General features: G+C 43.2%; 5 protein-coding genes and 2 non-coding genes across 7 annotated transcripts; 2 read left to right on the top strand and 5 right to left on the bottom strand.

Annotated features, from left to right (window-relative positions):
* Positions 1-30,602: 30,602 nt before the first annotated feature.
* LOC139219999 (protein Tob1-like) lies at positions 30,603-34,096 on the bottom strand. The gene is made up of 2 exons (XM_070852038.1): positions 33,891-34,096; positions 30,603-32,770 (listed from the first exon to the last, which is right to left on the bottom strand). The coding sequence occupies exon 2, from the start codon at positions 32,603-32,605 to the stop codon at positions 31,574-31,576; it is 1,032 nt and encodes a 343-aa protein (XP_070708139.1). The 5' UTR covers positions 32,606-32,770; positions 33,891-34,096; the 3' UTR covers positions 30,603-31,573.
* Positions 34,097-79,965: 45,869 nt separating this feature from the next.
* Positions 79,966-112,430, bottom strand: spag9b (sperm associated antigen 9b). The gene is made up of 29 exons (XM_070851263.1): positions 111,864-112,430; positions 104,716-104,836; positions 102,098-102,168; positions 101,223-101,323; positions 96,630-96,777; positions 93,496-93,916; positions 93,236-93,329; positions 92,401-92,525; positions 91,781-91,838; positions 91,347-91,499; positions 91,187-91,244; positions 90,790-90,920; positions 90,080-90,136; positions 88,708-88,887; positions 86,890-87,019; positions 86,641-86,730; positions 86,315-86,476; positions 86,030-86,201; positions 85,713-85,922; positions 85,050-85,206; positions 84,542-84,670; positions 84,374-84,454; positions 84,184-84,251; positions 83,919-84,067; positions 83,224-83,395; positions 83,006-83,119; positions 82,693-82,872; positions 82,335-82,466; positions 79,966-82,243 (listed from the first exon to the last, which is right to left on the bottom strand). The coding sequence occupies exons 1-29, from the start codon at positions 112,161-112,163 to the stop codon at positions 82,125-82,127; spliced, it is 4,083 nt and encodes a 1,360-aa protein (XP_070707364.1). The 5' UTR covers positions 112,164-112,430; the 3' UTR covers positions 79,966-82,124.
* A 1,047-nt stretch (positions 112,431-113,477) lies between these two features.
* Positions 113,478-121,087, bottom strand: daglb (diacylglycerol lipase, beta). The gene is made up of 15 exons (XM_070852253.1): positions 120,374-121,087; positions 120,096-120,247; positions 119,282-119,456; positions 118,919-119,186; positions 118,643-118,765; positions 118,386-118,513; positions 117,693-117,819; positions 117,465-117,548; positions 116,841-116,918; positions 116,636-116,716; positions 116,017-116,144; positions 115,300-115,368; positions 114,810-114,882; positions 114,460-114,713; positions 113,478-114,270 (listed from the first exon to the last, which is right to left on the bottom strand). The coding sequence occupies exons 1-15, from the start codon at positions 120,466-120,468 to the stop codon at positions 114,075-114,077; spliced, it is 2,031 nt and encodes a 676-aa protein (XP_070708354.1). The 5' UTR covers positions 120,469-121,087; the 3' UTR covers positions 113,478-114,074.
* Positions 121,088-121,727: 640 nt separating this feature from the next.
* trnaq-cug (transfer RNA glutamine (anticodon CUG)) lies at positions 121,728-121,799 on the top strand. The gene has a single exon. It is a non-coding gene; the product is annotated as a tRNA-Gln (tRNA).
* Positions 121,800-122,386: 587 nt separating this feature from the next.
* On the top strand, positions 122,387-124,718 carry mrpl58 (mitochondrial ribosomal protein L58). Its single transcript, XM_070852342.1, has 6 exons — positions 122,387-122,560; positions 123,099-123,123; positions 123,908-123,967; positions 124,058-124,140; positions 124,267-124,436; positions 124,522-124,718. The coding sequence occupies exons 1-6, from the start codon at positions 122,405-122,407 to the stop codon at positions 124,604-124,606; spliced, it is 579 nt and encodes a 192-aa protein (XP_070708443.1). The 5' UTR covers positions 122,387-122,404; the 3' UTR covers positions 124,607-124,718.
* Positions 124,719-126,024: 1,306 nt separating this feature from the next.
* On the bottom strand, positions 126,025-126,097 carry trnar-ucg (transfer RNA arginine (anticodon UCG)). The gene has a single exon. It is a non-coding gene; the product is annotated as a tRNA-Arg (tRNA).
* A 2,898-nt stretch (positions 126,098-128,995) lies between these two features.
* Positions 128,996-139,274, bottom strand: LOC139219917 (cerebellar degeneration-related protein 2-like). Its single transcript, XM_070851925.1, has 6 exons — positions 139,157-139,274; positions 132,771-132,883; positions 131,446-131,594; positions 131,195-131,359; positions 130,899-131,106; positions 128,996-130,750 (listed from the first exon to the last, which is right to left on the bottom strand). Exons 1-6 carry the CDS (start codon positions 139,233-139,235, stop codon positions 129,974-129,976), a joined length of 1,491 nt encoding a protein of 496 aa, XP_070708026.1. The 5' UTR covers positions 139,236-139,274; the 3' UTR covers positions 128,996-129,973.
* Between the last annotated feature and the right edge of the window lie 4,905 nt (positions 139,275-144,179).

Raw genomic sequence — 144,179 nt, 5'->3', positions numbered from 1 at the left:
CAAGTATGCAGACACAGACCGGTGTTCCCTAGTAACAGAGGGGGAGAATGAGAAACATACCAGGGGGACATGTGTTTACGAACAACTGTGCCGCGGCGGTGAAGAGCCAAGCAAGTGAGCAGCCATTTGAGATTAATGAGTGACGATGAGCTCAGCTAACAGCGGATGCTAAAGCACCCCGACTGCAAATGAATCTGGCAAAGCAGAAAATCAACACCATCATTCAGCTGTGAAAGTGGTCCAGCCCGCCATGTTCGCACACACAGAAGCCACTAGTGCAGCTGGTATAAAAATCTCCACCTTTTAACTCTTGTCTTGATTGAAAGCTGAGCTAAGTGACTCTCTATGCAGGCGGCTTCCTTTTAAATCAAGAAATCCTGCAATGTTACATCAGCACTTCAATGCTTGAGTGATTTTGCTATATGCTACTTTGTACTTCACTACATCTCAAGGGGAAATATTACGCTGCACTACATTCACAACAGCTGTGATCAGATTAGTTACTTTGCAGGTCTGGGATGAGCTTCTTAGATATGGCACTTTGTTATGGTTCACACCACCCAAAAGTTAGGGGCTAGATTTAATTGCTTAGGGCCCCTGGGACAAAAATGATGCTACTGTTTTCTTTGCATTATGGGAAATGTAGGATTTTGCTGTTTAAAATCAGGATATCTCTGTTAAATAGCAGAAGTACCCTTTATAATTTTACTAGATTTAGATACCTCAGAGTCATTGCACCTTTACTTGAGAATTATTTTGAATGGAGAACTGTTACTTTTATACTTTAGTATTTCTGCTCTAGCTTGGATCTGAATGTCCTCCACCACTGCAGTGAACTGCAACAGCATGCTCATGTTTATGCTTGGCCAGTGACACTTTACACCAGCAGGTGATACCAGGTTGATGAAGGAGGTCAAATATTTAACAGTGAGTTCAGCTTTCACATACTCACCGCTGTTGTAAGGTATTAAACATTTCATGTTTAATCCTCAGCCATCATTTCATGTGGGAGGAAAGCGTCCACGGCCCACATTAGAATGTAACTGAACAGTAAACAGAATGTACCGCAGCCCGCCGAGTGTTAATGGGATGCTCCTCTCTGTTGCAGGGTCACTTTGTGATTTAAGCTGATGAGAGTGTTGTGACATAAAAAAAAAAATAAAAAAAAATCTCACTCACTGCAGCTTTGACTTTCTCTCCCTTGTGCCACTCTCTGCTTTTCCTCTCCTCTGCATCTGCCTCCATCACCCCGCCGCTCCTCGCCTCCATCGCCCGTCAGCGTCACTTGTTACCGTGGGAAGAACAATGCTGACATCACACTCATTATGCAATTCCATCAACTCAGAGCGGGGAGAGCTGCTTTTTTTAGCAACCGCTCACAAACAACGGGTCATTTAAGCTTGCACATCTGCCATGGGAGGGTGTGTGTGTGTGTGCGTGTGTGCGTGTGAATGTGTGTGTGTGTGTGTGTGTGTGCGTGTGTGCGCGTGTGCCTGTGAGACTGCAGTGGCGCATACATATGCTAGTAAGCACGTCTGCATGTTTATGTCTGATATAATTACCCGGAAGATCGTGTGAGAGAGAGTAATAAAGGGCTACAGAGAGTGAGAGAAAAATACTGCAGTAACCCAAGGGCAGATTGCTGCTCAAGTGGAGGGATGATGTACCTTCTCCTACCACACACACACACACACACTGAGAAGATAGCCCAAAACAAACAGCTCCTCTGACTTGCCAAGGTTAGCTGTGGTGCATTGGAACATATGTTTCCCATAAGGGAGTTAGACTCTCCCTCTGCTAAGAGGCTACAGGCTCTAAGATGCCGTGTCACTTTGAAATATTGCACCAACACGCACTTTCACTAAAAGCACAGCAAAGCTAATATAAATTCTCGAATATCAGGCTGTTTTTAATGTGCACATACAGAAGAGAAGCTTTCCATGCAATGAAGAAACTGTTGGCGTCTTGTGTCTGCCTGCCATGCAGCCCCTGGAGTGCTGATACAGAGAACAGTCTATCCCTCCTGCTCTCCCTGCTTCACACAGACAGAATAAAAAACAGAGGATGAGGACTGGAGCTGAATCCCAATATTGCTCCTGAGCCAGCTCCTTCCTGTGCTGAGGTGCAAGGCCCTCAGTGCTACAGACAAAATTTAAAATATGAAGAATTTCTACTTTCTTACTCCTCTTTCTTTTCATTCATTTCTCATTATTCTCCCCCACGAATGGCAATGTTGAGCCAGTATGTCGGTCAGTCCACCCCTTTGGCCCAGACAGGAATATCTGGAGCAAAATGAAAAACAGAGATCAAATCCAGAGGATGAATCTGAATGACTTTGACAACTCTCTGACTTATCAATTGTATCATCTGGTAAATATTTCAAACTGTCACATACTTTGGTTTATGGCCTCATCAAAATGTCACATCATTTCTGTTTTACACAAATGCCTCACCTCGATTAAAAACTGGATGCTGGATGATTTCCTGAGTCTGAACGCTGATAAATCACAAGTTCTTACTTCTGCCCCAGTCGGCCTTGTCTTTAAAATGATAGACAGTCTTATGATTCATGCTTTTATTTCATCCTGTTTTGGCCAGAGCTTCCCAACATTTTGGCTTGTGACTAGAGATAAATTTAAAAAGTAAGGATCAGTTTGTGTAGAAGAAACATATTTCATCTGCTTTCCTATTCTGTTAATCATTCGTGATCCCTCAGAATCACCCTGAGACCCTTTAGGCATCCCGACCCCACGATGGAAACCAATGGTCTAGACAAATAGACCAATTAGACCGGGGATTGTCTTTTTTTCCTACTCATTGGAGGAAGACATGAGGCACAGTACATCAGGCTGACTCAGCAAAAGTGGACCTGGTTATTGATAACTTCTGCCCAGCTGCTCCAAATCAATTAATTGGACATCAAACAGGCCACTCTCTCATATTTAGGGAAATAAACACACACATATACGCGCATGTGTCCTTGGGGTGAAATGACTTGTAGAGGAGACTGCTCTGTTTTGCAGCCTCTGTTAATGAAAGCTATAATTATCACACAGCAAAATCAATACTCTCAGTTCCTTTTAGGGAAAGGGTTGGGGGGGGGGGGGGGGTTGTCTTGTTTGAGGTAAGACTAGAATGAGCTGTGGGACTCTGCGCAGCACAGCCTGAAAATAAGATTTATGGAAAGGCTGTGTTCATAGCTGATTGGCTCTAATTGTCTCCCAGCTAAGCAAAAATCCCATTCTGCTAAATGAGCCAGCGATCTAATTCAAATTCATTTATTGGCTGGCAAGCACACAGAATCTCTTTGCTGTTCAGCAGAGATAGTTTCAAGCAGTTTTGGTGTGTTTTTAGGGGTATAAATAAAAACAGTCACTATAACAGCTGTGTGGCTGAAGATTTAGGAGGAACAATTAACAAGTGGCTGGTCCTGGGCTTCTAATGCCAGGAAACACCTCTGACATACACTGGGGACTGCAACTGTCGAAGGACAGCTTCGGCTAATCTGGAGTTTGGCCCGCTGGTCCCTGTAAACAATATGTGATTAGCCGACTGGCCCTAATGTCATCCATCTATATCCAGATGAGGATCATTTCATAATGATTTCGATGATACGTCAACCTTTATGGAGGGTTTTTAAGTTGTAACTAATGGCTTTATTAACGGTTATTAAATAATTTATGACTTTACAGATTAGCCATTATTGAACAACTTTGAGATTATGAAAAGTTCTTTTGACCTGTTCCAATAATCCATTCATTGTCATTGGTATTAAAGTAAAATGTATGTACATTTCAGACAACTTTATCTAAAAACATACAGGCCAATTGTGGAGGCATACGTTTGAATTATTGAGTTATTCTGGGACTCGCGTGGGAATTATGGGAATACAATGAACCATGTATAAATTCATTTAATTTATTACACTGCTGTGTTGAATACTCGACTTGCGGTATAGTCTCTGTGAAAACATATTTCACATATTCTGGACGGAATCCGTCCAAATAATCAGCTAGTAAGGTTACAGGTTTCTAACAGTGAGAAAACTGTTTTTCATGCAGTGCTGTTGTAAAACAAAACCCATCCCCTGCTGCCTCCCTGATACAGAAACATTATCTTTTTAAAATGTGTTTGTTTAGCTGCGATACAACATAAACTCACAGTTCATTACTTCCAATATGTTTTGCTCATCAGTCCTGGCTTTGCCAACAACTATTTGCATTTTCATTATGGTTTTATCGAACTACACTTTTATAGCTACCAGCCCACACTGATAGTCAGGCTGAACGGACCATACTGTAAGCTGTATCTACTACCGCATGTACTATATGCTGCACTTAAGGGAAAATGTAAGATCAGTTAATTCGTTTCACTTTGTATTTTCACTCCAACGTCACAAGAGAAAAGGCTGAAGGCCACCAAATGTGTTTGGCAATCATAACTCTGACTCGGATCACATTAGCCAGGGTCAGTGGAGTGTAAAAACCAAATTCAGCAAAGTGCAGAGGTGCTAACATTAAGGGAGAGGCTACAAAAAGACACCAACCTCCTTAAATACTGAGCATCTCTCCTCCTACTGCCCCGTGCACAACGCTTCAACACATGGAGAGATCCCAGAGCTGCCATACCATGTTATGTTGGACAGATGCTGTTTGGAGGAGGGGTTAAGCTAAGAGTATACAGCCAGTTCACGGTTGTTTCATTCATCATTATTGTGTGAACAAAGAGAAAAAAACCCCACAAATATTTCACTTGTGTAGATGTCCCTGAGCGCATGTGACAGAAAGGTGTGCAACATTCCCAGAGATTAATAGGGGATGATGGGAAGTACAGGCTTATGGACATTTCACAGTCGTTACTGTTTTTATTGTGCTTGAGGCTCATTGCAGCAGCTCCTGTCCGTGCTATGGATGATGCTAATTTGTAATCTCTTTTGAAAAACACAACTTCCTGTCCTTTTCCTTCCTTTGTGTCTCTTAGACTTCGACCACAACACGCAGCTCAAAAAAGTTAAAATCAGGTTGAACTTCAAACACAGAACACAGCTGATCCTGGCTCGAGCCCGGCACAGATCTTTGGGAATAATTATTTCTCAGGTGTTGTGTCACGTACGTCTGAGTGCCCTCTGAGCACTCAGGATCTATGACCTTTACAGCTGCTGCATGTGGAGATAACATCAACAAAAGGGTAGAATGAAGAAGCAGGGGGAGGCCGGGGTTGGATATTAGTGGACGATGGCTGCTGTGGTGCATGTGGTGGACAATCCTCCTCTTTCTCTGTGTACTACTTCTCCTTGTTAGTGCGGAAGCTAAATCCCTGTGCTGGGAAATCCACTTTTACTTCAATATATCGACATCTGAGATTTTCCTTATAAACAAAGCTTAATTAAAATGGGACTGAATTTGTGTTTTTAATGGGATGTTTGAGCATTTGGAACCTCCCTGAATAATTGCTGAACACTCATAAATCCGCTGATACAACCATCCACGCCTATAGAGGGACTCTCTAGGTGTAGGTGCCAAATATAAATGGTGTATATGAGCTGGTGAGGACGTATATATTTAGATATGTTTTCACACGTCTCTTGGCGTGCAGAGTAACTGGTGTTACTGTGCCTGTCATCAACGCCCACACAGGGAAGACAAAATTAGCTCCAGAGCCTGTGACATGCATCAGTGGCGTCATACTCCTGCATGCCCCACACATGCAGTGTGGGTATGCATATTTATGGCCTGTAGCTCAACAGGTGTGTATCTTTGCTTGTACGCTTGTGTCTGTATGCCTATCAAGTTAACGTCAATAAAATATTACAGCTTATATTTTTGCTCCTCTCGCTGCAGTACATGTTTAGAGCGCAAGCTGCTCAGTGGGATGTTTACTTACGTTGACCAGATGTCCTGGTTTGTCCAGGACTGCCCCAGTTTCAAGCTGGGTGTCCTGACAAATATCTGTAAAACACTAAAATGTCCCAGTTTTTAACATTCACTACCAAATTGTCCCACTTTTATAGCATTAGACTTGTTCTGTCCCACTCATCAACGTAAACAAGGAACCGTGCGTCAGAATTCCGCACTGATTGGTATGAATGCGTGCCGGTCAGTCAGTGCGTTGCTAGACTGTTGCTAGGCTATGATGCTTGCAGCTCTTTCTAACAAAACATGTCAGTGTGGTAATGGTTGGCTGTCTTACCGAAGGGAAAGTCTTTTCTGATGTGCTCCAACAGGCGTTCTCCCTCCTTTATAAACTACCCGGCAACGGTCATGGTGTCCATGGTGTTCGGTAGGTGCGTTAAGCAACCATCCAGGCCCCAACCAGATGTAAATGCCTATAGTGCATGCATAAGTGAATACATGTATGTGTCACCCAATTTTTAATCAGCATTAGAGTACTTAGAGGAATAGTTCAACATTTTGGTAATTTTTTTCTGTCCATTGAATATGAAGCTACAGCCAGGAGTTACCTTAGCTCAGCCCACACAAGAAAAAACTAGGGGGAAACTGGGTTTTTGTGTGGATTAAACAAACGAGGTGTTACGTGCTGATTAGATATTAGGTGAACTTTGTTACCTTTGGACAGAGCCTGGGCTAGCTGTTCCCCCCTACCCCCAGTCTTTATGCTAAGCTAAGCTAAACGTCGCTTTTCATGAATGGACAGACTTGAGAAAGGTATTATGCTTCTCATGTCACCAAAAACACTGAATAAATGTAACCCTTAACCCCTACACCTAACCCCGACTTCCTCAAATCTCAAACTGTCCCATTAAAGGGTCTTCCCCAGATTCCCCAGTTGGGTGCCATTAAATTATTGCATAACAAGAGAGCACAACGAGATGGAAAACATGGAAATATGGCATTTCTTGTACTAATTAGGGTAACAGTACAGGTTACAGGTTACAGATGATGGGCTTTTTCCCCCAGGAAGACATTTTTATGTGTCGCAGTAGGAAAAGCACAAATGTAAATAATAAATGATGGCTGAATTCCATCTAGCTGCATCAGTCTCAGAGTCCTGCTTTTGTGCGTGCTGGCTCACTGTCACACTACTGGCACAATTGAATAGAACGGAGCCATCATTATTATTAGTCAAAATGTCAGCCGTGGAAAAAGGCCTGTTAAAATCACTGCTTGCACAGTTCCTTTGCTGCTCTACGGCTGGTGATCTTCTCAATGTCAGTGTTTTATGAAATACTTTTTTCAAAGGTTGATGAAATCCACAGGCACTGAAGGAAAAGGTGCAAATGTAAGATTTTACCTCAGAATCAGTAATAACCAAAACTGAAGGTTTTGCAAAAAATGCTCCTTTATAGAACCCACCGCTGCCTGAGTTTTTTTGACAGGCTAAAAATAAAAATCATGTGTCCAAGAAGAAGAAGAAGAGGAAGTTCAAACACCGAATCTCAACAGAAATTTTCCAGAGTTTCACTCTTACAGAATATTTCAGGAGACCACTGTCTAAGTTATGGTAAGTCATAGTCAGCAATTAAACCGAGCATCTTTCAAGGCAAATCTGGCTTCAGAGACACTGAGCTTCATGTTAGATTCTGTGTGAGTCCTGGTTATTTTTTCCAGTGGGTCAGGTGATGAGGGCAGCTGGATTGTTGGCTATTTCCCCTCCATCATGTGATAGGTTAGTGGCGTCGTGGGTGATGGTTCCAAGGTGCAGACTTACTGGCAAGTGGAGTGACGTTAGTGAGGCAGTAGACTTAACCGCGTCTATTAATAGGTGAGTGCTAAAAGTGAATGCTTGTATGGCCACGTGTGTGAGTGTGCCTGCAGTGAGGATGCTAGCCTTTTAAAAAAAAAATAAAAAAAAACAGAGAACACTGAAGGTAAGGATAGAAATGTCTTTGTACAGCAAAATTTAGTGACAGATGTTTGTGAGAAAATGCATAAATGCTCAAACATAAGGAGAGGGGATAAACTGTAAAACACTGATAATATAACCTTTTTCAGTGGCAGATTTCAGCTGCTTCAGAGGAGCAACAGGAGTTACACAACACCTTTAACAACCAACAAAGTGAGGCACATCAGCAGATCTGGGAAACAGCAGAGTCTATTCTTGAACACGCTTCTTAATTGGCCTGTTAAGGCAATCACACATTTCCAGGCACCTCACTGCCGAGAGGTAATTTCAGGTAACATCGGTAACTATTATGTGCTCCTCTGTGTCCCTTACCGCTCTGTGTCCTTACACATGCATGGATGCACACAGCAGACAGAGCGGACACTTCAGACTCTATTAACAGTTCGCATGGACTCCAGTGTGAAGGTCCTCCAGTAGGAAGCTGCTGTGTGTTGTGTCTACAAAAGCATGATGGAGGAGAGGCAAGACAACTTAAAATACTCTGCTCAGCCCGGATGCCAAGTCCGCTTACCATAAGCGACTTTGGGCTCGCTCACAAATATTGGTAATCACAGGCTGCATTCCTCTGGGCTTTTATCTGAGATGTAGTCGTTTATTTGGGCTGCCTCCCCTATATGTCTCCTGTCTCTCTCTGCAATCCCTGCCTAATAAAGCGAAAATGAAAACAATCTTAAGATAATAAAAATAACTTTAGAACAATCGTTAGCAGCTGTTTTCTATATATTATCTAAATGCACGATAGTTTGTCCACAGCCCCGTTCCCCTCGGCCCCTCTCCTTACAACCATGCAGTTCTGCATTTCAAATCGAAATGGCGTGATTAATGGAGTAGCTACTTCACCAACAATGTCAGAGGGCAAAATACGAAAAATAACAGAGTAGGAGAAAGAGAGTGCATTAAAGGAATGGACTGGACCTCAAGTAGAGGGCGATTCAAAGACAGTGTGCTTGTGTGTGTGTGTGGTTTCTGAAATGGTCGCTCACGAAATGCAAAATAAATTCAGATATATTGACCAAGTGTCGTCTCTTTCTCATATTGTAGTAGGTAAGGTTGCATGTTAAAGTTCAATACTTTAAGGCCAAACAGTACTGTTAATTCAAAGATATGGTTTTAGCACCTTCATGGGGCGTTTGAGGACTGTTTTGCTTTCACACTAACTAATTAATTCATCCATCTTTCAAATGGTTTTCCTCCTTTTAAATGATCATTTCCACTATATATATGTAAGTATGCAGGCTCATTTGAAATAGCTAGCACTACTAGGAGAAAGCCAAGGCATGCTGTGCTAACTGCTAGCCTTAAGGCCTGTGCATACTCCGCAAGAAGAGAAATTTGTTCCCTCTCCCAGGGCTGCGAGAAAAAAATGTCATCATTCTTTTCTCGCAGCCCTGGTTTGGGAGTTCTTGCAGCTTGTTCTCGACACATCATTGAACAGAACTTTTTTCTCGTGTGGTGTCCGAGAACTATCGTGTGATTGGTCAGAAATTGGAAGTGGGCGTGGTTAATGCAGAAAAGCGGAAATGTTGTCATTCCCTATGAGGACTTCCCAGGAGTTCTGCACTTGAGCTTCTCGTGAAGTATGAAATGTCCTGGCCAGAACGAACTTTGTTCTTGTTCTTGCCACCTCGAGAAAACTGACAAATTTCTCTGTTCTTGCGGAGTATGTATAGACCTTGTGTGTATAAGGAGTCTTTGAATGTAGTTTCAAGGCCTTATTACATAAAAATTATGGTTATGTTTGCACAAAGAGTAGAGAGAGCAGTAGTTTATGGGGCTTTATTGAGCAAATGAGTGCTTCTTGTGTAGGATTTGAATCACATTTGTATTGCTCTTTATGTAAATCTTATCTCTCTCGTTCTGATGAGAAACGTCCAGTTACCTAGCGGAAATTCAGTTATGTATGGCGATAACGCTGCCATATGCTTACATGCTAAATCTATATATGAATTTATAGAAAGATTATAATAAACTCTGCAGCTTGAATCAGTTCACAGTCACGGCCCTTTGCTGTGGAACGTAGTTAACTTTTTACTTTTTTCCCTATTTGAAAGATAGTCATGCTGTCTGCTATTCCACTGATCAGTAACCCAGCTAGCAAGCTCCACCACATAGGCTACCAGTGCTTATGGCTGCCACCATCAATCACATGACCCTGTCAGTTGTACCCCTGCTGATGGACAGTAGGACCACATCTGCTGTGGCATGTGTTGTTGTGACCTGCCCCTTTTAAGATGGGATGGCAAAACTAGAATTTACATTTAGGACTGTGACTCAGGAGCAACATCTTGGGCCTTCTGGTCACTGCATATGTACCGGCAAGGCACAGGCAAAAATACGTTAACATGCATTGCTCACATGCCTCTGTGTTCACGTTATAGTCACATGTGTTGAGTCTGTCAGGGGAAACACACACACACACACACATGCACGAGAGGAAACACAGACAACTGTATTTGTGTGCTAACCCTGGGCTTTCTCACACCTGCTGTGCTTCATATTCAGTGAGTATCCTAATCAGCTGCGTGGTCCCCTAACCGGGCAAAACAACCATGAGAATAGAACATCTATTTACAACCTGAGCCCCACCATCCAATTAATCAGCAGGCAGCCAACAGGCCTACTAAAATTAAAAAGAGCAACAGCTGCCACAGCAAATACAGAGTGAGGGGGAGAGGAGGAAGATGGGAGAGGAAATGTGGAGAGGGAGCCGAGCGTATTAAAGTTAACATAAGACCGAAGAGGAAGAGCAGAGGAGGAGGAACAGAAGCAGAAAGACGTGACAGGCTACACTCTGCTGACACATCGGTGACCTTTACCCTCAGATGAATTCATCAACACAAGTGCCCATTTATTTTTGGACACTGGCAGAAGCACACAGGGACATGTGTGATGTCCTCCTCATCCCCTGCACTCACACACGCTCTCTCAGCATAGCTCTGCACTAAGAGAAACACACACACCCACACACACACACACACACACACAGAGCCCTGAGGCTAGCATCGACTTAGCCCTCAGGGTCCAAACTAATTTGCTCACAATCTAACATAGTAACTCCGTGCAAACTCCTGCGGACAACTGTCTAAATACTCACCCTGCTGCAGGGTACAGCTGAGATATAATGAGATACTATTTGTGTCTGAGGATGTGAGTGTGAGTGCAAGCACCTTCAAGCACAGTGCATGCGTATATTTGCTTAGGCTCTAGGTTACAATCTGCCTGTGAGATCTTTTAGAATTACTAAGTGTAAATGAAGTCTTAACTGCCCTAAGTGTGAACTGTTTGTATCATGAGTTTATGACTAAAACATGGATGTCCAAACAATCTCACCAAGAATTTAATGGGATTAACTTCCTCGTGTTTTAGGGTCCCACAGACCAGAGTCAGGTTTATTGCCAGGTAGTTTTTCCACATACAAAGAATTTATATTGGGATTTTGGTGCTTAACAGTAAGAAAATATTAAAGATAAGAAACAAGTACTGCAAAAGTCCTGAGTATGAAGTATAAAGAACAGAGACAGGAAGAAACTGTTCCTGGGGCGTGATGCTTTTGGTTCTTTTTATTTCCTGATTTATTTATCTATTTTAAATTTGTATTAATTTAATAATTTATAATTATTATTATATATATTATTATTTAATTTATTATGTATTAACTTCTTCATTCATTGACAGTTCAGTAATTTTCAGTCTTTTCCTCGTTTGCACATTTAATGATGGTGACATAACATTAATGACCATTGACACTGTGATTAAACCAAAGGAATAAATAATGAATGCTTTATATGTTATATGGCCTTTGCATGAACAAAAACTGTGTATGTCTGTTTGTTTGCCAAGAGTCAGGCAGCGGTGTGTGCGTACATGTGTCACCACAGTCAGGTGCTGAGCATCACTGCTCAGAGGAAAGCATATATCTCTAATAACGATGAAACCTGTTGTGTTTAACCTAGACAACAGAGCTAACGCATGTGTGAACTTCTGTGACTTGTCCTCAGTGCAAAGTAATCTTTTTAAGCGATTCTCAATTATCAAGCTGATAAAATCACTTTTAGCTTGTCTTGTGCGTGGTTGAAGGGGGCCCGGGGTCTCCGGGAATGCAAACAGTATTTTAAAGTTCAGTGTGGGAAAAGGTAAGGCATGTAAAAACAGTAAAGAAGAGAAGAAGAAGAAGAAGAAGAAGAAGAAAACAGAGCAGTAAACGGTGACAGATATGACCTGTGGCTGCCTCTCAGTGTGTCGAACTGTCACATTTCACTTTGTTTACTGCTGCTGCCCTGGGCTTCCTGTCACAGTTAAAGTAACTTCTTCCCCAGGATCCAGTATCGTCATCCTCGGCTGCTGAGCGAAAACACATTTGCATAATCCCTGTGAATGCATCCCTGTAAAGATCCCTCATAATCATCGCAGCGTGTAGGTATCAGTTTCTATACAGCTTCTTTCAGTAAGCCGGGCATCATGGGAGAACGACACAAAGAGGTAAACACACCCTCTATGGAGTCTATAGGCTGCCACTGCACTGCACACAATGTCTATATTATCCAATAATAAGCTGTAATTTACTTATATGGCTGAAGATGTGAGCTGAGACAATTGTTGGAAGGAGCTGTGTGGCAGATTTCTTCCCTTCGCAGAAGAAAAGCACGTACACCCTCTACATGAAATGACTTGTTCAGATGGGTGTTTTTTTTCTGCAGTCTGTCGGGGGATAGTGAGGTGTGAGTGGAAACACTGACCTAATCAACCTGAGCCAGTGAGCCCAGCGTCTGTTGACCTCCTCGTCTCTGGTTTCCCTCCCGTTCACTTGAAACCGGCTGTCAGTCACTGCACAACGAGAGCACACACACATGCATGATCCCCATATGTCCTGCTGGTGAGGAGGCTGCTCTCATTCATTCCACTTCGGACTGTAACCTCTACCTCCGTCACATCCTCCTTCCTCCAAAACAAGGGATCAGCTTACTTTTTGTCTGGCCCATATTGTTCCTTATCGCAGCTGTATATGACCTCCACAGGCTGGATAAGTGGGGAGGGAAAATGAAATGTATAATAAAAAAATAAAAAAATTGAACTGTGCAATATTTACATCTCAGGCGGTGAGCTGGCAGTCTCTCTGAGAGCAGCTCAAAACAAGTGAGCAGATAGAGAGCCGGTGCTTTTGTTCAAGGTCACTTTTACAGGATACATGAGGATGGACATGCTGGTTGTTACTGCAAGCACTGGACCTCCGGCCTTTCACTACAGAGTTGTCTCCCTGACAACGAGCCCAGCATGCAATCCGTTTAAGGCACAGTCCGTGCATTTAGTTGATGCTCTTATCGAGAATGACTCACAACAAGTGAGCGGAGAGTGTCGCTCTCATAAAGATACACTGCCTTTCTGTTGGATTTCGACCTGCAACATTTCATTTTCTGCATCCCCATCTTCAAAAGCTATTTAGCTGATGCTTGAAGTTTGAAAGTACCCTAAAATTGTGTCCAAAATACCCAATATGTCAGCCACCAACTGCATCCCATCCTCTAAGCCATGGGTTTGAATATTGCACTCAATATTCATATACATATAAACATTCAGGGGGGTTTAGAATTACTGATCATACAAAGGGCCAAATTTGTTCATGCATTTACTCATGACAAGTCATTCTTACATAATGTACCTCAAAGCCAAAGCAAAGCTTTCTCACCCGGAGTAATGATATAAATGTTCAAGAGAGTTATTTTTGTTAAAGAATAACGTGAACAATTAACTAGATGCTTACATTTGTTTATATCATCTACAAAGTCATCACAATATATTTGACAATAGTATATTAATGTTGCTAAGTGTAGTGTCTTTAATAAGTGACAATTGACAGTGAAATGTTAGCAGAGCGTGCACAGATAGCGGGTTAGCAGTACATAGTGAAGTGTGTGAGTGGTTTACTGCTGGCTGAGCTCAGCAGAGGGATTGAATTAGGAGCAGTGAGAGGCTGGGTGGGGCTAATTGGGAGCGACAGGGCCTGGTCAGTGTCTTAGCGTCCAGACGACTGGAGGAGCACACCTTACTACAGTACAGTTCACTGTATCAGGGTTTTTTTTCCTTCAGCTACTTCTGCATCCTTTCACATGGACACACCGTTCAAACTTTAAAACGCTGGAATTATTTAGGTCTGCTGTGCACTCATTCAGATTTTTGATGTCTTTCATACTTTTTAAAGTAGTCACAGTTGCAGCATTGTTCTCATTCAAATGCATGGGCCTAATGGTCACACTTTGAACATCTTGGAACCTTTTCACTTTGTCGTCAACCTCTTTATACAACCGTTCTCACCCATAAAATGTCAGTGTCACATGTGAGCAGATGATGATGATATTCGAGGCGTGGAGCAAAACAAGTAGGTTGGAAGGTGGGAATATGCGCCCGTGCATAAATACGCTGCAGCCGGTAACTGCTGAAAAGGTTATATATTTATTGTCACTTTACGATCCTGTTTTATAATGACCATTAAATACCTTGTATCCATGATTTGTATTTCTCACCTGACAGTTCAACCACTTTTAGAATTTAGACTTCAAATAAAATTTCAGCTGCTTACAGTGCACACACTTGAACCGTCTACAGCTCTTCCACTTCAGCTGAAATGTGAATTACTTTTACCACTTACATGTCAACTGACATCTTAACTGCAGTCATATTTTACCCTTCAACTGCTTTCATTTCACACACTTCAAATGGCAATTTGACTTATTTTAGTGATTACACATGAACGGACGTTTCAACTGTTTTCATCTCTTTCTCTTCAACTGCCATTTATCCTTTTAACACTTGCACTTTGACGCTTCTCACCCTTTCAACTCTCAGGTCAACAACCACAAAAACAGTCCCACAACGACCCCTGCTCATATGTAAAACACTCCAACTGCTTCCAGTTTTATACACTCATTTATACTGTTATTTCAACTATCATCAGCATTTGTATTCCAACTGCCTCTCCAACTACAATACTTCTTTGTTTCAGTGTTTTTACTTATTTACACGTTTCAACAGAAACATTTCACCAGCACATATAATTCTTACTCCAAAAATGTAGCCTTTGCTGGTTTGTATGTACAGGACAAACTACGATCAGCATGGCATTGAGCTAAAACACAAAGAAGAAGGCTATCGATCGAAGCTAAAAATGTTTTTTGGCTGCAGGCAATTATGAAGCAGAGCTCGGTATTCTGTGTTTTCACACAGGGCATTTTGTCCATTAAGTGACTCATATATCCATTTAGGGTCAGGCTGTTGAACTGGCCTAATAGGACCTATGCAGTCCTTCTGGGTTCACTCCATAAAACTCCATCTGTCAATTAAACTAAGAATAACCACAGCAACCAAGAGCAACATAACTGCACTTTGATACTTTCACCCAAACATCGTAATGGTTTGTTCACTCTTATATTTAGGATTACTTTATTTTTCTACACTCACTACCTGTAACCCCTCTGCTCCACTGGCTACATGTTGGAGCAGAATGCTAATGTGCTGCTTTTCAGTGTGAGAAAGCGGAAGTTGAATGTGACCATTAATTGTGAGCCACAATGGCATCCATACGGAGAGGGCATGGCTGTGCATAACGGACCTCAGTGCACAATGGGCGAAACGTCTCTCACAATCAAAGCCTGTCAGGGGAGCACTCTCTACTGTAATGTGCAACTTGACAGATTAGGCAACAAATCACACATTAACAAAATCACATTGTGTGGAAAAAGAAGGAGAGGAAGAGGGGGGGTTATTGGGATACTTTGACCTGGAGAAGGGGAGGGGGGCAGTCCTGTTTACTCTGTAAATCATCCAGGGTGAATGGCTGCCAGGTAGAGAAGCAGCTTCTCACATACTGAGAGCCACAAGGAGGATGAAGAATCCTCAAGCAAGAAGGGGAGGTGATGCAAACAATCCACTTTCTTACCACAAACACTGACCCCCACCCTTTATATGATCCAGAGGATCTCTCAGCGGTGAGAGGCAGCCCTCCGAGGATCAGAATTTGGAGTCAGCATTGAAACAAATCATCCCCTGGCTAACGGGGAGAGGTTCAATTAGATGCACTGCCTCGAACGGACTAGAATTCAATTATGTAAAGAACGAGTTACGGTTGAAGGATGGAAATAAACAAGGTGCACTGATGTTTTATTCATCCCACACCCCAAAATACCTTCTGCATTAAACAACAGCAGCAGGCAGCTTTAGCTTCAGAGTGTTGAGCTTTTTTCCAGTGCTGTTTTGCGTTTAAGTCCTCAAATTAGAGGGCTAGCAATTTCCGTATTTGCATTTGCAGATTGGTGTGACTTTAATTATATTACTGCAAGAAGCTAATAGAGCTACACAGTGACTGCAATGTTCTGACTGGGTAACAAGCTCTTTAATATATTACACTAGACAATAATTCAGTACAGTGACAGCATTGAGTGAAGAGAGTCTCTCTGAAATATTTACAAACCGTAATGACCAGGATATACATCAAAAATGGCACTCACATCAACTGGGGAGCACAACACTTAATTTTACCCCCCACCTATGTCACATTTATAAAAAAGTACCTAAACAATTCATGAATAGTTCATAACACACTATAAGCACACCATTATGTAGTTCTAAGCAGAAATAAGAACATTTTGAGTGTTTGTCAAAGTTATAAGATTTCGGTCCTGGTTGTGACAAATATGTTGCATTTCCTGTGATTGCTTCAAAATAAGAGAAAACACCGATTGTTTCGCCAGTTTAATGTTTTTAATGTGAAAGAGCAGTAGTGGGTAATTGAGGCTGATTTCGCTGACATAAGATTATTAGCAAATTATGAGCAGAGATGGCGGACTCCGCCACTGACCAAATGAAAACGACTATACTTCTACAGAATGTAGGTACATTTGAATGGCTATGACTGAAAAAATACAGACAATGTATAGTATAAAGATTCACTGATGAAGGCTATCGGATGCAGCTGAAATCTCTGGAAGGAATCGAGGACATGGGAAGGGAGCTGTTATTGTCGGCTGTGGTGTCCTGTTCCTGAGCCCGATGCAAGCTGACCCTCACAGCCTGTGGCATCACTTTAGCATGCAGAGCGGCAGCTCTCCAAACGCCCACCACCAATGAATCATGCACACTCTTACACACACATGCGAACACACACGCATATAACATTTAATCTCATCCACATAGCCGACAGCTCGTTAATTTTACACTCCATAAAGAGCATTGCATCAATATTGAACACAATCACTTTGCTGAGACCGGCAGATAAAAACACACTCACACAGTGGAGTAAATACAATAGTTAATCATAAACAGTGTGTGCTGCGTGCTATAAATTCTCACGTTTGTGAGGACGTACAGTGTGTACGCTGGCAGTCTGGTTAGGCTGGAACCTTGATAATGCAGAAGTAAATGCAGCACAGGTTCAACCCTTCCCTCTTTGTAAAGGTGGTGCTGCTGAGGTGATTCCCAGAACCACTACAGCAAACATACAACAATAATCAAACACATCCTGCTCACAGACTCAGCAGGTTGATCAGGTCCCGACAGACAGCTATGAGGAAATGAAAGACACGCACACCCTTCTCCAGAGCTAATGTGAGATTTTATTTTTGTCATCTGTGACATTTTCACACTAATTAATATCTATTCCCTACTCGTGGTACTAAAAGATACAACACGAGTCACAAGACAGTGTCTTTTACAAACTGTGTACCTGGCTGACTCAGGTGACAGAGGTGTCCTGGTATGTTTGTTCCACCATGAGCCTCCTCAACAGCTTGAGTGCTCCTCAGCGTATTCTCTGACGTCTACTGCAGGCATAAGCAGCATTCCTCTAAAAGATAGTCCTCATTTGAAGCTCTGATGATGGTGGAGGAGATAAGTGCTATCAGACGTGCCGCTCCAAAATCTCGTAGAGGTGTTCATCAGGGTTGAGATCTGGTAACTGTGAAAGTCGTAGCATGTGATTCACATCATCTTCCAAGTCAGGTGAGAGTAATGTAGTAAATGTACTAAATGTTCAAACAATAAAAGGCAATTAACAGAGACAAATGAATCAAGGACAAAGAATGTGAGGACTAACAACCACAAAGTGAAGTTAGATAGTGTCAGAAGATAATATAAAGTTACCACTGAGATTACTGGACAAACATAAATATTATCAGTTTGAGTCATAGTTTTAAAAAATGTGCTGATTTGGGAGATCAGCCATGTATCTATCTATCTTGTCTTATCTAGCTATGCATGTTCTCATCTAACTTGCAGGGAAAAAAGCAACTAAGAACATTTTGATTTAAAGTTTGAGGCATTTATTAAAGTCCAAATCCGAGGAAAACGATAGCATGCAAGCAAGTTTGGCTAGCACGTGACTTCCCATAAGAAAGCCAGTCCCACAAACATCTGGCGCATAAACACGACTGCAAATAGGCCAACAACCCAACAATGCAATTTAACGTGGCTAACTCATAACATTAAATGAGGGACATTTTGATTGTGCCATCCACTCCTTTGGTTTTGTCTCTCTGTAGGAACAGGAGCGTGAGAGCTGGATGGGCCCTGGGTCTTGATTGAAAACCTGCAGTTGACAGAATCATGAGAGAATTGACCTTCTCTTGATGCTCTCTGTACCTCAAAGGCATCTTAGCAGCCGTCACTGCAAATGATTCATTGGTTCACAAAATGAGAACAATAAACACACACACACACGCATGCACGCACACACACACACACACACACGCACACACACACACACACACACACACACACACACACACAAATGTAGGGCCGTGCCAGGCTAAACACGCCACCTCAGAAGGTCAGTGTATGGAAAGATGGAAGGTGACACCTCCTGACACAGACGCGCCCCCCCCCCCTTTCCCCGTCGCCACTCTGTATCCTCACAAAGGAGCCGGACAACGAGGAGGATGATGAGGTACAGACACACACACACACACACACATCTGACTGACATCACACACTGAATGAGTCCCAATCAGTAGCCACAGCTCATTTCGACATGCTCTCATCTCAGGTTGATGTAGAGCTGAAATCCCATCCACTACATTACATGGTCAGGTAGATGTCAGCAGCTGCGCGCAGAGCTGCTCATTTTCTCGCTGATAGCCCCACCAGCAGAATGTAACTCTATTGATTTGCTATTGCAAAAAAATGAGAAAATATCTCTGGCCCCGCGTGGAAAAGGCCAGCGCAGGAGAGGGAGAGAAATAAAACCAATTTGATGAAAACACTTGACATGCAACGTGATCTCGCCAAGTTGCTGATGAAAAGCCCACTAGTGAGGGAGAGGAAGAGCTGCCTGAGTGCACAAAGCAGGCGAGTGAATAATAAAGTCTGACTGTGTTGTATTTCAAATTCCTCTCAGCTGGTGTCTGCTAAGCAGCTCTGTTCTTCACTAGCCGCCAATTTAGCAATTTGCAAACTTGGGCGCTCATCCCCTCCACTGTAGGTACATAATCCAGAAACTAGTCCACATCCAATGTTCCACCTTTCTCTGGCCCTCTTTCAACTCCCTCTTTCACCCCATCTTGTACCCTCCATAGGACTTCCCCTCTTTCTGCTCACCTCCTATTCCTCCCTCATCTCTCCTTCCACTCTGCCGTGCCCCTCCGTTCCCCTCTGATCTCCTGCTCTCCTCCCCCTCCTCTCCCTCCATCAAATGGTAGTATGTATCTGCTCGCCCACTGCCGTTGGCTAGGGCGGCGCTTTGAACCCAAGGATGAAAGGACTGATCCTGTAATGAGAATCTTAATGCCGAGAAACTGTTTGGCTCTAACACACACACACACACACACGCTCATACACACAGAGACACAGACACACACTCACAGGCTTTGAAAAAGTGAATTTTACAGTGCTATTCTGCTCACAGCTCGGCTGCATGTCTAATGCGAGCTATTTTGAAATTCTGCTGCCGCATGAAAGTTGAGTTAACGTGGTTATGTAATTTCAAAGTATCACTCTCGCTTGTTGTGGATGGATTGCATGCATGTGTTCAGAGCCTTTTTACAGAAGTAAACAACTGACATGGGCGTTAGCCGTGCTTGTACATTATGGGACGCTTTTTGTGCAGCGGATTACCTCACTAGGCAGACAGAGCGGATAACGCTGCTATCTAATGTGCGCACCGTGCGTGTTGAAAAATCCATTCAATCCTAGTTGTATTCGATGGAGAAATTATCGCTGCGTCATGACGTAGTGGCAGCGGCTACGTACCATGGATAGCGTAAGTGCAGGGATAACAGATGTACATGCAAATGTAAGGATACGTGTGTGGATGTACGTTCCTCATCCAGCATTGGGTCAATTTGGTTATGTTTGCATCAGCTAACATAACTGTACCGTTACTAAACTGTAACCAATTATCCAAACCTGCAATCTATTTTATATGTGTGTAGAATCAGTGTACTATTCCAAACTATGTCTGGTGAATCTATATCATAGTCTGTAGTATATACAGGGTTCACCAAAAGACTTTCAGGTGAAATATATGGAAAATGTAAAAAGTGAATGCTACAGTGATATTGTATCATGAAAGTAGGACATTTAAGTATCAGCATCCAATGGTAGTTTCTTCATCTTAAACAATTTATTGAAAGAAAATCTAACAACAGTGGAGGGTAAACGAGGGTAAACGTAAAATTGGCATGTGGCCAAAGGACGTCCACTCCTCTCCTTTCTGTGACTCTTCCAGTCTCTGTATCACTGTTCCAACCTCCTGATGACACTCTGTGACCCTCTAAGCTCAGTGGACACTTCTGTCTGAGGACCTGTTTGAAGCCTCCTGTGTTGAGGTGCTGCTGATCAATAGTTAGGTGTCGTCTTGGTCTCATGATGTCAGAATGTGAACAGCAGGATGAGGAGGACTGTTTAAATACCAATTCTAACTGAAGCAGGAAATGTGTTGGTGGTGGTTCATCCTGAAATTTCACCTTAAAGCTGAATATCCCTAACTTTTTGTGAGTAGTGTATCTATATATAATCTATAGTATAGTTATGCATTATATTGCGGCAGCTTGTTTATACCATTAGCAGGCGGCTAACATCAGCTAGCTTTGGTCCTGTGGCTAAAGGTTTATTCAGACGTAGCAGCAAAGGAGCATATGCCTCGAGGGCAATTATAAATGTAGGACAAAGGGGAAAAGATGCACAAGAACTGGTGGTAGAATTTAGATGGACAGGTCATGAAAAGTTAATGGACAATTCTGGTTTATGACAAGCTGGATCTTGTTTTTGTAGGTTTGGCCGTTCTTCCTACTGATAATAATAACACCGTAAGGTAACGGCTGAGATCTAGGAGCACGGTGACATCGCTGAAACGTTGCTGAAGTTAATCGGATTGGATTTTAAACCAACCCTCAGGTTAATCAAACTGTTACTGACGTTTCACGTGTGCTATTTTAAAACTTTGGCTGGCTGTACTTCTGGCTTGCATTTGCAGCCAGTATGATTACCTCACCAACTCTTTCCCCATCGGGGTGATGTTCATAGGTGCTGATTCCATGGGTGCTCCAGCTGTGAGCGCCCACTGGATCATACTGGGAGGTGACTGGTGTAGAATAAGAATAATAACATTGTCAAGGGAAGGTAAATTAAGGAAAAGACATGATGCCTGTTTGCTCATTGTGTGTCCATTCCTATTTATCGGATGGTCTGACAATCTGCTACCTGCTGCTTTATGGTTGACTGTATTTAAGTAGCCTCAAATGTACACATCTGAGCTTGTGTGTATGTGATTGGCTGGGCTGGTGGTATTTCTTTTTATCATTTATTGTAGTAGTATTATTGTTATAGTATAGGGTATTATTGATATACTACTAATTATGTTAACATGCTCCTGATTTGTAATAATCCAACTAAAAGATCACTATGAAAATAATACAAAAATAGTTTGTTGTGATGAACTGAAAGTAGCCTTGAGATTAGCACGTAGCTGCACTTGTTGAACTTCAAATGAGCATTTCGTCACAGTAGCACCTCCGTCGTCCCGTCTCCCTCCTGTATAATAATGTGCCTTGCGATTTCCAGAGGCAGTCAAACACTGTGGCTGCCGAGAGCTTCTAATCCAAACCACATGGGAGGAGACAAGAGTGTTGGCCTTGAATGTGTGTCATCCTTTGAGTGTGTAAAACAATTGGCTTTCAGGAATCAGAAGAATGCTGGAGCGCCAAATAGGATATCTGACCTGAATAGAGCTGTAACCTGTATCCAAGTCATTGTCAAAGGACGAACAGAGGATTTGATGGAAAGTACATTCTTTCATTTCTGTGTGTTTCTATCCTCAGATGAGATAGACACACTGAAACTCTTATGTGGGGCTTTAAAAGCTCCTGCACAGCCAACTGTCAGCACCAGCAGCTGTCATCATCCTGATTAACTGGATGTGACAACAATATTAAATATATGAAATCATGTGAAATCATGAAGCTATTCAGCTTCAGAAAAGCTGAATAGCATCATTTTTTATACATCCACAGGGCCACCAGTCTAAGAAGACATCAGATGGGTCGATACTGCAGAAAGGCTTGGAGTTGGAGTAGTGGAATGAAAGCCGTATCGACCTACCAAGCAATGATCTGAGGCTGATGTTACTCCAGTCGACAGATTTCCCAGCAGCACTTGCTCTTGAGGAGTCCTAAAAACGGCACAGATGTGAATCTTTCCATTCCACCTTGACCTTTCGCTGAATATCGTGTAGCGCATCAGGATGCCATTTGCTCTCTCAGCTGGTGAAATATTTAAACCGTGGGAGAGGCCTGCTTAAAGTGCATCGCCGATTCCTCGGCTCTGTCTTCTCTGAGAGAAATATGACAGAGGCAGGAGCCAACGGTGCTGCATCTATTTTCTGTGTGAGCCATAAATGAAACATGGCGGTGGGTTGATGGAGCCTCACCGCGGACAAACAAAGAGCATGTTGTTAGTCTTTACATTTTTGATTCCCTGCCCCCTCACCGGCTCTTTTCTAAGAGCAAACACTGAATATGTTTAGAAAGTTTCACGTCTGTTCTCAACGCATCTGTCCTCCTGGTCACTTCTCATTCTATCAGCCATGAAGGTCATCAGGAGGGACAGGAGGAGCACGGGCAGAGGAATGGTGATGGACGGTTTTCCTAATACTGCTCGGAGCGAATGACTGACCATGCTGTAACTGGCCTCGATCCATTGGAGGGAGGAATCCTCCCATGATGAGTCATCTGGGGTGGTTCCCTCTCTGCCTATACATGCTCACGTCACACACACAAACAGCTGACAACCAGCACACGATACTGAAACTCCTCCGCCCCTTTCATCGGACACGTACGTCTGTAAAAGCTTTAGGTCGTAGCTTAGTATAAGGCACACTCTTTACACTGATGGCGGGGCCTTATTTTCAGACATGAGTTTAAAAACATAAAATTTGATTTAATGGCTAGTTACATGATGTGATGCCACAAGATTCAGGCTAAAGCTTATCAAACAAGTCAGCATCCCCACCAGTTAGCCATGTTGTTAGCCATGCTATCACAAAGCAATGCTATTTTGTCAAATTCAACCCTGTTTGCATGCTATAAGAAAACATACAACACAAAGGGCGGACTTGTGCTTCATCCTTTGAATTTCCTGATGAATTGCGATGAAAACTTAACGCTGTCTGCATTAACGTAACAATTATGGCTGGAGTTGCTGGAGGGTAAACTTTCTCAGATACAGTAAAGAGCAAAACATGTCGCTAATGGCGTCGACTGAGTGGGTCTTTGTCGTGGCCTTTGACCATACAAAACAATGTAGATAGTTATTTATATGGAGAGCGTGTGAGCAGAGCGTGAGCGGGAGGATTTTGGACGGAGCGCAGAGCGGATTTGATTTAACTTTTGCACTGATTCAGCTCATACCATGTGTTGGAAGGGTGCCTGAGCAAAGTAATATTTTGTTGATTCATTTGCTGTTCATATTGTGGGAGGACCTCAGGCCGAGAGAAGTCTGGAGAGATGCACGAGACTGGAGAGAGGGAGAGCTCAGAACAGAGAGAAAAAAATTAAATGTTTAAACTTGTTGGTTTAATAAAAAAAATCTGTGGTCCAGTTTAAGTTACAGCAGGCAAACACACTGTTTAACCCATTCCTTACAGTTTTGCAATAAGGTGCCACTCAAACTCTTAAGATTGAGATACCCAAATCCAAATCCAAAGCTTGGCTGGAGTTCAGTGAACAGTCAATCAGGAGAACAGGAAGTCATGAAAATGTTTTCATCACATTACGGCATGAAGCTCACCATTAATGCTGCTTATTCATCTGCAGAGGTACAAAAAAGGATGAAACATTCCCTCATCCTTCAGGATTTCATGTTTTTGCTCATTCAATTCTCTCAGCTCCATGTAGCTTCAAAAAATAGAGCATGAGGAACCCTCGGTTTGGAAGACATGTTTTGATTTCTCCCAAATAGGCCACAGCTGATTGTGGCAAGCAGGCTGCTCCAGACATATGACAGAGCTATGGAAACCAACACAGCCACTTCTTAACTGTTCAATCAGTGAAATTCCTTAAGGCTGCATTTAGCACTGATACCATGTACTTGTGCTGTATCAGTCTCCTGATAGGACGCAGAATAGACATTCTGCACAGCAACAGTAAAGTTGTACGAAACATTGATGGTTTAAAGGTCTTGTCTTCCTTATATCAGCCTCCGAACCCCCCCTGTGCCCCCTCCCTCTTCCCTGATTCTGTATAACTATTGCAATTTGTGAGTGAAAGTTAGCCTGGTCTCAGAGTGGCCAAAACAAATGCAGCCTTATCTCTATAGTGCAGAGGCAAGAGCAGTTACACACAAATATCCACACACAGAAGCAGAGATTAGAGAGGAGACTGTGCCCGGGCTTCCTATTATTAGAGCAGAGGTTTATGGTCGGAGAGAGCTGCAGGGAATCACTGAGATTAAATTACACAGACGGGGAACATCAAATACAGGAGAAACTTCCCAGGCTCTGGAGAGAATGATGGGGTTTGGATGAGCTGGGAATAGAGAGGGAGAGATATCAGAGCGCTGTGAGAGAGAGATGTATTACACCAAACCCATTTCCATCAACTCCTCTGCACTCGCTTGTCCTCAAACACACCACCATTGGAGTAATGTGGCCGTAGAAATCTTACAAATGCGCTTCATCCCAAATTAATATTTAAAGGAGCTGGAATGTCATTGAAGCAGCCTCTGAAATGTCTTAGCGAAAGGGTGGGTTCACCCAAGTTACTAAAAACATGCAGCAACAAGAGAACATTGATGGAGTTGGTTTGTCCGTTGTGTAAGCAAACAGTTGTCCTACACACCCGGCAGACAAAAAGTAACATTAGCCTTTATTTGGTGTTGTAATTCTGCCCGTCAGATCAATTTAATTCCAATATTCACTCTCTTTTTTAGCTCTGCTTTGGTCTCCACCATATCCTGAGGGATATATCTGGCTCTTAAGCTGCTGAATGCTCCACTATGTTCACCAGCTAGTCTCTAACTAATTAAAGAGTTTGGTCTAGACCTGCTCTTTATGGAAAGCATCTTGAGATTAATTGATTGATTGATTGATAACTGTGTCTGTCTGCTGTTAGTGGATATCCTAGATATTGGAGAAACACTTACAGTCATGTGTAATATAGAGAAACTTCATGGGAGTTGTAGTTCACCGAGTGGTAAGTGAATCACTGTTTAAACTCTATAGCAGTTACTGTAGGAGATTATGGACATCATACATCTTTCTCAGATCAAGCAACGATAGACACCCTCAGTGAGGGGCTGGGCTGAGTAAGAGAAACTGGTCATATCTGTGTCTTATATCAGACGGTTGTAAAGGTTTTGTTAAATACCACCTGACAGGCACATCAACTTATTTTTGGAAACAATGACAAGCAAACTAATAGCTCATGGCTGACACATCTTTGAGAACCTCCTGACACCGTCATCTTATTATTACTAATTACCTGTATAGGAGCCAACACCCGAGAGACCCTGACATGTTTTCTCCCAAATCATAATAAAGTAAAGCTTATACCTGTGAGGGCAACACATTTTCAGTGCATTTATTTTCCTTTGGTGAATCGGCCGGGCCTAATTCAGCTCCTCTCTGCTTCAGCAAACCATTATCAGCATGAAAAGGTGAGGCACTGTGTTGTCATGGCTACATGGTTTGCCATTTATGTAGTCGGAAAAAAACATCTGAGTATCTTCCGCCATGGTCTCACGCTTTTCTTCCTGCAGACCTGCTTTTCACGCTTCTCTTCATGCCTCTGACTTGAGAGGGAAGCATGCCCTTCATAACTCCAGAGCAGGACCCACCCAGGTTCCTCAAAAGGTTATTCATTCCTCTTCAGGTGTTACGTCAGCGCGGGTTGTGATGCAGGTGCAGGAGGAAGGAATTGTTCCGTGTCGTATCAGCAGTCCCTGCTGTGAAGTCAGGCATGGTTGGCTGGTGGGAGGAGGACGGAGGAGGGGTTGCATGAGAGGCGAGGATTCTCCTACGATGACGCAGAAAACCCTGCGAGGCCTATTTTTAAACGTATTGAAGTGTACAACACCCTCTCGGTTCTGTAACGTTCAACTGCGCCGTCATACCAAAACAAACAGAGACGGAGAGGCAGGGAGAGGAGAGAGAAAGTGCAATAGCAACAACACAGTGAGCTCTACCCATTCCTCTCAGGCTTATAGGGCCACAATGAAATATGGATTACGACCCCATATTGCTGAGATGTGGTGCTTTTAGGTTGAATGATTGTCTGGCTCGGAATAAGAATAGGGTCGAAAGGATGATCCCCACTAAAATGACTTGGCAGCACTTGAAAGCAGCTTCTGACTGAGGTTCTGTCCTGGCCAAACGCAGCGCAGCCTGTATTCATTAAAGTCTCAGCTCCGGGTTTATCAGTGAATAACACAGAGTGGACGGGGCTTCTTTATATCCTCTTTATCTTCCTCTCTCTCTGGTCTCTTTTTTACTTTCAATCAAGTGAAATGTTGAGCTTCCTTGAGTTGCAGATGTGCGTCCCGCTTGCGTGGCGTTATATCTGGCCCTCGAGCCTCTGAAACATCGCTTCCATACTGTACATACCAAACTCAATAACCAGGAACAGGTGCTAACCTTACTTCCTAATGAGCATGAAGCCAACAGCTCCTATCACAGGTTTAATATAGAACCGCGAGTGCTGTTCAAGGTCAAAACCTACCGGCAACTATCGACAATCCGTGACAGGATGGAAAAAGTGTAATTTTCTTCATCATGTTACACCAGATTACATGGTTCACCTCTGGCCTACTGATCTAACATCCTCATCTGGTTTCAACTACAATCCAGAACATGATGGATTTCCCTCCCAGCTCCTCTCTCTGTTCTCTGGCATTGTGCTGAAATGCTTGGACCCGTCTGTCCTTGCTGGAAGCCTTGTGATACGCAGCACAGTGTTAAAACACAGTTGAAATGTATCATCTGCACTCTTGGATGACTCACTCTGCCGTACCCCTTCGCCTTGTAAACGGTGTGTACAAGCGCATTAGCCATTTGCATCTTTAAAATGAGTGTTTGTTTGAACGAGTTAAAAAAAAAAAAAAGGCCCCCTCATCGTGGTGATGAAACTCAGCTGGATTCTTAGCCTCACACTTTCACTTGCTTCAGTAAAAACAAAAAAAAACCCATTTATTTACAGGATATGTATGTAAGCAAAGACAGGCCATAAGGGTTTGAATCTTTGAATCAGCGACTGAATAATCATGACAATAAGCCACCATTAAATACGTAAAGGAATAGTTCAACATTATCATACCATTAGCATATTCTTGCTGAGGGTTATATGAGTTGGTATACAAGCAGACGAAGCTAACAGTCAGTTAGCTTAGCATAAACGGCAATTTCTTGGCTGTGGAAGTCACTGCTTCCAGTTTAAAATAGCGTTGGACATGACCCTGCCCCAACTTTTAGGAGCCCTTAGGGCTGACGTGCTACGTGCTAGTAGGCGGATTTTATCATCTTTGGACAGAGGCGGGCTAGCTGTTTCCCTTTGTTCCCAGTCTCTATGCTAAGCTAAGCTAGCCGGCTGCTGAATGCAGCGCCATATTTACTGTACGTACTTGAGAGTGGCATCGATCTTCTCATCCATTTCTTTGCAGGACAGTAAATTTTTTTTTTTTTAAATGTCGAACTATTCCTTTAAATTGCAATATTGTTGTTAAATTCCACAGTCATTTATAATTAAAAAAAAGTTACTGTGCCCTTGCTTTTTCCTCCACTGATATTATTTGCAGCACGGATCTCGCGTTACCTTTGAACACAGCGTTCCCCTTCGGCTGAGAAACACCCTTCAGAACAAACAAAAGTCTCGCATGTTCACGGCCCCAACGCTGCTGGGTGTGCGACAGATACTGTACAGAATGATAAGGACCTGTGTGTAATACGTGAAGCTCATATCAGGAATGTATGTCTGTGAAGCAGAGGGAGAGCACGCTCTGGAACAAACAAGATGGAGTCACAGCAAGGCAACACCCCTCACCCTGGGAGTCTCCCAGCTGGTGTGACACCAGACCATCTGTGGGCCTGTTTATCCCAGAGAGCTGAGGTGGTCATGTGGAACTGTGTGTATGCGTGTGTGTGAATATGTGTGTGTGTGTGTGTATTGTTTTCCACTTGTTTTGCAAGGCTTGAAAGACTTCAATACCTATTGAGAAGTGACAATTAGGGCTAAGGACTAAAATAGTTTCTCTGGTACAGGCCGACCCAGTTAATTACAGCAGCGCACACAATGGACTGTGGTTTAGATGGAGAAACAGCTTTCTGGATATGCAGCTTGGAATATTTACTGACCACCATAACGTATCGATACTGCGCTCACTTTAATTCATCACGGTGAAAATCTGCAGCTCTGGGCTGTTGACAATCTACCAGGGCGTGTTACACTACCTGACAAAGCAAAGTCCTACACAAAGACACTGCCACAGCTCACAACATCAACCAGGAATGCTTGAAATGCGACCGTGTCTTAGAAGGGTGGAATCGCAATTTGTAAATAGCGCTTTTCCGTCTAATCCTCCAAGAGCTACTCCCCGAAACACCGGAGGAATTCATTTGCAACGCCGGGGATTCAGAGCAATTTGTTTGCCACAGACTGAGATTAAGATTTCATCACAAATAGAATTCAGATGTAGACGTATACTTCTAGGCCACATCCGGCGTTTTAGCTTCCTATAGGCTGCATCACACACTGCTATGGCCTTATGGGTAGTCAGGCTGTCTACACCTACATTCAGAAACGCTGTAGGTCAAAGTAACTTTGTGTGTTTACCTTCTGTACAACACAGCGTATTTGAGTATTTCCATTTCATGCTTCTTATACTTGTTAATTATGCTATTATACTTACATATTTTACTTTTTATTGCTCTACGTCTATCTGACAGCCATAATTTGTACTTACTTTTCAAATTAAGAGTTCACATAAAAATATATGAAGCGCGCATAAAATACGACGTCTTTTTAAAGACGAAACCAGTGGTTCTCAACCTTTTCGGTGAGTTGTTACAAAACAAAGTGCGTAACTCAGATGTCTGCGTGTTACTAGGAGTTCCACCAGGAAGTGATTTCCCCTTTAAACTTGTAGATGGTTTCGTTTAAATAACTCTTTGAGGCCCAAATGATCAAATATTTTGCACGAAAGAGCGAAGATTTGAGGAAAGATGGGAAAATAAATACAAATGTGAACTTTTTTCTTCTTTCAGATTTAATAATCTCACATTAATGATGTCATGAACCCTCTGACTCATTTTGTGAGCCATTCAGAGGGGATCAAACCCACAGGTTGGGGACCACTGGACTAAGTAGAAAATGTTTAAAATCAGCTCTACCTCGGCCAGTCAGCTAATCTCCTGAGTAACCTAATAGTTTCATATAAACCGACAAACAGCATTAGAGGCACTTCAGTATTTATCTCTAGGTCAGACTCTTAAGAAAAGAATGTGGTCAATTAAGAGCATCTGAAACAGGCTTTAGGTGTGTTTAGGCGGCTGCTTTTGCTCAGCCATAATGAAACTCCTGTGTACATAAGTCTTTGACAAAGAAGGGAGGAGGAATCATTTTAGCATAAAAACCCACAAGCTTTTTTTTTTTTTCCTCTTCGGGCCTTTGAGTCATACTGAATTGCAAATGTGATTACGTCTTTGGTGACTTAAGCTGCTGCAAGTCTAAACCTTGATGAATGTTTGGCTTGTTCTTTACTCTGCCGTTTCCCCTCACATGACATTCAAGTCCATGATGCAGCCGAGCAGTGATTACTACACGCTCACGCCGTTACCGTTGGAGGGTTTTTCGAGCCTGTAAACATGGACAGTGAACAGCGACGCCGACACAGATCCACCTTAAAATAACCCCACAGGCTGGAAATGAAATGGTTCTCACTGCTGAATGAGTGACGGATCATAAATAGCTCTCCACCTGTCTTCGCAGCCATCGTGTCACGAGGCTACTTCCCCCCCACCTTCGAACCCTGAACACATCCAAAGTTTACAGTGCATAAGCTCCAGGCTTTAGGGTGCCACATTAAGACAGTCTCCATTTTTAACCTCCAAGTTACCCTCATGACAGAGTGGAGACTCCGAGCATGTGACCATCGACGCTATTATCTTCTCCGGCGGAGGATTGCCCAATGACAAAACCTGCCGCTGGTTAAATATTAAAAATAGAATTCACCATCGAGTATTAACAAGCAATAAATAACTCGCCGTTCCACAGTTCATGTTCAACTGTAGTTTATTTTATTAAAAAGACCAGGGTGCAAATATGAAATTAAAAAAAATAAAGACAAGCATATAATTTTTAAGCATTTAATACAAACTTAACAATATAAACTATTTCAGTCCCTCTTGACATGTAAGACACTGACTCAAAATACTTTGTTATACCGTATTTTTTATCAAGTATTGCACAATGTAGGTACAAAATTAATATTCATACGATTACATTTTGTCCATAGTATAGCAAAATCTTTTTAACCTCTTAACAGAAAATACAATTCATCTTTCAGAAAAAAGCAAATATTCCTACACTTGAATTCCACCACTAAGGAATACTCTGTACACAATCTTTAGAATATTTGATGTATTTTTTTTTTTTAAAGATGGATTTCTTTAACAATTATCTTTAAAAAATGAAAAAATAAGGAAAAGCTGCTGCAGCCATCACAGATCACTGGAGTAGTAAAAAGATATAAATGCAACACCATGTCATAGAAACAATATATACTCTGATATCTTACAAACTCTGTACTAAATTAAATTATACAATTAGAAAAAGACCAAGTAACCCCACTTAGTAGTGCCAATTCATAAAAATCAGCCTTGTCTTACCACCTGTAAAATACTGTAAGAGGCCAAAACTTGAAGCTTTTTTGTTTGTTTTTTTTTTGGAGAATTTTCTCAACATGGTAAAAAATTTTGTGCTTGGTTGGCAAAAAGGAAAAAGAAAAACAATGATGCATGTTGAATTGAAGTAACCAAGCTTGGATGTGTTTGTACAACAAGCTTTTAGTAGAAACAAACGCAAGGGGGCACAGTAAAAAAAACAAAAACAAAAAAACACCCTTGGGCACATGCGCTTCACTGACTAGACACTATATCCTTGAAAGTCCAGTTTTCTAAGTGTGCGTTTTGTTTTTCCTTCTCTTTGAGCCACCATCATTCATAAATAACATCTTGATGATGAGTTTAGTTAGCCATGACTGGCTGGAATTGCTGGTTAGAATACTGCATGTTGCTCAGACTGAAGTTGAGGCCATCCATAAGGGACTTGTCGTTGAGGCTTCCGTAGGCCGCAAACATGTCAAAGGCATTGTTGTACTGCAGGGGGCCGAGACCCAAGGAGCCCTCCCCGGGGAACACGGCTCCCGGGCTGGCCTGGCCCTGGAGGTTGGGGAACACAAACTCCTTGGCGTTAGGGGAGAGAGCAGAGGCCTTCTGCTGCTGCTGCTGTTGCTGCTGTTGCTGTTGCTGCTGCTGCTGCTGCTGGCCCAGCCCGTACAGTGAGTGCATGGAGGTGGAGATGGCTTTCTGCTTCAGCAGGGTGTTGACATTCAGACCCAGGTTATTGGTAGGGGACGTGCGGGCCACCTTGCTGCTACTGCCGCTGCTGGCGTTGTTGCCGCGGCCGCTGCTCTTCATCTTAGTAGAGCCGAATTTGGTGGCGGCGAAGGTGGCAGTGGTGAACGTTAAGGGCTGGGTGGAGCGTGGCATGAAGGAGGGGCTCACGGCAGCGGACTGCCCGAAAGGAGGGGAGGGGGAGCTGGACTCTGAGGAAGCCCCGACAGGGTCGCTGATTGGCATGAAGACCTGGGCCTCAGGATTAAAGCTGTTCTTGATCTCCTTGTCCAGCTCTGACCCGTTCTCATTGTTATCATCCACATATAGCACCTTGACCGGTCCCTTCTCTCCAATCTGGTAGGAAACCTCAAACGGGTCGATCCACACACTAAGGTCCTGAGGGAGGTTATTCCGGACGTCTTCGATGTCCAGCCCACTCTCTTTGGCTGCCTGCTCCACCACAGGGTCCACCTTCTCTCCTACGTGGATGCACCTGAACCCCGAACCTTTGTATGGCTTATCCGGATACCAGTGGCCTTCATACTTTTTCTTCAGCTGCCTCTCGAGCTCTTCGCCGAAGATATTCACACGTCGTCGAGGGAGTTTGTTGTACAAATAGGAAATAATAAAGTTGAGTGCTACTTGAATTTCAAGCTGCATAGCTGCTTCAGTGGCGAGGGCGATTCTTCTTCCGTCGAAGAGCTGCTGTTTCTGAGCGTTGCAAAAACCTCCAAGGCAGCAGTGATCGGTGTGATGAAAAAACGCTGATTGAGTGCTTGTTGCCAAAATGAATATCCTTCGTGCAGCAGAGTTAGGTTCAGGATCCTGAGACAGAGGGAGGCAAAAGATGATGAGCATTAAATATTATCTAGACGTTTGTGGCGTGAGCAAAAAAAAAACAAAAAAAACCATCAGATTCTTTCAAGTTCTAAATTAAACAATATTAAGCTTTGGGTCCTGGTAATCTGTTGAGCCTTCGGTCCCCACTGTGCACAGCAGTGCTGGATCTCAGCTGTACAATATCAACAGCTATAAATAAACAGGCCACTGACTCAGACGGTGTCAGCAGTGTGTGTGTGTTCCCCAGAGGTCTTGTGTGACAGAAATACGCAAGCGTGGTTGACCTCTGCGGAGGGCGGCGGATCTGATAGCAGGTGTCAATAGTCAAAAGATTTTCAATTGCTGCGTTTTGGCACGGGGACATGTTGGGGCAAAACTCCTGCCTTGTGCGTCGAACTGTTTTTGTTTTTTTTCTTCCTTTTCTCCTCTTCACAACCTGCCCAGTTCTTTTCTACAGCTACAGTAGATAGAGGAGCACGTAAACGCTCCACACGACTATAGCCATTACATAATCAACATTCAAAGTCTAAGCACGGCCATGCACACAGCCCTTTCTACAACTGAGCAAAACACACTCGCTTTCCTCACACGACAGTAAATACTGAGACCTCTCGCTTTCTCCTCACGTTCGGCTCCGTTTTCGCCGAGCAGCGTTAGCGGCCAGCTTGATGAAGGGTGTGAACACAAACCTAGTTAGCTAGCTATCTAGACGCCACATACTGTTAATGTTTAGCCGGAGCAGCCAGCTGCTTATCGGCGTTTCCTCGCGGTGACATCGCGTGTAGCCATTAAAAGATACCCGGGCACGGACAGCAACCGGTAACGTCACCTTAAATGGCGACAAAAAAAAAAAAAAAAAAAGAAAAAGACAAAAAAAAAGATGCGTTTTAGTGTCGACTGACGACCGTGCTGTCAGATAGGAGCTACGTAGCATTTGAATTAGCTAGCGATAGGTGGCTTCAGCCTGGATATAAAGATATAAGACCAACCGTCCAATAACACTATGGTGTGTCCGTTTGAGAAGCAATACATGTCAACACACAGCTAATCCAGTTTACAACAAAAAAAACAATGTTATGCCGATATTAGGTTAAGATTCACTTACATGGAAATTCACAGCAGGTCCTTCTTGCACTAGCTAGAGTCCGCTCCAGCTAACGTTAAGCTTGTACAGCCGCTCTCGTTGCTTTCTAAAGGAGATACAAAATGATGATGTCGTCTTTATAGTGCTCCAGGCGATTTTGCTTCCGTGGGGTTTAGCTGGACTCCGATTCACAGGCTACCACACTAACTCCCCACAGCCTGGGAGTTTTTACAACTCTGCCCTTTAAAACTTGGGCTGATTTGTTTATATAGTAGTCCTCCGCCACGGACAGTGAGGAGGTGGTGATGCGGCTCGCAGAGGTCAACACCCAGTATCGTGTTTCCATTGGCCAAGCGCGGCTTCGTCATCAACAGCCACCCCAACAACAGCTGTGATTGGACGATTTTGTGCTCAATCAACCGCTGGGTTCTATTTACGGTAGTGCTTTGCCTTTCATGTGCTGTGGACTACTTTATTCGAGCAGATTATTGCCAAAATGTCTTTTGAACGCCTTCTTTTTAGAAAAATCCTATTTTTCTAATTCTATTAAAAAAATCTAACTCCAGGATGGTTGAAGGACAAAAGGCTGGCGTGTCTGTACATGTCGGTACTATGTGTTCTGTCCTAAATCTTCCTAAAGTTCCTCTTCGCTCAGTGGCTGTGCTCTGCCATGCATGAGACGTATGGCAGAACAAGGACTCCATTGTGATGATGATGCTTAATAAAGTGTGTAACTACTGTTGCCAGCCAGAGTCAACACTAAAATTAAACCACATTTGGCTCTGCTCTTCCCACTACAGGGTTAAACAGAGCTGGGTAGGCACTGCTGCGGAGGGACACACCTGTCACTGGTTGTGTTCCTTGCTCCTCACCAATGACATTTTGATGTTCCTTGAGCCAGCTGTAGCTGTGCATCGAAACCTAACAGCCTTCCCTTACTGAAAGTGGTGTTCTACAATACAGCACAATTGCCGACCAATCTCATACATGCCATCTGTGTAAATATCTTTTTCCCACCATGTACCTGTTATAAAATTTTCTTCACAATAAGGGCTGTGGACTGTGAAAATGAACTGTTACACAATGGTTAGCGGCTGCTCTCCCGTGCCTCTTGTTTTCAGCTGCTGTGCAGTGCAGGGTTTAAGCTCTCCCCTGTAAGGCCCAAGGTGTTTGACGCCACAGCCTGTTCTTACCTAACATGGGCTCTCGCACTGTGTGTTTGCACAATAAATACAATGCCATATGAATTGTACAGCTGGGATTGAAGGAGAGGAGGAGGAGAGACAGCATGCTGTTCTTTCGGAAGGGAGGGGGCTGAGACTCAAAAGTATTTCCTGACTGAAAAACCCACTCAAATGTTGTATTTCTTGTCTGTTAATGTTACATTTGAAAGCTGATTTATGGGAGAGCTGCCTGCGCCTTACAGGCTCTCAGGAGGGAACAGCAGGGGAGTCAATAGAATTTCAGAGGCGTATATGATTGGTCTGAATCAATAATAATTCACTTAGATAGTCTGCTGTCCTAGTCGTGTTCCTCGTTAAATCATAATAGCAGACACTTTTTTAAAAAGAGCAGATTTCTCTTTTTTTCCAGTGAGTTAAAATGAACATATATGTTTCAGTACATTATTCATTATGGCAAACATCAGAGAGATCTTACACAGTCTGTTCTAAACCAGGCGGATGTATGGGGTAGAAAGGGAAGGGAAACATAGAGGGAGTGGTTCATCAGTCTTTTAAAGCCATTCTTGTCTCATTTTTAGCGTCACTCAAGTCTGCAGATCTCTGAAAACAATAGTTAATGTATACATTAACCCCACGTGTGTAGCCTGCATATGGAGGCTAATTGTGGTTTATCACAATGCTGCAGTCGATGTTTAGCTCAGCACCACATCCCAGCGCCACAAACAAAGTGCTATAAAATGCAGTCAGATCATAGCTGGAGGGCAGCAGGCACAATGGAGAGTTCCTCCAGCCTCCAGATTGAGTCTCAGCAGGGGTGAGAGATGAGTGCCCCCACCACCGAGGATCTAGTGTGATGGATGACCCGAGCACAAACTTAACACACCGTGGGGGCCTTGGAGACACACCAAGGCCACCAGAGCAGGACAGGCTTTTTTTTTTTTCCCCCTCACAGCGCAGGAAGTGTGTGGCTATGACCAAATGTTCAGACATGTTTCTATTTGCACTAAAGGCAGCATCACTGTTCGACAATAATGTGTTTTCCCAGCTCTGTAATAAATGCCACGAGCGGGTCCTGAGTCCTTCTGCTCATTCTCCTTCAGTAAGTAAGTGTTAGTTTTGGCTGTGGGTAGGTGGCGCTTAACAATGACCTATTTGTTATTCTCCACCAGAGTATGGATCTGGTGAGTGGTGAAAGTTTCCCCCTGTTGTTGTGAGTCTGTCTGGCTGGGACCTGGAGGTAAACACAGCTAATGAAGTGAGATGTTTTAGCATGACTCACGCAGATTTTTTTAGTGAAGTCAGTTCACATAGACATTTTTCCCCCTTCTCTTCACAGAGCTGTGAAATCCTTCTCTGTTCTCCCCGGCTTTGTAGCTGCACACAAGCTCTGTTAAATTCCCAGATGTGGTCAGTGGATCTTAATCTGATATGTGTAAAGTCACATGTGCTCAATACTGGGGTAAGGGTTGACGGGGGGGGGATAATGAAAAATTGTTTTATATGGAAAGAAATTGGGTTCTAGCATACTGAACTGAAAGAACTGCTAAAAACAAATCATTGCACATGTGAACATGTTGTATAATGAAAGCTCTCACAGACAGCATTCATTTCTTTTGATTATTTGACTAACACAGACTGGGATAGATTTATTAGATCCCGTTCTTTCCACTGGACTTCAAAGCTCAAACAGTGTTCAGTAAGATGACTTCATTCTTGCATGCCTCACCATGTGGGCTTTCTTGATATCTTGAGCTCAGAATTTTTTTTTTTACCTGCAGGATAAAGCAGAGACTACTTTATTACCCTTTTCAATTTTAGGTTATGGCAACTCATGTAGCACTTTCTTATCTGCCTTTTTTTTTTTCTTTCCTCGGTAGATGAACAAGTATATTTCAAAATACAGGCCAAAATAAATATACTGCTACAACAGGCTACAGGCTCTTAGCCTTCCTGCAGGTCTTCATTAAACCCTGTGTCCCCTTGAAGACAGGGTAACTTGTCTTCATTTCTTTTTATTTCAGTATATTGTGACCTCTAACCAAGTGCAGCAGTATAAATCTTTATATATTGTAGACAGTAACAACCAAACATGTTTTTAAAGCTGCTATGCTCAATATTTTTGTATTAACAATGGATCACATATGACTAAGTGCCATATAATAGAGGTTCTACCAGTGATGAAGACACAGAGAATAATCACCCGACTCTGCAGTTCCCCTCAGCTCCACAGAGCATTTTAGCGTCTTTCAGCTCATTGTTTTGGTTTTCCAGCCAGCGTGCATACAGCATACAGCTATCATGCAAAAAGGCTCAGTCACTCCGACTGTAAACTACTTGTCTAAACAGCAGACAAACAATATTAGTAACAAGCTGATGAACATAGCGGAGCCTTTAGCTGTTAAAGTTTTTCTTCGGAGTAATTGGCAGACACCAAAAACAGCTGAAAGGAGAGTGGATGTGAAGTGTCCAGAAACACGACTTCATTTCTGCTGGATGTGTAAGTAGGGTAAAAGATGACAATATGTCAGTGTTGTGTTTATGGCTTGTCGTGCTGCCAACAAGTGCCCCAAAGATAAAAAATTGGTTTGAGGTTAGATTCAAAGATTCAAGATTCAAAGCGTTTATTGTCAAGTGTACAGTGCAGAAACGGGTTTCCCTGTACAATGAAAATCTTACTTTGCCATCCACACTGAATGCCAAAGAGTAAAAAAAGAAGAGGATAGAATAAAATATGAAAACATATAAATATAAACTACTATTGCTAAATAAACTGCTATTAAACTGCTGTTAAAATATTTTGGGGGAATTTTTGCCTTTTAATCAAAGCTGGACAGCAGAGAGCTGACAGGAAATCAAAGTGGGGGTGATGTAATCGCAGCATAGAGGACACTAATTCACTGCAATGCCATTTTCTCTTCTTTAAAACAAAACTAACGTTTGTTGACTGACGGCCCCCATAGCCATGTGTGACAATTCAGAGTTGTTGATCAGTGGTAAAACATTGTATAACAGTAGAGTCATCAAGTCCACAAACTGATTCAATAACATCAGTTACCATCAGCTAGTGGTCATAACAGACCAAGTAAGACTGTAGTAGTATAACCTCTGAATGTATTCATGCCAATAAAAGTGTTTTTTATTGCTTATGAATTCAGCTTTTCATTTGTCATTTTTCAGAAGTTATACAGCTCTCACTGTACATGTTGCTGGTAAATAGTTCTATGAAAATATTGACATGAAATATCAGAAGATGAAATGAACAATTTCAAGTTTTAGAAAGTATGTAGGATGGTCAGTGAAATGAGGAGCAAGTATAAGCATGTAAGGGATTTGAGAAAATTATTATTTGATCAATCCCTTCCTGCCTTTCCCTGTCATCAAATTAATTAAAAAAAAACAGCCTTAACTTGTTATTTCTGAAAACAGAAAACTGAAAATTGATTTTGTGAAATAAGTTGAATATTCCAGGGCAGTTTGTGCACCACTGCTCTTTCTTGCAATCCTCTCCCCAAATACAAAGTTCTCTTCTGGATATCTTCTGTTATTTCATCTGCATAAGAAGTTCTCCATGCATATATATCATTTACCCGCTGAATAAATGTGATCCTGTGTGGAACACAAGTTTTACTGCTCTGTTATTGAAATACAGCCTTAGCCGTGGAAGAGGAGGTGGTGCGTAATTAGTATTCATAGCAGATCGGTAGTGATAGCAATCTGAGATTACGCTGCTCACAGGAATTTATAGCTGCATGCACACATGCACAAGCACCTGCTTTATTCTTCCCTTACATTCAAAGGAATGACGCTCTTTAAATACTTGACTGTGATGATGAAAGCAGGCAGAGGGCGATTAATCCACCGCATGTATGAGCTGTTTGCGAAGGAAAATCATTTAAAAGTTTAGAAAATGAGTCTTTGCTGAGGTACACGATGGTCCCCTTGAGTCTGGTGAACGTGGGGCTCGGGTATTACGTGCTGCTTCCTCTGGAGTTGTTTACAAATGCTGTGGCAGGCAGAGGGAGGCTGGAGAAGTCCTTTTCACACCAGTGCCAGGAATGTCATTAATATAAGCAGGGGTAACATTTGCCCCCACTGACACTCTCTCATACCTGCAAGCATGGACAAACACAGGCATTTGAGCCTGATCTTACTTGCCATACATCTGCACAGGGGGACGAGGTGGTGTTTATGTGGAATAATGAACATATTCATGCCATGTAGCACCCAGCGGTTTCATATTTGAGCCGGGTTACAGTGTTTTGACCCCTGGAAAGATTCATATCAAGCCATCTGGAGGAGAAGGAAGGTTACACAATAGGGGATCAGCTGTGCTCCTCCCATTTAAATACCATTCTGCTCCACTATTTGGTTTCATGTTGGAGGATTATGTTTAGCATGCCGGGTGCTGTGTCATGATCTAGCCAACAGAACAGAACAGAGTCGCATTAAGCTTAATAACACAGTCATGGCACGGAGACAAGACCGCTCCGTGTTTTTGCTGCCTGTCCTGCCGCAGACGGCACGCTACATGGCAAAGCTGTGCCCTTGCAGTCAGATTGACTTTTTGAGAAATTCAATTACGCTCTGAAATGAACAGCCAGTGCTTGTGGATAGAATGGGTTTTAGAGTGAGAGCCATCCATTGCAGTGGGAATGTGTCACATTTCCATGAATACTGAATGGAGTTTGCTACAGTAGGCAGGCTGTCCCTGTCATTGTGATTTGTATTTTTACCACCCCCGCCCCAGCCCCACCTCCCGCCCCGATCCTCTTTCATTTGGACTGTAACCTTCTCCCCTGCGCCCGCTGCGTGCTCCTTAAAACAGATTTCTGTGCTCTCTCCTCCTGTCTGTGTGGGTGAGATCCATCCCTGGGCAGACACTGCAATGGATGATGTCAGATTATGCAAACAACATGCATCATCAATACAAGATATTAACGGACACATTAGCATATACGAGCTCGAAGACATCCTCAGAACATGGCACTCTCACATGAACTCCCATCTACGCACAGCCAGAATTTTCACAGATCCTCTGTTGAGAAGCCCTCAATCCTGTTAGCCAGAAATGATGTCAATGTAGTCATGGCAACTATTCTTACACATTACCCCATGCTCTTCCACAGTTAGAGTAGCACTCAAGTACTATTTTTCTGACAAATGTCAGATCTCATCTCTTAAATGGCAATGGGTTTTTGTTTTTTTTACAGTTAGTAGTTGAAAATGCAGAGAAGGGAGTGTAGCGTACAGGCCACAGAGACAAATGTGACGGAGAGGAGGAAAAGAGGGAGCAGCTCCATTAAGGTTAATCCTTTGCTTTGTTCTGCCTTCATAAACAGCTGAGCAAGATGGGGAAACCAGATGAGAGGGAATAATGAGCTAGAAGTCACAATCATTCATGTGTTGAGAGGGCACTGAAGAGTTCTGTTCGCTGATTCACTCCATATATGTAATGTAAACGTCCTAATGGGAAGTCAGGATGCGCTCGCTTTCGTATGTTGAACAGCCAGCTCAGGAAAAGTAACATCATTTTGATGGAGACAAATGCATGCAGTGTTAGATTGTGTTCTCTGTAACGTCCCCTCCACCAGCAGCAGCAGCAGCAGCAGTCAGTGCTCTCTGGTTCAGAGAGCTGACACCGTGCTGTTGGAGTAACAAGAGAAGGTGGAGCCATATTTCGCTGATGGATGTCCTTTGATAGAAATGGAGAAAGGCGATAGGCTGGGCAAAAAAGAGCGTGAGAACACAAAAAAGAGCCGCGATGCAGAAAAACGAGTGTTTCAGGGGCTGCTGTACTGTATGCAACTGCATCAGCAGCTCAATGCTGTAATCTCTGGGGAGGAGAGAAGGAGAGTAATTGTGACATTGCTCTTTGGCTGGGAATTGCTACTCAGTGCAATTCAGCCCAGTAATCAGAAAGCATTGGGGTGAATAGTCAACGCGGTCAATTCAGTCAATTCAGTCAGTTCAGATGATAAATGGAAATGGCAACGCGTAACTGCAATACACCTGAATGATAAAGGAGAGGATTTCCTCCTCCACTTAGTCCTACTCTGGATTCTCCACCAGGCCTTCTGTTACGTTGACTTTTCAAATATTCCACCAACTGCATTTGGACTTCATTGCCATTTAGTGCATTGGCAGAATGTACAAACTTTCACCGGTGTACATGGAACAAGAACAATTGAAATAGCTCGACACAACTCTAATTACTAAAACTAAATAATATGCCACTTTTAATGACTAGTGCAGTCTCAAAATTATTCAACTAGAATCCCTCATAAGAGCACTCATTTGCAAATCCGGTGATGTCTGAAGCACACCTGATGCAACTAATCAAGAGCCTCATTAGTTGCATGAGATATAACTCATCAAATACCCGGACTGGCAAGAGGTTTGTTCACAGTGACGTTTGGTTACATGTTAGAAATATGGGTAAGTCAAGAGAAGAAGTCAAGAGGAAAAAAGAGAGGAGGTCATTGCCATACACAAACAAGACAGCAGATAGAGATACTGTTGGAAGTGTAGTTCACAAGTTCAAAGCTAAAGGAACACTGGCTGCACTACCTGGACGTGGCAGAAAGAGGAAGCAGCTAAAGGAGACGCAAAAACCTGCGAGTGACTGCAAAAGACCCGCAACAAGACTTGGTGGCAGCAGGCACTGAGGTTTCAGCTTCTACAGTAAGGTGCATACTAAATACTGAAGGCCTTCATGCCTGAACTCCAAGACGTTCACCACTACTGACCCACAAGCACAAGACAATGTGTTCGAAACCATATAAATAAGCCACAGAAGTTTTGGGATTACGTTTTGTGGAGCGATGAAACAAAACTGGAAGTTTTGGGGTCTAAGGATCAGCAGTATGTCTGGAGGAAAAAGAATGAGGCAAACACTGAAAAGAACTCCCTGCCTGCAGTGAAGCATGGCGGTGGCTCGGTGATGCTCTGGGGCTGCTTTGCTTTTTGTGGAAATGAAAACCTACAGCGTTTGGAGGGCAAGATGGATTCAATCAAGTATCAGGAAATCTTAGGAGATAATGTCTGTGAAGCTTGGGCGTCATTGGACCTTCCAACAAGACAATGATCCCAAGCATACCTCAAAGTCCACCAAGGCCTGGAAGATACTAGAGTGACCATCACAGTCACCTGACATGAATCCAATAGAAAAACTCTTTTTCTTTTCCTCAGGAACACTGTCTGGCTATGCATCACATTTGCATCAGGTCCTAACAGCATAACAGTCATTAAAAGTGGCATATTGTGTTGAATTTGGAGAAACTGCCTGTTATATGTTCTGTAATATTGTTCTTGTTTTTGAGTTATTCAGATACACCTAATTTGCATAGGGGGTTGAATAATTCTGAGTGCAACTGTATGTTCGGGACCAATTTGCTCATATTAGAGAGAACCATATTTTCTCACTATCCAGTCTTACAGAGAAATCTGATTTTATTTGCCCAGGTTTTGAGATGAAGTTTTCTCTGGAACTACTTCTTTTTTTACTGAAGAAATAGTTCCTGAAAACTGTTGAAAGTGGATTGTGTTATCTGTCAATGCTGTGAGCACTGAAAAATGACAATCACCTCAACTTTAAAGTGGGTGGTGGCAGAAGTGTCAGAGATGGATATATCAAAACTTGGGCACATAAAACAGAAACTATCTGCATGGCTAGACACCAGTAGAGGTTAAATGAATATTTCATCACCTAAAGCCTGGGTATGTAACTTATTTAAAAAGCACTTTTTTGGCATATCTGTGGAAAATCTCATAACAGCCCAACAGCAATCTACAAGTCAAATGGTTTCACGAAAAAAAGCAACAAAACAGTATCTGTGACTGTCACAGGCCTGTAATAAGCCTGTCCAATTATTTTATTTGGCCCACATAAATTGACTGGGCTAAATGGATGGCAGGCGACCTGCTTGGCTGCCTACATACCTGCTCACAATCTGCCCATGTGAGGTATGGAGCTGGAGCCAGGAGGCCATTAGCCTAGCTTAGCACAGGCTGGAAACAAGGAAAAATAGCTAATAGTCTCTTTTCAAAGTTCAAAAATACAATCCAACATCTCTCAAACTCAGCAATTAACACATTTGTTTACTCCGGTCACAAAATGAAATGTAAAAGCCATAGCGTAACCATTTCTGTGAGCATCGCTGGAGTGTTTTATCTTTTATGTCCCCAGTAATGTGCTGTATCTATTACCAGCTGTGTCCCAGTGCTGCCCGTCTTAACGCTAAGCTGGGTTACCCATGTCCCTGCTGCAGCTATGTACTAACATGAGAGGGACATCAATCTTCTTAACTAACCCTCGGAAAGAAAGTGAATTTCCAAAATGTTGCTTTTCATTTAATTGAGAAAATACAGTATGTTCTTTGTATTTTGGACGAGCCAACGTTAAGAGGTGAAATAGTTAGCAAGTAAGTGTTACTACTGTGAACTGACAGCACCCTGCTTCTTGTCTTTCATTACAGTTTTGAGTTCTGCATCTAAAAACAGCTTTGACAGATGTGTGGCTTCTACCCACCTGTCACAGCCCTGAAAGAGGACTCTGGGTCTGTGCCTCGATGACCGTGTTCCTCACAGTTTGTGAGCTGATAAGCCTCTAAATAACCTGGAGTTTGACCTTAAGGGGTCAGCTCCCCTCCTCCTATCTCTCACCATCCAAAACCAACGTCATGTGTCCCTTTGTTACGCCACCTCTTATAAGTACAATACAAAAGGCCACACAAGGCCACTCCAGTGTTCACCACAATACAGCTGAGCTGTGTCAATCCCACAAAGCTGCTGGTGTTGGGAAATATCTACAACCTAGTGGGACACAGAGACTCAGTGTCTGCACTCACAGCTTAGCTGGCACCATGAGATAGGGAAATTCTTATATCCTGGTTGTTAATGTAATACGATTTGTAGTAAATACTACTGTATTTGACGCACACACAGAGTTAAACTTCTTTCATTCATAGTTGTTATTGACAGAGCACTTGTGGCATAACTGAGCACATGGGTCCTTTCATTCTTTGTGAAATCAGCCACATTCATTGCTAAAATTAGTTTTAAGCCACGCTAGCAGCATGGTTCTAGAGGGCGCTGTGTCCACCACTGTGGTCCAGACTAGAATACCGCAGCAACTACTGGATCTACTGCGTCTCTTTATTAAGACGTTCATGGTCCACAGAGGATGAATCCTGGTGACCTTAGTGATCTCCTGACCTTTCCTCTAGCACCACCATTAGTTTTTGGGAAATATGTCAATACCTGTAAAACGGATTATCGTGAAATTTTGTACACAAATTCATGACCCCTGAATTGTAAGAAATGTGACATTCCCGCTAGCCTCAGCTGTATTTGTGTTTCTTGCTAATTAGATAGTAACTAACACATCGGACTAAGATGTGTTAGCATGAGGCTCAAAGCACCATGAGATGTACAGCTTCACAAAACATGCCTGTAGACCCCTATTTCAGTATTTTCATCAAAACGCCTGCTTGGCTAAATGTCAACAAAGATTATAAATCCCAGCAGGCAGCAAGGAGGGACACTCAGGTATTCTTGTTTCGGTCATTTTAGCCGTATAACCACATACCACAAGCTGTGTCTATCAAAGGGGTTTGTCCAACCTGCAAAGCAAGTGTTAAGTGCATGTGTGTATTAAGTGTTTAGTGTGTGCCTCAGCTTACAGAGGTACAAATAAATAAGCTTTTGTATGTACCGAACAGTGCAGCTAACCTTCTCCCTCTGAGCTGAGTCCTGTCAGGCATTTACTTAGCACAGTGTTTACTGTCTGCCGTGACCCGCGGTGTGGGCGGAGAGACACCCACAGCCCTGAACCGGGCTTTGGCCTGGACACAGCCGAGAGATTGGGAAGAATGTCACAGGGAAGTGGTGAGTGATTCCATGCACGTGTGAAAATCCATTAATCACAAATTCGCCCTGATTGAAATGAGAGGTCAAAGAATGAACCCAAACATGCCTTTCTAAGCTTCCTCCCCCACCTCTATCATTTTCTTCCTCCATTCTTTCCTATTTCTTCACTCTGTTGTGTAAGCATTTTCTTCTTTGCACTTAACTCTGTAATATTTGCCCTTTTTTTCTGAGACAGTTTGCTCTTCTTATCTGTACTCTTTTCTATAAAACGTTCTTTATTTTTTCCCCTCTCTGCACTCAGTCACTGTGTGAGTGGCTGCAGTCTGGAGTGATGCCAGTACAAACAGCTTGGGCAAACCTGCTGTCAGAACAGGGTCCATAAGAGCATTTCTCCCCCGCTAGCTCACAAGTGTGTGTGTGTGTGTGTGTGTGTGTGCGTGTGTGCGTGTGTGTGTGTGTGTGTGTGTGCGTGTGTGTGTGTGTGTGTGTGTGTGTGTGAGAGACGCAGTCACATAACTAAGTCCAGGACACGGTGCCATGACTCTATGAGGTCAACATGTACATCCTGAGTTTGATTTTAATAGGGCAGGATCAACTATATGTGTTCCCTTTTCCCTGGGTTGGCACGATGGGTGCATATTCTACCATCAGGACATGTTAAACGCACAATAACAAATTTATGTGTCTGAAGAAAATTTAGAAGGTAAGTTTAATGGCAAAATCAATAGGATAAACAATGAGGTCAGTAATGTCATATTGGAAGTCTGCTGTTAAGAATCTAGTGCTGACCAAGCAGGACTATTTGGCTTAAGCATTAAGTCAAATACATCCAAATGTTGCATGCCTTACAGTGATTTAGAGTTTATTTCACCCTGGCTCCAAAACAAATGAACTTATTTCAAGCATTTTACAGAAATTAGATAGATATACAGAATGTAGCAGATTGCTTCAGACAAAAATGTAATTCTTAAAAGAATTGTGACGTAGTAATTGGGGGCAGCACAACAAGCTGTTAAAGCATATAAAAACAATGTGGTGACAGAGAGTAATATTCACATTAATGCGAAGTCATGCTTCTGACCACCGGATGAATGGAAGTTGAATATTCACTCTCTTTTAAGCTCTGTTTTGTTCTCCACCAAGGCCTGAGAAAAATTGCTCGTTAGCTGCAGAATACTCAACTATGTTTGCTGGCAGTTTTTTTAATTGCTGGAAACAATTGCCTGCTGCAGCTGAACATGAGAGCAGTGAACCTGAACCAAAACAGTTAAGCTGTGGGCCAGAAAACTAAAACGATGAGCTGAAAGTCATTAAAAGTCCTCACAGAGCTGAGAAGAAGAAGGCTGATTCCTCATTAGGAGCAATGTAATTCTCATTAAACATAACCGTGTTTTCTTTCCTTTGTTAATATAAAGAAAGCTGATTACTGCAGGTTTTAAGTTCTACTTATCAATAGTGGCTGTGTTTGTCGGTGGGAGGCAGGTGAGGGATCATGTTCTTGGTACACTACAGTGACTGAATCCTGGTGACATCCAGAGGAAACGGAATGAAACTCTGCATACGTTAGCACTGAGTTAAAAGATGTAATGTCTTTCTAAACACCTTTAATTTGAATGTTTTAAGCTTTATTGTTCATATCAGGCTTAAATCGGAGTCTTTTTTTGTTGTTGCTAGTTTTAGGATCAGATAGTGTGACTCGCTTCTTAAACTAGCTTCAATCATTTTTGCTCTCTTTACTGGCAGACACGAGCAAATACGACTGGGCTACAGAACATTTGGGCTGTTTCTACAAAGGGATTTTTCTTTCAGGGTAGTTGTACACGCTCAGATGTTGGCACTGTCATCTTTCCCTGAGGATAATTCCGTCTCTCAATCAACCTGTTTTCTCCATTGGAGAAAAAATGATCGAAATACAAGAATGTGGCTCCGGAGAGTAGTAATCACATGGAGCAATCTGCAGCTCGTCTCTAAATCCAAACCTGCATCTGTGCTCCTGAACAAGACAGATTGCTATCATTAATGCAAAGTGCAAAAAAAAAAAAAAAAAAATGGACGTGCTCGTGTCACTCAACTTGCTTAGAAAACCAACCTCCAACAACAGTGAGTCATCGCGTCAAACTCCCGGACTCTGGGGGAAGAGCGTGAGAGCAGAGAGGAGGGGGAGAGAGAAAGAGGAAGTGAGACGGATTGTCACATCATCATCCAACGCCCTCAACTCCAACACAAGATTTTGATTATTATTTCTACTAATACACTCAAAGCTATTTTTCCTCTGCTTTGAAGTCGGAGCTCGAGTTGTGAATTCTGGAGCTGCATCTGACTGAAAGTTTTCCTGACATGCCAACCCAGAGGCAAAAAAACAACCCACTGAGGGATGAAGCTTTCGTCCTCTCAGGGAGACCAAAACAATAGAGATGTTACATCTCGTTTCATGCTGCTAGAACCAACGCTCGCCATATTTTCAACATTCATTTAGGGGAAACCAGCCTAACAGACACAACAACCGCTGCCTGACAGGGAAGCTGCACACTCTCTCAGCAGGACAGTGCATGGGCAGCTTACGCAAGCAGAGCTCCACTTTCAGCAGCAGCTGTTATCGAATGTTAATTCACAATCGCATCTTGTCTTTGTTTATCCATGTATTCATTATTGGCACAGCGCAGACTGAGCACAGGATCATAATTGTGTGCAGCCACTGGTGCTGTGAATGATTTCAGGAGGAGTTGTCCTCTTCAGTAGAGTGGAGCTGAGTTGCCACAATGCAGTATTGTTCAGCTGTGTGCTGATATGAGCTTTCCTGTTATCCATTTTCACCTTAGCAATAACAAAATATGGAGGGGTCGCAGAGAGGAATCAATGATGTATTTCTAGTGGGAATCGGAGTCTGCGATGAGAGAGGTTTGTATTTCACAGGGCCAGACCGGGATGAAACTCCAGCCCAGGCCAGGTCTCTGTGGGAATGAGGCAGAGGCAGGGCTGAATACTCCCTATTCATGGACGATGCCCTCTCTCTGTGTCCGTCTCTCTCTGACTCCCAGTAACATGTTAACTGTCTGTTGCCAGGGGCAGACCTGAGAGCTGTTTGGGGGAAAAGTTCAGTGTGTGGAAATAGTTGGCATTTGTTGACTAAGCTTGGAAACTTGGACCATCGCAGGTGGAAGTGAAGTCTGAGGGGCTTTGATTAAGATTTGGCACAGACTCGAGAGCCCGGAAAGAGGAAGAGATAGATGAAATAGATGATGAAACAGGAGTTTGCAAATGCAATGTGATTATCTCTCATTCACTCCGGCCTCCATCTTGAAACAAGGCAGAATAAATTCTTACTCGCATTAAAGGAAGATTATCAAACTTTTGAAGGAGGAAATAACATGCATTTCCAATTACATATTGGAATTCACGAGAACCAAAACACATCCTTGTTTAATTCATCAGACTAAGAAGTTCTGCTATTGTCTGGCATGAAGAGTTGTATTATATAGCTGCTGTCAGAGTTCTATTGTCTTGTGTGGGAATCATTAAAGTACGCTATCCCCATGCATTTACATTTATGCATGACCCCAAAAATAATTTTAATGCACTCACCATCCGACTTTTAAATACTACCCAGAGAAGGGGAGAAGTTTGGTGTTTCCCACTAGTGGTTCAGATTGGTCTCACGAAATGACTCATAAATAGATACAGGTTTTTTTAAGGACATTTCACAACTCATGTTTATGCATTTTTTGCTATTCACATGTTAACAGAATCACATTGTGCAGAGACAGCATGCAAATCTGACGTAACTTACGTCATGTAGGTAAAATAACTCACTTACCCGCCATAACTAACGTACTTATCTTAACCTGAACGATCAACCACATAGTTTTGGTGCCTCACAAAATTGCCACTATCACCGGGATTGTTTCTCAGCAAACTTTATTTTGAAAGTGTAACCCCACATCATGAGGCATATTTATTACTGCAGATTTGACTGCGGAGTGTGACGCTCGACGCTTAGGTGAGACAAATGGTGGAAGCTTAAAATGTGCAGACATGACATGTGAAATGTCCTTGAAAAACCGTGCTATTTTTCGCTGTCCATTAGAGCAGGCTGAATGTATTATTGTGGACTAAGACCTGCACCAAGTTTATTTTAGTCTTCAAGTCCTCGCTGGAGTCCTCAAGAGAAGAGTATGCCCAAACCTCAGAAAATAAGACACACTGTCCGCATATCTGAGCATACACCACACTCTTGTGTGTGTGTGTGTGTGTGTGTGTGTGTGTGTGTGTGTGTGTGTGTGTGTGTGTGTGTGTGAGTGCAGGCTTCAGCTTGAGACAGTGGTTACCTACTGAGTCCCTCTTTAGTTTCCACCCTGTGCTCAGTTTCACTCTATTTCAGAGTTGGCTAATTAATCATGCATTATTGAGAGACAGAACCAGGGAGTGTAATAGCCTTCACTGCAGTCCCAGCACAATACACTACTAGGTCTTAATGACTCTGTGTGTGTGTGTGTGTGTGTGTGTGTGGCAGGGGGTGGCTCAAGGTCAAGCAGACAGTAACTTTATTTTTCCCCATCTGTTTAAAGACAAGTTCCCCAAAAAATCCATTTGGATTCAGATTTGTGAGCTGACATACAGTATTCATTCTGTTCTGTTCTATTCCAGTCAGTCAGTCTGTCGGGTGGGTGGGGGTGTGATGCTGCTCTGCACTCACCTACAATGTGTTTACGGTCTTCTGCTCACACCCATTTTCTTGTGATGGGTTGACTGAGGTGAAGAAAAGCATGTGATTGTGGCGACTGTAGACAGAGTCGTCTAATCCCCCGTCATCATCCTCCAGAGGGACGACGGTTAGCCGCAGTTAGCTGTGTGTGACGAGCAGCCTGGCAGCGCCACAGGTCACCTGCACTTTCCCTTTCATACACCTCCCTCTTCTCTCTTTCTCTCTCGGCAGACACCAGGACAGACTGACAGACTGCCAGTGTCCTGTCATGTCCAACCCTCCACCCCACCCCCACCAGCACTCCCTCCCCTCTTCCTCCTCCCCCATTCCTCCCCTCTTCCCCAGTAAATAACGTGGGGTAGCGCACACGTGCAGACAGAGATAGGCCACTGCCTCCCCTCCCCTCTCCCCTGCTTCACACACAGACACTCTCTCTCTCTCTCTCTCTCTCTCTCTCTCTCTCCTTCACACACACACACACACACACAAGCACATATGGGATGAAGACCTTGCTTCAAGGGTTTAATCAGAGGCAAAGGGACTCTCGTCTGCAGGCAGCCACTCCGAAAAATAACATATAAAGCGAGCAGCAGTGAGGTGCAGCAGCCCACTTCGCAATCAGACAGCATTTTGAATACTAATCAAACATGAGGCAGAAGATTTGGAGGAGCCATCTGCCCATTGATTAGCAGGACACCACGGAGATCACTCTCCACTTGGATGGTGGACGCGACGTGCATATTAGAAACAATATTGATTGACGCTGAAAGACTCTTCATCTTTTTAGTATGATTTCGGTGTGTCTATGAAGCCAACTGGTGGCATTTTACACTGACTGGCAGGCAGTGTTGCTGGCCTCAGTCCACAGTTAATATACTGTATACTGCATAAAAAACTAATGCAGAAAAGAAATTAAAAAGTTACGGTGGATAATTCTTTCAGTTGTGATATCAAGCTTGTTCAAATGATCCCATTTTATCAGGTCTAAAGGCCTGTGCTTCATCAGGACGGTGAGGGTGCGGTCTGACTTGCCTTGATTGACAACAACCTGCCAACGTAAGCAAAAACCCCAACAGCAGTCATATATTCAGATGTAGTAAATAGTAGAGCTCCGTCTACCTCAAACCATCCATCCATTTTCAACCGCTTATCCAGGGTCGGGTTGCGGGGGCAGCAGTTTTAGCAGAGATGCCCAAACTTCCCGGGCCCCAGACACCTCCTCCAGCTCATCCGGTGGGACCCCGAGGCGTTCCCTGGCCAGCCGAGAGACGTAGTCCCTCCAGCGTGTCCTGGGTCTTCCCCGGGGCCTCCTTCCGGTGGGACATGCCCGGAAAACCTCCCCAGGGAGGCGTCCAGGAGGCATCCGAAACAGATGCCCGAGCCACCTCAGCTGGCTCCTCTCGATGTGGAGGAGCAGCGGCTCTACTCCGAGCCCCTCCCGGATGGTCGAACTCCTCACCCTATCTCTAAGGGTGAGTCCGGCCACCCTGCGGAGGAAACTCATTTTGGCCACTTGTATCCGAGATCTCGTTCTTTCGGTCATGACCCAAAGTTCATGACCATAGGTGAGGGTAGGAACGTAGATCGACCGGTAAATCGGTAAACCAGGAAGAGAAAAACACTGATACAGAAATCGTACGTGTCAAATTATCCAAACTTTTTATTACAAATCTTATTTTGGTGGTTTAATGTGATCATTTCTATCAGGAATAATTTCATGTGGTTTGATTTCTAATGAGACAGACCAGCAGTGAGACAATCAGGCAGGTTGTAAACCATGCCACCGGGATACAATCAGTTGACCTTTGACCCCTGCTGCACTTTTTACATTTATACGGCTCTAAATGTGAGGTCAAGATAGTATTTAGAGAAATGTTGTGAAAGCCTCACCTGACCTTGCAGCACGCTGAAGGCACGCAGCCCCGCTCAGCCCTGGATAATCTGTGGCAACTAAGTCAATCCTGCAGAGAGAGAGAGGGGGAGAGAGAGGGAGAGAGAGAGAGAGGGAGAGAGAGAGCGAGGGCTCATCTATATGTCAGGCTCCAGTTACATGAGAACTGAGCTCACTTAACAGTATTTCTGCCCCGCTGCTCTCTATCACAGGAAGTGGTAAAACAGATCACTGACAGAGGGAGTGACCCGGAAAACGTGACTCGCTAATAAACACGCTGGAGTGTTTGGCACACTGATAACCTGGGCGTGTAATGCAATACCTCACTGTTTTTTGCTGTGACTAATTGCAGGCCTCTATTCTCCGGCTAAGGGGATCGTTCATTTGAAGGGACCAACTGATTGCCCAACCTCAGAGGATGATGGAGGTGTTTTTCTGTCTTTTAATAGCGCAGAATGGAGATGGGATGATCAGCAGAAGACTATTCTTGCCAGTAATCTCTTGGGTTACAGCACATGAGAACACCAATGGACCACTGACATGTATTAAGGCTGTAGGTTTAAATGAAGCATAGCTGGGGGGGGCACAGGTGGTCCTCCCCCAGGAAAGTTTTCCTGCATTCTGGTGACTGCAGTTTGTGTTCATTTATGTAAGGGAAAGTTCAGGCCCAAGGGGATTCAAAATCTAGTAGAATATGATGCAGAAAGGCTCTCAGCTGCTCTGCATTACTGAAACATTTATTCTAGATGAAATTTTATCATTTAATACTGCCCCCACTGTGTCAACACAAATGTAGGGCCTAAAGAAAAGAGACCGGCCCCCGTCAGGTCTAGCAGTTTGTCAAAATAAAAGTTCTCTGCTACTTCCATGTTTTTATTGGGGGCGGAACCAGTACCCTGCGTCACCCCCCAAAACTATGCCTGCGGTCAGCATCCCCGCCGGCCAGTCACTTGAGCTTCCTACACGCCCATAAAAGATATTTTACAAGGACTTGAGCAATAAAGCTGTTCAAGTTGGAAGCCCGAGTGGTAATCGGCCCCGTACAGCTGTGGGCAACGCTTCAGACATTAATGAGAATATGATTGATCACATGGGGGGTAATTGAAATTGATTTATCATTTGAGAGTTGGAACTTAATCTCTCAGGTCTCCAGGAGTTATAGAGGTTATGAGCGGACAGCAGTAAGATTCTGCATTATCATGCGTGCCGTAGGCAGCTCAACAGGCCAACAGAGCAGACCGTGATCAATACTAGCAGAGACAGACCCGGGAGGCCTGGCCCTGACAGCTGATTTCCATTCCCCAGAGCATTACAACAGTGAGTGCTGAGGTATTTGTTGACATCCTTGAATTGCACCTACAGGGGACTCTTGATTAGATGGATAACAGGCTTAGTATGGACAGCATGATGGCTGCTATCAAAAGTTAAAAGTTGCGTAATGTGATGTTGCATGCCAAAACTTGAAGATTTGAGCGATAAACACTCGCAGGCAGATATGTACACGCGTCCACCACATCTGGCTCATCTGGCTCAGGCTGACAGGAAGTGGATTAGAGCGCCGGTTGGCCTGATGAGGACAAGCCCACTGAGAATATCTTTAATCTGCATTTCCACAGATCTAATGGAGATCGTGGCAGCGGCCTCCAGTCGCACTAAGAGATCTGAATGAGGCAGCCAGCTGTTGTAGAGACGTGGCCAGATAGCATAGCCCTGCTAAAGACCTGAGTTTATCTAGCACATTAACTCTGGACTCAAACCCTGCACATATCTCTTCACTGCAATTAGCTCTGGTTTAATGACATTATGACATTATGTCATAGCACACTGTGACCATATGTTACCTGTGTGTAAACCTTAATAGCAGCAGCAATCTGCAGTGTCCTCTCGGACTGTTTGAGCATCCATTTGCGTTTTAGAGTTGCTGTGTTTTCTCAGGCCCAGTCTCCTGGCACATAATGGCACCGTGGCTAAAATAAACCATCGGAAAGCTCTGAGGCTTATACCCCGTCTGTCGCTCACATATTAGGTGGGCAGAGGAAGCTTGACTTTTAAAGATAATTCCTTTCCAATTTGACTGCAGCAAAACCTCTAACCTAAATGAAAAATATTTTGAGGGAGAGCGAGATAGGGAGAGGCAGTCTGAAATAGGCAGAGGCAGAGAGGTTATGAACTCTTATTCTGTGATTAGCAGAGTTGATGTTCAACAACGACTCTTACAGCCCTTTAAAGGATCATTTGGGCTTATTCCAACCCTGTGGTAGTTGTTCAGTTATCTCTCAGTGTATGCATATATATATATATATATATATATATATATATATATATATAGATGTACCAATTATATATCAAAATATAATATATCCTTCTCTTTTCTTTAATATTTTTGATGATTCACCTTGAACTAGGAGGTGGGTATATAAATATATGTTTCCAATCAAATGGGATTTGGGGCGACAAGCTACCCCAGTTTTACTGCGCGCCTTTTAAAGCCACTCTTGACCGTGAGCTTGTGGGTTGTAGTAACAGCAGGAGGGGTGCCTTTGATTCTCAGCTGGCAAAAGCTTTCTATCTCCAAAACAGTGTGGTCGATGTCTAATTCATTCCATGTACCCCACCTCCATATTTGTTATGATTCATAATTGCATCACACTACGGATGCTCTTATGGCTGTTTCACCATGACTTTAAGTGTTGTTGCCACGTCTCCTCATTTCTGCATATATTGGTTATAATAAACTAAATAAATAAAGCCAAAACTACAAAAATTAGACCAAATTTGACAGAATTTTTTTTTACTTAAGATCCATTTGTAAGCTTTTTCTGGAGCTGTTGACTGTATCTTACAATCGACCGTGATCTGTGAAATGTGGTAGAAAAAAGAGATAAAGTTTTACTGTTTACAAGGGCAACAGTGAACTTTTAGCCTCAAGATCCAAGTTGTAACATACTGGAGTTATCATGTGTGAAGGTCCAGACAGGCCCGGGGTCCATCTTCACGGTCAAGCACAGAATCAGATCACAAAAGTGCAACAGCGTGTTCTTGTTTTCTTCCCACTCACAAATTTTACCGCAGTGGTGCCCAGAATTCCAAAATATCTCCTGCCTCTGTCACTTCCTCCAGTAAGTCACACTGACACTTCTGTTTGTCATTTCCCTGCAGCATCTTCCTCAAACAAGGATTCCCTCCCCACATCACGCTCATGTCCCAGATTTAATGTTGCCTCTTCTGCTGTGTTTTAGCCCCAAACCTCAGCTCCCCGCTCCAGTCTCCTACTCAAAGAGGAAAACTCACCCACAGAATGCTGTAACCCAAAACGCATTGTGTCTTAATTTTATGTCTTATTATTAGTATTTTTTTGTTTACACTCCGCTCCATGTATTTGATCTATTCTTCCACCAGCACACTTGATTGCTTTCATCAGCTGAATAACGTCTGCTGGAGCTGAAACAGATCAAATGTGTGCCCAGGGGTCATAAGAACAGGAAATGACTTTGAAAACATGCATTTCAAATAATACTGCATCCATTTGTGCTAATTTCAACAAGCTTCATTTTAATGAGACCCTTATTTTTTTTTAATGATTCGAAACTTAGAATAGTGGAAGTGGTCACTGGTAGCTGCAGTTGTTTCAACCACCAAACACATGACTGAACAGTGCTGCTTTGTTTATTAACTGTATTGCGTAATGCACTTCTGTCATACCAATTGTAGCTGTTGTGATTAGATGTTGACCCTGGCTTGGCTAGGCCTCACTTGTAAAAGAGGTTTTATTATCAAAGTGACTTAGTACATAATTAAATCAAAGTTATATAATGCAAAATGTCATTTTTAAAGAGCTCCTGCAATCAAACAGCATGAGCAGTCAGACATATGGCTCATTATCCCTTCAGTTTATAAAATTAGCCAGGATAATTGCAAGTTTGAAGTTTCTCAGAAGTTTTAGTATTAAAGAGAAACATTGCAACTTTTAATGTGGATGTCCATCAGTGTTGATGGTAAATGTAGTCCACTGAAGCATTGAACACCTCAGTGCATGCTGCACAGACCGTGAGAGCTGAATATTCCTGCTCATCAAGTCATGCCAGCAGTGCCTATACATTTACCACCATGCATTGCACGCGAGCCTCTGACTCCCAATATCCAAATCCTCTCTGCTCCACACTCTACGGTTTAGCGTCAGCCAAGACTCAGCAATAACTGGCCGTGCTGAAATACATTGCAGCAGAACAGGCTGATTCGCCAGGCTGGCAGAGCCTGTAGTTCTTCCTGGTCACCGATGACTCATATGACAGCGCTGGTGACCAGGAAGAACTGCAGATTTTGCAGCAGGAGGACTCAGTTTTCTCAATCGATATAGCGCACAGTGAGGTATTTATCGCCCTGACTGACTACATTAACCACATACATAAAAATTTGGCAAAGTTTCCCTTTAATGGGCATTACTTGTGTTACTTTACCATGAGTTCTTACTAGCTACTTTACTAGTTTAGTTTGTGTTTAAATTAGAATTAGACACGTGATGAGGGGAGGAAATAAGGCAGGGTTAGAGCTCCTCCTTTTTCACTCTTCACACAGCTACCTTCCTCATTTTTGTGTATACAACCAAGCACGATGGCACAAATGCCTTTTGGTAAGGGACTGAAAGTGTGTGCTGTTATGCCCATTTCAGTGACTGTTGCGTCTCGTCCATCTCTGTGACGTGGCTGTTTGGAACAGCTACGAGCACTTTTGCCTCTAGTTTTTGTTTCTAGTTCACGTGAAATGCAATACGACATTACACAAAAACTAACTTGTTTCAAACATACTCTGGCCTTTACAATGCACAAGACTTAAGCCTGGATTTTTATTTCAAGGCGAGGTGGAGTGATTTTAACATTACCTTAGCTAGTCACTGATTTTAATCCCAGTGATTTTTCACCTCAACCTGGGTGATAGTTACAGCTGCGACTACCTGCTGTGTTGCTTTGGGCTCGTTGGTCCTTTTTGGAATTTAATGCCACCTGGAGCGACATATTTGTATTTTAAAGAGGATCTCTGGGTGTTTTTTTCTTTTGTCGCTGCTTGTCCTTCCTGTTTTTTTATTTTTTCAGCTCAGTGTGAAATTTAACTTTGATCTGATAAACTTATAGGACTATTTAGGAAGCAACATGGTGAGGGTAACAACATTAAAGGTATCAGGAGAGTAAACACTCAAATAGGCTGTTCTAATGGCAACTACAGGAGCTGGTTTTCTCTCTTGGTTGGTCCTGCAGAAGATCCATCTTTATTTCAGACCACATCTTATCGTTTTGCAATCGGTTTGTACCTTGCCAAGCAATGTTAAAAATTTTACCTGATTTTCACAGCAATCCATTTTTGAGGCCTTTTGCTCAAAACCACAAATGTGACATTCACGGTAGTGCGAAAAGAAAAGTCAGGGCATCACCAAAGGAGGCTCCATCCTCTGGGAACCATGAATTTCTGAACAAGTTTTTGTAGTAATCCATCCAATAGTTGTTCAGAGAGCTCCATTTGGATCAAAGTGTTGGACCGCCTGATGACCAACTGACCGACTGCTGTTGCTTGCCTTGAAGCCACAGTGGCTAAAAACCATTTGTTCACTTGCATGAAAATGCAGCTCGTCGGCACATAGTGTGCAGCTAATAGTAATGAAGAACGTTACTCATCATGTAGAATTCTATTAAATCTCATCAGTTAACATTCTGCAGAACTGTACTGGGAACATTCCCCTGAATTTTTTTTCACCGAGTCAGGAGGAGTGTGAATGTGGAGCTGCTGTGGCAGAGCAGCTTGGACTGACTGTTGGTTGTATGCCTGAATACATCAGAGATGTTGAAGGTAGCCTCCAGTGACTCGGTTTTCATCAATAATTTTCAAGTTCAACTTTTATCCACCACTACTGAAAATGTAGTGAGACGAGGGTGAGGCAGGCAGAGAGGAGGGTGACAGAGACGAGGCAGGAATCTGTACTGAAACTGTAAAGATTCAAGTTTTACACTATTTACTATTAACTTTCTGATCATATAACTTCTGATCAGCTGTCCAGTCAAAGATGTCAAAGGTTGATGTTGATATTTCAGGAATATCACAGACTGCAGAAAGAGGGAGCACACGGCAGGTGCATCTCCCATCTATCAGAAGTGCTGTCTAACTCCCTGCACTTATACAGACAGTGTCGCGAATTCAATTGGGTCAGTCTCTCAGCGCCACCTTAAAAACATCACAAATAAATATTTGCTGGCTCATGGTTTGATAAGCAAAACAACAGCGGGCTCCCTGGAGGCTTTGAGTGAAGCTCTGTCTCCTCCCGGGGGCTCACAAACGGACTGATTCAGGCTGACATGTGGGAGTGGTCTGAGCAACAACAAAAAAAGAGTGCAGCAACAAGGTGAATCACAATAGTGACAAGGCCCCTCAAGGATAAGTAAATGATGAAATTGCAAATTTCCTTTTCACCAGCCTGTCTGTGAAGGCCACGCTGTAATTGGATGAGCATTTGAGGAAATTTTCCTCCCGATACAAATGTGGACAGGGACTTCAAAGAGATGTCGCCTAAATTAAACTGCGTGTCAGCAGCAGACATGAAACAAAGGCTGCTTATTTTAGGCCTCAGACATGTCTGTGACTGAAGTCTCTCCACCTGTCAAAAGTAATGAAACCAGCTTCTCTTTTTCCCACCGTGAATGCAAATAGTTGTGATCTACAAAGAGCATAATTGACCCACGGATAAAGTCTTAATGAGGAGTGTTGTGTGTTTACTGGTTAGTCCGACTCATCCATATTTATCCAGTAACCATTCGAATCTGTCACAAATTCTCCATCTCTCTCCAAAGAAACAACTTGATTTTATCCGCATTTTTTAATCATCAAGCTAATGTAACGAGTGGGCAGCTCATAGCATGCTGTGCAACTTAAGCTTTAACGAGGCCTTCAGCGGGGGATATTGGCAACAGCTGACTCTAACTAAAGCTGAGAGTCCGGAAAAGTGACCTGCTCAAAAAGCAGCACGAGTAAAGGTGACAAGATGACACCTGAAATGAAATCACCAGCAGTAGCTTAAGTACACACCAGGATTTAATGCTCAACACGACCGGTGGGTCAGTCAGCCCTGCCAATTTTTTAGAGCACTTTATTTTCTTCCGTTTTTATCTAATCATAACATGTCTGAGCACAAACGGGACACTTTATTTTTTGCCTTGATCGCCTCGGTGGGCCATAAACAAGTCTTCAAAGAGTACTCCACTGATTAAGAGATCCACAAAGTTAGTAGGGTTCATCCTCTGGGGACCACGAGTGTCTGTTGTGTGCATGTTATGGAAATCTATCACAGAGCTGTTCAGATATTTCAGTCTGACCAATGTGTTGGACTAGCTGACTAATACTGACACATCAGCACGTCGACAGCTTGCCTTCTGACAAAAGTGAAGTGAAAAATATGCGGAAAATGATCGCAGTAACAAGTTAGGGCATTGTTTTACTTTTGAAAGAAGTTGGTAATGGCTTCATTTGTCACTGTCCAGTTTGGGAGGACTGACCCAGTAAATCCTCACCATCTTTGAAGAAGATCTGTAAAAGTGGGTCACAGTCATTTTTAGAGTCACCTCCTAACCTCTGACATGTCTCAGAACCTCTGATTACCAAGTCATAAATAACATGAAGGTGGGGACGGTGGGGGTCTCTCTGTTTGTGTGCATTCGGTCGGGTGTGAACGCCGATGCGTGACCTTTTCTTGTTTTGCTTGTCAGCTCCTCAAAACGCAAAACGTGCCACTTGAGCCTCCACGCCTGCAACAAGCATATAACGGAAAAGTTATTATGACTCTTGAGCATCACAACTCTGTCCCGATTAATTCACACAGTGCATGCACTCCCACGCAAACAAAAGCCTTAGTATCCGGCCCTCTCACACACTCACACACGCATCCTGTCTGTGTAAACAGCATACGCCTCATCAGTGTGGCATTATAGCCATAAAAGTCCACATTAGCACATGAATAGGCATCAAAACAGGTAAATTAGAGCCTCTGCTGTGCTTTCAACATGTCCTTTTCCTTCTGTGTCTTCTATCCACGGGATCAGGGCCCTGCTCAATCTCCTCCCCCGTCTCTTTTTTTGTGAAGTAATGAAAGCGACCAGGATGAAGGGAAAAAAAAGCTAAAGCTATTCCTGTCAGACTAGAACAGGGCAAGCCTCACTGAGGAGAGTGTGCGTCACAGGTGTTTGTGCTCCGGTGACACTTCTGTGCAAGGACAAGGTTTGACTGCGTTTTGCTCTTCATCAGCGCTGAGAGCGTTTGTTGCCTTAACCCTGCAGAGTTCAGGGGAACGAGGAGAAGGGAGGGAAGGAAGAGGGAAGAGAAAAGGGGTCGGGTGGGTGGGGGAGCATGGTAAATGAGAACATAAATCATCTGAATGCGACATATGAACCAGTAAGCAGAATTATGCTCTGAAACTTCTCATCAGCAACTTAGCACGCTCAGTGGCTGTGGAGGCGCCACTGTAAATGAGCGTCATCAGAGTCTGAATTTCCTACTACTCCAAATGTAACAACCCGTCCCCCACCTTCACAGCTCTCTCCACAGCTATAGGGGGCGATTTAACGTCTTTCGGGTCACTGTTTTGGTTTTTACGGCCCACATCTGAATGAATACTGGACTTTTTCTTCAGTTAAGTACAACTCCAAATGAATGCTAGCATTGCTCGCCCTGTGTCCAGCAATTTTCTAACACAGAGCGGTTTTCTAACACATTCATCATCAATCCACTTTATAAAGGCAGGGTATGCGACTTTTCATGACAGCCATCCAACAGTCATCAAATCAAACGGTTTGACAAAAAAACAAAAAGCCCATCCAATCATTTCATTCAGGCTTAATGAAATGATTGGACAGCAGGCCATTCAAAAAAAATGCTAGTTTGGGAAGATAATGGCAAAGCAACTCCTTTATTTAAGATTGGAGGACCTGTTGTCTTCATCACTGTTGTTAATGGTGTTTCCGGATCTCAGCAGTTTAGTCCATGCAAGGTTATCATGGCCGAAACAAGAAATTAAGGCCCAAGCTGAAATAAATTGGAATCATCCTTTAAAGACGTAGAGATAAAGACAGAAGGATCAGTGAAATGGGGAGCAGAATGAGGCAGCATGTGTGTGTGTGTGTTTGTGTGTGTGGAAGGGTAATTCAGTCAACTATATCTGACCCTTAGCAACTTTCCCCACCAGACACAAGTCCCCTCCCTGTCAGCCAGCGTAATCCTCAGCCGGTGGGAAGAGTAGGAGACCACGCTCGGCCCGGCGTCATAACTTTGTGACCTGGAACTTTTTGATTGACCTCAGGGGGATTTGGGATTAAAGTGTGGGGATAATGTGTGCTGGGAGGATGAGGAGGATGGGTGTGTGGTTGTGCATGGTGTGTGTGTGTGTGTGTGTGGGGGGGGGTGATCTGGGTGTTAAGGTAATCCTGCTGGAATCTGTATTTACAGCCCGGGTGGATACACACTGACGGCCAAGCAGAGACGGACAGACAGAGAGATGACTGAGGCCACGTGGAAATATTAAGTCAGAAGTTATGTAAGAGGTACATGAACATACACACCATCCCACTATCACTATCTCTTTCTTTCTCCCTCCCTCTCTCTCTCCCTCTCTCTCTCTCACCCTCCTACATGTGCAGAGTATGAAGGGCCTGAAGCGCTGAGAGAGGTTAATATATGATGACCGATCGCCATCCCAACCTACACATAAACCTCAAATAGACTCAGGACCAGCGTGTGAATGTTCCAAGAATCACAGCCGAGTGGACGCTATAAGCTTTGGAGAGATACAATCATATGGCTGCACTCTGCATGAGAACACTGCAGAAACATTCAGCAGATTTCATATCTTATTTTATGTCTATGAATGTATTTATTTTCTTAACAACTGTAAAATATTGTATATGTGTTCATGGTGCCTAGAGGATACATCCCACTGACTTCAGTCATCCTCTGACTTTTCCTTCATTGCCACCATGAGGTTGGATGGACTGGCGTGAAATTTGGTTCGCACATTCATGTTTCCATCAGGATGAATTGTAATAACTAGTTTCGTATTGGTCAGTATCACCTCTCCCACAATACCGTCTGACGTTTATGTGTAAAGTACCACCATCCTCATGTCCATCTTTATTTGACTGATTAATTTTTGTTTCTTTTTTTTTTCCTGTTTCTGTTCATACACTGAGCAAATTTCTTTGACCTGAAAATAATGTTTCCATCAGCAGCCACAAGGTTTGGCTCCAGTTCATGTTTTTCTGTCTGCAAGTCTGTTTGTGTGCGTGTGTGTGTTTGTAGGAGGGAGGGGGGGGCAGTTACATGCCACTTAGCACGGCAGCCCAGTGACGCTCTGAGCCTCTTACACAAGTCCATTAGCAAGCTTGTGCGGCACACAAACGCACACACACACACACACGCACACACACATGTACGGATTAGGCGTTGTCACCAAAAGGCAACCATGATGGCCGCTGGCAGTGGTCCCCAAACTACGGCAGAAATAGTGTTATTTATTTCCTGACTTTTTTCTGTGAAGATCCCAGAGAGGGTTATTTGTTATTATTTATTTCATTAATAGTGTTATTATTTATTTCCTGACTTTTTTTCTGTGAAGATCCTGGAAAGGGTTATTAATATTTGGTTATGTGTGGCTTTCTGGAGAACAATAAATGTTTACGTTTAGGCACCCCTGCAATCGTCACACTTTTTCTGTTACAAACTGACCCCGGCCCCCCATCAGAGAAGGGAAAAGTTATGTGGCCCTCACAGGAAAAAGTTTGGGGAACCCTGCTATAAGGCAACTCAAATTAGGAAAGGACACGAGAAGGGAAGTCAGGTGGGGCCACGGCCGAAAGGTCAAAGATACAAAAGAGGCCCTCACCGAAAGACTCAAACCTCCCACGCAGACACACACACACACACACACACACACACATATAGAGCATCTGTAGTATCTGATCTGCCCGTGAGCTGATCCCACAATCAAAAAAAAAGGGGTGACACACACATGCAGAAGGTCACGCTTTCAAATCTGTGGCTCTGTAACCATGGGCCTCAGTGATCTCACCATGTTAATAAACTTAGCAGAGAATAGCTCCTGTCTGAGCCGATAGGAGATTGATTGCAGCTTTTGTCCTGCGGCTCTTTACAATGCTTGATATCTGCTTGTGTATTCAGCAGCGGCTCCTCTTTCTCCGCTCTGCGTCTTTGACCAAGGTGAAACATGACTTTTCTCTCTGTCTGCGTTGAGAGACGTGGAGTCAGCTCGTATGTTCAAGCTGCGCAGCGTGGATGAAGAGACACTCGGCACAGAGCCGGGGTAACAACACTGTAGCAGCAGGTGGAGTTTAGCCTCAAACTCTGTGTCAGATGATAAAGTTAAATCTACGCTGTTCTTTCCACACCGCCATCTCTGTGATTTAGTGCGTTCACCTTTGGGTCCTACAGTCATTCTGTCATCGGCTGAGAGCCTGCTCAAGAAATACCTCACGTCGGCCTCTTCTCACAGAAAAATGACTCTACTCCGCTCACTCGACTTGTTCTCTCAAGCTCAAACTTAAATCTCCCTCATCTTTCCTCTCTAACCTTTTGTTCTTTCGTGATTGTTCTTGTGGGAATACTTTAGGGCATCAAACAAAAGTAAGCAACAACAAATTTGGTTTCGATCGATCAAGCAAGAAGTCCAAACATCCACGGCTCTGGCTCCTTCAGTCTGATGCTTTTCTCAGTTTTATGTAATTGTAAATTCAATATGACTGCTGACTGGATGCAATAAGCAATTTGAAGATGTCACTTTGGGCCCATCTTAAGGACTAAACGTTAAATTTATAACATTACATAATAACTTTAACCAATAGTTACGAACATATTTAGTTCCAGTCACGGCAGGAGCAAGCATCTGGCAGCACCACAGCAGGCCAGTCAGCCCCTCTATAGAGTTAACACAGCGCTGGATGTCACAGGCATTAGCGTAACTGCTAATGACACGATGGCTGTCAGACATGACATGGCTTAGATTTCAGTTTAACAAAAAAAAATCTGCATGTATAAAATATTTTTTACATTCATCTGCCACACGGTCAGCGCTTAAAGCACTTAAAATCTATGTAAGTAGAATATTTCTATTATTATGTACATTTCAGAGAGTTATCGGTCAATTCAATTCAATTTTATTTGTATAGCCCAATATCACAACAGAGTGTCTCATAGTGCTTTACAAAGTTCACTGTCAATGTAATCGTTCCTCATTCATGATGCAAACTAAAAGATGGAGGGCAAAATCCACAGTCCTTGTCCTGTGCAAAAACTCATTGTGACATTTATCCAAAGCTAACAGACCACTAGACTTAGAGCATGAGCATAATGGTGTACACTTGAATACAAGCTTACTGTCAAAGAGATGATGGTTTGGATGTGAACGAAATGAACTCTGGTTGACAGTGAAGGAGAGCGAGGACAGTGTGGTGTAACGGAGGCCTGTGCAGTCTGTCTGTTTTGCCCTGTTTTCTCTGACCTGCTATATAAACAGAATGGTAGTTGGACATGAGGCGGGTGTGTGTGTGTGGGGGGGGGGGGGGGGGGGATGCGGCAGCAGTCTGCTGACTCCCGGAGGACAGCACGAGTCCATCTCATTTCTTAATTACTGTCGTCCCTGAGACCCAGTCGGCTAATAACTGCCCCGCTACTGCAGCGGGCTGGAGACTCCACTGAGCACGAGCAGATGGAGGGAGAGAGAGTTCCTCTTATGCTCACAGCCAGCCAGAACAGATAGGGCTCAACTAGGCCTTTCTTGACCATCTGGGCTAATGTGAAAAGCACGGCTCATACACACAAACACACAAACACTATATTTTCATAATAACACAGGCCACGCTACACCCTGTTTCCAGTCACAGCTGATTTGTAGGAACATTTGTCATCATCATCACCTTCGAGAGCCTCCATTAGAGACGCCCTTGTCAGAGGGCCAGCGGCACTGATACCTGCTAGAGAAAGTACAGTACATATGCTGCTGTGTGCTTGACAAAACAAGGCCTGGTATTAGTGTTAGGCCACTTACTGTGCTGTGCCTTACATGGCTGACCACATAAAGTAGCATCCACACTGTAAATAGCAGTGCATTACTGTAAATACACACCGCTTTAACCTGGTCAGTGTACATAACTGCTTTGGTGCTTCCCTCTCTGGGAACATATGGGCTGATGAGGATCAATGGCAGATATGGGCCAGTATTAGCACAGACACTAACGCGGCTAATCGCTCTAACTTTCTAAGATGTTCTTCTCTCTGCTGTGGACAAGCACACACACACACACACACACACACACACACACACACACACACACACACACACACACACGTTGACCTCAATCCTCCCTCTCTAGGCCTGTGGAGCCAAGGGCACACGTCTTATTTCAAGGCACACTTCATCAAAGTCCAGCCAGCAAACCACAGCCAAAATAGTGTGGGTTTATAGTCAACTAGTGACCTTTTCCTCTCATGTCAATGGCAAGATTAAGACAAAAGAAACACATTTATTTGAGAAAAGTCTGCCGGTGAGAGGGTAATACTGTACAGAGCAGTGTGAAACACTGCAGAGCAGCTGTAGTTCTGCTCTGAGGGTTTTCATCTCAGGCCGTCTTCATATCTGGCATATATATGTGCGTCTTGGGTGATCTGATTACTAGTGGACAGCTCTTAGTAAGTCAGTTCACACCATTGTTCTGTTGTACTACTCTGCACCCCAAATTGAAATCAGACAGTGTGTTTTATGTGTGCTTCATGCACGAGAATCCATTTTTCCAGTTGTTGTTGCACTGACACCATTGCACGCATGTATGTTGTATGCTGTCATACTTCGGCGTACACACATCAGTTGAGTAGGTGGCCCCTCGCCTAAGATGATTAATACCAGGCAAGAACAAGAACAGCGTCTATAGTCAAAACACGCACCAGAAAATGTAGTTTATGTGAACTTGATCCAAACCCAAACTAAGAGAACAGCTGTCAAAATGTGGGACAGCAAAGCTTAAGTTTTCTGATAAAAATGCAAAGCGAGCACAAACACAGCGCTTGAAGCAAAACCAGTTAAGGATAATTAAACCTTGCCTTAGAATTGAGGGGGATGTTTTCCCATTTTCTTGGCAAAGGCTCACAAGATCATTTACTGTATAAAGGGGGGCTAATCTGCAGACTGGAGACTGCAGATGTAGAGAGTTTAAGTAACGTTAAAGGATAGGTTCACAATTCTCCTCCCTTATCGGTTACACTGGAAGCACATTAGGAAAGGATCTTTTAATGGCTAGTATAGAGAAAACCTGTTTTAGTGTACATATGGGTACCTGAATATTGTTTTATATGTATATGTATATATGTGTGTGTGTGTGTGTGTGTGTGTGTGTGTATCCGAAAGTTAACTAAATAGATAGAATGCTAAACGGGTTAATATTAGTTAAACAATGCTGGTACCTGTTAGCAAACAAGACGAACTTTAAAGGAGACATATTATTTTTCAGGTTCATTCTTGTATTTGGGAGCCCAACTAGAAAATGTTTACATGCTGTAATGTTTACAACATTTGTCTCATACTTAGCGTACTGCAGACTGATCTTTTCACCCGCTTTCTAAACACCCCTCTTCTCTGTTTTACCTCCTGTCTCTCCTCCTGTGCCCTCACAAAAGGCCCAGCCTGCTCTGACTGTCCAGCTCCCACAAGCCTGAGCCACACCTCTGCTCTGCCATCTCCGGAGCACAGTCTCTGCTCCAAAGAGCCACATTAGTAGGAAGGTAGGTAGATGTCCTGGGTCACACTGAGGGGCCGCCCTCTAAACCGATGTCCTCTGCATAAGTAGAAGTACATACAGCGTACCGCTGTGTCAATGCAACAACAGGCAACCACAACAACAAACGACAAAATTGGGAAATTGGGAATTTGACTGCTGAATGTTTTAAGCAAAATTCCTGGAGGTTGAGGAGTGGTGGGTGATGTCACAGAAGGTCTGCACTGACTTCAGTTATACTGAATCTCACTCCAAACTAAATTGAAAAGGTGGCAGCTCAGACTTTGTTCCTCAGAGGGGATTCACTGTCATGTTCAATCTGCCCTGAGTTCAACATGAGAAGGAAAAAAAGTAGCATTGCCCCAACAGTACATTCATACAGCTAATAGCTAACAATGGCTATTTAGTCAAATGGATCCAGTGCAGCTAATGACAATGCAAACCATATCAAAAAAGACCCGAGGTGCAAACACACTGTATTTTTGTTTGAATCTTGTATTTTTTACCTACGACAGACAAAAAGATGACCACTGGCCATAGCATCCTCCAGCCGTCCAGCTGGACCAAACACCACAGGGGGCGGACAAAAGAGAGTGAAGGGACTAAGAGTTTTAATTTGTTGTGCAGCCCTGTATCATAAATGACAAAAACATGAACCTTGAACCTTGAATGTGATGAGGGAAAACAAGAGGATTGGAAAGTTCTGCTAAATATTTTTGAGGACAGCTCAAAATGTAGTTTAAACGTTAGTGAAACGCTGCCCCCTATTTGTTTGGAGCGGTTTTGCGGTTAAATTTACCGATTGCACCTTTAACGTTAACAGCGTGGAGATAAAGGTTGTGCTTAACACAGTATTTGCTCAGAAATATTATAAGTTCTGTGTAGTTTTCTCACAGATTTTTACAGACTTTGTTTGATTCAGTGGTGTTTTAGCTTCAGGTGAAAGAAATACTAAAATTAGCCAAATTAAACATATAGGAGTTAGTGCAGGTGATGTTAGCTGGACTACAGGCTACAGTAAATTAAGCTGAGTTAGTTGAGTGTCACAGAGTGTGATATACAGCACAAACATATGTATACAAATCTCAAAATTTCATTCTCGTAGCATGGGGTGTGTTTGTCATAGAATTCACATCACTGTGACCAAAAAAACAACAACAACAAAAAAACCCAACAAAAGCATCAAAACCATCATTTCTAACTTTTGTGCCGTCTTCTCAAAAAGAAAAACCACCTCTGTTTTCTTTGCCAGTTGCAAGTTCATCTCTGCTTGTTATGCGTAACCTTAATCAAAAATAATTTATAAGACCCTGGCAATGGAAGAGACAATTGCGCAGAGAGCAGCTTTTATTTTTCTTTCCATTGTCAATCACCCCATCTGATGAATACACTGTTTGCCATTCCAACTGAAGTCAGGCTGCAGCGATCCCTCCGACATACCTTGTTCGCCTATATGACTGCAAATTGGAACCAATCCTGAGAGGAAATGATGGGAGCTGCAGGTAGGGTCGAGTGCATTCAAATATGCATTTCCGACACTGAATTCTAAACTCTTAAAAGTGCTTCGATTCATTTACAGGTGTAATGCTTTGTGCCATGACAATCACAATGAGCAGAATTACTGGTGGGGGTGTGATTTTCCTGTCCACAGACACTTGTGCTCCTCTGACTAGACTGATGAAAGTCTGAGAAATACGCTGCCCACAGCTGCGCAGCACTGTAAGGCTGGCCACTACCTCCCAGTAACACTGTGCTGAGCATGCTGCTGCAGCCTGGACAGAATAGCAGCATCGCTGGTGACAGAAACTCGATTGCGGCTCGCCTCGACCCACCTCACAAACACAAACAACGTCCCGTAAAAAAACAACAGCAGCTCAGAGTTAATGCAGATAAGTCCCATTAACCTCTGTGAGCTCACACGCTCCGTCTCTGCCTGTCTTTCTGTATCCCTGGGTCCTCACTGTCCTTCAGTCTTTCCATCTCTCTCATGAATGTTTGATGGCGCTGCCAGCTGCTCTCTAAGTCTGAGGGCGGCACGTGTTCTTGCTCGCAAACACATGCCCCGTATTGTTTTTGCCCTCAGTGGACTTTGAAAACAGCAAACAACAGCAGCACACATGTGTTTGTATGATGGTTAAAAAAAAACTTTCATGATGAGGGTTTTGTTATGATGGAATTGCATGATGAGACGTGCAATGACTGCTATTTTAGATGTATAAGGAAGTCATTGTTTTGAAGCCAAACGCAGCAAACAACAGTGCTTCAGTTATTTCAAAAATCTTTCACAAATGAAGTGTGGGCAACTTTCCCTCCCACACAAATCACCCTGACTATGTTTTTGTGCACAGACATTTCATTTTTTGCAGCCTTCTTCTTCTATTGTTTGAGGGGTTTTTTTTCTTTTGCAAAGTGAGGCATCCTTAATCATACATTTCTGGGCAGCTGTTTGCCAATACAGATCAGTCGAGGACATGGGTAGGGGGACGTGATGTTGACACACACACACACATAAACATTTCTAAAGTGCGTCAGCAAGCTCGGCTACATAAAAACACCAAAACATCACTCTTACTCTTTTTTTCCAACCTTACACTCAGCGAGAGCTTCCACCTATCCTGACACCCTGAGGAGTCTCTGAAAGAGCCATATGTCTTCTCTGCGTCGTCACAGCAACAATCTCAGGACCATCATGCACCTCTCTCTTATCATGCAAATGAGGCAGGGATCCAGACCAGTGGCCTGCAGACAGACCGACAGTTAACACGGCAGAGACTCCATACAACGCGACAGCTGCCAAATGGGTGCACATGTATGGGTCAGATTTTTGGAACCAACTGTGAGGATTGGGGGGGGGCGAGTTTGGAACTAAATTGCCCTATATTTATATATGTCTAATTAGAAAACTTTAAATATGAAAGTTAATTTAATGGATATGGATACAAAGCTGCTGCAGGAAACTGTCTTTATATCATTATATAGTAATTCATTGTCTTTTTATTCTGCATATGTTTAAGCTTCAATGTGTTGTCTGGTTATTTAGGTATTTATGGATGCAACTTTAATAAAATGATCAAAACCTAAAATGTTTAGTTTTTGAAGAATGTCGCAGAGGTGCGATCGTATCCCAAATTTTAATTGCGCGACTATGTATCATCTATAAAGTCTATAACTAAAAGCTGATAGTGATCAAGATATTATACATTAAGCTTAGTGTGAAATTATGGAATGCAAAAGCAATCCCAGTGAGTCTAAATGTATTAGAGGTAGCAAGTGCAGAGACAGCAGAGTAGAATCTGACCAAATAGTTCAACATATAACTGTATCAACAGCATAAATCTGAAAATCTGCTCCATGACATGATTCTTGGGATTTATTAAACGTAAACTGAAGAGAAGTGGGCCTAGGACAGAGCTCTGTGGAACTCACCTTTTAGTTCTTGGTTAGAAAGGAAGGATTCGAACTATTTTTTGTCAATTATCTGTTCTGTTCTTTAAGCACTCAATAATAACATAAATACTGACCCTTAAATATAAGAATAAAACAATGACACTGATAATTCCGTGACTGGTTTTGTCCATAGTTGTCCTCAATTCGCCCTCTTGCATTAAACTGATTTAGATGTGGAAAAAGTCTCCTCAGTTTTAGTCACAAAAGTGCATTTGGACACTGAAACTGGTTCCCTGATCATTCTCAGGAGAGGAAACTGTTATCCTCGTTAATGAAAGCAAGACAGCAACAGCTGCCAGTTTAAGGAAAAGTAATACAATAACTGATGAATTCAGTCAGTATTACAAAATACTGACTGAATTCATTAATAACTCGTAATGTACTGAGTTTAAGTCTTTACCATGCTTTACCATATCATACGTGTCTGTTGAGGTCAGACAGTAAGAGAAAAGAGATTCAAGTCCACTCTAACTTCCTTTCTCTTCACCCAGTCTCCTATGTCACCCGTCCATCTCTTCTCCAGTCCGCCTCCTCTCCTCCAACACTGTCCAGGCAGCATGCAGACAGAACTGGGTCATGGCGAACCTGAGGCCAGTGGCTCCCATTACTTTACCTCAAGAGTCAGGACCTCGAGGCCTTGAATAGGATTCAAACATCAAACTTTGGCTCAGACCACTATCTATCACTGTCAGCAGAGCTGGTCAGCACAGCTGCACCAAACCAGCAGAGAAGTTCATATAAATGATGAGTTTTGGACACACTCATGGGTCAGTAACTCACTTTTCCAACTCTGGGCAAGTGATTGCGTAGTGGCTCAAAATGCTGATTTGAGTTCAGTGTGTTTATGTGGGTCATGGTTGTGCAAAGCACTTGCTCTGGGCTGTAGACGCTCTATTAGAGATGGATTCAAAGAGCCAAAAACTTACAAGACTTAACTGCATCAAAGGCAGAGTTGGAGGTTATTTATTTAGATGTAGCACTGAATACAGTCACTACTTTCTCCTCTAACAGAGGATTGCATGGCTGTTCTATTTTCACTAATCACCTGACAGATACAGGAGGTCATTACTACAGCTACATTAACCTCTTAATTGGTGCACTTTCTATCCCAAGGATTCATGTGTGCCCTTTTCGGTAGTTTCGGGGTGTAAAGCATATAATGGAGTTAGCAGTAACTATTTTTTTTCTCCATGAGTGAAGACCTGATTAATGTGTCAGTGTGTGGAACATAAAAAACAATGTGTCGTTTATTTAATTCTCAAATGTTGATGGAAAGGAACGAAAAACCTCTCTCCATCCTTTGGAGTGTCAAGAGCCAACGTAGATTAATAACAGCTCCTCAGGCTCACCAGTGCATGCTGGGATAATTTCATGATACCTTAAAAAGCATTAAGTAAATAAAAGCATGGAGGAGTTGCTGTGATCATGTAACTGTATGATTGCGTTGCATGTGCTCTGTAGTTCACATTAAAGGCAACGGGAATTTTCTATTCGCAAGAAATAAATACTTGTGTGAGTATGCGAATAAATCTGCAGTCAAACTCACGCCAGAACCGCAAAGTTAAATAATTTCAACCCCTTTTGAGTCATTCACTCGCATCTCTCGTCGCCACCCGGCCCAACTTTGCGTCCGTAGGTGTTTACTTGCATCTTTGCACTCGCATCGAGTCCCAGAACTGCTTCAAATAAAGTGACTGGCTTCACATTGCCTGATGACTTGGGTTTAAATGAGGCAGGCAAACGTACAAGTGAACAATCTGAATTATTGTTTGGACTCCACATGGATTATCTAGTGTCCACAAGACGCCATGCTTTACGATTCACTTCTCCCTCAGCTTATTTCTTCGCAGAAGCAGATATCAGATATCAGATATGCGTTCGTGTTCGACGCCCCGCAGCGATGCTGAAAAGCATCATATTTTAAACACAGGTCTGCTCTGGAGAATTCAGGCTGCTCTGTAATACCACTTTAGTGCTTCAAAGTCTTAAATCATTTCAAAAACAATGGATCGTTGATTTAAGTTTTGCTCCCAGACTGTATCTGCTGCTAATCAAGCTAAAGTTAGCTCCATGAGTTGGTTGAAAACTGCTCCTCGGGCTGACTTTTTAATATTTTCATCTGACTGGCCTTGGGAATAAAGAAACAGTGAGAAGAGCAATATTAGGTTTAGCAGTTGGTCAGATCCTGAGTTTTTAAGGTAATCTATAGTTCCTCTGACTGATTGATCAGTTTAACTATTAGTCTCACTATATTTTGCCGTAGTTTGCTGGTAGTTCAGCTACATTCATATTTGCATGGTGATTCAAGTCGTTGCCTTGTGGAACAACAATGTTGGGCCATGAAAGGAGAGGGATGATTTATCACTGCTTCTCTGCTGTAGTTAACCGGCCCCAGCCCTCTTTCTTTCATCCTGCCCAGGCAACGCATTCGTCAGGCAGCTACCACTTGACCTCTGTGTAGTGAGAGTAGTGCAGTGGAAAAGTTGCTCAGTGCTCAAACAGCCAAAGAGTCATTAGGGATAAAGCTCCCTAATCTCAGCCAGAGGAAGAATCACCTTAAGCAAATGCATGACACCCAGTGTTCCTGCTTGGTGCAGTGCCCCCACCTAGACTCTAGTTTCTGGAAAGCAGGTGTCTGACTGATGGATACCTGCAAAGCCATATTTTCAAAGTAGTTTCTCCAATAATGTGAGACTGAACAAGAACACAGGAAGTTGAGGTAGTGGAGAAAAGAGGATGGAGGTCAGAGGGCCAGACAGGAAGGCCAGGTACGTACACACACACACACACACCACATTCAGCTGGCAGGAGTGTGTCTCCAGGCTCTGTAGGGCTGAGGTAAAGAGAGCTTGTTTTCTTCCCCTCTATCTCAACTTCTGACACAGCAGTGCTCCCTGCAGGCCGCAGACACACCTCAGAGTGAAGGCAAACACTAGAAAAACCACACACCAGCCTCAGAGAGGCCTTGAAGCCACTGAATACCAAATGAGATATGAAGTAGAGTGCAGATTACACTTTTTCCACCCCGAACCATTACTGCTCCAGTGCCAGGCGTTATGAAGGGCCTCCGTTGTGGGTCTCTCCGTTGCCTCTGACCGGTCTGCTGCCTCCGCTGTGTGTATCTGTGACAGCGCACAGGCCCGGAGGACGGGCCAGAGAACAGCTCAACGTGGCGGCGGCACACAGGGTTCAAATGAGTGGATGCATTAATGACTCTGAGCTGAACCTCAGTCGGCCCGAGGTCTGGCAGGGTCCGGAACACGTATTGCCGTACATTGACAGCTTCCTCCTGAGGACAGAGGGCACTGCGTGTGATGTGATGCTACTGTCTGTGATAGATTTATATAGAGGGATGAGTGTGCTTGCCCTCTGTGTGTGTGTGTTACATAACTTACAGCCAAAGATTCCCCCCCCGGAGGATTAGACTCAATAGAATGATATTCACGGTTTAATGTGGCTGGAAATGAAAGCTACAAGAGTGGGAGAAGCTCATTTTGGCTAATCAAAGGGACTTGGCCAGATGTAATATTTTGTGCTTCATGGCCATGTGGCGCATCATTAGATTACATTTGGTCACACTGCGAATGACAACTCAGGGAGCGCCTCAACAGCACTTTGTGCAGCTGACAGGTTGAGTGCAGCTCTTGTGTGTTCGAGTGTGTGCACCAGTGTGTGGATGAAAGTTGAGAGTGTGGAGCAGAGCAAGAGAGCAAGGATGGTGTGTGGGAGAGGCAGAATGTGTGTGTGTGTGTGTGTGTGTGTGTGTGTGTGTGTGTGTGTGTGTGTGTGTGTGTGTGTGTGTGTCTGCAGGCTGTGTGAGACCCCATTGAGCCCAGTGCATTTGGGAGGACGGGGTGACTCATCTCACCCTCTGGCTCTGCTTCTCAAAATACATCTCTTTCTCTTTCCCGTTCTCACCTTTTTCTTTTTTTTTTTTTTGGATTTCTGTCTGCTCATCTCATCAGTGCACTTCACATGACGTTAACGCAGAACAAACCCAAATCATCTCTTCGCCGCGTCGAGTACGCGTTTTTACTTTCTGAAGGCAGAAAGAGGAAGAAAGAGGATGACGGAGAGCCGGAGAGGCAGGCAGACGGGCTGACAGACGAGCAGCAGCGAGGGGGGGGTGGAAGGATGGAGCGAACGCTAAGGCTCATTCATCCTGACAGCGTTCATGGCACCAGACAGGGGATCCAAAAGACACACTCCACCGCTGACACACACACAGTCTGAACAGTGCAGGGCAGCGGCAGGGCTTAGGAGGCCACTTAGTAGTCCACCCCCAAATACTGACCCTCGAACAAGGACACTCACAGGACTACTAGTTTTTGCAGACGTTGGCCTGTCGGTTATTTACCCAGTATGTGACAGGATAACATGTGACCAGCCTGTGCATTTTCACATCATCTGCATGCATTTCTCTTTGTTTTCTATTGAAATCATTTGCAACATGGCAGCACTTATACTTAATCAACTTCTCTTAATATAGAGCACAAAAAAAAAGCACCAAGAACCAGTCCAGGGTGTGAGGAATATCCCTCACAGTGCATTTAGGTTAATAATTACAAATATGGTTCCGCTGCAAATATGCCCAAGCTTGATTGACATCTCCTGAACTCAGGTGACATCATTTTAAAGTATCTGCATATCCCCACCAAGATCAACCTGAGAAGTGGTAACTAAAAATAAAAAGTATCTACATATACACATATTTAGTAAAAAGTAAATAAAAAGTATCTGTGTGAGCATGCAGGACCTCTGTGTGTGTGTGTGTGTGTGTGTGTGTGTGTGTGTGTGTGTGTCTGCTCTACTAATTAAAGAGGTGAGATGTTAAGGAAGGTCTGTAATTAATAAGTCTGTAATTAACAGGCTCTGTGGGACACACGCCTCTATTGTTGATTTAAAAATCAGCGACATGAGCTCTGCCTTCATTTTCTTATGGACTTAATATCTTTAATATCAAGTCTTAATTTTACCTCTGTGCCCTGTACACCGTTAGCCACCTGTTATCATCTGATAGAGGACACCCCTATCTTTTATCATCACACATGTATGATCGCATTTCATACTGACTCATATTCTAAGCAGTACACTAGAAATTTGCTTCAGTGGGTTCTGGAGTCCAACACGGCACCAATTTACTGCGTAAGTCCTTGACGCTGCACATCCTCACTGCAGCTCTTCTCACTGACTGTCATACTCCAATCTGTGTCACATTCACACACTGAAGCACTGAACATTTGAACTTTTAGGCCACTGAGGGCCCACTGCTCTCATACGGCACTTCGCTACAGACGGAGCGCATTCAGCAGCATAAATCCAGAGACTGAAAACACGGGGAGGAAAATAATTTGTGTCCCTCTTAGGCCTTTTGCTGCTCTCCATCTCCCTCCAGCCACGTCCTCCTTTGTCTTTTTATGTAGCTCTTTAATTCATCAGGAGGACTCCTCCACCGGACAAGACCAGCACTTACCTTGTGGAAAAGAGCTGCAAGGCATCCGGACCAAAAATCCATTTATTGACAACTTATTTACATCTAGCTCCACACTTCCATGCTCAGCAGCTGTAAGGACCTCAGGAGACAGAATACAATATACAATTCCAAAATGTACGGCTCTCTCTGTCTGTGTTTGACTGATTGTTGACCATTTTGGGAAATATTACTTACTTTTACTAATTAGGGAGAGACAATTGATTCCATTTTCACATCAGAGTGGTGGATATGAAGCTACAGCTCACAGCTAGGTTTAGGGGGGGAAACAGCTGTTAAAGCCTTTGCACATCAAGTTAGTATTTATTTGTTGCACATTAAAAACTAAATACCAACTAAGTCAGTCGTTAAGGTTTTCATATCGGGTTTGATTTCTGTGATATTTTGCATCCGTCACAAGCCTTTTTTTTTTTTTTTTTTTTTGCACATGTCTGTGAGTGTGTCTGTGTTTACTTCAGACTTGAGGCTACTGACAGCCGTTATTCAGGATCACCTGGATCGCAGAAATTGGTGGTCTTCTCACCACCGGGTGGACCCAGTATTTGCTTTTCCTTTTTCTACTTTTTGCTTGACGACTCTATTTGGCCCCACATGGGATGGGATGACAAATTTGTTAGTGAGCCACCTGTGCAGGCAGATATGAAAGTGGTATTGATCCTCTCATTTTCGAGCATTTCCCAAAATACCAAACTAAGCCTCTAACACATTTGCGCCTAAGATACAGCGACAATTTATGTTTTAAAACGAACGCTTCAATCACAGGTAAGGAGAAGAAATATGACCGCTCACAATGAAGACATCTAACGGCTGGAGTTCATAGCGTGTACCAGACGACAGCACGGAGGAAGGAAATGAAACACAAAGGGAGATTCTGTCCTTCCTCTTTGCCTCGGGCTCTTGGCGGGTAAAAGAGAAATGAGCGCATATGATCAGTGTCTCTGTATATTATATGCAGCTTTTAGTGTGTGTGTGTGTGTGTGTAGATCTGATGAAGCAGATCAAAGTGTCAGGGTAACATGCAATCAGCCGGTATTTCATTTTATTTTATTTCATTAAATCTACTTGTTTAATATTCTCATACACCGTCAGCTCAGTTCTTCTAAGTGAGTCACACACAGAGAGAGAGAGAGAGAGAGAGAGAGAGAGAGAGAGAGAGAGAGAGAGAGAGAGAGAGAGAGAGAGAGAGAGAGAGAGAGAGAGAGAGAGAGAGAGAGAGAGAGAGAGAGAGAGAGAGAGAGAGAAACCCTTTGGTGACAGAGATGATTGTCAAAGGATGGGAGTCCTCGCATCATATGAGGAGCAAAACAACAGAATAGAAGGCATGGGATGACAAAGAGAGCGGAGCAGTGTGTGAAAAGAGTGATAGGGAATGATGAGAGGACAGAAATAGATGGTGTGTGTGTGTGTGTGTGTGTGTGTGTCAGAGGGGACTCCAGCTGTGTGTTTATCCTGCACCAGGGAAGACTGTGTCAAGCCAGCTGAGATGACAGAGCAGACGAGGGCTGCGACACGCAACGCAGGCGACACACACTCTAAAAGGTGTGTCGTCTCTCATCTGGAGTGTGTGTGTGTGTGCGCGTGTGTGTGTGTGCGTGTGTGTGTGTATTTGTGCGTTACCCATGATTCATGCCGAATTGATGCAACACAGCAAATCTGTCTTGAGGGGACGGTGAACTTCTGCGGGCAGCGAATTCTACCCCCGTACGGTTGCCTCATCACGGTCAAAATGTGGCATTCAGCAGAGTCAGCATCCACCTCATTACACCCGTGTGACCTGTGAAGTATACAAGACCACACACACACACACACACACACACACATACACACACACACTCATACCTTAAGCTTCAGTTTACAACATGTTCTTTGCAGGATTTTACCTGAGAGCCACTCTGGGCTACTGTAAACAGATGTTTGCAGTGTTAGTAGTAGGGCAGTTAAGCTGGAGCATCCCAGGCAGCACTTTCCTCAACAGGACCAAGAGGTTACTGTTGTGGTGGGACCTTGATAACCCCCCCACCCCCAGTGCAACCCTGGAGCCGCCATCTGGCTGTCTTACATAACTGCAGTCTGTAGACTGTAGAGGGGTACTGACAGAATAGATTTTTCTCATGTTGGCAAGCCTGCTAGAGATGTTTATTCGGGTCTTTGTTCAGATTACACACAATACTATGGAGCATAGTAGCAAAATAGTCTCAAAGTGAGACGATGTAACCGTTTAGAGGGGAAATACTTATTAAATATGTGCAGCTATGGTAGAGGAAGTATAAAAATACTATACAAGTGGAGATATCAGTAATTGTACATTATGAAGTGAGGGAAAAAGATGAATGAATATATTGCACAGGTGGCGTGCATTATCGTGCTGTTATTGTCCGTTTTGGTGCAGTGTGGTCTACTGGGATGCTAGGTGCTGGTTGTAAAGTCTGACAGCTGCTGCAAGGAAGGAACTGCGATATCGCTCCTTCACACACTGAAGCCGAGTTCTTTCCCACCAGGCCAACCATTCGTCCCTTTTCCCAGCCTTTATGCTAAGCTAAGCATACCGGATACAGCGGGTTCCCACAGGTGGGGCTCTGTTCACTCCTATGACAGTTGCTCAGTGGTGCATGAAGCTAAAAAAGCTTTGCTGAGTGTAAAAGTACCTGGATGTCCTGCATTGTTGGGCCCACAGAGCATGAATAGGTTAGCCCTCCGCTAATTTGAATGGGGATAAAGTGATTTAATCGTTCAGCTCTTCTACACTTCCCAAATGTTATTGGACAGAACGGATCAAACTCTGAAGGTGAAACGAGTCATTTCATGGGGGTTATGACTCTTAAAAAATGTATCCACTTCTTTACAGACGTATCTTTCACAATGTCAGTCTATGGGGGAAATTAAGGATGCACAATAACGGACACCATTATTGTAATTACACAGTTTGGGCATTATGTGACATTGGTGCCTGGCACACTTCCTAGCACGCTTGCCTAATAGCCCTAAACTCATATTTAGCACATAGAGTGGTGTAGATCTGATCATGTCGGTGATTTACACATTTTTGACAGCAGTTAAAGGACATGTAGCTCTAATTCTCCCACCTCTTTCATCACCACAGTCACCGGGCATACTGCAGTGTTCTGTATATGTATTGCTTAATCTCCCACCCCACTATCATGACTGTGATCCATGACAGCCAGGTGTTCTCCTAAGAGCTTGGGAAGAGATTAGAGCCTCTCTATCCCTCTCTCAGCCTGGTAAGCACCAGTTCAGCCTCATTCAACGGGCTGAAACCAAGGCCTTGAATAGAACAGTGGTGGACCAATCACAGGCAGGGGAGGGGTGCCTCTGTCCTTCGAATAAAGTCACTGGGAAAACAGTATCACAATGTGGTGCAAGCACGCCACCTACTGTTGCTCAATAGAACTGTCGTCCTCCAGGGTGACCACAAACAAGTGTGTATGGAACCTGCTCTGCAGGATGAAGAATTCCTTTAGAACATAAGGTGGTGTTTTGGGTGACAAGAGACAGCCTTTCAGAGAAAAATAAGAAGACATCTGTCCAGTAAAAGAAAATTCGATACTGTGCTGGTACGTAGAGCCACAGAACACGATGAAAAGTTGGATTTTGCTGATTGGTTTTCTACAAGTAACATAACCTCCATTGTCCCCACGTGGTTAGAATACTGATATAGTGCCTTCAAATTGGCTGTGATCCTCTTTTATTCTAATAGATACTTCTGGGTGTATTCCGGGGTATTTATGTAACATTAACATTCAAAGAGAAAGTGAGAATAGCTTCTACTCTGAGGCTGTGCCATAGGTCAGAGTTGTTTTATTTGCTTTATTGTAACTGCATTCAATTTAAAGAGCACCAGTTGTTTCATACATTCATTGCAATTAAATCATAAGCACCTATGTTAACCACTACTGTGCAGATAATTGGAGACTTAAAAAAAGAAAGAGGTCCGTTTTTTTAAGTAGACGTTAAGTTGCAGTCTGCGTCAAAATGAAATAAACATTCATTTAATTCATGTTCGCAGTGCAGCAAAGAGGACCCTTCTGAGCGCAACCCTGGTTACTTCAGGTTCAGTTAAACCTAAAAGCCAGTCTTACCAACATCAGGCCGGTTCAGAGAGGCGGGTTATGGAGCCTGATTTAGTGAAGCCTTTAGTGAGGTGAAGCCTGGTTTAACTAGTAGCATGCCTTCGGTGGGTGAGAGACGGTTTGTGGTGCTGCGAGGTCCAAGTCAAAGACGGTAAAACACACTTCTCCAACGCTTCATCTTTAAAGTGCATCCCAAGATCTTGTGAGCCATTTCTGATGAAGAAAATTGAACATTACAAGCAGACAAAGCTTGCCCACAAAAGTTGCTTTAATTGACTGTTAAAATAAGTAAGGCTAGAGATGCTGCAGAAGTACAAGATGGTGTGTGTACCGCTAACTTGGAAGAGAGCAAAGTCTGGGCCAAGTTAACTATACACATATATGCAGACGAGAGGGGCGACAGACCTGTGGAGGAGGGAGAGACTATCGTGCTGTGGTGGAGAACAAAACTGATTGTTTCAGGGTCTGTGGACAGGCTGCAGGGTCTCCACATGCCTGTGGTAACCCCCCCCTTCCTCCTCAGAGACATAGTGCATAGCTGAGTAACGTTACCCCCTACAAAACAAATTTATAGCATTTCAACAGCAACAACTGTTGCCAGAACAATAAACCCAAGTCATTTTCATGTTTCATATATATATATAATCATATATATATTCATATTCAATGTACAAAGATACATTCTCAATTGCAAAGGCTCAATCATTGTAAATAAATACTGCAATGGCTAAACTGCAATAACATTCTCTCCTCTCTTGGAGAGAAGAGACACACACACACAGACACACACACACATGCACACTCATGATGAGGACATTCCTCCTCTGATACTGTTCAGTACAAAGGGGACAAAACAAAGAATATACCAGTGCAGTGTACTGGTACACAGAGGCCAGAAGTACAGTCTCATATTACAACCAAGTGAACATGTTGCGCGCTGTACTCATGGAGAATACAGTCTAAAGGACATTAAAAAAAAAAAGACCATAAAAAGAGACGTAAAACATTTCATCAGGAGGGGATATCACTGAGAACCTCGAATGAACGTCATCATCTTGCACAAATGGGGCAGAGCAGTGCTGCAAAATGAGAAATGTGAAAAGTTGGAATTTTGACCTCTAAATGTTAAGAATAGGGGATGTGGGGTGGGGGGGGTTATGTAATCCTTGGAGCTTGTTTTATCCTCTCATAGCAGATCCAACACATTCTCTTCTCTCACACCCTGAAAATATTTCAATTTCCTAATATGAAAGTCTAAAAATATATCTTATCTACACACCCGGAATTCTGTTACAAAATCTTGCGTGTTATCTACATGGAGGCAGACTCAAACATGCTGCTCAAAGCTGCCACGTTAGATCAGACGCTAGTATTCTTTCAGCATGTGGCAAACTATCCATCTTTTATTCTTTATCCTTTGGTAGCAAACATAACATTCCTTCAAGAAAAAAATAAATACTTTGTCACACTTGAAAAGCCTGCGAGTTAGTCCTTTCAAGCCTTGATACCTAAGGCATATTTTAAAGTGTCTACAAGCTGGAGCTGGTGGGGAGACTGAGAGCAGAGGACAAAGAATCCTTATATAATATTGGATCAAACACAAGCCTGTGGTCTACGAATCTTTCAGCATTGCAACCGTAGCGTGAAGTTGAGGATGTAACAGCAGCTGCTGCTTCTCATTTCATAATTACGGGTTTTGTGAATGGAATTTTGTCAGTCTGAGCTAGTTAGGCTCAAGTTTCTGCCTCTAATGTAGCATCATTACATTCAAGTCACAGAGCTAAGCATCCGGCTTTTTGAAAAATAATTACTATATCACTATATATTACTATATTCTACGTCCATGCTAGCAGCTCTGAGAGGCTGTACTCAGGCACGGTATTGCTTGGAGCTAAATGCTGTTGTTAGCATGCTAGCACACCGTTGATGTGTTAGCTGTGTGACTGGAATGCAATGCTTACGCACGCATTAGAGGGGAATAAACTGTAATGCGCCACTACTACATCTTGCATATCTAAATAAAAAAACGGGGGCCAACTTCTGCCCAAACCAGATGAATCTGATGTATTGCATTTGACTTAAACAAATCTGGCCGAGCGACAACTGGCGATTAATTAAGTTCGTCTTGCATACAATCAAAAGCCAAGTTCTCAAAGTAGGGGAAAAAAAAAATTAAAAAAAGACACAACATGAAATAGGATTTGGGATTCATCCAGAATCCCACATGATTGACTCCCACACATTACTGAAAGGGCAACGGGGGAGCTAACAGGTGATTATTTGCTGTTCCGACTGACTGATTTAGCATCAGGTCAGGTCCAGCACGGAATAAGTGAACCGAGTGAAGGGGACCTGGAGATGTCAGGAGGAAAGTTCATTGTATTAGCTGAGCAAATATAATAAACAAAAAATTATGTATCCAATAACAGTTTACCTCAAATAATATTAAAGAGAATGAGGCATTATACCAGATTGAAATTCAAATCCATAAAATAGAAAAAAAAATTAAAAAGAACAAATAAGAGAAAAGGACTAATAATAAAACAATAACATGCAGGTTGTGTGAATCTGTTTGCACTGCGGTCCAGTTTACCACTGAGTGAGCTCTCAGAGCAGTTTTTGCTTGTTTCACTCTTATTGTTCAGGTCTGAGGAAGAAAAAAAAGTGCTGATTAAACCCACGCCAGCAGAGGGGGAGTCGTCCACCTGAACGGCTCCTCTGTGGCAGCGGCTTTGAAAGACAAGGCAAACACAGGCCTCAGTGATCCGAGGTCAGGGTTCAGTCCTCGCTGGCCAGGACCTGCCAGACGATGAGGTGGCTGCGCTCAGCTTTAGCCAGGAAAGGCTGCAGTTTTATGGGGGGGTCCTCGCCCTCCTCTGCCTCGCCATCCTCATCACCTGTGCACATGCAGAGAGACATCCCATCTGTCTCTGGGCCTCCTGTAGTAGTTATGATGATGCTTTTATCCGTTACGTGTAGCAAACTCACCCATCCTAAAGTCGATGTAGCCTTCTCCTCCACTCATCACCAGCACGGACTTGGTTGCTTCCTGAGTTGCGGCGTCTGTCGTTTTGTCACCTGCTGCCTCTCCGCCGCACGACACAGATGGAACTGAGTGACCTGAAAGCACAGAGACACAAACTGTAAATAACACCCCAACAAGTCCAGATTGTGTTTTTTCTGGTCTGGCACGTTTTTAAACTGCATTCAGTAATATGAGATGAGATGAGTCGGCAAACAACGTTCATACTCGTATAGAAGCCCTGCTGATAGTTTAATGAGTAATGGTAGAGTTAAGAAATAGGATTTAGGTGAAACATTAGAGCATGCAGGCTGCTTTGTTTACCTGGGACAGCAGTGAAGAACTTGACAGCGTCTCTGTGTCCATGGAAACAGAGCTGAGCATGAGCCATGGAGCAGTATGGAATAAATGTCCCCGCCGTCACTTTGTCACCACTGTCGTCGCCGTAGACCTGGATTGCACTTCCTGGTTGGGTGCCAGCTGCTTTGACTGCCTTGTTGGCTGCTAATGGAGCGGTTAACGGAGGGGAGGGAAATCAAAAAGCTCAGTTTGTGTAATCCACATTCAAAATTGCTATTATGCGCTCGAATGGGACGTTCTTGTTGAGTGAGTTATGCATGAATGCTAGTACACTCACTCTCTGTCAGAGGGATGGAGATGATGACTCCGTTCCCAGTGCCAATCCACAGGCGACGACATGACACCATGAGAGCGGTGATCCTCACAAATGAGAAGCCCAGCTTCCCCGTACCTGAGAAAAGGATGTACAGAACACATTCAACACCAACTCATGAGCAACGTGTCGTTTGTGTTTGATGGAGGATGGGTACTTGTTCTGAGAGAGAGTGGACTGACCCAGCATCTTGCTGACGTAGGGCTCGATGTCGACGTCCTGGAGGTGCTGGTAGGTGTGAGCGTGGAACAGCCTGAGGGTGGAGTCCAGTCTGATGGACACCCAGATACCATCGCCGTCCCAGGCCAGCTGACGTACCTGGCTATCCTTCCGTGGGTGGGCGTCAAATGACTTCTGCAGGTGTGGAAGAGTGTAGGAAGAAGCAGATATGCAATGCCCACTGGGAAACATGGAGGTCTGTGTCTTGGTGTTACGTCAGTAAAGAACTCCTAATGCTGCAGTGTGTGGGATTTTGTCACACCTAGTGGTGAGGTTGCACATTGACCCAAATGAAATACCCTGGCCTTTCTCTTCCAATCCAAATGAGGAGAGAAGCTATGGTGGCCAGCGAGGATAATATGCATGACCCTCTATTTGTTAAGTTTGAGCTCTCAACTTTCTCACAACACAAAGTGGTATCCTTTCTTCTTCTCCTTCTTCCAACCGGTGCATTTGTTCCAATATTAAATTCATGGGCCTGTTTATCCAGTCTGGGCTACAGTAGAAACATGGCAGTGCAACATGGCAGACTGTGGAAGAGAACCCACTCTCTAAGAGCCCATTCTAAGCTCACAGAGACACAAGGTTAAATCCCACACACTGCACCTTTAAAACTCTGAACGCACTCCTTTGCATAAAGAGAGATGACCTAATATACCTCTATCTTCATGGCTTTGGGCTGCACCACGTAGATCTTGTTCCTGTAGCCGCACCACACTTTGTCATGTACCACAGTCATGCAGCGGATGGAGTGGTGAGGCCTCCCCAAGTCTAACAGGTGGTAGTTGGTGAGATCCCACTGTCCATCTGATGCAGGCAAAGGAGGTGAAGAAACGGGGTTAGATTTACAGAGGAATCCCACAGCAGGTAGATGTGACTCGCTTATTTTAAAAGAACTTGCTGCAGAGCTCGTGTCCCCTCACCTACTCCTCTGTGGAAAATGGCCAAAGTGCCATCGGAGAGGCCGACCAGTACCCGCCCTTTCACATGCCTGTGGGAGAGACGAATGTCTTCAAAAACTGGCTCCACATTCATAAAGGTGGCAACATCGTGACCGACCATGAAGGAACGGACCACATGTGTAAAACATACACCATTTTTTAGTTTACTCACACTATGCCGAGGACAGAGTCCTTCAGCTTTATAGAATGGAGACACTTCTTCCACTGAGCCACGGAGGAGTGGACGTACACGCTGGAATCAGAAATGTATTCTCGGTCACCAGATTTCTGGAAGTATGCTCATATACTACACATATAAGTGTGCTGGGGAAAAACTCACCATCCATTCTGTGCCCCCAGCCACATAGTGGGCAGAACACTGCTCATTTTCTGAGCCTCCTCTCTCATCAGGTCCTGCTCCTCTGCGTTGGGGTTTGAACTCACGCCGTCTTTCAACAGATCACTCTCCCTGGCCATCAGAGGCAAGTATTATTAGAGTTGCTTACCACCATACCAAATGAGTAGCAGCTAGACATCTAGTCGTGAATAATTTCCTATCTGATGTCATTACACAGTCATATTTCTGGTTTCTTACTCCTTTAAGCGTGATATAATGTTACAGCCCATTTCTTGGAGGCCAAGTAACACACAAAGCCAGCCAGTGATGACGCAAGGGAGCTGGACTTGAGGGTTTAATGCATTGCAATAGCAATTTACCATCACACAAGTTTCATGATCAAACAGTCACTGACTTTAAAGTGGTATGCTGTTGTTCAGTGGGTTTGTTTATGGTCACGCGGATGAACCTGACAGTTTTACGAGCTGGGTAATGGGCCTCCTGATGTTACCTTTGAGAGTAGTTGGCTGGAGTCTCTGCTGTCTGCTGAGCTCCCAGTGGATCAGTGAAGACGTGCTCGGTGTAGACTCCCCTCAGGCTTTCTCTTTGGTCAGCGGGCCCCGCACTGGCCTCTGTCGCCTCTGTGGCTTCCTCTGCTGGTCTGGATTCTGCAGACAGGATGTCTCTCAGCAAACTGGGCCAACTCGTATACGTTCAGTGCCATTTTGGCTTTTGTTACATGGGTGGAAAAAAACTGGGTGTGCACGCACTGTTTTTGTTTAATCCATTCTGGTGGGTTATCAAAGTTTACTTTGAGTCTAATGTGAATTGCTTATTGGTCAGCATCATTATGAGATTTAAGCTTTCTATTATTTTTGGTATAAGAGTTTTGCTCATAAATCTTAGATAACTTAGTTACCCATGATATTTGCCAAGTACAAGTACAAAATGTTTGCATTTTGTGCATTTTTACCACTGTTAAATATTTAACCTGCAACTGTTAGAAAACTTCAAACTCCTACTTTGCAGCAAAACATCAGCAAGGAGTGTTTTTTGTCCAAGGTTCAGTTTCAGCATGATTTGTCAGAGTGATTGTGAGGTGCTTGATAAATACAGGCCCTGATCACCAAGAATGCTCATGTCAGGTGGAAAAGGGACAGTAAACATCTCTGACCAGTTTCTCCATCGTTTCCTGGACTGCCTGCTGTCTGAGGAATAGCAGCGGCTCCCTCAGTTTCACAGCCAACAACGGTGATGCCTCCCAGCACGCCATCGCCACCCGCTGAGCTACTATTGGTTGATTGTGAGCTGCCATCTCCTGCTGGTCCCGTCTCAGGGATTGGGGCTACTTCCTCACCAGCTGGGTAGTCCGTCTCTCTTGCACCTGAATAAAAGCATACACATATAAGAGACACCGAAGAAAAATGCGTGTTTTAACCATGTTACTGGACTTGTGGCGACAGTCAGATGCACATGTGTTATTCTGCTGACCTGGCACACTGGCGATGCAGAGGACGTGGGAGTTGCACACAAAGAAGCTCTCTAGGATGTTTCCAGGCTGGTTGGCATCAATAACAACAGCTTTAGTGGTGGACTGGGTGCTGGTGCAGATCCACACCAGGGACGACAACTCTTCCTGCTGCCGCAACTCCTTCTGCTGCTCCTGTGACAAACAAAAATCAACACGGAGCATCAAACATTGCGTTTATCGCCAGATGGCCCTGTGGGAGGGGATGATAACAGCTGAACTGAAACAAGTATGATGTGTGTGTGAACCTTGAGCTCTTGATCCAGTTTATCCAGGCTGCTCTGAGAACCTATTTTCTTTTTAGGGGTCTCTGGTCCTGGCACGTCACTGTAAAACACGCTGGCTCCTACGATCAAACCTCCATCTCTGGTTTTCCCTCCAGAGAGGTTAACACCAGCAGCACACCACAGCTGGAGCACAGACGCACAGTTACAGCAGTCAAATACCAGGAGATGTGCATGACATACATCAGTGCATCCCTGTCACACTACGTAAGACAAAACACATGAAAGCTAACAAGACATTTTGTATGCAGTTGTACAATTAGTGTGCACCAGGAAGTACCAGGAAGTACCTTCATAGAAGCATCTTTCTCATCTAGTGGTCTGAGGAAGACAGGAACGGGCAGATTCTTCATCTTACTCTCTGCCTGACCACCATTGGCCTGAAAAGTATCGACAACATGACGTTGAGCGTGATGTATTACAGCTCATTTCTGTTGGAGCTTACACTAGTTTTACCATCATCTGAAGAAGAACAGATTATCTACAGCGACTACAATAAAGTTTGATGAGCCCCGAGGTTCTGGTGTTAATCTCCTTACTTTGTGTTTCTTGGGCAGACTCCAGCCGTAAGCCTGCACTCTGCCGTCCTCCTTCTGGACGTGGGCTTTGACCTGCTGGTACTGAGCTCTCTTCTGCTCTCGCCGGGACACCACGCTATCTGCTGCCACTCTGTGGAACAGAACAACAGCGGTTTTCTACAAAAATATTGGAAACTTTGATAGTCACTGAGAGCAATTTGTTGAAAATAGTGCTCAGTTCATTTCATATTTGATTTTCAATTATAATTTCAGACCAGACATATGCATTGACAGTCTACAGAAGCACATTGTACCTGGTTTCTGTCAGGAACTGTTGTATTAAACATTTTGTCTCAATTGAACGCATCTCTCTGATGGGAATCATGTGTAAAAAGTGACAGAAAATAAAGAGGCATTTTGTACCATAATATTGTGGAGATATGACTGTGTGGCCGTTATGTTTTACTCACTTCTTATTGGGGAACTCTTTGCTTTCTTAACAGTCTATACTCAGCAGATGAATTTAATAGTTTAGCTTTTGAATTCATGCTAAAATCAACAAGTAGGTTTGCTTTCACACCAGCCTAAACACACCTGAGTTCAGTTAGTGTAGGCTGAAAGCAGCAGAAGTGAAAAGCAGTCTGATTTAAAACTTTAGATGCCACTACACTAAACTAATCTGTATGCTTGAGTGAGAAAAATTGTAATCAAAATCCTGACATCCTCTTAAGACGTAGATAATTGATGAAAGGCCTGGATAGAATAATACCACCAAAGTATGTCATTTTCAGTACTATTTCATTCATTCACTTATGTCGGTGTCAGCTGTCACTCAGCTGTCAGGTGACAGTGGCTGCCACAGAGAGTCAGAGTGCCACTGCAACTTATATGGTAAATGGTCTGTATTTGTATAGCTCCTTTCTAGTTATTTCAACTACTCAAAGCGCTTTACATGACATCCTCATTCACACATTCACACATCATTCATACAGGAGGAAATGTCATTTGGAGGAGACTATTCTTTCATACTCATTCACACACTGAAGCCATGCTACAGGAGCAAGTTGGGGTTCAGTGTCTTGCCCAAGGACACTTCGACATGTTGACCCATAGGAGCTGGCGATCGAACCCCCGACCTTCTGATTGAGGGACGACCCGCTCTGAGCCACAGCCGCCCGCATATATTATTAAAAGACTATTTTTGTTCTTTTTCCTACGAAAAGGGCGTAATTAAAACCTATTTTGCGAAAGCAATTAAAATAAAATGAATGAAAAACAAAAAATGGATTGCGGCTGCTCACCGTGTTGCATGGGCCAACCACCCGATCCATTATGAAAGCCAATAAACAGCAGCCAACCCACAAAAATATGCGTTAATCAACCACCTTAACCTGATCTGCAAACTACCATAAGAATCATAGCAGCACAATTGTCAGGACTGAGACACTCTCCTGTGTCTGTGTTTGACAGAGAGTGGCAGAGAGAGGGGAAGAGAAGGAGGACTATTGCACGCGATGTTTCTTTAGGTTATTAAACTCAGAGAGCTGCCGTGTCATTGTGTGACCCACCTGCCTGAATATGCACACTTCTCTCCTGGTTGATAGCTAGTCAAGGGACGTATCTCTAAATTGCTGACATAGTACCACTCAACTCTGCAGCTATGTGACAGGTGCCGCTTACCAGCCACTTAATGAGGTACTGGTGTGATTGTATCAGAAAGGTTCGAGTACATGAGCACAGTATCAGACCCCCCACACCCCAAACTGCTATCGGTACTGGTGCATCCCTAGGTAACAGCATCAGTAGAACTTTTTCATTCACATTCCCTGTCTGACTCACTCCTCATTGAGGAAATCAAAGGCTTTGCTCTTGTCGCTGGGCAGCTGCTGCAGGGTGCTGCTCCTCTTCTTGACGGACGGCTGAATCTGAGAGGTGGGTGCATTGTATTTGACGTTCACAGGGGCTTCCACTGCTGGCTTCTTGGTGGCGCCGCCCGACGAGCTGAACAAACGGCTGAAACTGGAGGTGTAAGGGTGGGGAAGGAAAAAGGGGAGAGAAAAAAAGCACACAGACAAACGTATAGAGGGGTGGGCACAAGCAGTAGCTCCAGCGGCAGAGGTAGGGTTCAACATTTAAGGGTAAAAGGTTCCTCTCCCAAGCCAACACATCATGCCAACTTTCATACAGGGAGCTATTAGGTGTTGATATGCATATTCCCATTAACTTGTCAAGACCCCATTGACCTGTCCTCTCAAACACCAAAGCATTGGAGGGGCTGTTCTCCCAGAATGCTGGAGAGCAGGGAGTGCAGGGGGTTAATATTGTGCACCGACTAGGATGTTAGTCAACAACATGGAGCAAAACAGGCCTGGACAACAACACTTTTCATTTCCCCCTGACTCTACAGCTACATGCCACATTAAATCTGACAGTTTCTATAGCAACACATGTTTAGCATGTTTCTACTATTCTTTCTATTATTCTATAACAGATACTGTCAGTCTGTAACTTAAAGATAACAAATAGTCAATGGTAAGGCTATCTTTATGAGCATATATGCTGTCTTTTGATCAACACACTCCACCCATGCCTTCCCTCCCATCTCCATAGCAACCCTCCCAACACACCTCCTGCACACAGACATCACAACATCAGGCAGAATAAAGAGGGACACACAGAAACAGGGTGAGAGAGATGGTGAATTTATCAGATTTTGCTTCTCTTAGAAGCACAACTGTCCCAATTCAAAAACCTGGCCCACACGATGCCCTCCTTCAAACCAATGCAAACTCATTCCTTATGACACTCAACAAAGGAGAGCCTCCATCAGCAGCAATTCAGTCTTAATATTTAGTTCCTCTGTGAGCAAACAAGTGCATTGCCCCAGGCTCACTTCTCTCAAAAGCTTCTGTCACACTTGCCGTCTACAACTTTCTTTAACTTTTAATAAAGAATTACAGATCAAAGAGGCTCAGATCTGAGATTAGAGCCACTGCTTCTTTCCTAGCTGGCTCTCCTCTGTTAAGAGTTTGTAGTCAAGATCATAAGCCAGTCAAGATAGACACTGTTAGCATGTCAAAGATTTACCTACATCCTGGAGAAAACAACCATACAACATGGAATACAAAAGAAACGCAGAATGAAACACAGAAATAACACAGTCATCACACTGTGACTGGTATCCAAGAGTGAAAAGAAAAGAGGCGCTTACAACTGCCAGAGGCTGGATTTCTTCTTCTCTGGTATAGCTGGATTCTCCTTTGAAGCTCTGAGAGACAGAATTCATTTTGAATTAGACTGAATGCTTTAGATGGGTTTTACAGTCACTTCATCTATTTCTGCTTGAAATCTTACATTTGTGCCTAGTATGCAGTAGCTTCATTAGTCCCCTTTGCTGATTGTTTGTGTGTTTTAAGGGTTAAGGCAAGGAAACCTCAGTAGTTGTCTTATAGATCCAACCAGTTAGACTTTAACCATATTATCATTGTTTAGGCTTATTACCTTAATGCCTGAATGACTTACTTACTTTTTGGAGCCTAACTGCTGACATGTAATTGTCATTACTACCATTATTGGCCATCTACAGTTGTTGTAATATATAACACCACTTCTGAATATCATGACTATATTAGTAACGTCCAATGTACTACTAATGTAATAATCTAGTGAATGTGAACTAAATAGATGCATTTTCAACAGAGGACTGGCAACATTTACTTTTCTCTAACTGACCTTGGCCTCAACAACAAGCTTAGTTCATTGGATTCTACTGACAACAAGAGAAATTTGGGATTACACATGGTTGACCATAAATGCGGGCCTGCAGTTTCACTTGTCGAGAATAAGTTCAATTTAAATCGGAGTTATTTGATCAGCCCTACATAATCTTGTCCACTGGTCGTCTCTGTCCTCCTGTCTTACCGGATCATCTCTGTCCATCTGACAGCCTCCTGCAGCTCCATTAGCCGCTCCTTATACTGGTTCCTCTCCATCAGGACTCTGGCCATCTCCACCCGAGTGAAGCGCTTCCTCTGTGCTGTAGGCACATCGCTCTGCAGGCACACGGGCAAGAACATAAACAGACTGTACATGACACAAGCTCATACTGGCCATTTGGTTAAAATCACAGGATCAATATGATGGCTCTGAAGCTTTTCAAAGGGAAAAGGCTTTATTTGCTATGGAATTTAGTGGCTTGGTCAAGGTCATATTTACAGGTGAAAACAGGTTCAAAACATTTAGGTGGCATTCCTCAAAAACCTATACTGCTGCAGTTGATACAGGTGAGTCACAGACACAACAAATATCAAGGACTCACATCATCCTCATTGTCATTCTTGACCTTCTGTTTGGAGTCCTCAAGCTCTGCTCGAATCCTGCACAGAGTACACAAATTCCAAGTCTTTAGCAACCACGTTTATACTTTAGATACTCAAATACAATATGTAGACGCTGCTTGGCAGTCCAATCTAACTCACTTCTTGACTTCCTCTTCTAATTCTTTGTTCTTCTCCTCCAGTTTGGTCTTGGCCTGAGTGACTGCATCCAGCTCACCTTGCAGAACCTCCTTCTCACAGGACAGTTCATCCACACGTGCTATCAGGTCATTTTTCACCACATTCAAAGCATTTCTGAAAACACACGCACATATCTTTAAAAATACATTTCAGTGTGGTATCTGTATTAAACACACGGCGGCAGTACTGTCCTGTTTTTCGAAAGTGCAACAGGAAGGATATTCTTTCATGTATTCATGACAAATATCAATATCCCTCTAATGTAGCAACATCTGTAGTGGTGATATAATCACTTCAGTGTTCATTGTTTGTTTCAATTGTTTCACCATTTCTGGCTCCTTTCATATACACGTGGGGCAGAGGGGGCTTTAAAAAAAGTTAGGATGAGTACTAACTTGGTCTCCAGCAGCTGGGTGTTCTCTTGGATAAGATGTTCCACTTCCCGACCCATTCCTGAAAAATGATCACTCTTAGCATCAATACAAGGTGAATGTTTCATCTTACCCTGTACTCCAACATGGAAGGGAAAAGTAAAAAATATCATTGAAAAATCACATCAGTACAAATGTGTGTCTAGCCTTCACTCAGACATCTGGTTGTCTGAGTCTTACCTAGAAAGTTGTAGTCTGACAGTCATGCAAAAGATGAAGCAAATCAGGAAGAGGTTTATGAGATTCTGTAAGGAAGTTCACTGGTTCACAATCTCTAGTTAATATTATAACTATCCTCTACGACACAGTAGCACCTCTCTAATCTATTCTGTAAATCCATAAGAGGGGAAACTGAAGCTGAACACAGGATGAGGGACACAAATGTTGAGAATAATGAGCTGGTAAAGAGATCTGGGGAGAATGTATTAATACACACCAGAAAACTCATCTGTGAGGATGACGAAGCCCGACAGCCACAGACAAAACAATTCAGAGAATACGGCGTGGGGAGAGAATTGTTTGTAAGAGGAGATACTATGACGACATTATAGCGGCATGAGTCAAGGGAGGGTGAGGCTTCTTACCCAGCAGGTCGGCTCCTTCGTCCACGTCGGCTATCATGTCGTTTCCTGCAGACGACAGCTCCTCGAACAGAGACTCAGTGTTCCGGTCAAACGCTAGATTCTCGATGCCGCCTTTAGTGGGTGTGCTGGATGGACAGATAAGGTAGAGCAAGAGAGGGAGAAAATGGTGATTGGGATGAAGGAGGTATGAGAGTGGAAATATTGGCACCACCATGTGAACGCACTTTGATACTAATGGACCAACAGACATTTAAATATAATCTGTTGTGTGGACTTTCTGAATCTTTGAAGTATTGTGTGATATGCTTCAGCTTATTCCTGTTTTCCAAAAGCCATAAATAACACATAAATGAGACGTTACACTGGGTGACACATTGTGTCATTACAATTACACACATCATTTTTCTACACACTTCTGTCTGAGTCAAGTTTGATAAAAATCTATTTTGAAATGACTGAGCGTTTTAAAAAACAAAACCATGTATTTGAGGTTGAGATTGAAAGCTCGATTTTGCTTGACGAGAGTGAAGAGCCAGTCTTCATTAAGAACAGAGGGACATGAAATTGTTGGAACAGAAGTTCAAACCCAGGCCACTTTCTTGCCTCCGTAAATGACTGTGTGAAGCATTTGTGAATGCTGGCTTCTCTCAGGCAAAGTTCAGTCATCAGACAAACCGCGTTTGAAAAACAGTGACACCCTTATTGGTTTTGGCCATTTAAAGGGATGTGTTGAGAAGAAGAAGCGTACAGACTGTATAGTATAATGCCAGCCTTATTCTTGAGCATCTTGCTAATTTTAGGGTAACGATGATAAAACCTCTAATCAGTCTTCTACCTTGTTCCTTTGCAGCCGTCGAGGTCCATGTCCAGCTCAGGGGTGGACTCTATGATGGCCTGCACCTCAGATTTCTCCAGGTTGCCTGCTTCATCTAGTACATCCAGCAGATACACAACAAAAGAATGAGTAAGCCAGTACACTCTTATAGAGGCAGCTGGTGTTTAAGTGCCATTAGTCCTGTTTCCACATGATAGAAGAGGTGATCGAACTGCAGTGCTGACCATCACCTTTGAGGGGTGCAGAAGCACAGTCCTTACCGTCATCTCCAAGCTGACCCTGGTCTCCTTCTTGTACCGCTGCGATGTTCTTACTGCTCTCTGGTTTGCCACTGTTCCTGTCCAGGTTCTTGTTGAGCCCGTCTGAAACTTCCTGTTCCTGCGAGGCCGTGTCCACAGACTCCATGGCAGAATCTGAGGCGGCAGTAGACTGGGGTGTGGCAGAGGCAGACCCCCCCAGACCAGACACAGAACTCACTGCGGTGGACACTCCATCGTGAGGAGATAGCGGTGTGGTGGCCTGAGCGTTAGTGCTGTATGTAGATGTGGGGGTGTTTGATAAAGAGGTACCACCCTGAGAAAACGTGGGGGTGTTGGATTTGGATCCACTTTTGGAGACCATCCCCTGGTTAGTTGGAGTACTGGACTTGGAGCCTCTGTGATTCGAATTGGCCAATTCATCCTTAATTAAGAAGAGAAGAACAGGAACAGCAATTATGATCTTCATGGTGTCATCTTTACATTTATTGAATAAGAGCCTCCCACATTTTAAGCTGTAAATTCAGGTAACGTGCAGCACATTCCTTTATACACAAACCAAACACAACAACACATTCAAACAAAAATGTGATCAAGCCACTCATTTTCCAAAGTACACTAAAAAAAGATACAGAGAAAAAAATACCCCAAAGAAATTAAAGCTGACCCAGATTTTGTAGTTTTGACAAAAGGATCTTAACTCAAGGTCCCTTTATTGGCTTTTTCAGGACCTTTTAACCATGACTAAGGTTTCACACTTAGGTCACATGATAACTCAATAATTCAATTGTAAGCCTGTGAGTGAACCTTAAGTTATGATTCTTCAAACTTTGAGGAATCTTTCATAAAACTACATCAGCACATAAACTTGCTGCCGTTTCAATAAAATCAAGCCAAAAGTAATAGATGTTACCACCAACCGTGAGCACTTTGCCATGCAGCTAAAACGACCACAAACACTAACCAAACCGCAGCATGCGAACAGGACACTCCATCTTTCTCAAGTCATATCCATTCTGGCAACGTATAAAGACCATTACAACTGTGCAAGTAAATCCTGATAGAAGAAGCACACATTGGGACTTCTCATAGCATGAAAAAGCCCATTTGAGACAAAGTTGAGCTCAGTGTCCCAGTAAGGCGTCTATTACATGTGCTTTTCATGCCGTGGCTAGCCAAATGTCTGCTGGGAAGGGGGTCTTTTGTGAAAATAATTTTGTTCTGTTGCTTGACAAAAATCTGTTGAGGCCAGCTGAAGATATAAAAAGGGAACGTGTCAGTATCATGCAGTTTCAACTACATACGAGTTATTGCCAGCATGTTAGCGTCACTGTATTTAATCATACTACAACAAAGTCTGCAACAAACTGCTATGTGATATTTGGTTTGGTAGACCTAAGATTGGTTAGAATGACAGGCAGGTCTACCTGGTCCTCATCAGCCTCCTGATTGGACAGACTTTCAGATTCCAGTCTGACTGGGCAGAATGGTTCCTCAGACTGAGGGATATTAAAGACTTCGCTTATTAATATTTCCTAACATTCGTTCCTTTAAACTATTTGAAGCAAACAAAAAAAAAAAAAAAAGGGTGATATGTAATATACAGGTATATATGGAAAAATGTAATTTCCCCATTATAGCCGATCCCAATATGTCAGAGAAAATAAAACAAAGTTGTGGGAGAAGCCTGAGCTCCACTAGTGAACCATGTACTGAGCACAGTGATTTATGACTTCTTCTGGCGCACAAGGTGACCTGGTTGGCAAAAGCTTTCTATGTAAATGAATGGAATGATCTGGATTTACAGGACCAATCAAACACCAAGGTTCATCAGCTCTTAGCGGCATGCAGAATTTCTAATCCCGTGTTGTTTTGATCCGTTAATACTGACTGGCTACAGTTTTATAAATAGCACAATCAATCAGGATAGCAACAAAACATCAAAACGGATTCGTCGGTCACCTTGAAAATGGACACAACTGGGGTGGGGGTGGTGCAAGACTTAAATAACACAGGGGACTTTAAACACATTGAATGGGATAACAAACATAACTTTTCTCCATACTGTTTTTCCATCAATATTTTTTTGTCCTTTTTTTGTGTCCTGTTTATCTCTCTGAACGCAGTCGTGTGGGTCTCTCTCTATGATGAGAGTATTTCCTTTCACATCTCTCGTCTGCATGCTGGCGTCACTCTATTGTTGCTATAGTAGCGCTGAATGGCCAATAGGGGGAAAGCTTTCCTCCGTGGCTGCTCTGCTGAAAATGGCTCTTCCCTAAGCCTCCAAAAAGCATTCACACGCACGGTTCACATGGTGTGAGGGACGGGATCATTAACTGTAAATCTTTGAAAAATGTCAAGAGGGAGGACAAAACACAAAGGCGCTGCTGTGCATCGGCACTGGGGGTGCCTGCTGGGACTGTGTGTCTGTATGTGTAGAAGCTGAGCAGGGAGGATGTACTACGACACCTATATTGCACTCTAGGACTCATGCTGAGCTGCTCAAAAGGAGCTAAAGAATTATCAACCAACTTGGCTGACAGTTATAGAAAAACCTGACAACATGGGTCAAAATAATGGTTACCTAAACTAAAACCATTTCCAAAGTCTTACAATTTCCAGCTGACCCTGGACTAGTGTAATAACGGCAAATGAATACTTATTAGGTGATCATTAATATTCATGTTGGAACCTTGCTTGCAGCATGGTCTCCAACAGCAACAATGTGAAGACACTCTGTCCTTTCCACCCCCCCTTGAGGTTAAAGGCGGGCCCCCAAATGGTACCACTTCCTCTGCTTGCTGGGCTCCAAGCCATCCCGTCACACACACACACACACACACACAAACACACACAAACACGCTGCTAAAAATTCTGGACACACTGAACAATCCTTTCTCTCTGAATAGAAACATACTCTTTCTTTGGTGTTTGCTGGCATTGAGTGTGTGCATTTTGTTTCCACAACCTCTTTTAAGAGAACTGGGGATGATGTCATCAGTCTGATCCGTGGGAAGCTCCACAAGCCAACTTCAGATAGTAGCTTTACACTTTATAACTAGTGATGTGCAGAAGTCTCTCTTTTATCTTCATCTAGACTTCAGAGCAGGAGTGATTTGTGTGTGTGTGTGCCATACCTTGAGGCTGGTGTTGGACCGTGGATGGCTAAGGTTGTTGAATCTCCATGGTTCAGAAGGGGTGTCTACAGGTTCCCTCTGGAGGTCAGGGGTCATACCATCAGTCCCAGGAAGCTGGAATATGCCCATGGAGATGGGACGCTCCTTTCTGGATACAAAGGCAAACAGAAGGAAGGATGACTCAAAGGGAAAAAGAAAGAAAGGACAAGTAGTGCCTGAGAATTTGGCCTGTTTGTCACTAGTGGTCACTCTTAGATCATTGGAATACAAAGAAAACAAGACTAAGACTCTACAGCCACACTGGTGGCTCTTTGAGGGTGCACTTAGCCCAGCGGTGCTTTGAGCTAAATGCTAATGTAAGCATGCTAACATGCTGGTGTTGACTCTAGAAGAAAAGGATCGTTGTAGTTCTTAGGATACATCAACTGGGAATCATGAATATCTGCCCAAAATTTGTGCCAATTAATCTTGTAGATGTCGAGATATGTCACAGGACCAATGAAAACTCTGAGCTGCTGGTGGCACTAATAGGGATGATCAGAGTCATTAGGATTTATCTTTGGGTACAATCGATGTATGTACAGAATTGCGTGGCAACTAATCCGATAACTGTTGAGATATTTCCCCCGTAGACCAAAATACTAGACTGTCCAACTAACCATCAGGCTGGCATTGCCACCCTCAGAGCCACGCTGATAGGGTGCCTGAAAGCAAAGAATTCCTTAGGTAGTAAAAGAGACCTTAAGCAAGCAAAGCAGTCCCAACGACAGCATGGTGCTAGAACATGAGGTTAATACTTGGTTATAGGAAGTGCACAGTACGGGATATTTTACACTAAACCTGGTTGTAAATATTCTTATTTGACCCCCTATCTCTAAAGTTTTGTGTAACAGCTGCTGTACGTCAGATTACACATTTACGAAAAGTAATTTGCTAAATTAGACGGGCAGGTTGCAATTTTTTTTCAGTCTCCATTTTAATTCAGTGCAATGAAAGCAGATCAGCATAATACAACCTGTCCAGGAAAACAAATCAAACTGTGTGACAAGTTTGAGACAAGACTTCACTGAGAGGGGTTGTAGCTTTGACACTTTGGCACTGAAGTGGTGGGAAGTCTCATAAACTATTACCTCCGACCTACTAGCTCACGCCCAAAATCCATTAGTGGTGGAGGTGTAGATTATTAGTAGGTGGTCAGCTAAGAGACTTCACACAGAAGTGGGGACACAAAAGAAAGAACAAATATCTGTTACTATCTCTGGCTCTCATAATAAACTTAGTAACCAGCTCACTCATGCACAGTGGAGTTAAAACTCAAAGTTACACTTCATAACAACCCTGAGCACTGACAGACCAATAATATTCAGTAATACACACTGAAATAAACACACTGCATCAGACCAGGTACACACCAGCAGCTTTTCTAACTCCAGTGACTAGGTTTAAAAAAAAGAAAAGCAAAAATCATACAGTGCGAGCAGAACAATGGCTGCCACAGTGAAAAGAGCAGCCGGCAGGCAGCGATGAAAAGCAACAGCCCTAAAACAACGGACACACCACCATATTGAGAAGAAGAGGTCGCATGCAGGCCGCTGATGGTGACCAAAGCTGCCTTTTGTTATTCGAACGGGGGGGCGAGGAAAAAAAAAAAAAAAAAAAAATCACATGTTCACCATCAATTCCTCCACAACGGGTTCATCTTGAAAAGATGTTCAGCAAATGATGAGAATATATATTTAAGGTGGTGCCGATATGACTGTGCCATTTTTGTTCATCTCTCTCTTGACCTACTTTTAGTGTGCAGTCTCATGCTGTCTGGCTATATCACACCCACATGGCAGCAACACTGCGACTGCATGGCTACAAACTGGCAGTGGCTACAGGGACAAAAATTACAGCAAGCAAAATGAACTTACATTTAACTTAGAGTTAGCATACATCAGGATAACATACACACACACACACGTTATACCTGCTGGGCCTGGGTAACGAGGGTAAGGAAGGCAGGGCAGGTAAGCCGCCAGTAGAGACAGAGTAGTGAACCAGCAGCAGCACTGACAGAGAGACCAGTACAGCAGAGTTGATGACCACCGCTCCCCCTACAAAGCCAAAAACAAACAGCAGCATACACCCGGGGCTCATGGCCCCCCCAGATCATGGCCCAGTGCCTCAACAGGGACCAGGAGGTTGGGGGGCACGGATGATCACAGCAGATGAGGTGGGGGTCACTGAAGCACCAAATTCACCTTGGCAGCCCTCTGATTGGACACGGACCAATGTAAATGTACAGCTGAGGTCAAAGGAGCTTTATCCTTCTATGTGGGAGTCAGCAGTAGAGCAGTGGGCTCTGTGCACTGCAGCTCGATGCTCAGGCAGACAGAGAGTGGGAGCAGGTCAAAGGCAGCAGTCACAACAGCGGTAATCCTGGTGGCTTCAGCAGCAGCGATTGATTAAAGCAGAGCAGCAGCGCACATGGCAGAGCGGGAGATGATCCACAGGGAGCAGGGAGAGGCTGGTAGCAGCGGCAGCTCCTCTCCCCCACTGTCCTCCTCTGGCAGGTGACTTTGTTTTCCTTCCTCCTTTACTCTTCCTATCCTCTGCCGAGATGTGACGCGGCTGCCGCTGTGCAGTCTAGAACACTCTGACGCTCTCCCTCTCTCACTCTGACAGCACCCACCACCCCTCCCTCTCTGTCTCTCGCCATCTCTCTCTCTCTCCCTCCCTCTCTCCCTCTCTTTTGGATGCTGAGGCAGCTCGTTCCATATGCCTCTTCTCAGGCTGCAGCTTATTGGCTGCAAAACGGGGAGGCCGATTATTCATTTTGTAGGGACCTAATCTCTTTACAGTCGGCCTTCCTTTTGGGGACCAATACGACTCCCCATGATGTAAATCATTACATTTTAGAGTGAAGACTTGGTTTAAGGTTAGGGTGCGTAGGATAAGTGTGTGTGTGTGTGTGTGTGTGTGAAAGAGGGAGATGCTGGCATTGTGTCTGCATTAGTGAAGGGCTAGAATGTATGGAGAGCTGCCTGCCTGCATGGTTACAGCCCATGGCACACTGACAGAATGGGACTATACTGTGTCATTTAACCACTGTTTAAAACATGAAAGAGTCCAAGAGTTTTACTACAGTAAATCATGCATGTAAATGTGAAACCACGTTTCTACAAATTGAACTAAGCTATGGGCATGTATCAAATCCGTAAAGACACAATTATTTCCTAATTCCTGCAACTAACTGGTTTCAGTGAGGTGCATAGCTCTGCGAGGCTGAACTAAATGCTAACATGCTGACACCATCTATGTTTAGTGTGTTAGCAGGCTAATATCTATAGTTTACAGTTTACTACAAACCAAAGTACTGTACACTGTGAAGCTTTTACCTGATGGTGGCAGAAGAGGAAGAGTCATATAATGCCCAAACTTATTAAAATGTATTCTGTGGGGAAGGAGAACCCCTGTACCAAGAACCAATCAAAAGGAAGGATACACGGACATGCCCCTTCTTCTTACCAGAGCAGACCCTTTTCAAAAACTGTGTGAGAAAGGCACTACTGAGGGGAAGCTACCTAGAGGCCTGCACACAATGAAGGAGCTACAAGGTCCCACGACTGGGACTGAAGTTTCTGTGCATACAACGGCTGCCCAGGTGTTCTACCAGAGCGGCAAAGAAAAGGACAGAAAGCAAAACCATTACATCTAGGCTAGTGTTTACCATAAGGCCAGTGGAAGACTGAGTTTAGTCAGAAGAAGGTTTGTGGTCTGGTGGTATTTAGGTAAACAGTAACATGAATTCATCTATGAGGGTGAACACTGATGCCTGCTGACAAATAGAGTTGACGAACAACATATTGAATATAAAACAAATCATACTGACCTATTGACAATTGAAATGTTCATATTCAACTTTTATGGGGGCTCTGCTGACCTCAAGCAACCAAGAAGCTCATCATCCCATCAAAGTAGATCACTGTGACAACAGCCAAACCACAGCCCTGGTGTACACAACATCCTCCATCTGTAGCACAGAATTATGCTTTAACTCCCTCCTATGGTCTCCTCTCATACTTTGGCCATTTCATATCAGATCCTGCTCTCAAGTTCCTCTCCTTTTCCTAAACTCATTCTTTATTCCATTTCTCGGCTGACAGCATCAACCATTGTTTCAAGTCTTGAAATATGAAATGAAACCAATAGTTTTATTTATTTCACAGAATGAACTGCAGTAATTGTCAATATCTTAGAACAAAGCAGAATATCTTTGTGCAGTCCAGAGTGCTGGAAAAGTGCCATGTTTCCAAATGAGAGCCGTAACACGGATTAAACCGTAGTAAAAATCAGAATGGATGAGATAACCAAAGAGCTTAGTACTTAATACTAGTGGGCTGCATTGGGGGTGGGACCTGTTGGGTGAGTTTTGCTGTGGGTGGGAGCAGGCGCTCCACACATTAAGATGCATCACTGAATTGACATTGTAGTAATGAGTTCCTCCATGTTTGAGTCAGTGGTCAACACCAACTTCAAAGAACCCCTGGTTTATTAAGAAACAATCAATGAGTGAAGCAGTGAGGCGGTGTGGTGGGGTGGTCTCACCGTGCTCTGGATGATGAGCCTGTGCCTGCGTCTGAAGGCTCCGTCACCACTGCATGTTGGTGTTTCGTTCGCTCCAAGTGCTCCATGTAGCTGTGGATCATCTGGAAGGTTTGTAACACACAGATGGTCATGGGGTTGATGTTGAGCAATCATTTTGCCATCTGCATGTGTCAGATTATCTTGGTGTTTACATGTTTTATATGCAGTGTTGAAATACTCTATTACATTCTATGGAATCCACGCGAAAATAGAACAATGCTGCTTCTAAGCTGCAGTGTATTTAATTGCAAAAGGTCAAGAGAGCTCCTCCCATCTCGAACACTCGTGACTGTGATCAGTCACATGAAGTGCGCTGTGTCCAGGCAAGGTGTGACGGTCACAATATAAGATGTAGATGGACTAACAGTGTGTAAGTGACAGCTTTTATTTAGACTTTCATCTCCCCTCTTCAACATGATTCAGATCAGCAGCTGGGTTCAAGAGGTTTGTTTGGACACTGCGGCATCTGTTAGTGATGCATCATGAATGACAGACCAAGGCGGACCAAAGGCTCAGCAGGACCAGAATTCATGTTTGGATACTTTAAGAGTGCCTCTGTTGTGGGGTATAAAGCTCTCTCTTTCCTCAACCTTTTACTCCCAAATTTTATTTCCAAGTTTATTCCCTAAACTTGACTCAATTCAATTCTGTCTGGCATGGTTTACTTTAATAACACCAAACATTTCAGCTTTCCATTCATTTACAATCAATATGCATACCAAGCAAAATCTACACAAATACCATAGAGATGAGTGGTCATTGTGTTGAAAAAAGGCCCGTGTGTAGTTGAGCAACCTTATGATGGAGATGCATGCTTTTATCTGAGACCAGCATACCTCAGTGTGTCTCTGATGAAGCGTATTATACTCCTTCTTGAGCTCCGCTTCTCTCTCCTCCAATCTGCTGACTGGATGAAAAAAAGAAAACAATCGCTAGTTCATGTGATAAAGACTGCAGTGACACTTAGTAAAGTTAATGTCAGTTCATAAACTCTCTGAGACAATGTGCATCACACTGACGAATAAGTCAGTATTTGGAGTAGCTGCTGCAGTGACATGTCAGAGCCACAGGGGGGCCCTCACACACCAACAAACTCCTCCTGAGCTACAACAGGCAGTGAACCTTCATTGGGGGATTTCTCTGAAACAGACTCAGCTATGAAATCCAGCTCTTCATCATCTTCAGCATTCGTGTTTCCATTTTAAAGTTTCAATCAAACATTCAAGCTTCATCAAGAGCTGATATGTCTTAGACAACAGCAGTGAGGTAAACAAAATGCGAAACAACATGGCAGCTCCTTGGGTCTGATTACAGCGGTCTGCAAAGTTCATGACTTTTTGACATTTTAATGTATCAATATATAATATAGGGAAAGTGGTCCCACGGTGATATAGAAGAAATGGCAATGTCTCCTTTAAAACTGTAGATCGTGGTGAAAACATATGAATTAAAAACTATACTTTTCATGATGACTATGGAACCAAAAGGGAAAAAAAGCTGGTTATAACTACCCACGCACCCATCTACAGCCTCAGTCATACCCAGTCAGCAGGCACTCCATCGTTTGTGGCTCTAAGGTGGCATTAGTTTGTAGTCAAAACAGCCCGGCAGTCCTGGTGTGTGTTTTCAAACGCCAGCCTAGCAAAATGCCCTCTCACAAAAGGTCGACGTCTCTTACAAATTCATAAAAGAAATCTTGCACTGAGCGTCAGCTGGGAGCTGAAACTTCTCATTCACCAGACCTTTCATGCTTCATGGTGTGCAGCACAGGTTAGCAGTCAAAAACAGCCTTTTTGCCCAGGTCTTCAACGAGGTTCAAATATGGAATTTAGAAAAATTCGACACCGCCGTGATCAGTGAAGAGCTACCATTCAGACAGCAGCTGTATAGAGTGATGTAAACTGTGATTCAGAGTGGTGATGTGAGGGCTGAAGGGGGAACTTGTGGTTAAAGAGTGTAGCAGAAATAACCCAGAAAGATACAGAGGTGTGTAGAGTGGAGGGAAGTGAAAGCCCCACATGAACAGCCTCACTGTGAATTAAACTACTGAATTAACTAATTTTCTCATTAATATATGCAAGTAAAAATACTTTGATTTAAGCGATAATTTGAGGTAAACAAGTTATTGTAAAAGCTGCATCAAAGAACCCGAGTGACCCCACTCAAACAGAGGCTATTTACAGGCTGTGACCCACGTGGGGCTACAATGAAGCATTGTTTTCCTAACGGATGTATATGAAGATTATTTTTCTCATTAATCAATTATAGGTTTGGTTTATAGCAATGTCAGAAAATAATGAAAAATGTCAATCACGTCTTATGTCTCCTTTTGTCTAATCAAGTCTAAAACTCACAGATTCTCAGTTTACTGTGACATCAGAGTTGCTGCAGATCAACTATTCAATTAATCAGTCATTTTTTGAGTCATCCAATAAAGGCTTAGTGACATTTCAAATGAAAAAGGTAAAGTAATGACACCACAACATTAATAAACAGAAAATCTACGTGACAGCGTGTCGGCATACATCAAAGTATCCTTGGGACTATAGAGTTAGACTTTTCCACTGACGTGATCAAACACAGCTCAGTGATCTAAGTCACTGCTGCTAATTTGGGCCACAAACAAATGAAGACAGACAAATGAAACGCACACACAGAAAAAAGGGGAAGTGTTACATTAAAAGAAATAAAAGGAAATTTGCTGAGACCTCTAAAATTTCCCTGAGCGTGAAGGAGGAGGAGTGTGTTACAGCCCTGCAGTGGAAAACAAGCAGTCACACACACACACACACACACACACACACACACACACACACACACACACACACACACACACACACACACACACACACACACACACACACACACACACACACACACACACACACACACACACACACACACACACACACACACACACACACACACACACGCTGTCAACAGCGCAGTCATGCACTCCTCATGAGGGTTTTTTTTGATATCCTGGAAAGATTACCGCTCCATGAGACTTACGGAAGACTACACAGTCATTTACAATTGCAAAATCTTTCCTACTTCAGAAAGATATAATGATCAGCTACTTTTCGCACAAATGTTTTAGCTGTTCTATCTAGAAACAGTACTACTGAAAACTAGTAGGGATAAAAATCCTCCTGTGCTCCACAAAGCCTTTCTGGACTGGGAGCATGTTTGGTCTCTCCTATTACAGCTCATTTAGCAGACTTGGCAGGCAAACGCTCATAGTATGTTACTAATGGACTTTATTCAGTAGGGATATGGGAGTCCATCTGCCCTCCGGCACATTAGTCTAACAATCAGTCACAAGACCTGCTAACTGTCGATGCTGTTCACAGGCTATCTGGCCTGTGTGTGTGTGTGACTTTCCAAAAATAAAGCCAGTGCAGTAAAACCTGTGTGTGTGTGACAGATGCACAGAACAAAGCAGTGGACTTACTCTGATCTGCATAGTTTCTGGTTTTCAGCTCTAGCTGACGTGTGTGTGACTCCAACGTCAGCAGTCGACACTGGAGTTCCTTCTTCTCACCATCCTGGGAGTCTTCAAAGACAATGTACCTCTGCAGATAAAGACAGAAGACAGAGGGAAAAGAGCAGAGCATTTATCATCCAAGCTTTTAAATTAAGAGGAGTAGTGTAAAAATGGAAACTGCCAGTGAGGGTTTGTTGAGATGATTTGTTTATGGCAGTAGCCAGGGAAGGAAATGTCACACATGCATGTGGCAGTCTTAGTCAGTCTGACATCTGCTCGGCTCTGAATGACCTCACTATCATCACCATCTAGGACATCAAACCCTCTGAGTGTGCATGACAGGAGTTCATCTCAGCCCTGTGTGTAACAAAGATCTGCCCATGCTAACAATATTGATAACAGAGGGAAAGAGAGCATACAGTATCCGTCCTCTGTCCATTGTGAAAGTCATCTAACCTCTCTGCACGACAGATGCACAGCGCTCGCTTCCCAACTAAAAAAAATGTCTACAGCCTTTGTGTGTGTGTGTGTGTGTGTGTGTGTGTAGAGTGTAACAGTGGTTATCAGTGTTGCGGCTGTTTTTTCAATCTTCACAGCAGCCGCTGTCACGAACCTCAGACCTTCTCTGAGTTCTTCTGAGGGCGCTCTGAAGACCAGCCTGCGCAGTAAACCATTATGATGATGAGACCTATTATTATAATCTGTTACTTGGCGATTGGGTATCAGCGGTCAGGGTCAGAATGGACACTTGGGGCTTCGATCCAGCTTCCCAAACTGTCTCCAACCACTAACCAACCGTTTTGCCCAAATCAAATTAATTCAGTGCTGGGTTAACCACTGCCCCCCATCGGCAATGTACACTATATTAGATGAAACTTTGAGGAGCTTTGTTGGAAAGTGGGTCAAATAACAAGTGAGGAAAAACTAGATCAACATAAAAGCAGATATTAACAAAACCAAAAAACACTGGTGAAGCACACCACTAAAGAGAATTTACAGCTGCAGTAGAACATACAGAGACAAAAAACTATGAAAACATGTTACAAACCCAACTCAATGAGAAAATGAAGCACAGCGATGCCACACTCCTGTGAGGATGAACCTACACAGTGATGCTGAGAGCTAAATCCATCAGTATCTTCATGTAGGTTAACAAGATGCCAGGTATTCAATTCATAATGCTGAACTTTATGACGCTGCCAAAAACACTGCATTTAATGTGGATCAGTCACATCATGGCCAATGCATACATTCATTCATTCATTCATTCATTCACCAGTTCCTGCTTCTTACATGTAAATGTATCTGCTTTTCATTGTCGTCTATGATAGTTCAATAAATATTTTAGGGTTTAGGACTGTTGCTCCTAAAAATCAAGATATTAAAAAAAGAAGTTTCATCGTTTTCTGATTTTCTGACTTAATAAATGACTCAGAAAATACTGTGTATATTTACTGAGAATGAAAAGAACTATTAGTTAACTATGTAAATTTCAAGTTTTGCATAATATGTATTTGAAGCAGGTCTTAGAATTAGAATTAATTAAAACTATAGGCCAAATGCAATGTTCCAATAAAACTTTCAGATACACGCTGCATTTGCCAAATATGACAGGGCACTGATATTTATCTGACTGACTTTTTGAGAGGCAGAACACTGCATCAACATTCAAACTGTTCTGACAAGTAAATGACAATAGCTATAGCCTACATGTGTTTTTGTTGATCTCTTGGTTGGTTGGTTATGTTCTTGGGGGGCCATCTATTGATACCTCAGCTGCTCAGCTGAGTCAGGGGTCTGATGACAGGCAAAGACTTTGCCACGCCTGTTAATACGCAGTCGCATCCTTTCATGTGATTGCTCACTGTGGATGAGAGGCCCTGTAGTCAGGCCTCGGGCAGGGGGGGTGGATGTCATCTGCAAGGAGATGAGGATCACCTGAGCGCCCTGCTACAAGCAACCTTTTCATTATACACACATAAACACGTCACACTGAAACTGGAGGTATCTAACAAAAGGTGTTTCTTCAAGATACTTTTGTGAACTCTCTCTAAAAACAATGACTGTTTTTATTCTTTTTAAAACACAATTCAGTCATTGATGGGCTGGGATGTTTCTCTCTGCCTGCGGGCTCTCAAAACTATTTCAGTGTAGAGCACTTGATTTGCCATTGATCATCTTTGAATGTCCTTGAATGGCTGCGATGTGCACTTTGAAAATAAGGGTAGTGGTGGGTGATGGGGGTGGGTCACCTGGGGCTTGAGTGTGAGAGACTTAAGGTGGGCCCAGTGGGGTGCTGGAAGCATCTTAAGAACTGAGATATTGGTCTTAATGCAGCATTTTCCATGTAAATCTACTAAGAGTATTAACATAGCACTGGGCCAGAGTACATAGTAGGAGGTGCCCCCTAATCTACAACTGTACATACTGTAACTACAACTCAAAGACAAGCTAAACAGGGTCCGGCCTTAGGTTCTGATCATTTTAAGCTGCTGACAGGAAAAGGATTTGAAGAAAATGCAGGATTCTTCCTGGTCTTTAACACCATTAAAGACTTGCATACTGTACGGATGACACGTGCTGGCTGTGTCAACACATTCATTAGCAACAACTCCCAACATCTTGGTCTCTCACCCTGCTGCTCATCATATGACCCAGGAAAGAGGCTTGTGCATATGACAACGCTCCAGAGAATGAGTGTTCCAGCGCTTTAACGCACACTCTTCCCCCTACGCTGCATGTATAATGCTCCCATTGTCCATGAGTGCCAACACACACACACACAAACACACAAACACATGTGGCTCCAGCACAAGTGCGCACACACCCACACAGACAGGGCTCCACTGTATTGGCACTCAATTGACAGAGAGTGAAATCAACTCCTCTTAGTGTTTTGGCTGTGGATTGCTACTGGGACATTTAAGAAATCGGGTGTGCATGCTTTGGTCTTCAGATGCAGTAAACTGACCCATTAGGGTGTCTGCTAGGATTACGCCAATATAATGACATGGTTAATAATGTGGGTGTTGCAAGCCAAGCAACCGTTTTTGGTAAGAACTAATGAAGCCTTCAGCAATCAAGTGACTTACAATGAGTGATTAGCCAGAGGCTGTACATTTTATCATGACACTCACGGCTACTGATAAACATACTGGCTGCTGCAGTGGTTAAATAAAAGACCAAGACTGAGTGTCCACAGCCATGCTGGCGGCTGCATGAGGCTCTCATGAGGCTCTCATTGTTGCTCTGCATTAAATGCTCACATACTACTACAATGGAAATGCTAACAGACTGATGAGATATGCTGCTAGTACGGCTAAAAACTTCAGCCACGGTCCTGTCTCTCTAATCCTTAAACCACCATTTAGCTCATGTCATAGGAGGCCATGCTACAGTATGTTACCATGTGCCAATAATCTTGCTCGTAATTGATTTCATGTTAGTGAGCCATGATGATCAATCAGCTGGTATTATATGCAAGTAGGCTGTGGTCAGCAGACAACCCTGACAGGACAAAAGAACTGAGGGAAGTTTTGTTTCTCCCCAAGAATTTCCTGCCTTGCCTTTTCCTCTTCTCTGCTGAGAGTCTAAGACAAATGACCAAGAAGAGGTATTCCTCTCGGCTAGAAGCAGCAAAAAGCAGGACTTGGCTCATACAATGTGTTTGTTTGGTAAGATTAATCTGCTTCTCTGCCTCTAGAGTGACTTACCGGCCAATTGAGCAGCTTAGTAGCTGAGTCTGTGCCATGCTACTCATTTGCCCCCATTGAGTAGGCAGCTGCTTTGGTGTTGGCCGAGGGACACTTTGCATTTAAAGTAATCTGAGTGGTTATGAATTTCTTCCATTGTGTGACAATTCAAGCAACTGTAGTGAAATGCAACTGGTATCAACTTAGTCACATCTGTCGGAGTGGCTGAGGGATAATGAAATGAGGGCAAGTTAAAAGTTATCTTCAGTAAACTCCCAGTAGCTGGTGGTTGTTTCCTGGTGCACAATGTTAAGTTTGTGGCTGAGGAAAAAACGACTTCTGGCAAATAAACAGAGGAACCAGGCTATTTCACAAGCAACGGTAGCCACCGTGGATGATTGAAGAGACAATAAGCAGTGCAGAAAGCCAAACTTCAGCAGAACATGCACAGGAAAAAAAAAAAAGATACGGCTGTAGATATGACTGTACTGTTCGCTCAACAACTGACCTCTCAGAAGTTCAGTGAGCTGATCATGTCAAGCAATGCATTTCATAGCTGTATTTACCAACAAAAAAGCTGGTAGAATATGTAACAGCTGTCAGATTTACAGTGACATATCAGTTAACTAAAGTTTGACTTTTACTGAGTGCCTATTTAACATTCGCCTTGGTTGGATATTCAAGCCTGTTGAGTTACTCTTTGATCAGATACTTTATCAATAAAACTGATTTAAACAGTGTTTAAACCATTCTTGGTCCTATGTCCAAGCCACAAACAAGTTGGAGTATGGCGGCTGGTGTGGTGAACGGCTGTGTTCATTAACCTCGTCCTGGCACAGTCATGACTTCCCATGGCCATGAATGCCACATCCTGAAATGTAATTGTTCATTCAAGTTCCTACGCTGACATGTACAGAGGCCGACTCCTCCTATGGGGAGGAAGTGGAGTCAAACGCTGAGACCTATGACACCGCCTCAGCCTGAGACTATGACTGATCGCACCAACATGGAAGCTTAACTGTTTGCGTGGCTGAGTGATGAGCTTGTTATGTAGAGGATGAGGTATTTTACACACAGCAGCCAGAGGAACAAGACCAATGTTAAGAGTATAGCACACCAATGGAAAATCCCAAGTGCACAGCTCCACCTAAAAGCTTTAGCAACATGTCAGGACACAACATAAATTATTAACACACAGCTTTGTGACCTGTTGCGCTTGTCATTCAACATTTAACTGTTAAGTCGAATGTCAACAACTCAGAAAATACTGGAGTGGCAAATACTGCACATGTAGACACATTGTGCTGCGATGTCCTGATTAATGAATTGACATTGTAATTAATTTTTGTGCTTTCTTCACAATAACATTTGGTCTATAATATTAAATCCTTTTTCCAGTTGAAATAATGTTGTCCACCACTAATTTTGCTGGGATTAAACGCGCTGGAAAAATAATAAAGCAGATTAAAAGCAAAACTCCTACAGCAATTCAAGGGGCTGTTAGGATCGCTTCAGTGTGTGCTTGTGTGTATAATGACCTAACATGAGCGTCAGTGAGAATTCAGAGGAGGAATATGTGAGTTTTAGCTTCAAAAGTCCACAAAAACGCCAAAATAACATTTGTTGAAAAACCGCTGTAATCTTGATTGTGTGACACACACCAGTGTGATAAAAAAATATAACAGGGAAATTCAAGATGACAGATTTTTATTTAGATGCATTTTGTAATGTCGGATCTTAATTTGTCAAAACAAAAGTAAAAGTATTTGATTTAACAAACTGAGGAGCCATATCAAGACATTATGAAGCAGTCCATATGTTGCTTGATTTTCCATGAAACAAACTGTTACAGCCTATGTGCGGTTATGGCAAAGAGCGGAAGTCCCTCATCACCTGGATGGCAACGACTTAAATGGCTCCTGTTGCAAAGGTTTTGTATGGGTGAATATATACAATCCCCAGTAAAAGGGTGATGGGCTCACTGACTAAATGATCGTGGTCACTAAACTTCTGTGTTCTATAAAGGCAACTTTGAGGACGTCTTGGCGGAATTCTGCACCGTGGCCACTTCTAGTTTGTTATAGCTACTTAAAAAGGGCAAAACATGCTATTTTTCTGTAACTTTATTTCAGATAGGGTTGTAATTTACACTCTGGTTTGGGTTTTCAATGTTTCTCAATGTTTTCCCTCATCTTTACTTACACAGGCGTTGCTTTGTATCACAGATGTCGTGCAACCAATGTCATTATCATTTGTGTCATCCAGGATCACCACAACATTGTTACTGCGGGCACCTTACTGTGATTGCTGTTCCCCGGTGACTTGGACCTTTGGTTGAGAGGGCACATAATGACACCTTCACTCATACCCAACAACAGTGCATGACATTTGAAGGGAAAAGCGCACACAGGTGTGTACAGGTGAAACGCTGAGGGCTGAGAGTTTGTGCTAATAGGTTACTAAAGCAAAAAAAATAAATAGCACTATAGATCCTATAACTTTAATCTCTTCACCGTGCCTGTTGCTGCCATGGATTTAACACCAGCTTAAGGTCTGGGCATTCAAGATTTACTACTGGATGAGCACTGTGGAATAGTAGCCGAGCTTAATCTGAATCACCCAAAATTATACTACAGTTAAGTTTCCCTGAGAGCCAATGTGCTCCATAGAAAGCGTGGCACCATAACAACCGTAATGTGCAAACACAGGCTGCACTGTAGCGATGAAGTAATGATGAGCATTGCAACAGGTGTGTTATTTGGGTTGAAACCAGAGGGCAGGGAGACTGTCATTAGTCCTTGAAGCTGGATTTGTGTTTGTTTGAGGCGGCAGAGAGCAACCACCTGGCAAACAAATCGCTTACTAGTTTGCATGCATGTGAGGCTTGATCTAAAATGAATGCTGATGTACTGCAAGCTGAAATCCAGTGGTGCGTTGGGGGTCTCAAGGGCTGACATCCATAGCACAGTGTGTCCACAGTGACCAGGTCTTTTTTTAACCTTTTTTTCTGACACCAATGACACTCAGTGTTTAGGAAAAGCACCAAACCAATCAGGCTTTTAATAAGTTTTAAATGTAAAGAGAGCCTTACCCCCTGTTATTCCCTCAATTTTCCTCCGCCAAAATGCCCAACAGTGGGCCATGGCGAGTATCAACAACCGGTTTATAAAGTGTGTTTTTTCTTCACATAAGTGCTTTGTGCGGGTCTGTAAGTATGCCGAATCTCATAATGGTTTATATAGTTCATAAAAGTATTAATTCGTGATTAATGGGATATGATGCGTGGATGATAAGCCTCGCCACGGGGAATCGCCAGATTTTCGAATTGGGTTCGGCATTTAATCTTTTCATACTAAAGCACATAATGCCAGCCTCTATAATCCGGGTTGTAAGTAAGTTTGGCAGTTGTGTAGTGAAACGCACCTCTTCGGCGTGTTTTCTCAGAGCCTTCTCCCGTTCATACTGGGTAACGAGTTGCTCGTTGTCCTCCTTCAGCAGCTCCAGCTCCACTTCGTGCTCCTGGTTGACAGCGAACACCGAGTCCAAGTTCTCCAGGACGGCGACGACCAGCGGCATCAGCTCCTTCACCACGTCCTCGTCGTATTTCTCGATCAGGCGTTCAAACTCGCGGTATATGGAGCTGGCCAGACCAGAAACCCGCTCGGACATCATGGTGGAGTTGCCAGAGTCGTCCTGATACAGGACTACGTCGTCCAGCTCCATTTTCTTGCCTCCACTTGCACTTATTTCCCAGCTAACGTTAATGAGCTAGCCGCAAGCTTCAGCTGGCCACAGGCTGTCCGCCTTGCTACTTTCAGCGCAACAAAACGGCGTTCCTAAAACATAGCTTGAGTGTTGTGTATCGTACAGAAGAGAGACTGTACTTCATAAACAAAGTCCGTACGCCTTCACTCGACTGGACGGCTGGCTGTGGAGGCGGGCTAGCCCGGTAGCTAGCAGGACTGAAAAGTCTTACTTGGCTCCTGATTAGTTTCCCTGTCCAACAGATGAGCTCCTGCTGCTGCCTTCAGCTGCTGTCGGAAAGACGGGCATCCGCTCATTTAAACGACATAGAACAATTTTACACACTGCGGAAAGAGTCCACAGCAAAAGATGGTCACAAGAAGATCAAAAGTGCTGATATGTCAAGCTACAATACTACAATAAGTGAACACTATCAACTTATTACTTCATCTTGTTTGAATTCATCTGTCCTGCTGCTCAAATATAGTCACTGTTATGTGACGTTTAGGGGCGGAGAAGAAAACGTATCAACAGCTGATTACAAGATATACAGTTTATTTGAGACTATATCCACATTTACAGAGGCAGGGCTGATGTGCGTTTTTCATCATTTAAAGGTTCGCTTTTAGTTGTCCTCGATAGTTAATTACTGGTTAACCACATATTTTCTACTAAACGTTCATACTAAAGCAGCTGCACCGCCAGCCATTTGATTTCTCACATGTGTTCACAGCCTAAAGTTGAAATATGTTGTTGAGCCAACTTTGATATTGCACGCACTATCCGCGCTGGACTTACTTGAAAGGGGATATTACGAGGATCACTTGAAGAGGTCATGTGTTGGTGACGGGATGTCGCGCTTACGTCACATGCTAAACAGGGCTGATGATGGATAGAGGGTAAAAACTGTGGCTAATCCCCACTCATCTATTCATTGGAAACATTTCATAATTATTTACACCCCCTCCCATTTAGTCATACAGCTATAGGCATGGGATTTCCTTATGTTTTAAGCCCTTTCACATTTTTCTCAAAAGAAGTTTCCTTGCACTCAGTTCAACAGGTTGATCTGTTCGTACCCCCCACTAATTAAAAAAATTGAAAAGATGAAGAGTGCGCTCCACAAAAGCTTTTATTTGCATCAAGGAGTCCAATGCAGTTTATTGAGGATGTGGAATAGTTATGCAGGCATCAACTTTATTATTTTACATTACCTGAAAAAAACATGTAATATCAATGGCAAGTAAACAGGTTCCCACAGAATCTATAAGAACAATCTTTCAGCCTCTTATATCTATCATGCTTTGCCCAACACCATGCACTATTCAACCTGCATTGTAGAGAATGCCAAACAAAACTTACTGTAAACACACCGCACTCATTTGCTGTCTCTTTCTGTAAAGCAATTCTGTCGACTTGTTTTTTTGTAATGCATAGGCACTGGTCACCCTGATGTCTGAAGACATTAAACACAAGACAGACTAACCACACTTACTATACAATAAGGACGTAATACTGCAGTCCACAGTTACCCCTATATCCTCACATCCTGGATCAGACTGCTCTTCAGCTCTCCCCACTGAGAAGGAAGACAGCATGGGACACTTTCAGTGGCTGCGGGGAGCAGCCTCTACTAGCCACACAGCACTCACACGAAAATATAGAACACAGACATTGCAGTAAACCCGCAGCACTGTCAAATATTGTACACAATGCACATTCAGAGATCATGGCCTAAAGTTGCTCATGGAGTAACTTAGAGTGGGAATAAAACAAATTACAGGAATTAAATAATTAAAAGTGCAATTTAACAAAGTCTCAAAGTTTCATGTGTTCCACCACCATCACAGTCCGCAGAGTGTGGGAGCACAGACATAAGGAGATAGTATTTCAGATAGTATTGTGCTGGCTGTTGTTTAAAGACGACGGGCAGAGGGAGAAGGGTTTGTCGCTGGTCAGACTGCTGAGTGCTCGGAGCACTGCGTCGGGCATGTGATCTGCAAGCATCCTGGGACTGATCAAAATGCTCCTGAACGCCATTTCGTTTGACCAGTCTGCACGGTAGCGGACGTCGGTAAAGCAGGATCTGAGGAAACCGGCAGAAAGAACAAAACAACTGTCATTTCAAAGAGTCTGAGGCCTCTTTATACCTGGCACCGAGACGCATCTGGTGTTCACGTTATACATTATGTATACACCCAGCTGCCAGTCGATTTGATACGCAAAGCTGAAACTAGCGCAGTCTAATACAACAATCAACCAACTATAGACGCACCTCCGTGACGGCCCATCTTCAGTGATATGCAGAACTCGCCCCGGCAGGAAGAGAGGTAAGTGTGCAGCTGTGTGGGCCGGCGAGTCGTCCGACGCCAGGCTCTGATAGGAGGACGAGTGGCGAATCATCAGCGACTCCTCCCCCAGCAGCGGCTGGCTGAGCTCCTCCTCCCTCCTGTCGTCCATCTCGGTGGGGAAGTCATCTGGGTCTCCTCCGAAGAGCTCATACCAACATCCCCGCAGCAGGATGCGGTACTGGAACACACAGAACAATGTGTGAACTGGCTGTGTGACTTAACATCCAAACAGAATTTGTCAAGGTGTCAAAGTACTGCTTGGAGTGGCTCGTACTTTTGGCTTATTGCAGTTGGAAACTATTTTAAGAATCCTTCTCTTCAGATCCTCCATATTGGGAATGCTCAATCTGTGCAAAAAGATGACAGCAGGTTGGTTAAGTGCAAAGAGGGAACACTGCAAAGGAAAAACACAACTTAAAGAGAACAGAGGAAAAAGGAGCGTGTGAGTTGCACGCATTTTCTTTTCCTCTGTGCCTGTAATAACAGGGCACAGCCAAACATAGAGTCTCCATCACACACTAGTCTGTAATAGTCTGACCACCACAGCACATTCATATTGGCCTTTAGAAGACAAGAGTCTGCAGTGCTGCTAACACGCACACACACATTTACCTTCAGTGATCCGCAGCGAATGAGGTCACGATAAACCAAAATGAATCTAATCAGCATCAGCACACAGTGTTTACTCATCATGAAGAGTGACTCTGCTGTAACAACACATTCTAGCGGTTGTTACTGCCTTCAGTAAAAAAGTGATGTCTTACCTGGGAACCAGGTCCTTTCCCAGCACAACCGAGACCACAAAGTCCTTTGAATAGTCAGCTAAAGCTTTGCTGTGCAAAGGGACACAAAAACCCTGTTAGAGTGGAAGCTGTGTTCAATATTTAACAGTACAGATGGTACGTGAACATTACATATTTTAGGTCATACGTGTGATAACAAGGGTCAGATGATAATATATATACTTCAAGATTGTTTTCACATATATCATGTGTCAATCAATCAATCAATCTTTATTTATAGAGTGCCAATTCATAACAGCGTTATCTCAAGACTCTTTCCATAAAGAGCAGGTCTAGACCAAACTCTTTAAATAATAGAAAGACCCAGTGATTCAGGAATTCAAAATTAAGGATTCAAGAATCCCCCACATGAGCAAGCATCAGATATTATATTAGGCAACAGTGGCAGGAAGAACTCCCCTTTAATGCTTTAGTCTCCAACTAATACACACCATAACTTTGAATGTAATAACTGAAACATGGACATGTTTTCAACAATGTCGCTCTTACACATCTGTCTGTGAACAATAAAACAAAACTCTGAACCGACTCCTTTAAATAAATGTATTTTTTTTTCATATGACTGGGAGGCTCAGGAGCATTTGACATCTGGAGTAAGCCTTGTGCTTCAGAGCCAGGGAAGCAGCCTGGGTCTGAGCAGAGCACCGTCAGCTGTTTTGTCTGTGTGGGCTTCCTTACCTCAGGAGTCCCCCTGGTGGAGAGAATGAGTAGCACTGCAGGGTGGGGAAGGAATTACGCAAGAGAATAGCTAGCACTGAAGCGGTGCCAGCGCCCAGACTGTGACCAGTGATGACCAGTTTATACTCCTACAGACACAGGAACATGGAAACACATTGCATATTTAGAGGACTGTTCATCATCTATTCTCTCTGTGGGTTTATGTTGATGATGTTGACTTTATTTCCTGACTACAGTTGGTCGACAAATGACAAACATCATTCCCAAAACGTCACGATTTCATAAAAAGCCTGCCAGAACAGACAGAGAACAGAAGATAACTAAACCAGGGGATGATGTATGGGTGGAGATTAAAGTCAGATTAAAGACGTGTGGTGCTGCATTTAGGTAACCAGACACTGGGAAATATACAACTAAAGGATCGATATCTACTGAACGGTACAAAGAGAACTGAAACATCAGCGTCTCATGAAAACTGGGAAAAGTGAGCTGCCAACGAAACCCATCACAGTCACTGAGAGAACCTCAGTGTAAAGAACACGTTGGACATAATACTGTATGCCTCACTGACACTCATTTCTGTTTGTTCTGTTACATATAGTTCCGTAGCACTTCTCACCAGTGCAATGGAGAAAGCCTGGTTCAGGATGCCATCGTTGACCAGCTTCTTGTAGATGTAACTCGCCGCCTGGCATATGCCCTGCAGACAGACACACAGATGCATCTATCTCTGGAAAACACACACCTAAGAGGATAAAGCCTCCTAGCTGAGGCTGGTGTCTACGAAGAAAGGTGGACGGTGCTGTGTTTAAATGGACGTTCACCTTGTGAGCGTAGCAGGCTCCAGACACTCCCTCTATAGGCAGGTTCTCACATTCAGCAGACAGGTCTGTCAGGACATCCTGCGGGACAGACACAGAGTGAGACTGACAATAAACTGGGAAACCCATTATCAGACCCCCTGTGGGTCAGGGTATTGAAATAAAGAATTGATGCTGGGACAAACGTTTCCAAACTGAGGGCGAACATGAGCAAGCAAAACGACTATAAATAACCACAATAGAACTTTGTTTCACCTTCACTGCATTAATACTCTCACACACGCCCTCTCACTTCCCACTTAGGTTTCTTTTTCGATTTGAGTGCTATTCTAATTTTGTTTGTTTTGAAGAGTGGCTCATGACAGCAAGAGCAGACCAACTGTGGCCTATATCAGTTACCAAGTCATCTGTGCCAACAGGGAAGTGATTCTGAGCGTAAAGAGGAAATGGGAGGATAGCAGCAAGCATTACTACAACACAGCAGTTGTACAGAAATATTGATTCCCCCCTCCCCGGACACACGTGGACAAGTGATTCTCTGCAAATATATTTTAGATTTCCCAGTAATATCGGTTTTAAATGAACACAATAGAAGTTTTACATTGGTTAGTAGGAGTTCCCACACACCTTCAGTGACAGTGTTCCTCTGACAGCCACCAGAACAGCCTCCCTTTTGTGATCCAGAGCCACAAAGAAGGGGATCTCATAGATCTGCAACAAACCCTGCTTGTTAATATGATCCACAGAATATAAAAGAACATGCTGAAGCACTGAGCCCGTCAGTGGTGACCTCTCACGAGTCAAACTGAGAGGAAACTAAGGACACAGATGTGTGTTCCTGGTGTGAATTCCTACCTGGTTGTGGAAGCTGACGTAGATGAAGTCTCTGTACTGCAGACCAGTGCTGTGCAGGATGGATGAGAAATGACAGCCCAGGTGGTCTCCCCCCACAATGTCGTACTCGGCTGCACGACTCCTACAGCTGAGACACACAAACACACATCATGTTTGCGTTATCTAAGCCACTGGGTCTGAACTGTCCTGATGCAAAGACAACCTGAGACAGCGTTCTTTTACTTTTCTCTCTAGCTGAGTGAGCACAGACAGAGTCGATACTGTGACGGTATTGCCGTTCTGTAGCTGGGTACAGATATTTGAGATCTAAGACAAAACCATTAAACTGTAAATATAATCTTTGTCAGCTGACAGTGGTTTTTCTTATGGTAAGACCAGTAAGCGATTTTCATTCCTTGGGGATGCAGATTTGCTCAGATTAATTGAGTAGAAATATCTAAAAGTCAGGTTTCCAATCAGGTTTTCTTCGCTGAGTCTGAAGTGAACTCTGGCTAAATCAGCTAATGTCACAAAATGTTTGGGTTTGAAACACTGAGCAAAGAAAGTACAACCTTTTGCACAACATAAAAAATAACAGTTAACTGCTGATGCTTTGTGGGGCGGTGACTATTTCTACCTTTAGTCTGCAGCTGTTAACTGAACTGGTCTTAGGACTTTGTCTGATGACTCGGATAAGTAAAGAGAATGTCTTACCAGTCTCCACTGAGTTTGCAGGGCCCAGTAAGGAGGTTGGAGTAAATGTACAGCGGCCAGCCGTAGGCTGCTGCAGCAAACTGCATGCAGTGAGCTGCTTTCTCCAACTCTGTCTCCAAATCTTCTCCCTTCAAACGGTAAAAGACACAAGTAGGAAGAGTGTATTTAAAAATGACAATTCAATATTATAGACTTGCATGACTTTGATTGTTTTCCTAGTTGGTTTGCCAATACTCTTTCCTGTCTCCTGTACTTACTATGGGAGAGGAGGGGCTGTGGTCGACTATGACATCTGGGTCTCTGCTTTGCTCCATCTTATCCTGCTCCTGGTGCAGCAGAGCCAGACCAGCTGCTATGTCACTGGGTACGAGGTCTGTGTCCTGCACACACAATCAAAAAACATGTCAAGCTGGCTTTGGGCCAGTTTAGTCTTTCTTTCTGTTTTCTAATGTCTAATCTGAGTTAATGCAGTTTGCATAAACCCACTAATTGCCCGATGCAAAGGGCATAATGAGAAAGAGGTAGTCCCTTACAGAGAAGAACCCGCTGACGAGCTGTGCTATGCTGGAGAACGCAGCTCTGTGGCTTTCATCCTGTGGTAGACAACAGCACAGGAGCCGCAGCCTGCTTTCCCACACCTTGACGGCCAGGGAGCGAGCTGTGGAGAGGAACTGGATACCCCCGTTGCTCTCCAAGCCTCGTACCCCCAGTGGCTCCATGGCAGCAGACTGAGGACGGGGGTTGCCCAGTGGGTCAAACACAAATACCACGCCTATCCCAGTGAACAGCAGGATGATCCAGCTGTTATGACGCAAGAAGAAAGACGCTGGATCAAAATACCCCTTCCACAAATAATACAATTATGAAACTATGATCTCATAACCATAAAAACCTACCTGGCAATCACTGCTGCGATGACAGCGCCAACAGTGGCAGGATCGCAGCCTTGGCTGTCATCAGACACCCAGACGGCTCCCAGACAGGCCCACACCAGCTCTGGGATGTACAGGAGAGCTCGCAGGTACACCAGAGCAGGGATAGCACGCCGTGGGCCAGGGTTTGTTATGGTACCTGAGAAACAATCATAGATATAAAAAAATGCACCTGTGTTTTGCATCTGTGACAGGTGGATATTTAATGTGCTGCAGTGCAGTGGCAGATTGTGATATTACAAAGTCGTTAGATATTGTCCCATCAATGTTTCGTCATAGTACCTTTAAGCAAGGCACTGAAGAACAGACAGTGTTACACCATAACATGTCAGCCTACAATGGATAGACTATACTATGGGACAGAGGTGTCTCTTTCCTTCCTTTGAACCATTACGCTTTCTGACAGTTGCATCTTTTGCAACTGTCAGATGTTTCTAACATAATGGATGGCACTTGTTTCTTGCACTTGTGAGAAATAACAACTATTACGATTTGAGAACTTTCTTGTACATCGTTACCCAACAGTTTCTGAATGATGTGCTGTTGTGTAGTGCAGCTACTGTCTTGCAAACTTCCTGCATTCACATATTTCAAAATAACCTGCATTTGGACACTATTGCTGCTGTGGGCAAAATGATATAAAACCATTGTTATCCTGTGATTTCCACAATGAAAAAAATGTCCATGCTCATGTGTATTTTCTTTTTTTATATATATTACTATATAAATATGTATTTCAAGGTTAGTTGGGAGACCTGCTAGACCATAACTGACTTACCTTGGGCACTGACATAGACAATAGCACATAGTGACAGGATGATGAGCGCCAACACAACCAACAGCCCAACCAGATAGCTGTGAAGAACTCCTCTCCCGTTACAATCGAAGTGATTCTTGTGATAAATGTACAGGATCATGGTGCCTATCCACCTAAGGAGAAAAATTGCAGCAGAAAACGAGAAGAGCAGAGTCAATGAATGCTATGATCATGCCTCAGAATTAGTTGGACATCAGGCGGTAGTCAATCACGGACATCCATGAAGGTAAACAACATACCAAAGTACACGGACGAACAGTTCAAAGCAGCCGGGGAATACAAGGTCATCACTGGCGATCCCCCACCGCCGACCAAACACCACCATTCCAGGCATTTTGCAGGTAAGCAAGCCGAAATATCTCAGATGGTAACTAACTTCTCACCACTATAAAGCTGGTCGGACTCTCTTGAACAAAGGACACTTCAAGCCATGCATGACTTCGCTGCCTGAACAGCAGCTACACTGGCTGGCAACGAGTTTCGCCCCCTGTTGTCACATACTTCCTGGCGTTGCTTGAGTATTTCTGATGACTGAATTCCGCTCAACGGTGTAAGCTAGCTACACGCTGACGTTAACCAATTTAATGTTAGTTTAGGTTAGTTCGGACCGCACAGGATGGAAGTTTGGTGCCGTATAGCTACCGTGTTGTGGTTAGCGACCTGTCAATATTAGAAAATACTGCTAAAGCGGTTAACGGCAGCTAGCAGAATTGCGTGACTAGCTTCTAACATTAGCCGCCTAGCTAGCTAAAAATACTCTAAAGCTATTCGGAGTAAATTATAGCTAATCCCGTATGACAAGCACTAATGGTTAGCTACTAACACATCAACAGCATGCTTCATAACTAACGTTGCGTATTGAGCCTAAACGTTTAAGTATCGTAAAACATAGCTGAATAAAGAAAGCTGGTTTGTTTTGCTGAAAAACAGGCAGCGTCCGTCCATTGATGGTACCTGACTGCAACAGTGACTATTGCACAACAGTTCCCGTGTATTTCCTCTTTGTTATCCATAGTACTCAATAACAGCGTCCCCTCTTAGCAAATGCTAATTGGATTTATGAATGAATTTGAATATATGCTTTAATGTGAAATTCTCCTCGTGCTGCATTGAAGTAAATTCCACCTAATCATTTTCTTCTAAAGTTGTTTCTGTCGGATGTTTTCATCAGAGACACAGCCCGTTAAAAAAGCAGCAAAAAAGTCCCCTTTATTTTTAACTCTTTGTGTTTGACTGTCTCACTTATTTCTTCTAAAACATTTTTCAGGTGAATTCAGTAGAGTTGTGGCTCTTTCCTAATTTAGAATCGGAAATATTGCAACATTTCCGATAATCCTGGCACTAGGTACAGTTTGGTGTGTTAGCTAGCTAGTGTTAGCTAGCTAGTATAGTTGCTTAATTCAGGTAATGGGCAACGTTAGCGGTCATAGTCTACAGCACAACAAAGGTATTGAACTGTGCTGCTCATTGCAGAGTATTTAAATAACTTTCATAGTAGGAACCGTTTTATTTTGTTTAGTTTCACACGTCAACCGATGTCATAAGTATCGTAAGTGTATATTGATTTACATAGATCACTTTTCGTGTGTATGTGGTTCCATGGTGTAATGGTTAGCACTCTGGACTCTGAATCCAGCGATCCGAGTTCAAATCTCGGTGGAACCTGACTTTTTTTTTTACTAGCACACCAGCAGGGTAAATTTAAGATAAGATTACCAACGTGTATATTTATGATCACCTAACTCCAACACAATATGGACGTGGAGGACTGAAAGATACACAAGATCCTGGAGTATCAATTAATGCTGAAATACATATGGACATCGATGCTGAACTAAATAAATAAAATCTGATAATTTGATACGAGATACAAAAATATAATGCATTACATTTACACATTTTTGTTTACCTACCTACGGTTATTTTGTATTTCGGTGTCTGTATGTTAATGTAGTTGGAGGTCCTAACCTCAGCCTGAAGCAAAATAGATCAATTAGGTGAACCAGACAGAAGAAAATGATTCCGAGCGAATCTTCCTCTTACTTGTGAAATTACTTGTTTGATATTTATGTATTATTTAATGTATTAACGTGTATTTATTTCTGCACTTGTTTTTTTATATTTGTTGAAGTTATTTATTTTTTTATTAATCTATTCAAGTAATTATTATTATTATTATTATTTATAAATTTATTTACATACATTTCTGTATGTTTTAATAGATTTTCAAGCTAGCTTTCGTCCTCCATGCTTAATGACGTCAGTCCAACATGGCGGCACACATAGCACGACGCTGTTATTTACTCTGTCGTGGGGTGAACGCGAGTCCTCTGCGTGTTAAACTAAGGAGTGCAGCGACAACAGACTTTAAAAACACTTTCCAGCCGAGTGCTGGCTACGGGACCCGGGGGACGGACACCCTGCAGGTTAGTTAAATCACACCAAGTGCTCCCATCGTTTGTATTGAATGAAGACTGTCACGCCAAAGTCCCTTTAAAACCAGAGCAGGTTAAAGGAGCCATTTATTTCTCTCAATTCCAGCTCCAGTGGAAAACAAACCCTGGTGGATTTGAAGTAGGTTTTAATTTGAACTCATTCGGGTAAAATAAGTCACACAGAGATCTTCTGGGTTAAACCATAGTAGCACTCCATTTTCTTGCCAGTGCTTTATCACAATACAGCACGCATTCCAAGGTGGAAATGCTGAGGCTGAGGCCAGATGGAGCTGCAGAAGGAGCTGCAGGATGAAAATGGCAGAGTAGCATCCCTGTCTTTCATGGACCAGCTGAGCTTTTCCATTCAGGGGGTTTTATTTTGGCCATCGATGTGGTCAGGGTTGTGAATGGAGCTGGCTGTGACTTTCTCTCCATGAAAGAGAAGAGATGGTAACTGAGATGAAAACAAATCACTGAATACATAATATAACTGTGTAGGTATTAATAGTTTTATTTTTTACTTTTTCAGGACGACCAATTGCACATTCCAGTGGGTAAGTATGCAAACATACACTACTCACAAAAAGTTAGGGATATTCGGCTTTCAGGTGAAATTTCAGGATGAACCTAAAATGAATTCTAACCTTTCCAGGTGAACTTAATGTGACCTTCTCTAAACCTTTGAATGCACATGTCCAACTGTTCAGTGTCTCAGTACTTTCGGCACAAGTTGCTGTTCTCTAACAAGAAGCTTAACAGCAACATTCACAACAGGTTTGATCCATGAATCCACCAATACATTTCCTGCTTCAGTCCTCCTCATCCTGCTGTTCACATTCTGACATCATGAGACCAAGACGACACCTAACAGTTGATCAGCAGCACCTCAACACTGGAGGCTTCAAACAGGAAGTCCTCAGACGGAGGTGTTCACTGAGCTTAGAGGGTCACAGAGTGTCATCAGGAGGTTGGAACAGTGATACAGAGACTGGAAGAGTCACAGAAAGGAGAGGAGTGGACGTCCTTTGGCCACATCCCAATTTATTGAGACACTGAAAATGTTTTGTTGTGGTTTACCTACCACTGTTGTTAGATTTTCTTTCAATAAATTGTTTAAGATGAAGAAACTACCATTGCATGCTGATACTTAAATGTCCTACTTTCATGATATAATGTCACTGTAGCATTCACTTTTTACATTTTCCATAAATTTCACCTGAAAGTCGAATATCCCTAACTTTTAGTGAGTAGTGTATATCCACTAAAGCATTATAAGGTGTTTTAATTCCCTTTTTAGTATTTTTCATCCATTTATTTTTTTCTCCTCCTGGCTCCTAGAACGTCTGACAGTATCTTACACCAGGAGCAGTGGTCCCGGTGGTCAACACGTCAATAAAGGTTAAAAAAAAAAAAAAGAGCTTGAATCTTGAATGCGTTGCATGTCACGTGCAGTGTGTTCCTTTGTGTAACGGCATCTCGATCTCACAGTCAGCACAAAAGCAGAGGTCCGATTCCATGTGCTGACAGCTGACTGGATCCCAGAAGATGTGCGACGGAAAATCTTTGAAAAGGTTTGTTTTCAAGTGGAAGCCTGAACTGGAGCCTCCAGTTAAGCATTTGTGTTATTTAAAAAAAAAAGTTCTGTACAGTGTAAAAATGAAAACCAGCTGCACAAACGTTCTGCTTTGTGGCAACAGAACAAAAACCGCATCAACAAGGCCGGGGAGCTGCTGGTGACCTCGGAGCTGAGTCGGAGTCAGCAGAGAAACCTTTCAGACTGCGTACAAAAGATTTCTGCCATCATCGGCGAGGCCAGCGAGAAGCCGCACCAGCCGACGGCAGAGGACGTAGCTCTCAGGGCAGCCAGGTGTGACCCAGCAGCAGAGCGCACTGGTTTATTTTAATCCGCCTGCGATCCTAAATGTGTCTCTGATGTGAAATGTGTTGTGCAGGTTACAGAGGAGGGACAAGGAGCGACTCAAACAGAAGAAGATCCAGTCGGCCACCAAGAAGAGCAGACGAGTGGATTTGGACTAATCAACTGACTGACTGATTAAATTGTCAGTAATTGTGTATATTTTATTTATCCAGTGTTAATAATATTGTTTTTAAAGTGTAAAATAAAAGTAAGCTGCAGCATTTTTTCTTACAGACCACTGTCAGGTGTTTTAATGTAAACTTACTGACCGGTGTTATTCTGCCACTTTATTTTGAAATCTGCTACCCAATAACTGAGATATCATATATCCAGATGTTCATAACCACAGCTATTAACATCCGTGACCCTATCTAATTAGTACTGAAGGTCATTCAAGATGTGAAACAATGATGAAAACATTTACAGTGATGATATTCATATATGCAGGTCACAGAAAACACTGAGGTAATGCAGGGAATTACTGACAGGAGGGAAAAGAGGGATGGATCAGTGATGAATCTGAGCAGAAATGAAAATGATCAGTCACTGGAGGGAAAACACACAATAAGCCACCAAGAGCCTGGAAAGGCTGACAAAATGACTGGTGAGCTACAAACAGCAGATTTCAGCTTGTCAAAGGATGATTTTAGCATCCAGTGAGCACCGGGGAGGAATACTGAAACACCCTCTCCTGACCTTTTCAGAAATTAGACTTAGACTTTTCTTTATTGATCCCCCATAGGGGCAAATTCACATGTTACAGCAGCAACAATAGAAAAAAGAAAGAGTGAAGAAAACAGCAGTAGAAAATAAGCAAAAACAAATAAATATATGTTGTAATGATAAATAAATATTTATTTGTTATTGCTTATTTTCTACTGCTGTTGCTGATGTGAAGCACTTTGTTATTTGATGGGATCACAAGGTAGGATCATCATTTAACCTGACAGAGATAAAGGCTTCAGTTTGTCTGGAGAAATGAACAACTGTAGCCTGTTTAATAATCAAGGCACACAGTCTCAGCTTTATTAAACGGGCCTATTAAACGGGCCTGGCATGATCAGAGCATGTAGTAAAGCTCCTCACTTGTTGGTAGGAGTCTATACTCGTGCAGCAGGGAAAAATGGCCGTTCTCAGTAAGACTTCAGCTTCTCTGTGGGCGGATTGTGCCGATGCTTCACGTGTTAGCGCATCTCCACCGTACACATTCCGCTTTTCGGATCGGCAGGCCCTTGGGTTCTTTACCGTGATGGTGGAGCAGCTTCAGGGCGCTGATCTGCAAAGTCAGCAGAGAGCTATGGGCTGCTTTCTATCCTGTCTGCTTGCACACAAGTACTAATGTATTACCGGATATCTACTTCATTTTCATTTACTTTGCACATTAGCTAAACTAGCTTAGTGCGCGGTCACACAAGTAGTTAAGTTAGCATAGCGTTAGCGGTAGACAATAAGATTTGTTTTCTCGGTGTATTATTTGGACTATTCGTGACTGAGCCAGAAGTTAAGTCAGTGCGCACTGGTTAGCGGCGCAAAAATACGACCACGAAGGGACTCGAACCCTCAATCTTCTGATCCGAAGTCAGACGCCTTATCCATTAGGCCACGCGGTCGAATTGGTAAGCGTAGTAATGTATATTGGTGAAAATAATACTAAACTCATGTTTTATTTTGGAGAATTACACTGATATTTAGGTTGGGTTTGATTTCGTGAATCCAATGAGCATTTACACATACCCACAACAGAAAGTAATGCGTTTATCTGCACCGCATGGCTGACAGAGACAGAATTTCTATGTAAAACCGACCCTTTGAACTCGTAAATAAAAATTCAACCTGCAAGCTGCTCCTTACATTTCTATATAAGAATGCACATGTCACCTGTATTTTACTCAAAAAGTGTACTTTTAGCTTTGTTGCACATTTGCTATGTGGTAGCCAATCACGGACAGTGGATGCACGTGACCTGGGACAGTTTCAGGTAAGTGTTTTAATTCTGCTTTTGCAACGTTTACAATGTTCAGTCATTGTGGACATTGTTTGAGATGTGGAAAATTTAATTCTATGTTTATTGTGGAGATCACAGTTACTGATGATGTTGTATTGAACTACAGTCTATATACTACATGAAGGACGTGTTCCTCAGAGATGCCCTGGTAATGATCAAATTAGCTCACTCGTTTCTTAGTCATTCATTCGGCACTGTGGAGGGAAGCATCAGAGGAGCAAAGTTAACCCAAAGTTCAAGGATGCAGAACAACCTTTTTGGAGAATACTGTAGACGCACCTCCTTCTTCCTGTGAGACATTTCTGCTCTCACATCACTTGGAAACATTGAAATGTCTGCGGATGCGGGCAAAGATATAAGGTCAGAACACTATTGGCTGTACTGTTGGCCTCTTTGGATTCTATCCTATTATCCTATAGCTTAGATAGATAGATAGATAGATAGATAGATAGATAGATTATTAGGATCTAATTCTACTAATACTAATTCCTAGATTTCCCCAAGGGGATGAGTACAGTATCTTTCTATCTATCTCTATTTATCTAATAAGGATTAGTTAAGTCACAGCATCGTAATGAATTCAAATTATATTAAGAACATTTTTGCGTTCATCACTGGGATGTTAAAATGTGCCGTCATTTCATTGCAGCAGTATTAATGTTGTTTTACCTACAAACTGAAATAAACACGAGATGGTCAGCTAACAGAAATGTTTGCTGCTCATTGTTCTTGCATTACCATCCTTTTTCCCCCGTCGGTGCCAAATTACAAATACATTAAACACAACAACACGGGATGCGTCATGTCAATGCTTTATTAACAGGGTAACGTGGGTCTTAGTTTAGTAATGATATGAACTAATACCAGAGCAGACTAAACTTTAATGTTGAAACCTTATTAACTAATAATGCACACATTTTAGCTGGATAATATGAGTAAAGTAAATGACATTGGTTTATTCTGACAGATTGTTAGTGACATTCACATATAGGCACTGAAAAAGTAAAAAAAAAAAAAAAATGTTAAGACACATTCACACACAAATAAATACACAGGTACAATTTCATATTAGCTATCCTAAATATGCAAAAGATGAGGCGTCAAACATTTTCAAGTGCAATAGGTAAGACATTACAGTACAGAAACCTCAGGAGCCTTTAAAAATGATAACAGGCTCTGGTTTGGCATTGTTTTGTCTAAATGCTAATGCGCATTCCTCTCTCTACACGCTTGAATCATTCTAAAAGACGTGAACATGAACCTACATTTACTTCATCAGGAGGTAACAGGACTCCTCTGATTTCAGTACCAGGTTACAGCCAAACATCCTTTACTCTTTCGACGATCATTAGCCTCAAACACGAGTGTAGGGTCCCGCAGGTGTCAGCTGTGCCACGTGTGAAAGGTTTCGAGCTTGGTTAAGTCTTTAACTTTGCTTAAGAATCAGATATAAAAGTAGCTGTAATAACATTCATTATAACAAAAGTTTGTACACAGGAGGCTACCAGAAAAAAGGCATAGGTATTGTATATTGTGAAAAAAGGTGCAATATGTTTGCAGGTTAGTTTTATAGTTTGGTAAGACTGGCAGGTGTTACACAAAGCCCTGGGTTAAAGCCTTATACTGGTTACAGTTCTACTATACAGTGTGTCTGTCTAGCTAGAATTAAAGGAAAAATAGTCTCTAATTTCATTCATCATTGTAATATCAATTTTCACCGCTGGAGTATCTTCTTTGAAAAAGAATCCACATCCCCACGTGTTTCTAATGTTCACGCTGTCTCTTCATTCAGTGGCCTGTTTTAACAATCTCAGTGACAATCAGGAGTTGTGCCTCTTCAATGGCTTTTTGCTTCTTTTCATTGCCTGGTCTGTTAGAGAACATAAATGCTTATACTGTATACGGTGCATCAGCAGTATCAGACATCTCCACTTCACAGCCTTCAGGATGTTTTCACTGTGTTATGATGAGTGTCTTTAATGCCCCGGAAAGAGTGAAAACAACGATCTGCACACACTGTCTTTTGCAAGACAGCAGCTTTCGCATTCAGTGGGACCATCACTCCTCCACACTGAACACACACACCAGGTTTAACTATCTGATCTATAGCTTATGCTGTAGATTTCATCTCTGCCCAACTGGGCTGATGTAGTCCAGCTGACGGCACACTTCAAGTGTCTGAAGTGGCTTTAACACAGTGGAGAGAGGTGTAAAGCTTTACAGTTAGCATACCATTTTAACTTCAACTCCAAAGGCATTTCAAATGAAAGGAGAATGTAAGTTTAAGTAAACATCAGTTCTACATAGTTCAACATTTTGGGAAATACAATAATTTGCTTTCTTGCAGACAGTCAGATGAGAAGACACCACACCACATTTATGTCTGTACGCCACATGTGAAGCTAACATGCAGCAGCTATCTTAGCTTAGCTTAGCTTAAGGTTAGCTCAAAGAGAAACAGCTAGCCTGGCTCTGTCTAAGGCTAACAACATCTGCCCTAAAAAGCACGCTAATTAATATATCTTAAACTGTAAGTGTAAAACAAATGCTTGTGTTTTCTTCTCCTGGCCAAGAAATAGTCGTAAAACTACAACTCATGTGCTGACAGAGCTAGGCTAGCTGTTTCCCCCCCGTTTCCAGTCTTTACGCTAAGCTAGGCTAACTGCTAGCGTCATATTTACCGTACAGACATGAGAGCAGTATCAGTCTTTTTATCAAACTGTTACACAGAAAGCTACTCCTCGAAATCTCTAAATAAAAAGGGCGAGGCACCATAAACTTTTTTTTAAAAAAAGAAGCAGTATTAAGGTCACAGAGAGAACAGTGCAAGAGAGTAGCAATGTCATCCAGGCTAAAGGCTTATCTATATTTTGTGATATACATAGTGGGAGAGGAAATATTAGCACCTCAAGCTCATTCTTGAGAGAGATAGCAGTGTGGCCTGAGTCAGTCTTTATTTCCTACTGTAATAATATAAATGTTAGTAGAGTTCATTATAATAACGTTAACAGATACAACTAGTGTTAATATTAGATTTCCACTCAATTTTCTAGTGTTTTTGTGAAGCGCTAACACTTGTGAGGCTCACGAGAGGCTAATTGTTTGACATTGTTGTGTTATTGTGGTATATGCCTTAAGTCGTCAGGAGCTATATTTAGTAGGAACACAGAATAAAAGAATATGAGGGGGTTTGAACTCAGACTAGTTATTAATGAGTTCGTTCACATTTTTTTTTCCATATGACTGAATTCTGCAACGGTTTAAAAATGAGTCACATGCAAATCAGATCTTTGTGTGTGTGGGAAGGTCCCAGCTCTGGATGGGAACGGCACGCTCTGATTTGCCCTCCAACCTTGAATTTAGCAATTTTTGAAATAGCACCCTCTTTCAAAATGTTCACACCGAGCAACCATTCAAAAACTCCAACCCTGAACACTGAAAAGGAACATAATCGTCCTCTCTAGAGCCAATCAGAGTTCCATTATTGTTTACTAGATTTGCCAGATTTGCCTGATTTGCCAGATTTGCTAGCTTTAGCAGCTTTGGTAGCTTTGATGTCCATCTTGGTCTTCTGGATGCGAGAGAAGATCTCTTTAAATAGGGCCTTGTACTCTGGAGTGTTCTGTCCCAGCCTCTTATCCACCGCCTCCACCTGCTTGCTGATGCTCTCAATAGCCTCGGGTGTGGAGGGCGACTGGGTGGGGGTAGGGGGAGGCGCCGGGGTGGGGCCCATAGCACAGTCTTTCATGGAGGGGTCTCGGGAGACGGGTCTGGAAGTCTGGACGCCAGCGTGACACAAGCTCTCCTCGTGGCGCCGACACTTCCCTAACAACTCCTCATATTTCTCCAGTAAGGCGTGGTACTGCTCATCCACCTCCCTGAGGATGGACATCCCTCTCTTCCTCACGCTGTTGGCGTGGAGGGCGTAGCTGCCTCTCCTGCGCCCGGATGCGTCACGGGCCACGATGGCGTTGAGCGCCGTGTCGCTGCAGCTTTTCCTCACAGGGCTGGACTCGGGGAGGGCCTCCCCTCCCGGGCCTCCTCCGCCTTCAGTCCCCTCCCTCACACCTCCTCCCATCTCGCCGTCCTCCACCTCCAGGAAGGTGTCAGTCTCTGGGGTGCTGTTGAGGACAGTCTGGGTGAGAGCCACACCATCGTCCTCGCTGCTCAGCAGGAAAGTCCGAGCGCGACGTAGCTGCTGCAGCTCCTGTAGCTCCACTTCCAACTCCCTCACTCTCCCCTGGCAGCTCTCAGCATCCTAGGAACAAAGGCAAAATTCACAATGGTGAATTACAAACTTCATCCATCATATCAGCAATTGAAAGAGCATTAATTAACATTAATCTGTAACTATATCATACGTGCTGTGGGTGCGCTGGGATAATGTGCCCCATTCTGCAGCCTACCTGGACTCGCGTCTGCAGCCGGGAGAACTCAGAAAGTAGGAGGTTGCACTCCCTCTCCACACCCTCCCTACGGCTCCTCTCAGCCCGGGCAGCCGCTCGCAGAGCTGACACCGCCTCCCTCAGCTGCTGGTTCTCCTCTTCAAATGGTTGACGCTTCACATCCACGGTAAAACTCTCCGCCCTGCCCACTACAAACTCATCCTCATACCTAGATAGCAAGACACACAAATATGTAGTACTACTACAGACCTGTCATCTGTGCATTCAGACCTGAATAATTCACCAACAATAAGTACCTGGGTGCTGTGCAAAGCTCCCTCAGGCAAGGGAAGGAGTGGATGGTCTTGCGTCGCTCCCTCTTCTCCCTCTTGACTCGGAGCTGCTCCATGGAGCGAAGCTGCTCCACCTGCCCTGAGAGAGACTCCACCTGGGTCTGCAAAGCCTCAATGGTCCCTGTTAGCCTGGTCCATGAGGGAGGGAAAATGTTTAGGGAGTAAACGAGGGGGATGAGGGGACACAGAAAAGAAAAGCCCAACTACTAACCTACCTCTCTATCTTTTGCTGCGAGGCCTTGCTGTCCATCACCAGTGAGTGGTTGGTACGTTCCAGCTCTCTGGCCGTCCCGTCCAGCTGCTCATACACTTTGGCATGCTGCTCGTTCATGTCTCGAAGAACCTCCAGCTGCTTTGACAGGTACTATGACGCAAACACACAGATGGACTTGTAAAATTAGGTATCTTGTGGATGAAATCATACGTATCTAATAGAAAAAAATGTGTTTGTGTTGATGGCACCACATCTTCTTACATTGACTGTACTGTAGGGGTCCCACAAGGCTCTATTTTAGGGCCAGTTTTGTTCAAATGTAATTTTTCACATGCAAAAAACATTATAGAAGCTTCCTCAATTCTCAATATGCATTGACCCATATTCAGGACTGGCTTACTAAATCATGTCTTTTATTGGACACCAAAAAAACGTTGTGCATGATGTTTGCAAAACAACCAGCAGAGGTGAAACATTCTAATGTGCTCTTGAGAGGGGAGGAGCTCGACATTGAGAATGAGTTATCTTGGGGTCAACTTGGACTACATTAACCTTTATGTCAAACACCATAAAATTCAATTTACAAAATTTCAATCAAATCAGGCCATTTCTGACAGTTAATGCTGCCTGGATGATTTTGCACTCAATGATTTTTTCACATACTGAGTGCTGTTTTATTAACTGGTCTCTTCCAGGTGTAACATCATATAACCAATAGAACTACTTTTCAAGAAATCCATAAAAGTTTTTGATAAAAAAAACAAAAAAAAAAACACTTTCATTTCATCACTGTAACAATTATCTAAAATAGTCTATTGAGCTTTGAGAACTTTAGAATGATCTTGCATGATCTTGGCTGGTAGTGGTGCCAGGGCAATCACTAGAGGGGACTGGGACTGTGAGGTGCCATATAGGCGCACCACATTTGGACAACCCATGTTGTCAGTAAAGGGAAGCAAATATTGGAATCACCTACCAATTTCAATAAGGGAGTGTACCATACCACTTTTAAGACCCATCTTAAACAATGGCTCAAGGTACATCAGACCTGCGAGCACTCTTGCTGTACATGCTGTACAGTGTATTGTGCCCTTTTTTACTAGTTTATCTTTATACTTGTATTTTCATTGTGTAACTTGTAATATTTCTGTCTCGTGTTGCCTGTCTAGGGAGTACAGATGTAGATTAGCAATCTTGCTAACTCCAGCAATTCTTAGAACCAAATTCTCTAAATCAGTCATTATAAATAAGAATCCCGCATCCCTTTCTGTGCCACCCAGCTGGCCTGAATCAGGACAAGCTCCTGACAGGTTTGTCTCCCAATACCTCGATCTCTTGCACTTGCTCTTCATTAGTGATGTACATCTGCTGCAGGGAGTCCTCCAGCTCCTTGTTCCTCTCCAGCAGAGTCTTCCCAAGCTCTGCGGCCAAGTGGAGGTCTAGGAATGTGAAAAAAAAAAATTGGGAATGAGATGAAGAGGACAGAGAAAAAGAAGTTGAGGGAGGAAAAATGAGTGATGGATGAAGAAAAAGTCAATGTCAAAAGGAATCAGTGGTAAAGTAAAAAAGGAGTAGGGAGAGGAAGAACGCAGAGGGAAAGAAGAAGACAGAGTGCAGCCGTACGATTTAGATAACTCACTGTCACGATTAATGGAGCGCTTTGTTCTATTTCAGGCAAGGTTATAATGGGGTCTGGAACAGAGCGATCAAAAGGTCCATCGCGTTGTTAAATTATAGAGAGAGGAGAGCAGGAGAGACAGAGAGACAGGACATCTCCCTACAGCATGCCTCCCTGCAGGTCCTCCTCCCTCCGCTGACTGAATATGAAGGGCAGAGATCAGTGCCGAGATTATTTGAAGAGATACTTTTCCTCCAAGATTAGAACAGAAATAGTGTGCATGCTGGGATGCAGGAGACTAAGAGAAACTAATGGTGCATCTTTGGCAGTGAATTCCTGCCCTTGTTCGACACCAGCCGCTGCTTTACTTGTATTGCACCACACTCTGGTGTTTTTTTATCCGTGTTTCCAGACTGTGATTGTGCCCAAAGTAAGATGAGTCACTGTCATCGTTCTTCATCCTAACTGTGCTCTGACTCAGCGGTACTGATGGCCCACATTGTTGGGTCTGAGTCAGCAAGATGTGGTTTGTGACCTATCAGGAAGAAAGCGCAGGACTAAACTGAGCGGCCAATGAAACGGTCTCTTCTACAGTCCTGGCTCTGTCTTTAATAATGAATAGCGATCACTGGGACGGCTGCCAGCTCCTGACCCGGATCCCTGCAAAACATTCACCCCCGTGCAGCTGTGCCATGTTAGAATGGAGTATGTGGAGAAATCGTGCACTCAGCAGTAGGTCACATACTGAGGATGTTCAGGTATTATAACACAAGTACACAGCAAGAAAACTGTAATTCCGCCATATATCTACCATTGTCTGACAACAACTGTTTTGATAATCAGTAAATTGTTATATTTCATGTTCCTTGGTTCCAGCTTCTCAAATGTGTGTAATAATAATAATATAATAATAATAATTGTAAATTAAATATGTTTGCATTTTGGACACATGATTAGACAAAAAAAGCTATTTGAAGACATCACCATTGGCTCTAGGAACCTGAGATGTGCAATCGCCACCATTTTAAGGTAATTTATTGGCTAAATGATTAAATAGAATAATCAGTAATAAATATAGGTGTTAATTGCAGCCCTTATCTAGTTACCTATAAGTCTCCTCTTCTTAATGAATACAATTAGCACACTGGCCCGGTGTACTGTGAAGGAGCATCTCTCCTAAACATCAGCATGTGGCTAACTTTGCTGCACCCGTGCCACTGCACAATTAAATATCAGTCGGTCTCTAAATTTCATTCATCTGCATGTTTTGAAATCATTCTCCTCTTCCACCTGGTGCTCCTGCTTCACCTCCTTTAAATTAGACTAATGAGGACCTAAGATAAGCATGCAGTTGCCAACAGCTCCATACGGACTAATTCCAACTCTTCCCTCTGTGCTGATCGCTTAATGAATTCCTGCGGGGACCTGGCTGGCGTCAGCAGCTCAGGTACTGCTGAGTGGAAAGAATGGAATTAAAATCTTTCATGATGGACACAAGAATCTATAGCATTATATTCATTGACAGAGCATAAAGATGGATGATGCATCTGCACGCCCTCCCACTGTACAAACATGAAGCTAAAATAACCCAGATACAGGCGCTGCCATCTTGGAGCCACAGTCTGTGCAGTAGTTTCACCAAATTATCTGCCCCTTTTCGTAGCATCAACTAAAACCAAACTGATTAGAAAAGTCACTTCACCCTACTGAAAAAGACAGAAACCATCTTTGGGAAAAATTGATTTGACTTGTACTTTGATTTTTCAGTTTGTCCAATCCGCTAACATGGGGGAGGCAGGCTTCACGACCTATACTGCAGCCAGCTACCAGGGGGCAATCAAGATGTTTCGGCCTCTTTTTTGTGGACCCGTCGTGTCGTCCATCTTTACGCAGTCAATGATTTTAATCTATTACCATTTAAGGGCTAAAAGACTAGACTTTTTTGCTCAGGTTTAAGTGGTGAAAGAAAACAAACCACATGGAGAGTCAATACTGGCCAGAGACTCGACTCCAAATGAATGCTGACGTTGCCCCCATGTCTGATGAATATAAATCAGTAACTGTTTGCAAGCATGTTTGCTATATCAGCTGTATAAGTTAATGATTTGTAGCATTAGCACTGCTAGCAAAAACCTACCTACCTACAAAAACTGTACTTGTGCATTGTGGAACTAGACCATCCAGTGACGTTATGGTCACTATGACATCAGTCTAGCAAACACCACCTCTCCTAAATAGACGGAAAAAGATTTATATAAGCAGGAGACTTCTGACAAGCTCATCAGATCCCGTCCAGCCTTGGGCCATTCTGATGAAGCAAAACCAAGACAAACACTGTGTGAATGTCCACATTCAAATGTTGATTTCTCTTTTCCTGCCGGAGAAAGAAGGCGAGCTCTCCACAGTGGAAGGCCTCAAAGACGAGAGGATAAAAGGAAGAGGAGAAGTGGAAGGTAGCCAATCCATACCACTCCCTGCACCAGCAAATAACAGACAACTCGTCTGTTTGCTCCAGACGGACCTGAAGCTCGACCCACACGGGATGAAACCACTGAGGCCACAACTAATCACATCACACATGACAGATGCATTTCCTGCACGCTCCAGAAAACCAGTTGCAACCAGTTGGGAGTGCGTGCAAAGAACTCGGTTGCACTTTTCACAAAGTAAACACAATTTAAAATCACATAAATCTCTGAATGTATGCTTTTAAGATACGTGTGCACATACATTCTGTATGTGGGGATCTTTTTCACAGACGTTGTCTTGGTAGGTGCATAACACCCATGAGATTTATTGGAATGTGGAAAACTAGACCTCTCCTCTTCCTCTTTTCCAGTGGTGCAGACCCGACCGCTTGACAGAAAATGCTCTAGAAAGGTGAATTATTTAGGGCTATAACAGACTTGGCTTTTCTGTCCACTAACTGCCCTGTTGCATGTTATCCTAAAGCAGCAGCATTTAGCAAGATGTTTACAGCCCACACTGGGATCTTACTCTGTGATTGGGTGTCATAAACACTTACTAAGCTGTAAGAGGAGCCTCTCATCAGATGTGAGTCCAGCCACCAAGCCTCCAGTCTCAGCTGGGGGAGCCACGTACTGTGGTCTTGGACTGGGGCCAGTAGAGCCCCTGGCTGGCACACAATAGGCCCGAACAAAGATGCATCCTAATTACAAGTCCGCATCCCTCAGGTTTTTCTGCTTTAACAGTTGAAATGTGAGCTGGAGCTACATAATGTCTCTTACATTCCACAGAGGGACTCAGCGTTCCAAGTTTCCACACAAGTTTCATTCTCGTATGACTTTATCAGAGAGTTCAATATTTTAGGAAACAGGCTCTCTTGCTGATAGTTATAGAAGATTGACACCATTCTCATGTCTTTATGGCGCATATGAAGCAATATAATCAATGAGCTTTAGAGGTGCTGGTAGGCAGATTTTATTACCTTTGAGCAAAGCCAGGCTAGCTGTTTCCATCTGCCCCCAGTCTTTATGCTAAGCTACGCTAATCTGCTTTTGACAGTAGCTTTGCCTCAGCTGCCTCATATTAATAGCTGCGATGCCACCAGGGATGTTCCTAAGGACTACTTTCCTCATCAAATAAACAGAAATTTGAATTCATACATTTAAAATGATTGAAAATAATAAATTCAAATTTAGACTAGTCAACTAGTCTAAAAGTAAGAAATGATATCATGCTTGTTTGCTGTCAGTCAGCAGCCTGCTGATTCATGTCCACATGCCTGTGCTGAATGTGGTTACACATTGCTTTGGGTATATATATATATATATATATATATATATGTTTATTCTGACACATTTTGTAGATCACAATACTGCCAGACCCTGCTGGTTATGTCCCATTGCATTTACATCCAGGCATTTGAGCAGGGAGCTGCGTTAGTGGACACAGCTCCAACTGTTAACCAACGTCGCACATTGAATATCAAAAATTAGTTTACTGGTTGACTAGCACGAGTAACTATGTTTAAGCGACTGACTGGCTAATCACGTAGATGCCACCAATAAGCAATTTGCTATCAAATCTTACAGGATTATCACTGATTAACTGTCTTAAGTGTCAAAAAACACTTCCCTCAGCCATTTCTTTAAATGGCTCCCTTTGTTTGACCAAAAGTCCAAATCCCAAAGACGTTCAAATGATATATGACAGAGAGAAGCAGACAAATCCTCTCATCTGAGATGATCAAACCAGACAAACAAAATAGTAGCTTTTTCTATCAATTGACTAATCAATTAATCGACTAATCAATCAATTGTTTCCACTCTATACTATCTTGAATGCTACTTTCATTCCTCCATGTTTCCCATGAAACCTCGCAAAAACAGCATTTTTCTCCCACAGTGCTCAGACTGATCGGCCCGATGGCGGTTCCTGCACGACAACAAGACTCTGTAACACAATGGTAGTGCTGTCTTTCTCTCTCTCTCTCTCTCTCTCTCTCTCTCTCAAACATTTGTGGCGTCCTGAAATGTCGCACAACAAAAGATGAGCTGAGGCAGTCATCTCTGCTCCATCAAACCCACAGCTCCCCACGTGGACACACACACACATGAAGACGCTGGCTGCCGTCTCTGTGTTCCCAGAATAAAGAGTGCTGAATGCCTGTTTTTACCCTCGGGTCCACCGATTTGTGACACCTCACAGGACACCCAAGTTGTCACGTCATGACTGCAGGTACATGTACTGTATGTCTGTGTGTGCACAGTCAAGTAAAACCGCTGCATCGGCACCCTTTCGTCTCCGGAAATGCACCATTAGGAAAAGTGATTGAGAGATGAAGAGAGGCAGGAAATGTAGTAAGTGGTGCAGAGAACAGCGAGAAGTCAAACCATCACATTTACTGACTTTGTTTAACCCAGATTTTAAGGCCTTACTATGCATCGTATATTTGGTAGTAAATTGGCTGATAAATGTTATTTACTTAAATTATGTGCAGTGCATGGAAAGATACAATGTGTGGCCTCATCCAATACAGAGTTTACTGTACATGACTAGCTGGTACTTGATCCCCTGAACAGGAATCTATATGGAAACTGGCTCATACAAGCATAAGTCCATCTAGCACAACATACATGTGATTAAAAGCATTTTGTATCTAATACATTTGGAACGCTTTTTAAAGGGTTCTTACATGCTTTTTCCCTTTAAGCCTCTGAAATTGAAATCTATTCGGATATGACTGAGATGTATGTGGATCTGATCTACGTCCATCCTCACATCCTGTGAGTCACTGTAGGGCAGGTGGCCTTAATGGAAAGATGGAGGTTAATTAGGTGGCTCTGAGCTGGGTTAAGCAGACAGCGACTGAAGGGTGAACCTCTTTTCCTTCGCTTAGATAATTCAGTCATCACAACGTGCACCTGAGTTGTTTGGCAGATTAATCAATCGATCGATCGACAGAAAATTAATCTACAACTACTGTGGTGATCATTGACTTATTTGAATCATATTTTCTGTTTATTCATTTAGGATTTTTTGTGGATGTTCCTGTTTCTCACATGTGAATTTGCTGCTTTTCCTCGTCTTCACGTTATAGTGAATTTTATATTTTCAGGTTTTCCCATCTTGGTTGGAAAAGCCAAATCCTCATGTTATCATCACTTATCTTGTGTAATCACGCTTTAAAAATGAAGAGCAAGAGCCTCTGAAACAATGAACTCTCTTTGTTAAAGTGCACAGGGCCTGAGCATGTCGTCATAATTAGACTGGACTAATCGATTAATCGACTTATAGCTGAAGCGCCATAAAATACACTCTTTAAGCGGATGTCATGTCTTTGGTCATGTTAAATCCTCAGTAAAGTCCTGATAACACCGTCCCTGATGCTGCCTGTGTCCAGCAGGCCCAGCTTGGCATGCTTTCAATGCATTGTTGTCAAAGACGCACAGCCTGCTCGTTAGAAGCTACTTTAATGTCCATCAGGTTGCACAAGCCTTTGAGGACAGACTTGTAAAATGACATGTCTGCCTCTCTTTACGTGACAGAGGGCCTTTGTTGGGGGAGGCCAGCTGACCGGCCGGCGCCAGCAGCTGACAGCGGGGATGCTGCGGATGGAGTCCCGTCTTACCCTGCTCCAGGTCCTGCTGGTCGTACCACGGCTCCTCCTCTTCGGTCACGAATTCCTCCATTGTCCCTGAGCTTAGCATGGGTGACCCCCCGGGGGAAACCGCACCAGCACCACCACCAGCACCACCCCCGTGTGAACAATAGAGCGGGCAGGAGGCTCCAGAAGGCAGCGGTCGCTCCCTCCAGCCGGAGCTGCGCACAGGCTTCTCTCCGCCGCGGAGCGTTGTGTTGTCTCTCTACGTGTTTCCTCTCTCCCTCCTCGGTCACTCCCACCTCTCCCTCTCATCCCCACCACCCCCCCGCCAGGCCCCGGCCCATCCCGCTCCTCAGACCCGCAGCAGCAGCAGCAGCAGCAGGATCCTTGAGACGTGGCAGTGATGTTGCAATAGGAGCACTTCCTCTGTCTGTGTGTGTGTGTGTGTGTGTGTGTGTGTGTGTGTGTCCCTGTTTACAGCGGATCGCTCACGGTGCATTCACGTGCTGCTCGTTAGCAGCATGAGGACAGTTTTGTTTCTATTCTCCCAGCTTTGGGTCCAGAGCGCCCCCTAGACTCCTGCAGGAGAGGACGACATGACATGATGTTAATTTGGACCCCTTCACTGTTCCGTTCCGACAGCACGTAAACGCCGCACAACCTCAAAACTGTCAACACGTTATTTATTACATACATTAGTGTGACTTCAGGGACAGTCAGTGGCTCCCACACACACAGGCTGTGCAGCAGAGCGACACCTCAGCAGCCTCTTCTCCAGAAACCCCCAAACGCAACTAGCAGGGTTCATGAGTGGGAAGCCGGTGAGGGATCCTGTACCTGTTGCACCACTATTGACTTTCACTCGTGTCTGTGTGCAGTTTATGTCACAAAGCAGTGGCGAGAAATAACAAAGTGTGGTCAAGTTAGTCAAGTCCTGTGCTGCGTTTCCATTTAACTGCGCTACAGTTTTAAAGCTTGTATCACTAGTTATTTTGCAGATAGATAAGTTATAGTTATGTTATAACTATAGATTCTTCTTAATAGCGTCATGGAGGAGTTTTTTTCTACATTCTATTTTTACTTAAGTAAAAGATCTCAGAACTCCTTCGACCACCATTTGCGTGGGAATCAATGCTTTTTTCTTCTTCTTTTTTTTTTTCAATTTCAGTTAATTGTACAGTGTGTTTGCAGGGCTATATTATTCTTTTGTCTGTTGTGCATCCAAAGGGAGAATGCATTTGTAATACCACAAATCTTAAAACTAAATCACCAAAAAAGTCTGTCTGCTTTTTTCGTCTACAAGCTGACTTGTTCCAGCCTCTTCACAATTACATCTGATGCAGTCAGCTAAATGGTATGATTTATTTAATGGATGTAACAGTGTTTGAGATCTCTTAATGAATGTCGCCAGTTGTGGAGTTTGTAAGTACTGTGGTGTATTAGTTAGAATTCACTAGAAGACTTCAAGAGAAGACCGTACAGCTTTACATTTGGGTTATATGTGCTTTGTATTAATTAACACACAACCTCCTATGCAGCCAGCATGACACGTTATCTAATGTATACAAGGATTTTGGTCAACTGTGTTGTATTGTACTATATTATTTAAACTATCCCTAATTTCTTGCATTGCTTTGAAATGCAAAATGCTTCAGTTCACTTCTGCTTCAGGCAGTGTCATATGTAACTGACACCACTAGAGGACATGCTCGAGTTTTATACGTGCCACAGCAACATCAGATCCTTTGTACATTACACAATAATACTTCTATCTGTTACCCCATTTACATACCACAGGAATTCCTCTTGTCCCCCCACAGCTCCATCATGTCCCTGTTAAAAATCATCTAGTACATGCATTGCTATAATAGGTCAGTGGAGGGAACATTTGGAATAAATTAAAAGTCAAATAAATGTACATGACACATAGGCGTACTTCTTTGCTATGACTCAGCCAGCAACACCCGTCTCTGTGTCAGCTCCATAGATGGAAATCTTGTTTAGAAAGTCCTACAACTAATTACAGATGACTGGGATGGAGACGTGTTATTAGGGACAGAGCATTACCATGGAAGACATTTTAGTTGTCCTACATGATGAAAAATGTATGCCATGCTCTATGTGTGATTTATGTTTCCGTGCTGCTGGCACACAGTGAATCTAATTTAACCCTGGTGGTGACGCCATTAATATATCTACATATATATCAATAGACTGGGTGAGACATCAAGGCTGCAGATGGCAGCCCAGACTTGGTCTGGATATCCAGTCAGAGGAGCTGTTTTTACTCTTTATGACAGCATGGCAGTCCACTGTATCGCAGTGATCCAGCCCACCGTGCCCTCTCACGACTGCGGTTGAATAACTAGATGCACACATGCTGAAATAGTTGCCTTATCAATAGCAGCTGTTGTTGTGATGACTGGAATGGGACATTTTTAGGGTGCAGCAGGAGTTTGATCTGACCTGCAATGATTTCAGTGATTTCTGTGCTGTGTCACAGTATGTAATATGATATGATATGCATCATAAGCAGCACTTTTGGAAATGTCAGCATCCTCCACAGTTGAATCATTTTGTTGAACTTGCGCACACACACACACACACACACACAAACACAAATACAAATGCATGGTTGCATTGCCCAACTAACTGGAGGGTTAACAAAAGACAGAAATTTGATTAAAAACAGACATCTGCTGAGAATTCAGAGCAGCTTTGTCTTAGCTGAAAGCAGAGGGGAGGTGACCTGCTTAGCAATTCAAATGGTTGCTTTGTATGATGAAAGCAACGTGTGTTATTTACCCTCCATACTGTATCATCGGCCCGAGATAATGGATGAGCTTTTTGCAGCTAATGGCACTGCTGTGGTGAAGGAACTACAACTATGGGCTGTTTTAGACTACTTTCAATGTTTTATTATTATCATAATCATGCTGTTTACACCGAGTTCACTCACACACACAAGCACAGTTAACTGAGTCGTGACTTTTTACACTTCAGCTACAACTTCTCGGAAAATTTGAAAGGACTGGTGTGACATCCAGCAGTGCTGGGTTTCACAATGTTATTCAGACCTGCAAGAGAGATGAGTTTTTACAGTTTTAATTAATACGCTGCAATTTCCATAATCTACCCAATTCTGTAGGTTTTAAGTTTTATCATTTCTTTACAAGAAAGTAAAGCCATATAGTTCATAAGGAAAGATCCTTCATCGCAAAGCATGACCTTATTTCCTTGTTTGTATGACCGAGTAACATTATTAACTTTGAATTATGCAAAATCAGCAACCAAATAGAACCAGTGTGTACACAGCAAAGAAGAGGAGATTAGAATTATATACACAGACATATTTACAGTTCTAACAAACAATTGAAACAATCAGATGCAGCTGGGATGGCTGAGTGGCTGCATTCCCCTGACATGGGACACATTCTGGGGGGAGGCACATTCTTTAATGTCTTCATTTATGTGTGGACACAGAAAAGTACTGTAGGTTTTGTTTTTCCTCGTTTTGTTGTGTTTGTTTCTTAACTTCTGTTTTATTTTAGACATTTATTTCCACTACATATGGCGGAGCGTATCTATGTTGACAACTGATGTGTGTGTGTGGTAATGATGAGTAGCATTGTTTGAGGTGGGAGATTTATAGGTCTTTTTTGTGATGCATGCTATTATTTTATTAAAAATAAAGTTGAATCAATGTCACATGAATATGGCTTTATAAAAGCTACAGGTAGGAGTTTAAAAGGGTGGAGAGTTCATTGTGTCTGACAGCGTCAGGGGTCACAGGGTCAGAGTGCTATCATGTTACACACTGAGTCTGCCTAAAACAAAGCCTGAATGGAGACTGACTCAATTGGCCTCCATTCATAAGACCCCCACTCCCACCCCCCAGATCCTATCATACAGGGGTCAATGCAAATCAGTCTATTGTAGAACACTGTGCTCCCTGCTTACTCATAAACCACTGACCACTTCCATCCACGTCAATGACCTCAATCTTTGCTTCCACCGAATTTAGAATGGAGATGTGATGTGAGTTAACAGCAAAGATGAAGACTTTAAGACTTTTAGGCTGAATTTCATACTTCCAAACACTCACTGCCACAAAACACAGTTATCTTGTCTTAAAAAGATGTCAGAGTGTTTTTGTTCTTGGCACATTTTTAGATGTAAAATCCTTTCTGTCTAATAGTGAATGTGCAGAGGAGTCCATGAGCTGTGAGTATGAATAGCCCCCACATATGAGTGATTAATTTATACCTGAATAAATGATTACATTTAGGATTGGTTATAGGTTATAATCAATATTTTCATGATAACAATGGTACAAGTGACAATGTGTGATGTAAAGGTTGTAGCTTGTAGTGACGAACTTAAAGAGCTCATTGTTTTGGTCGACAACTTTACTGTTTTGCTTCACTCTCGCCGCTCTCATGTTGTTGTTTTAGCTGTAAAAAAAGCTCTGATAAACCCAGCGTACACTACCTGACAAGCACCAAACAGCAAACAGAGAAAGTTAGTGAGTTGCTGATGAACATAATTGAGCATTTGGCAGATATTTTTCTCAGGTGCTGGTGGAGACCAAAAATAGAGCCAAAAGGAGAGACGATGTGATGACTGCTGAATGAATGCTGGATGTGTAAAAAGGCAGCTGTTTGTTATCGGTCTAAATATCTTCAGTGTACTACAAGACCATCTCTGCCACAGGCTCAACTTTAGGCTTGACACCATCCTTCAGTACCTTCAACTTTAACACACTGCCATTGCTGGAACTCTTTGTCCCAATTTGGGAAATGACTAATGGCCGTTTCCAGATGAAAGGCTTAGCTTGGAAATTCCATATACCCCCTAATGCACGTAGACGCCCACACAATTGACTTTGATCAAAGCACACTCTGACCAGGCTACCATTTCAGCAAATAAACAACAACAAAAGGAAAGGAACAGCCTCATTGTTCTTTCTTTCATTCTTTGGGAGACGCACAGGAGACCCCACCTCTAAAATAGAATCAGCCTCCAATGGATTTATCAGTAATTCCTCCAT

Source organism: Pempheris klunzingeri, chromosome 20 (genome assembly GCF_042242105.1).
Source record: "Pempheris klunzingeri isolate RE-2024b chromosome 20, fPemKlu1.hap1, whole genome shotgun sequence".
Lineage (NCBI taxonomy): Eukaryota > Metazoa > Chordata > Actinopteri > Acropomatiformes > Pempheridae > Pempheris > Pempheris klunzingeri.
Note: the sequence above shows the minus strand (reverse complement) of the source record. Positions and strands in the feature narration are given on the sequence as shown.

Bases quoted from the DNA above. Each gene is read 5' to 3' on its own strand.
- LOC139219999 (XM_070852038.1), bottom strand. From the start codon at position 32,605: ATGCAGCTTGAAATTCAAGTAGCACTCAACTTTATTATTTCCTATTTG.
- spag9b (XM_070851263.1), bottom strand. From the start codon at position 112,163: ATGGAGCTGGACGACGTAGTCCTGTATCAGGACGACTCTGGCAACTCC. The intron at 91,500-91,780 runs GTTAGTACTCAT...GTGTGTTTTCAG, and splicing joins ACCCAGCTGCTGGAGACCAA to AAATGCTTTGAATGTGGTGA. The intron at 88,888-90,079 runs GTAAGCGCCTCT...TTACACCTCCAG, and splicing joins AAATCCAGCCTCTGGCAGTT to TTTCAGCCGTTTGTTCAGCT.
- daglb (XM_070852253.1), bottom strand. From the start codon at position 120,468: ATGCCTGGAATGGTGGTGTTTGGTCGGCGGTGGGGGATCGCCAGTGAT. The intron at 114,714-114,809 runs GTACGAGCCACT...TGTGTGTTCCAG, and splicing joins CCAACTGCAATAAGCCAAAA to TACCGCATCCTGCTGCGGGG. The intron at 114,271-114,459 runs GTGCGTCTATAG...CGGTTTCCTCAG, and splicing joins GAAGATGGGCCGTCACGGAG to ATCCTGCTTTACCGACGTCC.
- mrpl58 (XM_070852342.1), top strand. From the start codon at position 122,405: ATGGCGGCACACATAGCACGACGCTGTTATTTACTCTGTCGTGGGGTG. The intron at 124,141-124,266 runs GTTTGTTTTCAA...TTGTGGCAACAG, and splicing joins GACGGAAAATCTTTGAAAAG to AACAAAAACCGCATCAACAA. The intron at 124,437-124,521 runs GTGTGACCCAGC...TGTGTTGTGCAG, and splicing joins GTAGCTCTCAGGGCAGCCAG to GTTACAGAGGAGGGACAAGG.
- LOC139219917 (XM_070851925.1), bottom strand. From the start codon at position 139,235: ATGCTAAGCTCAGGGACAATGGAGGAATTCGTGACCGAAGAGGAGGAG. The intron at 131,107-131,194 runs GTACTTATTGTT...CTTGCTATCTAG, and splicing joins GAGCTTTGCACAGCACCCAG to GTATGAGGATGAGTTTGTAG. The intron at 130,751-130,898 runs GTAGGCTGCAGA...CTTTGTTCCTAG, and splicing joins GGCTGCAGACGCGAGTCCAG to GATGCTGAGAGCTGCCAGGG.